Source organism: Sciurus carolinensis, chromosome 5 (assembly GCF_902686445.1).
Source record: "Sciurus carolinensis chromosome 5, mSciCar1.2, whole genome shotgun sequence".
Lineage (NCBI taxonomy): Eukaryota > Metazoa > Chordata > Mammalia > Rodentia > Sciuridae > Sciurus > Sciurus carolinensis.
The window spans coordinates 162,975,127-163,099,320 of NC_062217.1; the positions used below are offsets into that span (position 1 = coordinate 162,975,127).

The 124,194-nt window shown below is 39.0% G+C and overlaps 1 protein-coding gene across 3 annotated transcripts; it reads left to right on the forward strand.

Moving 5' to 3' along the window:
• The first annotated feature begins 17,476 nt into the window (after positions 1–17,476).
• On the forward strand, positions 17,477–114,579 carry LOC124985153 (pancreatic triacylglycerol lipase). Of its 3 annotated transcripts, XM_047553599.1 has the most exons (18): positions 17,477–17,707; positions 20,761–20,923; positions 21,537–21,767; positions 23,676–23,827; positions 24,722–24,852; positions 26,467–26,585; positions 102,858–102,903; positions 104,070–104,224; positions 105,199–105,321; positions 105,999–106,133; positions 106,848–106,959; positions 108,134–108,253; positions 108,367–108,486; positions 108,947–109,065; positions 110,217–110,346; positions 111,398–111,506; positions 112,111–112,275; positions 114,457–114,579. In XM_047553599.1, the coding sequence occupies exons 5-18, from the start codon at positions 24,819–24,821 to the stop codon at positions 114,518–114,520; spliced, it is 1,551 nt and encodes a 516-aa protein (XP_047409555.1). In that variant the 5' UTR covers positions 17,477–17,707; positions 20,761–20,923; positions 21,537–21,767; positions 23,676–23,827; positions 24,722–24,818; the 3' UTR covers positions 114,521–114,579. The 3 variants fall into 3 exon arrangements, with proteins under 3 accessions (XP_047409555.1, XP_047409556.1, XP_047409557.1); XM_047553600.1 differs by lacking the exon at positions 21,537–21,767; XM_047553601.1 differs by lacking the exons at positions 17,477–17,707; positions 20,761–20,923; positions 21,537–21,767; ... (1 more) ...; positions 24,722–24,852; positions 26,467–26,585 and adding an exon at positions 102,632–102,730.
• Positions 114,580–124,194: the final 9,615 nt, after the last annotated feature.

A 124,194-nucleotide genomic window follows, 5' to 3' on the forward strand; every position in this document is an offset into this window, starting at 1 on the left:
GTGGAAACTGTAGGCAGGTAGAGCCTGGTGGAGGGAGGTAGGTCACTGGGATTGTGCCCTGAAAGTGTTCATCTTTTTTGTGGCCCTTCCCCTGCCTCCTTTTCCCTTCTTGATTGACAAGATTTGAGCAGTACTTCTCTATCAGCACACTATGATGTGCTGTCTCACCTTGGGCCCAGAGCAATGAATTTGGCCCACCATGGACTTAACCTCTGGAATCATTAGCCAAAATAACTTTCCCCCCTCTAAGTTGTTCTGTTGGGTACTTTGATCACAATGATGCAAAGCTGACTAACAGAGGTCCTAATTTCATGGTATTTCTTCATTCTGTCCTGTAGTTGGTCACACACCAACTCAACATTTCAAGTCTCAATAGAAGGATGCATATTAATTTCTTCTATATTTAAGATAATAATGATGATTGCTTTTATTTTTTCTTTAGAAGTTACCCTTCAGTCCTACCTGATGAGATGTTGTCTTCTTTTCTAAGGGAACTTCTGGCCATGTCTACAAGTAGAATCTTAACCATTGGCCTTTTATCCATCATTAATTCCTTTAGCAATCTTCCTGCCTCCTTCTCCTCATTGTCTTACACTGTGCTAGATGCTGGAGGTAAAAAGATGAGTAAAACAAGGCCCTGCCCCTGAAGAACTCACAATGTAATGGGGGAGTTAGGCCTGTGCACAACCTCGCACCACTATGAGCTTACAACTGAGAGGTGACAAACACATGTTGCTCTTTTGAAAACAGCTGTGGAAAATAATATTACTTTACAGAGTGAAGGGTCCATGGAAATTTCTCCCTCTCCCTCTGAAGCTTCAACTCTCCAAGTCTTTTGAAAAAGACAGAAACCAATCAACAGGAGAAAAAGCATAGAGATTTGTTAAGCACATGTGCATAGGAGCCATATGAAATATGAAACTCAAATGAGGCCAGATGGTTGACACTTAAATACTCTCTCCACAGGGGAAAGGGAGGTAGGGGGCTGTCTGCACTTTTGAAAAGTGGTAAAATATTTTCAGGGGAATTGAGGCCAAATAGTGGTCTCAGGCAAACTTCCTTTGGCTCTAGGTGAGATGTTTGCTTTTCAGCTTGTTCTGCAGTTATTAATCCTTCCTGGATAATGGGCTTTCATAAAACTTGCATTTCTGGGAAGGGAACTTCCCTTAGTCAGAGAGGGAGCATCAGAAAAAGTCTCTCCCCACCAAGGGTCTTAGGTAATCAAGAGTGGCACACCGTGGGGCATCATTTCCTAAGCCCCAACGAGAGTAATAAAATCAGGGAAAGTATGTTCCATTTTAGGTCCACACTTGATTTTACAGAGCCAGAGGGAGTTAGCTAGTCAAAATTATCACCACTCTATATTTTGTAAATGATGAAATCACCTTTGCTTAGCATTAGGAATTTTATTTTCTACATTTAATAAATGGACAATAAATGCAAAAATGGATAGAGTAGATGGTATAAGCAATAACTCCCAAGCTTCTCCTTTGTGAGAATTTAGTTTGAAGCATGATGTAAACATTTAATACAACTTAAATTCTAGCCACTTCTGTGTATGATTTTTTAAAACAAAAATATGTCTGTAGGTTTTTAGTTTTATGTAGTTATAACAGAAGGTAAAGTAGGGGAAGAGGAGCCCACAGATTATGTGGTACAATATTCACTTTGAAGAAAAATAAAATTTAAAAAAGCTTAGCAACAGTAGCTAAGCAACACATTAAAGTGCACATTGATTTTTGTGGAAAGAAAATTGTTCATTGTTGTATGAAAGACTTAAAATTTTTAGAATACCATTATTTAAGATTGGTGTATTATGTATTGATGATACATTGCAGTTTTTATTCATTTGATACTCACTTTAACTGAAAGTCTGTGTTTATCCTCTAGGTTAATGAAAGAGAAAAGAATTACATTAGAATAAAATATCATTTTAAAAGATGTTCAAAAATATCCATGTTTCTCTAGAGTGAAACTTCCTAAGAGTGTAAATTTTCAAACTTTTTGAATTTATATTTGCTAAGTTCTTTTGTCTTTATGCAATTAAAATTTAGATAGTATTTTTCATTTCCTGCATTAATAGTTTGAAATTAGTTGATATGAGATTATCAATTTAAAAAATATGGGATGAAAACTATCCTGGTCACAGTTGATTTTTACCCCCTAGAAATTCTTTGAACTATTTTATTTTAAGATGACAAATTTCATTATAGTGATTATGCTTCCAAAAAAAAATCTGGTCTATTTTGTCAAATGGGGCTGGTCACATTCCTTATACACATTGATCATGGTGAAAACTGCTGAAATCTTTTAAAGATGACAATGTTTAAAGAATTTTAAAAGTATATGTTATCCTGAATATTCACTATTTTATGGGATACTTTTAAAAAAATATGTGAAGTTGTTTCAACAGGTGATATTTCCTCTATGTTATGTGTAGAAAAAAAAAAGTTGAGTTGCCTAAGACTAGATGTCTATGTAGAATGTCAGTAATAGAATTAGGGGCTGGGGATGTAACTCAGGGGTATAGCAACTGCTTAGTGTATGTGAGGCCCTGAATCTCATCCCCAACACTCACACACACACACAAAAAATCAGAAGATTGGTCACCTTGTAGGACTTCTTGGGAATACTTGATGTGTTTCTTCATACAAGTTTGGGGGCAGAGGTTATAAAGAGAGAGGAGTGATGTGCATAACAGAAGGAGCAAAGGCTGGAGTTCCTGGCACAATTGGAGAGGGAGGTTCTAAAAAACTGAGAGGATTACAGAGCAGAAAATTCAGGATTATATGGGATTATATAACTTGTTAAGCAGAATAGACATGATGGGTACTGGAGGATTCTTTGCATGTTACAGAAACCTACCCCAAATCAGCCTAAGTCAAAATATATTGATTGATGTAGGAAAGACTAAGTTTACATAGGAAGACCAGGAAAATCCTGATTTCAGAAATGACTGGATTCAGTGATTGAAATGACCTCATCACCAATTTGCCTCTTCTCCAGTTTTAACTCTGCTGTCTTCCTTCATGTTGGTATCATTTTGAGATAGAATCTTCCTATATGGAGGCAAAAATGACCACATACATTCTAGATTTCATTATTCTTTCAGGTAGTAACTCCCAAGACAAGGAAGCTATCAATTGCTTAAACGTATACCTGGTCTGGCTTGGGTCATGTACCCATTCAAAAATCCCAGAAGTGTGACTGAGCTGCATCAGCTGACATCTTCATAACAGATGGGAAGCAGAGTCGCTGTATCTCTGCCGGTAGGGAAAACCTACCAGAATAACAAAAATAGGAGATTCACACTATGCCATCTATAAACATTTTTGTAATATTTAGGTATTGGTGGATATATAGCATTCCATTTGAGGCGATGGGTATATTTTAGAAAGGAAAAATGCTATGAAAACATCAAACACTTTAATACAGAGATTACATACTGATTGCCATGGGGCTAATCTGGCTTGTTGACTTGTTCTGTCTGACCTATTGGCCTGTACTCCTTTTTGGTTTTGTTTTGTTTAATGGGAACAATCATTTTTCAGCTTCTCTTAAAAATATCTGTACTGATAATACTGGATCTGCATTCCTGCATGGAAACAATCAGGCACCTCTTTCATTTGGAGCCGCAGCAACCATCCCTTAGATGGGGCATTTGCTCTCCTTAGCCTCAAACACCATTACACCCTATTGTCTCTCTAACACTGAGGCTGATTTCAGTTGCTGCTTGCACTTGTTCCTCTTAGAATAGATAATTGCTTCTTTTGGACCATATATCCACTGACTGTGGCAAAATGAAGCTTGATTTGGGCACAATAGAAGAGATCATCTTTTATGAAGTGAAGAAAATTCCTTCATGTGTAATATGCAAATAAAAGATGACTATATTGAAAGAACACAATTTTAGAAGTCATTATGAAATAAATTATCATAAGACCTCTGACTGGTATATGGAGAAGATGAGGGATGAAGAATGTAACTGAAAAAAGGACTGAACTTTCAGTAAACAATTATTTTTGAATATGAATAAAACAGCTGATGCTACTATAAATGAGGTTACATATTAAGTGAAAAAATTGTCCAGGCACTAAAAGCTTTTACAGATGGAAAGTTTATAAAAGAGCATGGTAGAGTGCAACAGAAATTATGTGTCCACAATGAAACAAGCAAAAGGTAAGTTTTACTGGAAGTCTGTCAACCAGCGTATTGACATTATGTCTGAGCACTTACAGAATAGTTGTATGAAAACTGTCAAGTTAGTTGCATTTCTATTGCAGATGTGGAGAGCATAGATATAAATAACACCACCTAGTTAGCTATATTTAATTGGTCAAATTGATAAGATTTTTATGTATCAGAGGATGAGATGTTCTAATTGGAATTCAGCAAATGACTTAAAGAGTATTTTGCAAAATGTAACCTACTTGGTGAAAAAAAAGTTTGGTCAGTGTGACCAAACTCCTGCAGTGGAGAGCATTAATTTGAAAAACTTAAATTCAGGAAGGGAACATTTCCAAGAGACTTTGAATTTAGGTTTTCTGATTAGGTGATTTGCCAGGAATTGCTTTGTGCCAAAGAATTTAAAATGAATAATCTAAGCCAGATAAAATCCCATAACTGAAATTCAAAAACTTCAGCACTTCTTATGAATTAGATGTCTGGTGGCCTGTTAGAGTACATGAACTTTGTGGCTGAGTATTGAGAGTTATTTCTAGACATTTTAATATCATTCAAGAGAAAAATCTCTTTCACTCCCTAACCATGAAAAGTAGGTCAAAGTCTTAGACTTTTTGGTTGATGTTAGAACCTATAATCTTTGTGTATATGATGGATTTTAGACTCTGAAAGATTCATAAATAGCTATACAAATGTGTGATTTGATTTGCTCAATTTTAAGTAAAATTGTGCCTTTGAGAAACTAATTTGGCAAGAAATAAGTGAACCCTTTGGTGCACACCACAACCAAGTGGTGGGTTGAACAGAATCCAGAATGGTTCTCTGATTTTAAACCTTATAAAAATAAACTAATATTGCTTAAGTTTGCCTTCCTAGTTTGATATGTTATTATGAACAGAGAGGTACAAATTCAAGTTTTTAAGTCGAAAAGCAATGAGTGACTGAAAACTAATGTACACTGATGTCGGAATGGCAGAAGTGATCACACAACCGTAGACAATCACTGTTCCATAAAGAGAGTCTGAACCCTTTAAGTAGTGATGAGATGTTACAAACTCCATTTTTGCATATGAAACAGAGTCAATCAAATTACTGCTCATGGTTGAAGGACATGTGGTTTAGGTTTTGTGGTCTGATAGTGATATCTTATGTTAGGTAGGCTATAGTAACAAGTCAAGGAGCAACAAATTATGAAAGAAAATTCCAGTAATGAAATACTTTTATTTTTTTAATGTTATTTTGTATTTTAAATTTTCAAATATCACTAAAGTCATACATGTCTATTTGTATTGTGTTACAAGCTTATATCATTGTTCAGGAAACAAAGTAATTTTGGTTACCTTTCTGGTACTTGACTAGATTGACATCTAATCTGCTCTATTCACTTACATGAGTAGATGAGATGTCTCTGTTGCCCTTTGAATAACTGGCGTTGGCCCTGACCTAATTCTCTCATGATGCTCTCTTCATATGGTGATGAAAGACTCTATTAAAGAGAATAATCTATGTGAGGCTCATACACAGAGAGCCCAAAGATCAGTTATCGGTCAGAGTGTTTCCAGCACTATTGAGGGGGAATATGTACCCAGACCAGCAGCCTCAAGGATATTCTTCCTGTGGAGACAGAGGCATTGTCTTATTCTAGATTGATAACAGTGGCCATAATTTTCATTCAACTGGCCATCCTTGATGAGATGCAGTGCTTACCAAGCAGTAGGAGTGTTATTGATCTGGCAAAGGAGAGAACATAATTACTGGGCACCAGAGCCTCTTGTTTTCTCAGAGGTGATCCTATTCCTTGTACACTGATACATTTACTTTCTAGCTTCTATAGCAGCCTCTTGCCAGGTTGGGTAGCTAAATTGGTTGCTAGAGCCTTATCACTCTTGGACATCTTAACCTATGGACAACAGGCAACACCCTGCTGCTTGCTGATTTATAACTCAGTGCTCTAAAAATGTTTAGAGCATACCCATTACCCTTCAGCTGAAGTTAGGTGTGAGCGTATGGGCATAAGAGTGAGAGGCTCCCCTACTGTGGTCACTTAGAAACAAAATGGCTGTTACTTTTACTTTCAAAGCCCACATAAAGAGGATGAACTTAGCCACTGGTAAATATATTTGGAGACGTTTTGGGACTAATCAAGTGCTAATCAAAGTTGCTAGAGGGTAGTTCCAGGAAGAGATGTTTCTATGGATGCTTTACTTTTTCTTTAAATTTTAATCTAATTCATTGTCTTTGCATCTTGAAAATTTTACCCTGTAGGCTAGTTGAATATGGGTTTATGTGAACAGAAGTCACTTCAAAGTAGAGTAGGCTGAGCCTACATTGCTCTCAGCTGCCTTGTGAGGCTGCCAGCACTTGACCACGGAAGGCAAAGGCGGGCTGGTTAATGGTCCTCATAGGCTTCTCCACAATAAATTAATTAGTGTGCATTTACATTCTTCTCAGAGGCAAATAGGCATTCTCTGACATGCTTGCATTAATATAAATTATGAGACAAAGTATTTTAATTATATATCATGCCACATAAGGCTTTATAACTTGTACCAAGTCTGTCAATATTGAAGTCAATAAAAGTTGAATGACTGTGAAATAAGATTCTGAACAATTAATCTCAAAGCAAAAGTAGTATGAAGAGAAAATGGAAAGTATAGATGTATGTAAGTTTACTATATTAGTCCCATTTTTTCTAGTTTGTCTGATAGCAAATAATTGATTCCCTTTTTAAAAGTCCATCATGATTATATTGAAAAAAGTGTTTGAGTCTGCCTTTTAGAAATAGTTTTAAATGTGCTCTGTTGGATTTTCCTCACTGATTGAATTCTCAGATGAATTTTAAGTCAAGTATAGTATGAAATAGATAAACATTTCTAGAAGGAAAAAACACATCTAACTGAGATGTCTGGAGCAGATCAGATAGTCCTGGTGTGTGTGTGTGTGTGTGTGTGTGTGTGTGTGTGTAATCTCTACTATGGGATTTGATGGACTTAATAAACCACACATTTGTTGGATAGGATCTTGAAGGTCATGTATTGAACTTCCTATCAGATGTATAAATCTGTCTTACGTCACCTCAAATAGTCAGGCAGCCTCTCCTTGAACATTGCCAATGACACTGGATTTATTACCTTTCTACTCAGTTCATAAATTTTACTCTATCTGGTTTTAGAATTCTTTATGTATATGCCATACAACTTCAATGAGACTGTAGTTTCCTTGAGGGTGGAATTAATATTTAAATACCTAAAGTCTTGTTTATAACCAGCATCTTATCTGTAATGATATTCTCAAATATATTACTGAAATAATTAACGATTCTGATTGAGTGATATTTGAAGATTCATTCTTAAACTGAGCCCTTTATCTTCTGTCAACTGGTGCTCTTGTTTTCTTAGGTGTCTCCCAGCCCTAGGGTGGGCCTTCGTACTTTATGGTGAAGCTTAAAGATATGTAGCTCCTTGTTACTGTTTTCATTATTCTGTTCCGAATGGGAAAAAAGGTGATCTCATGTCTGTTATTTCAAAATAACAGTGGTATTCATGCCACTGCAAGGTCTCGGATTTCACTGGACATAAGTCAGTTTGTTTACTCATCAAGATGCATGAGCCTTTATTTATTTTCACTGCAGTTAAAGTCATTCTCCATTCTTAAAGTTTCTTAGAGATAATCCTGCTCCAAGAGAAGCACTCTTTTGTGAATAGTACCAAGAGTCACTGCCTATGATCAACACTGAGACAGCTCAGATGCCAAGAAATAATCATACTTTAGGATAGTTTTATGGTTTTTGTAACAGAATTAGTAGGTGTTTTTGCTGAAAGCACTGGCTTTTCACTTGAATCTGCAAATACCCAGTGGGGAAAAGCTTGGCATCTCTGCCTTCATTTTCTGTCTCCTTTATTACCTTAAACTGAGTCAGATTCCTGCTCAACTCTGCATATAGGTGTGTTGATCATTTAAGGAGTGTTCATCCAAAACTGGTAGTCTGCCCCCTTTGAGGCTGAAGATACCCATTGCTAAGGTATTTTCAAGATTTGTAGGTATAAAACAGTGGTCCACTTCGTCCTTTGAACATAGATAACCCTTGCTACTGTGCCACTGCAACTTATTTTTAAAAAGGACAGTTTTCTTTCTCTTCCTCTCTCTCACCCCTCCCTACTCTGGGGAAACAGGATTACTTTTCTTCCTCATCCTAGGCAGGGTTATCTGTCCTTGAGCACACATCCACCACAGGAATGAAGTAAAGTGTGAAGCCAAAAGATCTAAGAAATGACTGTCTCCCAAATTAACAAGTGAATTATGACACCCTCCCCAACATACACAGGGAACACTTGGAATGTAGCCTTTGAATCACATCTTTAAAAACCCTCTGTTCCCCCTTGATCACAGACTCTGGGACAGGAGTCCTTGTGTTTTCCTTTGCTAGCAAAACAAACAAACAAAAAACTTCTTTTTCCTATTTCTTAAAATCATGTCTTTATTATTGGATCAGCAAGGTCTGAGCTTTGGATAACACAGGGACATTCAACTGCTAGTTTTTACAGTGTGTTGTTTTAGACTTCCTGGGGCAGCACCTGAAGTCATTGCCCTACACTTTCTGGAGACAGTGGAACCCTGCAGGCAGATCACCCCAGGATGAGACTACCCCACTAAGCAGGAGCAATCATCTCATGGGAACCAGTTGCTTCCTTCCAGGATCACAAGTCTGACAGGTGAACCTCCTGTGAAACAAATGGAAATGACCTCCTCAAGCAATAAGGACTTCTCCTGAGCCACCTCACAGAACCAGAACTGAGGTAAGGATCAAGCAGACCATGGTGTGACCAAGGGTACTTGATTATGCAGACACCCTCCCTTGTCCCCTTCCTCTACTTAAACATAAAGCTCACGTCAAAACCTCCAAGACAGGACTGTGACACTTGATCTCACTTTGCCTTCCTAGTATGACCTCTTGATTAAAGTTCCTTTCCTGCTCTTTTTTCTGTTTTTTGGGATGAGTGACCACACCTGATTTGTTGGGGCTCACCAAACAAAGTCCTAACCTAGGACTTTGGTAACACTTATAACACATCATTTTGAGACAGGAAGAAAAATTGGTCAATTTTTTTTTCTCAGAAGAATCTACTCACATATCTCTGAAAGTGATCCTTAAAATTCAAAGTATAAAGTGTTTTAGAACCATGAAGGACCTTATATCACAAAGTTCAATATCTTCATTTTATAGACAAGAGAGCTAAGACCCAGAAAGAGTGTATTGTCCTAGATCATAGCTAGCTAGTGGAAGTGTGAGAAGTAGAGACCAAACCCCTTTATTTCCATTTATCTCTATTTCCAGATAATTCTTTCTCACAATACCCCTTTCAGATGTCAAATTGGGTTGTCTTTTCTGTATTACATAATGTCATGAAAAATTTAAACATAATCTTCCAGAAGAAATATGTGCTTTTGTTAAAATGAGTTATTTATCATATGAAGACATTAAGGATATGTATTAATAAACCTCCAATAGGTCACTGGCTATGACAAACCAAGTACTGGTTATCTTATGAAAAGAGAAAACTCTTTTGTTTTCAAGTTATCCCTAAGGCATCTTTTCCTATGTATATGAAGTTCATTAAAATTGACATAGCCATTTTGGAAATATAGAAGCATAAATAAATAATATTGATTTAGTGAATGATATAATCCTGTATTTGGCCTTGTTGGAGGTAAATGTTCATCAGTGTTAAAGTTCAATTCTTGAACCTAATGTGGTAGTACACACCTGTGGTGGTGACTCTGGAGGCTGAGACAGGAGGATTGTAAGTTTGAGGCCAGCCTGGGCAACTTAGCAAGACTCTGTCTGAAAATAAAAAGGGTTGGGGATATAGCTTGGTATTAGAGCACCCCTAGGTTCAATCCCCAGTATGGAGGAAGAAAAACATAGTAGAGTCTTGGCATTATTTGTCCTGGGAATATATATTTGTTGTGTTGGAATACACATGGCTATTTTAGTATATCAAAAAGAACAATACTTCGCAATCCTTGGATTTCAAAGAAAGGGAACCAGGCCTGAAGTTTATATTTTTAAAGTGCCTAGATATACTGAAAAACATGAAGAATGGAAAGAATGAACTTATAGGGTTGTTTTCTTCCCTGTGAGTCAATAAAGATTATGATTATTGAAATTTTGACCCACAGACAAAATTTTTCTTTTCCTTTTCCTTTTCTATGCTGGGAATCCAGCCCAGAGCTTTGTGCACCCTACACAAGCTCTCTACCACTGCTCCATCCCCAGCCCCTCTGTTTTTATATATTTAACCAAATCAAAATGGGTCAATTTGTTGAGTTTATTAATTTTCTGTTTATTATTTATCTATTAATTTTCTCTCTCTTGCATTCATTTACTTGTTAAAATGTATGCTCAAGCAGTGCTGAGTGTCCACCAAGTGACAGGCACCTTATGTAGTTCTGAGAAACATAAAGATGACTGTAAAGCATGAGGCATCAGTTTCCTTAGTCTCAAGGAGGTGGCCAGGAGGCAGAGTCCAATAGGTGACTGACTATAGTGTAAGAGCACCAGAGTTAAAGATAGGTCAATGTGAGCAGGGCCAGAAAAAGTGAGTTTCCTGTTAGGTGTTGGGACTCAGATCGAAGACTAGGTAAGACTCGAGTTGGATCTTACCTAGTAGAAGGAAAGGAAGAGTGTAGAAATGGCACCAGTGATGGCCCAGAGGTGTAGACACAGCTGGCTTGTTAGTGGTGTTCTAAGTGGTTGAGCCGGGAGGTTGCTTACAGTGGAGAGTGGTCAGAGACGTGGGTAGGGACGCTTTGGGAAAGGCGGTGCATGAATGCTTAGGAGTCTGGATTTGATCTCATGACAGATGATCAGATCTGTGTTTTAAAGAAAAGCTGTCCTAAGTAGGTATCCTAACAAGCATACAAGCATATACTCCTTGCCTTCATGCTTCCAATTTAGTAATGGAGAAGAAAAACTAGTAATACAAGATTTTTTAAGTTTTAAAAAGAATTTAAAATAATACAAAATAAAGTGTATATTCAGAAACTGGAGAAATACAACTGAGGGAGGGTAATTCACAAAAAAGTATTCATGAACAAGATCGTTACATTGGAGTGGACCTTCAGCTATGAAGAGGATCTGGGTGTACTGCGTGGAGAGGGTGGGGAAGGACTGTCCAGCTATAAGAAACAACCTGCATGAACGACTCAGAAGGTGATGGGGCAACCAGAGGGAAGGGACGTGAGCTTGAAGGTCCAGAAGGTAGGCTGAGGAGAGGACAAGAAAGTCCTTGATCCAAGTTAAATTATTTAAGCTTCATTCAATAGAGACATGTGAGGAGAGTGATAGGATATGTGATTCAAAACAGTTTATCTGTAAATAATACCCAGGATGCATGACCAGAAGATAGAAGCCTGGCATGGCAGCAATACTGCGTACTAGCGATGAAGTTCCAAGTGAGGGTCGTGATGGCGAGTCTGCTGGAAGCAAATGAATGAGGGACACATTGAGGCAGAACCAACAGGACCTGACAGCTCACTGAATGTGAGTGAGCGGCAGGGACCTTGGGACCATCAAAGATGGTGCGGACCCTTCCAGGCTGTGATGAACAGCAGTTCCAATGACAGGAATGGGGAAGGCATGGAGAACTCTGGAGAAACAGTTTCTCAGGGTTTGGATATGATGGTTTTATGATTTGGATAAAACACCCAGTTAAAGAAGCTCAAAGACAGTGATGTTGAGCTTTGGAAAGTATGGATTTTGTGATGGACTTTTAAAAGCCATCGTTAACTCCCTTATGTGAGTTTTCAAGCAGAACTGCCATAATTTCAGCAAGTATCCACAGCTTCACTAGTGTCTGGTCCTTGTTGAGTGCAATTGTTAAAGTATGGGTCTTCAACTCTCAGAATGAAAATCTCTCTAGAGTAATAATTTCCTTGAATGACGTGAGATCAATAAAATCAAATGCTGGTTTTTTTTCCTTTCAACAAATATTGACCAGGGACCTACTATTATAAAACTATTACTAGGTGCTGATGGCCCAGACATAAATGAAAACCAGTCCTTGTCCCAAAACAGTTCAGTCAAGGGTAGGAGACGAATAGGTAAATGCCTAATGATTCTATGATATTCTAAGTGCTATCACAGATTCACTAAAACGTCCTCTGAAAACATGGACAAGAAGATGATTTTAAAAGATCCCTATATTATCATTGTGGATCTTTGTATTTTTTCATTTAAAAACGTGTTTTAAGTACCCAGGATGTTCCAGACACTATGCTTGTCGCTTAGATGCAGGCATAAATGGGATGCCATCTCCTGAGAGCCGTTGTTCATGAATATATTATATTGTTCATTCTTATCCTACAGGTGTGACTGACAGCACTGATTCCTGAAGTGCCCTTGGAGATGATATGCAGTAGTCACTCGTAAGGTTTTAGAGTGTGCCTTTTCCCTGCTCTGGGTACCTACAATACACCAGGCACCAAGGTTGGTGCTGCTGACTGACCACTTCTCAACTGACTGAAAGTCTGCAAACCAGTGTGGACTGGCTGCCAAGAGCCAGGAAATGTTTCAACCAAATAAAACACTGAGGACTTGGAACTATTCTTATTCACAATCTCTTCTTTTCCTAATTCTTGCCAAATGTGACAAGGTTTGCATGAAAAGGCAGAGTGCCTCATAAATCATTAAAATTTTAATGCTGTTGTGGTAAGAGGAAAAAATTGAAAAAAAGAAAGATTTCAGTCATCATCTATGCATTTAAAACTTGAGACACTAAGACTATCTGTGGATCAAATTGCTCATTCCTTTAATGTAGTAGTCAAAAAGGCAAGTTTGCATTACATTAAAGTAGATCATGAAGGCTATGGATAATCAAGTAAGGGTGTAGTTAGCTATATGTGAACATAAATTTGCCTACTGTTATGGTTTAGATATGAGGTGTCCCCCAAAAGCTCATGTATGAGACAATGCAAAAAAGTTTAGTGGTAAAGTGATTGGGTTACGAGAGTCTTGACTTAGTCAGTGGATTAATCCCCTGAAAGGGATTAACTGGGTAGTGACTGTAGACAGGCAGGGTGTGACTGGAGGAGGTGGGTCTTTGGGGGTATGTCCTTGGGGTTTATATTTTGCCCATGGTGAGGGGCATGCTTTTTTTGGTGGCCACATCCTGGCCTGCTTTCCTCTATGACACTTTTCTGCCATGATGTCCTGCTTCTTCTTAGGCCCAGAGCAATGGAAACAGCCGTCTACAGACTGAAACCTTTGAAACCATAAGCCCCAAATAAACTTTTCTGCTCTAAAATTGTTCCTGTCAGGTCTTTTGGTCACAATAATAAGAAAGCTGACTAAAATACCCATATAATTTACCATAATTGAAAAACCACCAGAATAAACATTAGCATTTAAAATAGTACTGTGTATTAGGTACTATTCATATAATAAGTAATTTAAGCACCTAAATGACCCCATGAGTTAGGAATCACAATTATCCCCATTTTGTAGGTAAACAAAAGAATAGTGAGACTTTCTAGCCCAAGGTCACATTGCTAATAAGCAGCAGGTCAGAATTTGGGCCCTGGATTAGGCTGTAGAGTCAGTGCTGATAATCACAAGGTTTTACTGTCACACAGGAAAGAGGGGCAGATTTCAAGTATTCATTTATTGAACTCAGAACATCTTTTATCAGAGTCTATTTATTTTAAGTGCATGCTTACACTCAGAAATGTGTTAGATACTAATTCTGGCTTAGGAAAATTATACCTTTTAATTACTTAGTACCTAGTGTCTCAAATCCTTAATTTAACTTTCAAGAGTGATTCAGTTTGTGTTTAATCAAAATATCACTCATAATGAAATAACAAAGCCTTGGAATTCTTCATCTCTAATCACAAGATGTAAGGCACGCCCTGGTGATGTTATTTACTTTGCAGGACATGAGAATGCAATTTGATGCATGTTCTTCTGGACCTAGAGTTTAAATATTAGGTGATGTCATTTTGAAGAAAACCACTTAGTATTTTATAGTGGGGTGACTTTATAAGTAAAGATCTTCAAGAGGATTTTTATGTGACTTTTAAAATCACCTTAGATGCTTGGAATGTGGATTGCTACCCTCTTGTTCTTTGGCACATCAAGAGGTAAGGCTCATAATTTATAATCAGTTATTTTAAAAGAATGGGACTATTCATATCCAAAATGTGATTTATATTGACTTTATTCACTAGAAATTATTGTTTTTAATTTTTTTCTTAAAAAGTATCCTATGTTTATGAATATGTTGGAAATATTGGGTCTGTTTTTATTTTTATTTATTTGTCATAAGATCATCTGAGGAAAATGCCTCATTTTCTTAATACTGAATGCATCTGCTGATACCACAATGGGTTCCTGCTGCCTTGCAGCATCTTGTACTTTCTCTTCCCTTTGCCTGGAACTTTGGCCCCGCCAGATGTTCATGTGATTTGCTCCTCTCCCTCTCAGGTCTTAATTCAAGTGCCACCTTTCTAGCAAGGCCTGTCCTGGCCCTGGCCACCGATTTGAATTGCGAACCCCTTTTCCCCCAAACACATGGACACCTTTGTCCGGTCTGTGCTGTGTGTTTCTCCCAGCACCTGTGACTGTTTACCATACACCACATTTTGATTATTGGTTCTTCTACTGTCTGGCCCTATACCCACTGCTGAACGATGCTCTCCACCAGGCTAGGATTATTTTTCCCACTGCTGAATCCCGTGTTAACAGTGTGTGGCAAATATGTACTCAAATAAATATTTCTTGAATAAAGTATTGAGTCTGTTTTCCCACTTTTCTTTGTCATTGGAAAAGGCTCACAGTGACGCAGAGGAATGACTCATTCAGAAATTAGAAATTAGGAAAATAAGAAGTGATATGCCAATGAGTTCTTAACAAATCAGAACTAGCATCATGTAATGTGCTCTATTTCAGATGTTTCCTAAAGGACACTTGGGTCAAAGAGAAAACAAAACATTTCAGTTACAGAATATATTAAAAGATAATCACTTAAGAATTGAAGAAACTAGGAAAAGAACAAATAAACTTGAAGAATTTAATAAAAATAAAAATAGAGGTTAGTACATTATGAAAGAGAAACAATAAATCTATGTGACAGTTGCTTAATAAAACAATAAAATAGAAAACCATGATAGCAAATTTAAATAAACAAGGGGAATGACCTCAGATGTGAAGAAAATTATACTTTGCATGAATTCATAATAAAAGCCTTGAAATTCCAGATGAAAGTCCTATTCCTTGTACCAAAATAAATCTCAGAAGGGTGAACATTTAAAAGTAAAAAATGAAACAACAGAAGGATGAAAAGAACAGAGAGTGAAATTCGTAACAATCTTGGAGTGAAGAAGTCCTTACTAAACAAGACAAAACCCCAAAACCAGTAAGAATAAGACAGATAATTTTGATTATGTAAAATACAAAACTTTTATATGACAGAAGTAAAATAAACAAAACAAAAATATGAACAATTAACATATTTGCCAGATATAGTTGAGTAAAAGGTAGAAAATTTCTCCACTACTCAAATTTTTACAAATAAGAATATAACAAAAAACTTTAAAAACGCTCAAAGGACACAAAACTCTCACCCACCAAAAATGTACAAGTGGCTCCAAATGCACAAAAGGATCTTCGAACTTTCTGATAATTAAAGAAATGAAACTTAAAACACCAAAAAGTTTTTATTTTAATGGTACATATAAAAATGTACATCTGCAAACCCTTCCATGGTTGATTGTAGCATTGTCCCTGTCACTTACTCTCTCTCACTGTAAGACTCGCCTTTGACCACAGGACATAGAGGAGAAGATGCCAAGCCTGGACACCCTGAGGAGCCTACGCATGGTTCAGCAGCTGCATTCTGCTCATCTGCCCCAAGCCCGTCACCTTCAAAACTAGGGTTATTTCTTTAGTAGGATCCCAAGTGAAAAAGAGGAGCAGATCAGAGCCAGAGTCAACTTAAAACTATTGCAGCCAAAGTATAATCTGAGCAAGAAATAAACCTTAATTTTTATAAGCCAGTGAAATCTGAGGGCTATTTGTTACCACAACATAACCTAGCAAAACTAATGAATACACCTCCCTGATTCCACTTTGTGATAGAGTGACCTGCATTTGTTTCTGCAACTTAACAGCAGAACAATATTTCACTCCAATCATAACTTCTTCTTAGTCTTCATTTCCACATACATATGACACATAACCCAATTTTTTGCTATTTTAATTATGATTAATAAGACAAATTGAGCATTATTTGGTGAATAAGTACACTTTCTTTTCCTTTTGTGACTTTTTTGTTCCTCTAAAGGTAATTCATAGTCATTGAAAATCTGAGACCATGGATGAATATAAAGAAGAAAAAAAAACTGCTTGCAGTCTCATCATTGTTAATATTTTGGTATTCTTCCTTTGAATTTTATTTTTCTTTCTCCATTACAAATATCATTAGAAATCCTCTATGGATATTTTCAATGGTTGCTTAATATTCTTCAATACCATAATTGAAAAGCCATATCCTTTATTATGGGTTAGTTAAGTTGCTGACCCAATTTCAATTAATTTTATAGCAAGCACATCGCTTTTGGAGAACTCTTAATCTTTCCATTTTCTCTGAAATGGTTTTAATACCTTATGATGTTGCCCAGTTTGCATTGCATCTAGTTTCCTCTATATTTATGCTCTTTTTATGAGTATTTCCTTATGGAAAAGCACAAAGTGGCAAATAACCCTGGTCAATTATAGGCATAGAAGACTAGAAATAGTTATAAAAATCTTCTTTTCAAAATCCAAACTTTGAATAATATAGTCCAGAACCAGGATCAAAAGAAGCCACTGAATGCAAAAACTAAAGACAGACAGATATTCTAGGAAAACCAAAAGGCTGTATTCAAAAGCCATGATCCAAACATGAAATCCCCAGTCCAAATTAGAACTGGAGATACGTGTGCATCAGAGGAAAAGCAGACTGGAGTCCAGGCAGGGGGAATATTAAGAGGCCTTAATATACTAGAGACTCATTGAAGAAGGCACATGTTTACACCAACAGGAGAAAAGGAAAACAACTGGAGAATCCAAGGAGAAAAAAACAGCAGGAGAATGGCATGATCCAAAAAGGGAGCAAACTAAAATGCCACCGATCTCAAGCATTTCAGGCATTTCAAGTATTAGAGAAGAGATTGACTTGAATAGTCTCCTTTGAAGGGAACACATGTCTGAACAATGAAAGCGCAGATGGGGAAACAATTTTAGCACACTAGTTAACTTTGAAGGCAAAAATATTTATCTAGTTGTAATAATATAAATTCTGTTAATTGATTTTTAACTCTTTGGAGTCAGCCTACAGACAAAACATGGGAGACTTAATTATGATTATAGAACAAATCTGAATGTTATCCATCTTGACAGTGTGCAAGTGAAGTGCAGCTGACAGATCTGGGAGGCAGAGGGAGGGAGACGCAGAGGCGGCATTGCTGGAAACTTCCTCATATAAAGGTGGGAGTCAAGTTATAAGGGCTATGCGGTATGGACCAGAAATAGAAGATGACAGTTTAAATTTATAGTGGAAGCCAGTAAGTGAGTTAAAAACCATGGCGTTGACTGTATTGGAGGAGAGGGTGAGACAAAGTGGAGCTTGGGACGTGCTAGGTTACTATGCTGTTGTCTCCTGGCTTCAAGCTGAGTTTTGCTGGTCTAGGAGGTGACCAGTACTATTCTAACCTCACTGTGGTTCTAACTTACATTTCCATGATAATCAGAGATGTTGAACATCTTGTTGGCTGTTTGTGTATCTTATTTGGAAAAATGTTCACGATAACTTATCTATTTTTTTAATTGGATTGTTTTTTGCTATGGAGTTGTTATTTTTTTCACAGAAATAGAGAAAACAATCCTAAAATTCATAAGGAACCAAAAAAGACCCAGGATGACCAAAGTAATCTTGAGAAAAGAGCACAACTAGATTCTAATAAAATTGCTAATACTTGTACCTTTTAATTGTTCTTTTCATGATAAAAATAACTTAAAATCATAGTATCCTAAAGTCTTTGAGAGTTTGGTTATAAAAACAACCCAGAAAAATTCAAGAAATACAAAATAATGTTTGACACAATCATAAAATTATTCTTATTATATTTCATGTAATAAGACACTTATCTTCTCTCTATTCCTCACTCATAAAGTGAGATGGATAATCTCTATTTCTGCCACTCTTGTAACATACTTCTAAATCCAAATAAGACAATTTTCATGGATTATATTACAGCCGAGAAGTGGTATATAAAAGTAAGGTGTATGAAAATTCTGATATAAACTTTCCAACATTGGCTTGTAAATTTGCTTTGAAAAGCAAAGATTTTTATTTCCTTTCTTTATGATTAAAGTTATATATTGTGTTTTATAATGTTTTCATAAGGTTTTGTGCCGGGGTCCAGCCCTAGCAGGAGTCCATGGGTTCCACACCGGTAAACGGGGAGCGGGGAGACAGCGTCGGCGATGGATGGAGAAAGACACAGACTCTAGTTCTGGTGCAATCAATCCCACTTTATTCTGGGGAGGGCTGGGTTTATATACATTTTTCTTCAGGCTATAATGACAATCTTGTGGTTAATATTAAAGAAGTTTTCAAAGCATAGGCAGAAATTGTTTTTAACAAGGAACAGAAAATTATGAGAAAACAGTAACCTTACAGATTATCCTTACCTATTCACAATTGTTTTAAGAATATCTAACTACCTCGGTGAACTAATACAATATTTACTTCCTTAATATCTAAACTCTATGTGACCTAAAACTATTCTTAATATTCTCGTGGTTAAAACAATAGACAAGTAATCTCATGTGACTATCTCTACTAGGTCCATCTGGTTAATATCTGAATTGCTGAGTTAAGGGGTATAGGAGGGCAGCGGTCTCAATTGTAATTGTGTACCAACGTTTATTATAGGGGTGATATATTTTTAGTAGGAAGGAAGGAATGTTATGAAACCTTATTCTTATACCTCACCACCACACATGAACAAAACCATTGTTAAAATTTAACCAACCTGTTGGAGACAAAGGCAGATTTAAACTATTTTCTCCAGAGGCTTTCAGGGACTCATTGCACGGTTGCAAAATTATTATTAATTTTGTTAGTGGTAAAGACCCATTGTTTTTCAGATTGTAGGTAATATTTTCTGGAATTTTTGTTGTATTCCCTTCGTCCCCTTAAGCAATCCATTCAGACTGAAATGAGTAATATATTATCAGAGAAAACACCATGCTTCGGAGCAAAACATCCGGCAATTCCTTTTAGGATGAGCCTTTGCAATCATCCTCCAGAGGATCTTTGTCAAGCACTGGATGGAATTCCGGATGCCCCCGCAGTTTTGGTACTTTTACAATATTTAGCAGTAACTACTTCTTTAGCAAAAATGTATTAGAGAAGGTTGTTAAAAATGAAATTTAACAAAAGAATTTTGAACAACTTTGGAATAATTTGGAACATTTTACATGAAAATCTTCCACTTGAAAGAGAAGTTAAGTGCAATTAATTGTGTAATTATCCAAGTCTCATATTTCAGAACAGACTCGATCACCCATAACTACATTCCAGGATGAAAAACACAGCACAGTCATATGGGATATATGATGTAAATAAACTCTTTATACTGGTATGAATACTTTCTATCTAATGGGAACGTACTTTTCAGGGTATTAATGCATATTCATGGAAATCCTCCATCTGGTTATCCACATTATCCATATTCTGTGGACTCAAATGAGTTATCCATTTCCCATTTAGTTTTATTATGAACCACAGAGATCATGGTAGCAGATTTTTATAATCACTCTTGGGTATATTTTCACCTGAGACAATCTATTGAATGGTATGCTCAATTACTCATTTAAGAAAAAACTTTATATATTAACTTTATGAAATTAATTTTTTCTTTTATATTCAAGATTAATAGACTGCTAATATAAGAAATTAATGATTTACAAAAAGACATACAGTGAAGATAACATGAGTGCTTATCTCATTAAGGATTAGATAAGTTTTATATATATGTAAGGGCTGAGCCTAGCATATAGTGGGTTCTCAATACTGACTAGTATTATTTCTTCTATTTTTTTAAAAAATACTTTTAGTTGTAGATGGACACAATACCTTTATTTTGTTTATCTTTTTTAAACATGGTGCTGGGGAATCGAACACAGTGCTTCATGTGTGCTAGGCAAGCGCTCTGCTACTGGCTGCAACCCCAACCCAGCATTATTTCTTAATATGAAATGAAACATTGAAACACTCTGGTTTTCTTTAACACTTATTTCTTTAATGGTTATGATGAATCATTGTGCCAGGTATTTCTAGAAGTGGAAGATATTAACTGCACTAATTTTGACTGGACTAAGGATCCACTGGAATGCATTCATGCTAGAAGCAATCTCTCCATTGGGGGTGCTGGGGAGGCTTATCTTATTGATACTCTCATGGTAAGATGAGTTGGTTTTTAAAAAATTATATTTAATCTGTTTTTTTACTGTAACAATTTTGTCCTTATTAGCCTAAATAGGTTCTGAACGAATGCATGGTGGCCTGAAAAGCAGTTTCTTCTTACTGGAGAGCCTGTGGTTATACTAAGCACCACTAGGTGGCAGTGTGTCTACGTGGGCTCATCACCAAAAGTTCCCAAGGTCACTGCCTTGGTCAGTTTGTGGATCATCTAGGTTAGTTTTAAGCACATTATAAATCTGTCCTCAATGATTGTGAGCCATTTCCATCTTACCAATGCTGTTTGTTTGCAATGCGAAATGTGTTTTCCCACAGAAAGAGGGTCCATGACAGTGAATTAGGTTTATATACTGGTTCAGACACTAACCTACACATTTCCTAACAGAATAAAATAGACCTTGCTACTTGGGCTATATTACAAGACATTTATGAATCTCCATATGCTCCACCACTGTAGGAAATAATTTCCTACCCTAAAGATACACGACCTTTTTAGATTTTTAGGGAGGATTCATTCATCCATTCAAAAAAACATTACAGTCTGCATTTGCTGTGGGACAGACTTACAGACCCCTTTTCAGGGACCCAGTTGCCTGAGCGGTGGGCTCCAATACATCTAGTAAATAAACAGTAGTGGCTTATAGGAAGTTTGTGGAACTGAAGAAGCTTGTTTGCTCAATTGAGTAGGCTGCCTTGAAGGCCCAAGGTGAAGAGTGGGAGGGTAAGGGTATCCCAGTGCCCACTGGAAATCCAGGGGACAGACCTGAGGAAGGAACAACTAAAGAAACAGCTGAGTCTCCTCTCTGCCTTTCTGACATCTCATCGCAGGTAACTAGGCCACCACATTTCCCACCTGGACTGGTTCTGGCACAAGCAGGTGTCCGGGATGAGTTGCCAGACTGATGGAGAAGGAGAATGAAGGCAAGGAGGGCAGAGAGCTAATCGCACTCACCAGCCTGTGTAGCATCTGATTGCCTTGTTCCCCGATTAAACAGAGTCTGAGATGTGCCTGTGTTTGAATATTTCTATTCTGGGATCCTGTCTGCATCCAAAAATTGCGTGAGTCAGTGATTGAACGTTAACAACAACAAAATCTCTCCCAGAGTTGAAGATTAATTGCGAGATAAATGCTATTTCCTCTTTCTTTTTTAAGCACAGATGCTTTGATCAGATGCATGTTTATTTAATTGTCCTCCCCTCTTTGGGTTGTTCATTTGTCATCTGTTCACTTTTCTCTAGTCCCCTCAAGTTCTTTCTTACCATCTCTGCCTGGTAGCCCTGGCTCCTGCCTGTCCCCACCGACCCCACCTTCCCTTCTGAAGGATGCCCTAGCCTGCCTCATTCCTTAAGACCCAAATCCCCTCTCACCTTGTACTTCCACATCTTGATTGTCTTTGTTTAGTGGACCATCTCTCTCCAGGCTCTTTCAACAGTTTCTCTTCTTCTGCTTTCTTTTACATGTTGGTGTTCCTTAAGCTTCCAATCCTAGGCCCCTCTTCTCTCCTCAATCTATAATTTTTCTTTTATATTGAAAAAATAAAAACAAACCTTACAGCAAGCATGTGAGGCAATAAACACCCCAGAGCTGTGGCACAAACATTCATTTCTTGCTTGTGCCACATTTCCAGAGGAGTCAGGAGTCACATTTCCAGTGGGTCCTACTCACTCTGGAACCAGTCTCCACATTGCTGCAAAAAGATTTTGCTAAAATGTAAACCTGATTATATAGCTCTCCCCTTTGCAAACTTGAAACAGTTTCTCATTGATAGCCAGATCATGTCCAAACTTCTTGACATAGTTCTGATGATATCTGACTCCTGCTGTCTTCATTTCTCACCATATTCTAGAACTCTACACACCAGCCTTAGCAAACTGATTACAATCAGTCCTCTGTATCTACAGCTTTTACATCCATAAATTCAACCAATTGCAGATTGAAAAAAGATTCCATAAAGTTCCAAAAATCAAAACTTGAATTTGCTGCATGCCAAGCACTATGTAGAATTCAGGACAGAAATGATGTGTGGGCATAACTTGTCAGGGCCTTCTGCCACTTCACAGAGTCTCAGTCTCCAGCAACTGTTTGAGCATTGTTTACTTTATGTCTCACTCAAGTACTATGTAGTTAGGACTATGGTGCTTGTATTTCTACTGTACATGAACAAACTATTTTTCCTTATTGTTTACTAAACAATACATTTATTTTCATAGCATTTACATTACATTAGGTGTTGTAAGTAATCTAGAGATTAAAGTATCTGGGAAGAGGTGCATAGGTTATATACAAATATTACACCATTTTATGTAAGAGACCTGAGTAGTCTGATTTTGCTATCCTTATGGGCTCCTGGAACCAGTCAGTCCCCCATGGATACTGAAAGATGACTGTATGGTTTCCCAAATTTCCCAAATGTACTTAACTTTCTCACCTGGAATCCATGTCCATCCTCAGTTCTCCTCTAGGATGCTAATAACCATCTGACCTTGGATGACTCTTTTGGTCCCTAAGTTCTCTACTTGTATTTCCCATCTTCAACTGAACAAGAAGCATCTCCTGATTTTCCAAGACTGTGTGTCTTCATTAGCTTTTTCATCACTGTGACCAAAATATCTGACAAGACCAACTTAGAGGAGGAAAAGTGTTTTTGGGGCTCATGGTTTCAGTGGTCTCAGTCTATAGAAGGCCAACTCCTTTGCTCTGGGCTCAAGATGAAGCAGCCTATCATGTGGGGAGGGCCCAGTGGAGGAAAGCTTCTCAGCTCATGACAGGGTCAGGAAGCAGACTAAGGGAGAGGGAAGAGGCCATAGGGAAGATACACGCTTCCAGGGCATGCTCCCAGTGGTCTGCCTCCCTCAGCCACGCCCCACCTGTCCACAGGAACCACGCACTCAGTTCATTCAAACTAGGGTGGACCAATTAGGCTACAGACCAAAATTCAATCATTTTATATCCTTTCATTAATTCAGGAGTTTGAGGGAGACACTTCATATCCAAACCCCAATGTGGGTTGTATGTGACTTATCTGTGCTCGCACACTCCTCCGCTCGCCTCTGCCTATGCACTGATATGCTGGACTGAGATACCTTCCCACCCAAAGGAAATCTCCTTGAGCCTGAAGGTAAGTCTCACTGTTTATATCCTAGAGCTGAACCTAATTCCTGGTTTGATAAATAATTGTTGGATACAGAAATGAATGGCTATGTGAATGGATACACCATTTTAGAGATCGTTAGATATTTTACCAAACATTTGAACATGAGGCAATGGGTTGAGAGTTTGGACATCCAGCCTCTAAGTCCAGTGACCTCTAACATGCAGTGAACTTCTGAAGTCACTCACCTCTCTGGGCTTCAGGCTTTTCTTCTCTATTATATTAAAGTGTAACTTTGTGAGCCTTAACTGAGGACTAAGATTCTATTATTTTAACTGTGTTGCTTTGTAGATTCATCTTTACATATTGAAAAGCCCTTATCTTTTTAATTAATTTTTCCTGCATTCAGACATGGCATTTCAAAATCCTCTCTAATCTGCATTCTTATTATATATGTGATATTCCATACAGACCCTAAAATAGCTACTGTAATTTTTCTGGCTTTGTTAGCTGCTTTGGGAAGGTCTTAACACAGTTTTGTTTTTGTGCAGGATTCTGACATTGCAATATATACATACCCCACGTTTATAGACTCAGTTTGTATGACTACTTTTTCCCAAATGATTTGATCGATATAGGAGAGGACACTTTGCCTTCACCATCTGTGCTTCCAAAATAGCAGTATGGTCACTGTGTGCTCTTCTAGAGAAATCTTGGTTTAATAGAGATCCAGCTTCTACAGGGTTGGACCCAGCTGGACCATTTTTCACAACACTCCAAATGCAGTCAGGCTAGATTCCTCCATGCCAACTTAGTTGATGTCATTCACACAAATGCCACACACATCTTAGAGTTTGGTAAATTTCACTGAAGCATAGAGGAGATTTTGGAAAGCAGTTACCGTACTTTTATTTATTTTAGGTGCTGGAACTCTGAAGGCTTGTGGTCATTTTGACTTCTACAAATTGAAACATCCTCATCTTTTAAGTTGAACTAAGTGTTCACATCCTGAACGCATATGCCAGGTTGGGAAGACTTAATTACACCTTTATGTAAGTATTTTTCAATTCTTATAAGGAAGGCAAGTACTGATAAAACATTAAAAAAATTCTAATAAATGTTCCCTCCTTAGGTGGGATCCACAACCTTTTATATGTTTTAAGACTTCAAGATATTCTATTTTGTATTACATTTGTTACTAAGAAACCATTACTTTTAAAATTAATAGTTCACCATATTCCAAAAACATCTTATTTAAATCACAACTAATTATGAATATATATATATATATATATATATATATATATCTACATATCTACAGTGACCTAATATAAGAGAAGTCCTTGTTTAAGAGAAGAAGAAAAAGGACAATTCAATTATTGATCTCTGCTGACTATTTACATTTCTAAATTTATGCTACCTGTTATCTATTGCATAACAAGCTACAGTGGCTTAAAAGAACAATCATCTTATTGCCCAAAGTTTTGAGGGTCTGGATTCAGGCACAGCTCTGTTGAAACTCTGTTTGGTGTCAGTTAGGGTCCCTCATGTGATTGCATCTAGCTGAGCTCTGGACTGGCTAAGCTTCCAAGAGTTTCCATGCCCAGAGCTTTGGGACTGGTGATCTCCATTGAATGACCTATTATCTTTCTCCCTAGGCCTTTCTCCCTAGCTGGTTAGCCTGAATTTCTTAACATGGCAGCTGATTCTGAGACAGCAAGAATGGATGTGGAACGGCCTCTTAGAACTGAGGCCTTAGAATTGCACATGTCAGTTCCTCCACATTGATCAAAGAAAGTCACAAGATGAGAATGTCATCCAGGAGAGGTGGAAAAGCAGTCTCTCTCTCTCCAAATACTCTACCACTGAGCTATATCCCTAGCCCCATAGGCTCTTGACAGGAGAAGTGGTAACATGATATTGCAAAGGAGTTGGGGACCTAGGAAGGAGTGATTCATCAGTGGGCATTATCACAGAATGTAATCTACCATATATACTAAACCAAAATACAGTTTCTCAGGGATCAGCCTAAGCTGTGCAGTCTATGCCATTCAGTAATGATGTTGATGTTACTAAATAAGATAACGTAAGCATAAATGATTAGAAAACTATGAAAACTTCAGAATGCACAAATGTCTTTAGATCTGTCTTATTTATTATTGCAATAATCCCAACTTGGTGGCAATAATGACATGCTCAAAAATGACAAAACTAATTCGTCTTTAGCACACTCTCTAGCTGACACACCTTTAAGCTCAGCACTGGTTCATGTTGCTGACTGTTTTGTGACTTCAAGGGACTTGGAGTCTTTCCTGTAGAAACAGAGGAGGAGAGCATTAATTGGTCTAAGGTGGAGATGCTGTGTGCACAGGAACACTCACATCATAGATCCCAGGAAGAATTTGGAGATGTTAGTATTAAGGCACAGAGTCATCTACACTTGTTTTGCTTATTTAACCCTGCTTGAATATCCCTTAGATGCACACAATTATTTGGCACAAAGAAAATGATATGTAACCTTGATAAATGTTATGCAATATCCAAGTCTTAACATGAGGTCTGGATGCCCAAGTCAAGGAGCTGTCATTTAAAGTTGCTCTAAGAGATGGCTCATGCTGACAGTTATCAGTTAATTGCTACCAATTAATTGATAATTCTTTTCACAGATGTGGCTTCCTTCTTTGAATGTAGCTGTGCTGGAGACCATTGCTTTTATGTGGAAAGCCTTCTCAGTCCTGATGCTTTTATGGCTTATTGTTATAGATTCTACCAATCTTCTAAAGCAGTAAGTAAAGAATTTGCAGTGGAATTTAATTAGAAAATAATTTTTGAATCATGATCAGTCAGCTAAAACTAGGGGATTTGAGTATGTGGGAAAAATGTACCTTCCATTTGGGGAAATAATGGATTGCCTCTGTGCTGAGCACTGAACTGTAGCTGGGATTGCTGAAAGGCCAGAGTAACTGAAACAACTCTCTGTATTCTGGTTGTTTCAGCTCTTTTGAAGATTATATCCAATTTTGCTTTCTTGGGTATTTGTTATGCAGTAATTAGATACTGCCATGTAACAAGCTTAAGTCCAGGAAAAAATGTTTCTGTTTATATATTTTAAATGTCATCTTTAAAGATGCCCTGAGAAGGTTGAGTCAATCAATTGCTATAACCAAACATATTATTATTTACTTGGAACATGAAAATTATTTTATTAAAATTTAATTGTTTATATAGAGACTGAACTAAGGCACAGATAGCTCACAGGAGTTCCACACAGATCAATATGTGACAAAATACTAAATCTGATTTTGTTTCAGTCATAAAGCACGCTGTGCCAATATTAAGCTAAATGTATTTTTCATTTGGTTATCACTATAAAAAGAGAAAGAAAATCTATTTTATAGTGGGAAGTGGCAAAGATTTTCCTTCTTGTGCCTTCGAGAACCAATCCCCTGTTTCAGCAGGGTAAGAGGCCTGGGCCTTCCAGCTGAAGTTTACTGTAGCAGCACTTTGTGGATAAAAGCAGTGGTGGGAGCAGGACTAAACACTCCCCTCCTGCTCCAGAGGAGGGCAGGGGGTGCACTCAGGCTGTCCTCTCAGTTTCCTGACCCAGCTGTCCTTGCTCATAACATGCCTTTGTTGAACTACGATCTCAGAGAGCTCGACAGCCCAAACCTGGCACTTTCTATGCATCCTCCTTCTCTCCCGCCTCTCCCTCTGTCTGCCACAGATGCTGCTCAGAGTGGCGAGGGGATCCTGGCATTTACCATGATGAAGGCAGGTGGCAGGCCCTCAAAGTTATTGTATATTCAGTGATAAGGGAGTTAATCTGCCAGATTAGAGAACCCTTAGGAGCTGACTCCTAAGGGAGCTAACTCTGGGTACAAACTAGAGAACAAGTCAATTTCCTCGACATGTTTTATTGTACTTTGCTCAAATAGTCGTTAAATTGAATAGAATTAAATTAGGAGAGGTTCTAGTGCCAGGCCATTGGTTCACAGTCTTGCTCTATCACTTAGTGGATGAATAACAAGTTGTTTGACTTGTTTGTACTTCAATTCCTTTGTCTGAAAAATAGGGAGAATAAAAGCACAGTAATGAGAGAGTTGCTGAGGAATTAGCTAACATAAAATATTTAGAAGAGGGCCTGACTCAATAAATATGAATTTTTATCCTTTTATTAGATTTCCCTTCTTTAAAAAGTTTTAAACAGGTTCAGTGGCACATGCCCGTAATCCCAGCCACTCAGGAGGCTGAGGCAGGAGGATCAAAAGTTTGAGACCAGCCTCAGCAACTTAGCAAGACCCTAAGCAACTTAGCAAGAATCTATTTTAAAATAAAAATAAAAAGGTCTGGGGATGTGACTCAATGGTAAAGCACCCATAGATTCAAACCCCAGTAACAAAAACAAAAACAAAACACAAACTAAAATAGCAAATACTCAAGTATTGCTACTGGAATTTTTTTAAAGTTAACATTTTATAAGATCTACCTTACATTTTAAAACCCACAGTTAAAATTAAAGATTTGAAGTACTTTATAGTCACTTCATTTTCTTCCCTAAAACAGTTTGGAATAAATTTAAAATAAATCAAATAAGAATATAATAGTGTAATTATCTTTCTGGATTTGCTGTTTTCATTAAATATTGTAACTTTGAGATCTACACTGATGTATATATAAATCCAATGTATTTATTTTGTAGAAGTCAGTCAAAATTTATTTATTCATTACCCTACAGACATGAGCTTTGGTTGTTTCCAGTTTTGTTATTAGCAATTCTCGACAGTTTTTCATGGCACATAAGAGAAAAGATATTATTTAAAAAAATGCACATTTTCCCACTTTTATTGGACATTACCAAATTGCAGTCTAAAATGTCTACAAATGCTAACAAAAATTAAAAATGAAAGCCACATTTAGTTGTAACTCAAGGCCAACTACCCATAACTCTGTAGTCCAAACCTTCACCAACAAAGCACAAAAACATGAGCTTTACTTCTTTATTAATCTGATTTGGCAAAATTAAACAAAATGTTTCCTCCTTCATGCTTTATAAACTGTTGTAACTGCCCTAAGGGAGGTTTCTTGCCACCTTGATTGGAAGTATCCTGGCTTCAGAACTGTTCTGTTATATGCACAATAAACATTTTTTTTTTTAAGTACCAGGGAGTGAATTCAGGGACACTCAACCACTGAGTCCTATCCCCAGCCCTATTTTGTACTTTATTTAGAGACAGGGTCTCACTTAGTTGCTTAGCACCTCGATTTTGCTGAGGCTGGCTTTGAATTCAATCCTCCTGCCTCAGCCTCCAGAGCCACTGAGATTATAGGTATGTGCCACCATGCCCGGTACAATAAACTTTTTAAAATTGTAAAATTGAATCTGATTTTATTTTTGATATAACTTATGTTCACATCAGAAGCCAATGAGAATTCACCAATACAAGGTATTGCCAGTTTTAAAAATTTTGCAGTTCTTAGTAGGAAATTGTACCCTGTTTTAATTAGCATATCCCTGGCAATTAAGAAGAGTGAGCATCTTTTCCCATACTTGTTCACTGTTTGAATATCCTTTTCTGTGAGTTGTCTATTTATATCTTCAACTCATTTTTCTATTAGAAAGTTTTTCTTTTTCCCTCAGCTGCTTTAGTTTATTTGGTTTTGTTTTGAAAACAGGAATGGCCGCTTGTAAGGCAACTTGGTAATTTTTAATGTATATACAATATTTAAATTATGAAGTTTTACTATAATTTAATAATATATCATGAACTTAGTGAAGGAGAGTGTTTCTATTTATGTTACTGCCTCTTATTTTCTGTCACCAGGAAAATTGCTTCTATTTTTCCTCTACAAGATTCCCAACAATGGGTCATTTTGCAAATAGATTTCACCTAAAAAAATATGGAGACTAAATGAGTATATTATTTTTTAAATAATATAATTGACCTATAAGTATTATGGCTAAGTTTTATTGTAATGCTTTAAGATACTTATCTTTAAAAATTCAGCAGTTTTTATTGAGTGTCTACTGAATAACTTGGCACTGGCCCAGATTGCGGTTGCTTTGAAGAACAAATATAATGAGGTTCTCCATTGAATTCAGGCTTACTGGGAAGACAGCAAATGAAATCTCAGCTTTGATCCTCAGTAATAAACTTCCTGTTAGACTTTCAAGGTGCATAAAGTACATAAAGGAGGACCTTCCATAGCTAGTCTGGGAGCTTTTTGAGGGAAAGTGATTTCTAAGCTGACTCCTGAAGGCTGAGTTAGGAGGCAGAAGAAAAGGGGGTATTCTAGGCAGTAGTACCCACATGTGCAAATGATTGGAAGCAAGAGAGAGCAGATACACCAAAGAGGTCAGGTTTATAGAAACCAGGAAGAGAGGAATATGAGGTGAGCTGAGGGAGATTCATTGGGTCCCAGAGTGAACAAAGAGCCTCATGTGCTGTGTGGAAAGTTTGGGCTTTATCTTTGGCAGAATGGGAAGTCATTGAAGGAGTTGTAAGTATATCAATTGTTTTTTATGGAAAAATCATTCTAACTGCATGATCAGAGGGGGCAAGATGGAGGCAGAGTGCCTGATAGATCATTGTTGCAACAACTCAGGCAGAAAAGTAAAGAATGGAGAGATTGAACAAATAGTTAAAGGTAGAAGCAAAACAACTCAGTGAATTTGAAGGATGAAGAAAAGCAAGAAGCCAAGGACAATCCTGGATGGGGATGATATGTAATTGGCTGAGTTTGGTAGATTATCTGAGAGTAAGATGGTGGACAGGTTTCCAGCTTTAGGTACCTTTGGGCTTGAGAGAGTGCATGCCCTCCCCAAGGCTGCGAGAGATGGGGGTCTCAGCTCTAGGAATAGGTGTGGTCTACAGACAGACTGGGGAGTCACTCAGACTGTAATCAGAGCTTGAAAGTGAATGAAGTGATCACCTTTAGAGTTGTCAGATGAGAAGAAAAGAGCAGAGAAAGAGGCCCCAGAGGAGGAGACAGAGGAAAGGGCAGGGAGAGAGAGGGAAAAAAAGAGAAATTGCCTGGGTTGCATTTAAAAGATCCAAGGGGAGAAAGACAATGAGGAAGGGAGGGACCCTGTACTGCATCAAATACACTGAGAGGTCAAATGCGACTGGGGCCAAAGCTGCTCATTGGATGAAGAAACCATTCAACTGCAGGGGAGCTTGGTGAGGGTAGTTTTGGTGGAGAGGTGACAGCGGGAGCCATTTTCCAGTGGAAAGGGCTGAGGACAGAAGGAGATCTTTGGCAATTAATCCTTGAGCCAAAAAATATTCTCTGGTAGGTTGTTTTTCTCTTCAATTTTTTTTTTCAAATGTTATAGAGGAAGACTTTCTTTTTTCCAATTTGTTGAAATTCAAGGATGAAAGATCTGTTTAATTCTGTTTTTTTTTTGTTTGGTTTGGTGTTGGTTTGTTTGCTTGTTTAAACTTGACCATTGGTTAAGGAGTTACCCCACTGACAGACATTGTATTGACCTGTATCTGTATGGACTGGGCATTCTTAGCAAGTACCTTGCAGGAGAGGAAAGGACAGCTCACTTTGTTTCTAAGTGATTATAAAAGCAAATAACTTCTCACCCAGTACGTTTTCTATAATTTCTTCTGGATTAGTCGTGAACTATGGCAAATAAAAACCTAGCTATAGAAAGTAAGCATACCTCAAGTTAGGGTTAGGGAGGGGGGGCAAGAATGGAGGAAGGAAGGACTGTATAGAGGGAAAAGAGGGGTGGGAGGGGTGGGGGGAAGGGAAAAATAACAGAATGAATCAAACAACATTACCCTATGTAAATTTATGATTACACAAATGGTATGCCTTTACGCCATGTACAAACAGAGAAACAACATGTATCCCATTTGTTTACAACAAAAAAAAAACAATAGAGAAAAAAAAAAAAAAAGAAAGTAAGCATACCTCAGAATACAGAGGGCATGAGTGAAAGAAGACACGTGACTTCCAGTTTAAGAAGGTCTTCGTTGAAGAAGGTCCAGAAGATAAAAGAATTATCTTTGTAAGATATCACCCAACTATTTACTTTTGGAAAGTTATATATACTTTTATACACATTTTAAAATGTAGTTTGTTTGTTTTTTTTTTGTTTTTTGTTTTTTTACCAAATTCACTGGAACTAAAATTGTGTTTTTCATGAATATGTACAGCAGTGTTCAAATACAGCTCTGAACATTGTATTGACATTGATGTGCCCAGGATGCTGCACTTCTTGTGTGTTTTTACCCCTTTTCTTTCCTTTCCTTTCCTTTTCTTTTCTTTCTTCTCTCTTCTTTTCTTGTTTCCTTTTGTTCCAGGAGGCACAAATAATCTGACACACTCAGTGGCAACAAAGTCACTCAAAGGAGTAGATTTCTTCATGCAGAGGGACAACTGGGGAACAGAGTAGTTTGCAGTCACCAGGTCAGCAGAGCTAGGCACCGGTCTCTTGCACAGTGCAGGAGCTGAGTCCCGTTCTGTTGAACTGGCTCATTACTCTGTTCAGTCTTTTCTCTTCCTATGACCCTATGATTTGTTTTTACTTTTCTTTTAGGTCATGTTTCCCAGATGTAAAGGAAAAACCAAAATCTGTTTTCTCCATGGTTCCAACTAGAAATAGTAAATACCAGGAATGATGACATGAAAATACAGATCTAGATAATAAAGTAGGAAAAAAAATGAAAGTAGAGTGCACAGGGCCATTTCTAATCCAGTCCATAGAGTATTATACAAATATGAGCATTTTTATTTGAATAAATCACTAATTATGAAGTTGAAGATAGAAATAATTCTATCTTCAACAGTACAGATGTTCACTGTGTATCTGTTGATAAAAGTCCCCCTTATACCTTGAATTTTCCTTAGTCTTTTATTTGATCAGCCTTAGCATTTTTGTATTACCTATTTCACTTCCATTGTTTAATTCTGTAATTCATTTCAGAATTAACCTTATATGCACTAATTAGATGCTACCTATTTGTGAGCAGATGAGTGGATTATGTGTTTTATCTCTATAATTTCCATCATCTTCAAATAGTGAGTACAGGCACGAAAAGCAGGGATTCTGTGGTTATTTTGTCAGTTGAGGGATGCATCAGTATAATCACTCTGGCAGAGTTTCTGTACACCGCCTCGCCTCAGTGCAACTGCCTGTAAATATCAATTCAGTCAGCAATCCTCTGGATTCTGGGTGGTGAATACTCCGGCCCACTTTTTTAGCCTTGTCTCCACCATCTTTGTTCCTGGTCAGTTCTGTGGGGTTACACTGCTTGCACCACATGATGTGGAAGAGATCCCACCCTTCCCTCTCTTCCTGTCTTCACCCATGCTCTTCCTTTCTTCCCAGTACTCTTCCCTGGCTGAGCATATGTAATTTCCAGCTGTTCTTTAGGACTGCCTTAAACATCTGAGAGAAGTTCAATGCAATGGCGTGCCCATGACTCTGAGTCTCATGGGACACTGGGTAAGGCTGTATGATTTGTGTCCTGAACAAAGCCACCTGGTCTAGGACAGGTGGTCATGAATATTTAGTTTCTGTCCTTTTAAGATTTGTGGAAATGTTTCCATATCTCTGTCCTTCCTTTGGTACTGTCTAAAGAAGCAGTTTGTAATGTTGCATAGTTACCCAATCCTCTTTTAAGAACAATTAAGCATTTAGGGTTCAGAGCAGATTTTTCGTCTTGAAATGAAGTCAACTAAATGAATTTGTATGGTAACCTCTTCCTATTCTTCATCCAAGCTTTACCATAGGCTATATCTTAGTTAATTGGGCTCCAATTACACTTTCATAAAGGACTGCATTGTACGGGTGCTGAGTGAAGACAGTTCAGGAAATGGACAGAGGATTACTCTTAAGGACTGGGAAGAAAAGTTGCCCTCTGGTAATTAAATCAATTAATACTAATTTTCATGGAATAAGACAGATCTTAGGACTAGCAATATTCATCAAACATGTTAATGCCTCCACTGGGCCAGGAACTATTCTAATTGTTTGGGACATGGACACAGTCCTTCTCATAGGATACTTATATTCCAGTTTGAGGAGCCAAATAATAAATTAACAAAGGAACAGTGATGCATTACGAAGAAAATAAGACATGGGGCTATGGGAAGGAGGAAGGCGGGAACAGGTTCAGATTGGACTGTAGCCTGAACAGTTACTAATTACAGACTCATTTATATTATGGACACAACCAATAAAGGAGGATGATTACCAATGATCACAGAAAATGGGAGTCGGGTGCCCCTCTTGGAGGTAAGGGCTGTTGGTTTGGTTGCCTCAAGCAAACTGGACCAGAGAAAAAGGAAAGAAATGTTCCATCCAGTTTCATTTTGTCTTCAAGGGACTACACTTTGTACCTCAAGACAATCCTCTGCTCTCTTCTTTATGACCTGCTCACTGAAATATCTTTGAGCATGACTTGGTTATCAGTTCAATTACTATAGGTAAAGAAGGGACCAGGGAAAGAGTAGGAGAATACTCTAGCTAATAAAAAGGGAGGAGTTTCAAGATGGTGGACTAGAGGGTGGCTGCATTTCATGTTGCTCCAGGACTCAGGATTCAAAAGAGGAGATATTGAGAGACTTGGGACCAACTCAAAGCCACCGGGTGAGACTCTCCCATTGGGGAGGCATCCCAGGTGGGGCGGTAGTCCCGGAACGCAGAGGACTTTGTGAAGTAGAGCTGCCCAACGGGACACCCCTTCCCCCGCTGGAGCAGTGAACTCGGACAACTGGGATCATCGTAGAGGAGGCCGCTCAGCACAGAGCTTTCACTCGGAGCACCACTGGGGTTCCGGGCAGCTGCCCAGAGGAGGAGCTGCGCGGCAAGCTGTTTGGACTCAGAGCAACCACTCCTGAACACCGGGGGCTGCCCGGAGGAGGAGGAGGAGCACAGCGGGTCGCTTGGTCTCGGAGCGACCGCTCCTGAACATCCAGGGGGCTGCCCAGAGGAGGAGGAGGAGCACGGCTGGTCACTTGAACTCGGAGTGACTGCCCAGGGCTACGGGCGGTTGGCGGGAGGAGGAGGCACGCAATGAGTTGCTTGGACTCCTAGCGACTGCACAAGAACACCTGCCGGCTGCCTGGGGGAAGAGGCGTGTGGTGGGTCGCTGGGTCTCGGAGCGAATATACGGGGCTCCAGGTGACTGCTCAGAGGAGGGGCCGCATAGCCAGGCGATTAGGTGCAGAGCAGGGTCCCAGGACCTAGGCGGCTTCTTGGTGGAAGAGCCGCAAAGAGACACGCTTAGGGGTGGAGCGAAGGTTCCAGGAATGCGGGCAGATTCTCTGAAGAGAGGCAACCTAAGGAGACTTTTCTGTGAAGGGTGAGGCTCCCAGCCCCAGGAGGTAGGTACGGGCCCCTGGGAATGTTGCAGAGGAAGACAGCCCAGCCCAGGCGGTAGTTGTAGATTGAGGGGAACCTCTAGGAGGGGAACTGACCAGGGAGACCTCCCCACCGGGTGAGTCTTCCCTGCCAGGTGAGGTTTTCCCACAAGGATGGTAAAACCAGAGACACAGGCACAAACAGGCCTTGCCTCAGCCTGCAGCCTAGTTCCCCTTTGGATGATCATTGGTCAACAAGTGGAGGCACCTGTGCCCACTATCAGGGAATATACCCCACCTGAGGATCACCAACCCTAGAGAGGCAGCTTCCTTGTGGAGCACCGCATTATCAACTTCCTCCAAGACTGCAGGCTACTGAAGGATAAGAGGGGATATACTAGCAATCTTCAGGGACATTATAAGCCGATAGAGGAAATCTGCAATATCTTAATGACCCACTGATTCCTGAACAATATGAGAAAACAAGGGAAGAAAATGCCCCAAACAAATCTAGATGTTACATCAATAAAATCCAACGACAGCATGGCAGAAGAAATGACAGAAAGGGAGTTCAGAATGTACATAATTAAAATGATCAGGGAAGCAAACGATGAGATGAAAGAGCAAATGCAGGCATTGAATGATGAGATGAAAAAGCAAATGCAGGCATTCAATGATCGCACCAATAAACACTTAAAAGAACAAATACAGGAAGCAAAAGATCATTTCAATAAAGATTTAGAGATATTGAAAAAAAACAAACAGAAATCCTTGAAATGAAGGAAACACTAAACCAAATTAAGAACTCCATAGAAAGCATAACCAATAGGATAGAACACCTGGAAGACAGAACCTCAGATATTGAAGACAAAATATTTAACCTTGAAAACAAAGTTAACCAAACAGAGAAGATGGTAAGAAATCATGAACAGAATCTCCAAGAACTATGGGATATCATGAAAAGACCAAATTTAGGAATTATTGGGATTGAGGAAGGCTTAGAGAAACAAACCAAAGGAATGAACAATCTATTCAATGAAATAATATCAGAAAATTTCCCAAATCTGAAGAATGAAATGGAAAACCAAGTACAAGAGGCTTATAGGACTCCAAATATACAAAATTACAACAGACCCACACCAAGGCACATTATAATGAAAATACCTAACATACAAAATAAAGACAGAATTTTAAAGGCTGTGACAGAAAAGAACCAAATTACATTCAGGGGGAAACCAATACAGATATGAGCAGATTTTTCAATCCAAACCCTAAAAGCTAGAAGGGCCTGGAACAACATTTTTCAATCCCTGAAAGAAAATGGATGCCAACCAAGAATCTTATACCCAGCAAAACTTACCTTCAAATTTGACGATGAAATAAAATTCTTCCATGATAAACAAAAGCTAAAAGAATTTACAAAAAGAAAGACAGCATTACAGAACATTCTCAGCAAAATATTCCATGAGGAAGAGATGAAAAACAAAGAAGCAAATCAGCAAAGGGAGGAATTATCCTAAAGGAATTGTCAAATAAAGGAGGAACCAAGTCATGTCAAAAATAAATAAATAAATAAATAAATAAATAAATAAATAAATAAAATTTTAAAAATGAACCAAATGACCGGGAATACAAATCATATCTCAATAATAACCCTGAATGTTAATGGCCTGAATTCATCAATCAAAAGACATAGACTGGCAGATTGGATTAAAAAGAAAGATCCAACAATATGTTGCCTGCAAGAGACTCACCTCATAGAAAAAGATACCCATAGACTAAAGGTGAAAGGATGGGGAAAAACATACCATGCACATGGACTCAGCAAAAAAGCTGGAATATCCATCCTCATTTCAGATAATGTGGACTTCAAGCCAAAGATAGTCAGAAGGGATAAAGAAGGACATTTCATACTGCTTAAGGGAAGCATAAATCAGCAAGATATAACAATCATAAACATCTATGCCCCAAACAGTGGCTCATCCGTGTATGTTAAACAAATCCTTCTCAATTGCAGAAACCAAATAGACCATAACACAAAAATACTAGGTGATTTTAACATGCCTCTCTTACCACTGGACAGATCTTCCAAACAAAAATTGAACAAAGAAACCATACATCTCAATAACACAATCGAAAATTTAGACTTAATGGACATTTATAGAATATACCATCCAACCAAGAGCGAATACAATTTCTCCTCAGCAGCACATGGATCCTTCTCTAAAATAGACCATATATTATGCCACAAAGCTAATGTTAGCAAATACAAGAAGATAGGAGACACTACCTTGTATTCTATCAGATCATAATGGATTGAAGTTAGAAATAAATGAAAGAGTAAAAAACAGAAACTACTCCAACACCTGGAGATTAAATAATATGCTATTATATGATGAATGGATAACAGAAGATATTAGGAAGGAAATTAAAAAATTCTTAGAGGTAAATGAGAACAAAGAAACATCATATCAAAATCTTTGGGACACTATGAAAGCAGTACTTAGAGGAAAATTTATTTCAGGGAGCGCATTCAATAAAAGAAGTAAAACTCAACAAATAAACGACCTAACACTACAGCTCAAAGCCCTAGAAAAAGAAGAGACCAACACCAAAAGTAGTAGAAGACAGGAAATAGTTAATCTCAGAGCTGAAATCAACGAAATTGAAACAAAAGAAACAATACAAAAAATTGACAAAATAAATAGTTGGTTCTTCGAAAAAATAAACAAAGTTGATAAACCTTTAGCCACACTAACAAAGAGAAGACGAGAGAAAACCCAAATCAATAAAATTCTGAATGAAAAAGGAAATATCACAACAGACATGATTGAAATACAAAACATAATTAGAAGCTATTTTGAAAATCTATACTCCAACAAAATGAAAATTTCGAAGACATCAACAGGTTTCTAGAGACATATGAATTGCCTAAACTGAACAAGGAGGACATACACAATTTAAATAGACCAATTTCAAGTAATGTAATAGAAGAAGTCATCAATAGCCTACCAACAAAGAAAAGTCCAGGACCAGATGGGTTCTCAGTCGAGTTCTACAAAACCTTTAAAGAAGAGCTCATTCCAATACTTCTCAAAGTATTCCATGAAATAGAAGAGGAGGGAACCCTCCCAAACTCATTCTATGAAGCCAATATCACCCTGATACCTAAACCAGACAGAGACACATCGAGGAAAGAAAATTTCAGACCAATATCCTTAATGAACATCAACGCAAAAATTCTCAAAAAAATTTTAGCAAATCGCATACAAAAACATTAAAAAGATAGTGCACCATGATCAAGTGAGTTTCATCCCAGGGATGCAAGGTTGGTTCAACATCAATAAATCAATAAATGTAATTTACCATATCAATAGACTTAAAGTCAAGAATCACATGATAATTTCAATAGATGCAGAAAAAGCATATGATAAAATACAGCACCCCTTCATGCTCAAAACACTAGAAAAAATAGGGATAGTGGGAACATTCCTTAACATTGTAAAGGCCATCTATGCTAAGCCCATGGCTAATATCATTCTAAATGGTGTAAAACTGAAAGCATTCCCCCTAAAAACTGGAACAAGACAGGGAAGCCCTCTTTCACCACTTCCATTCAATATCGTCCTTGAAACTCTAGCCAGAGCAATTAGACAGACCAAAGAAATTAAAGGGATATGAATAGGAAAAGAAGAACTCAAACTATCCCTATTTGCTCATGATATGATTATATAGTTAGAGGAACCAGGAAATTCCACCAGAAAACTTTTAGAACTCATAAGTGAATTCAGTAAAGTAGGGGGATATAAGATCAATGCACATAAATCTAATGCATTTTTATACATAAGTGATGAATCTTTGGAAAGAATCATTAGGAAAACTACCCCATTCACAATAGCCTCAAAAAAAGTAAAATACTTGGGAATCAATCTAACAAAAGAGGTGAAAGACCTCTACAATGAGAACTACAGAACGCTAAAGAAAGAAATTAAAGAAAACCTTAGAAGATGGAAAGATCTCCCATGTTCTTGGATAGGCAGAACTAATATTGTCAAAATGGCCATACTACCAAAAGTGCTATACAGATTCAATGCAATTCCAATTAAAATCCCAATGATGTACCTTACAGAAATAGAGCAAGCAATTATGAAATTCATCTGGAAGAATAAAAAACCCAGAATAGCTAAAGCAATCCTTGGCAGAAAGAGTGAAGCAGGGGGTATCGCAATACCAGATCTTCAACTCTACTACAAAGCAATAGTAACAAAAACGGCATGGTATTGGTACCAAAATAGACAGGTGGATCAATGGTACAGAATAGAGGACACGGACACAAACCCAAATAAATACAATTTTCTCATACTAGACAAAGGGGCCAAAAATATGCAATGGAGAAAAGATAGCCTCTTCAACAAATGGTGCTGGGAGAATTGGAAATCCATATGCAACAGAATGAAACTAAACCCATATCTCTCACCATGCACGAAACTAAACTCAAAATGGATTAAGGACCTCGGAATCAGACCAGAGATCCTGCAGATTATAGAAGAAAAAGTAGGTCCAGAGCTTCAACATGTCGGCTTAGGACCAGACTTCCTCAACAGGACTCCCATAGCACAAGAAATAAAAGCAAGAATCAGTAACTGGGATAGATTCAAACTAAAAAGCTTTCTCTCAGCAAAGGAAACTATCAGCAATGCGAAGGAAGAACCTACAGAGTGGTAGAAAATCTTTGCCAATCATACTTCAGATAAAGCACTAATTTCCAGAATATATAAAGAATTCAAAAAACTCTACACCAAGAATGCAAATAATCCAGTTGACAAATGGGCTAAGGAAATGAACAGACACTTCACAGAAGAAGATCTACAAGCAATCAACAAACATGGAAAAATGTTCAACATCTCTAGTAATAAGAGAAATGCAAATCAAAACCACCCTAAGATTCCATCTCACCCCAATTAGAATGGCGATTATCAAGGATACAAGGAACAACAGGCGTTGGCGAGGATGTGGGGAAAAACGTACACTCATACGTTGCTGGTGGGGCTGCAAATTAGTGCAGCCACTCTGGAAAGCACTATGGAGATTCCTTAGAAAGCTTGGAATGGAACCACCATTGGACCCAGCTATCCCACTCCTTGGCCTATACCCAAAGGACTTAAAATCAGCATACTACAGAGATACAGCCACATCAATGTTCATAGCTGCTCAGTTCACAATAGCCAGATTTTGGAACCATCCTAGATGTCCTTCAATTGATGAATGGATAAAGAAACTGTGGTATATATATACAATGGAATATTACTCTGCCATAAAGAATGATAAAATTATGGCATTTGCAGGCAAATGGATGAAATTGGAGAATATCATTTTAAGTGAGATAAGCCAATCTCAAAAAACCAAAGGACGAATTATATCGCTAATAAGTGGATGATGACACATATTGGGTGGTGGGTGGTGTTAGGGTTAGAGTTAGGGTTAGGGAGGGGGACAAGAATGGAGGAAGGAGGGACTGTATAGAGCCAAAAGAGGGGTGGGAGGGGTGGGGGGAAGGGAAAAAATAACAGAATGAATCAAACGACATTACCCTATGTAAATTTATGATTACACAAATGGTATGCCTTTACGCCATCTACAAACAGAGAAACAACATGTATCCCATTTGTTTACAATAAAAATAAATAAATAAAATAAATAAAAAAGAATCATTTCCCCACTGTGAATTGATAAACAGGCTTCTGGTTTATATATTAGCTGTGTGTTAATTTAGTCCACCTGATTTCTTCATTTTCCAGTATCAGAAATCTGGTTTCTGATGCCACAAAGCCAAGATCAGATCTTTCACTATGGAGAGTTCATCAAGATAATGTCTTTTTGAATATTCCCTAAAAATCAGCTAGCCAAGTTTCTCATTTACCTTGTTCTTCTTGCAAACTTCAGAATCATACTACTCTGAGGTACCGATTAATGTGCGTGGAAACAAAATACCAACATACAAATTTTTCTTCCACAGCACTCACATGGATGTGTTTTCTTTCATACACCATTTTGGATACCCAGGATCTGCATATGAGTCTTTTTTTTTTTCTGTTTTCAATTGAAAATTTAATCATGACTTAAACAAAATCCATTGATTTAAACATTAATTGATGCAAACATTGACATGGGAAACATGACAAGTGTTGAGTTTGTTTGGAAGAAATGTTTGGACATTCTTAGGATAAATTTGGATATATCTTGAAACATGAATATATAAGTAAGCACTATTTTTTTATTTTCCAAACAAATTTTAAATTGTATAAATAAACACATAATCTAAAATTTGCAAGTAGTATAAAAATGTATATGACTTGAAATTTTGCAATTAAAGGAAAATTATTTAAGAAATCAATACTATATTTGCAAAACATATTTAGAAAATATCTCCTCATTGAATCGGAAGATCTACCAACCCTCCCCACCTGAGAATCACATTAAAATACTTTTTTCCCCTTTATAATGTTCAGATCTACCTTCTGCAGCCAGGACATTATAGGACCTAACACTGCTTAGATTCTGAAACAATCCTAATCCCAGATGCAATCCTGATGGATTTATGTAGTAGAAGCAATGAAAAAGAGTCTCTTTCTACCTAGTATCCAGATTCAACATGGCCCTTGTAAAATGAGACAGAAAAAGTATAGGATTGTTGTTGTTGTAGCTGTATAAAATGCTTATCCCATTGATTAACTTTCATATGTGCCTCAAAGACAGACTGAGTTCTGGGACTGAGTACAGACCTATGATATATAGAAATCTGGGCATCAGTGTTGAAAATTTTCTGAATAGGAGAAGGTGGTAGTGAAAAATTGGTTGTGTAAAATCACTGCACAAAAGCAAGCCTGTGTCTGGCTGAGACTTTGAAGTTCATTTAGAGTATTTCCAGATGGAAAAATCATAGTTCGAAAATGATTTAAAATGTATTTATTATGTTAAGTATTGCAGAGACAATTCATGGTTCTAGTAGGTGATGACTTCGTGGGCTGACATGTCTACCTATTAATAATGAGAACTTGTGAGAGAACACTAGTGTTCCTTGGTCTTCAGGGTGTACGTGAAGTCAGAGATTCTGGGTCTCATCTGTTTTGTGTACATCAGTTGGCAATGGGCCCTGAGAATCATCAGCCCACAGCGTGGTCCCCTTTCTCAGATTGTCTCCTCCATAGGAGAATTACTCATCTCCTGGGGTCTCTAAGTTTCCATTGCTAATTTGTATTTAGCCTAAAGGTAGCATTTCATTTGTAAAGCCCTTGAATAACCCTTTGTGTTTGCAATTATGGCATTATGATATTTAAATGTATCAATTATGTTTTTTCTTTTATTTTGCTTCAATTCATTCATCCTTATCCAGTGAAAGGGAAAGATGTGTTTTTGTTTGCTATTTTCTATCGCTAGGTTCATTATTTAGCCTATAGCACTGTGCTAAAGATACTGCTGCAAAGAGATGATGACAGATACTCTGCAGAGAGTTTCTTGATTCTTCTTGGTAACTTGCTGTCCACTGAACCTTAAGAAGAGAGCCCTGGCTGAACATGAATAAACCTGAGCTATGGCAGAAAGCAGAGACAGTTGGGTGACTCTCCCATTGTGCACTCTGAGACAGGAGGTTAATTGGAGCAGAAGGTTAGGTGGAAGGAGGAAAGGAGATACAGGCACTTTGGGCATGATCCAGCTGAGTGTCCTGCTCCCTGGTGGGCTAGACAAACTTAGACCTGCACCTAGGCCCACCTCACACACCATGGCTGTGAGCAAGCTCAGGAAGGAGAAACTGAACTGTACTGAGGAACTGTCACAGCCCCAGAGCTCACCAGCAGTCGGTTGGTGGGGCCAGCCCATGACTTGGGGGAGGGAAGCCTTCCCGTGATATGGCTATCCTGAGCCTGTGCAGGCAGCTGGGATGTAGAGTTATGGAGTAGATGGTGGCCTTCAGCTCCCGAGTCTTGGCCTGCCTTCTTGCCCAAGAAGTCTTGACTCTGTCTGTTTCTAGGCTTGACAAGACGAGTGAGAGGCAATTAACTTCTGAGAACCCTATTTTAATAAAGTATAGACTTTCTGTCCCATAGTTCTTAATATCTGTCCTCCTTTTGCATTATATGAATGTAGTGAGAATGAAAAGTGGTGCATGAGCTCTCTAGGGAAAGGAATTCCAGAAGTTCAAGATGATACAATTATTTTCTGCATGTTATTCCCTGCGAGTTCCCTGCATTATTGTAGCATGATATTTGGTGCCTGTAACTGTTGGGGAAAGGACTGTTAGGAACTTCTTTTGATTTGTAAATGGACTGTCATTAATGCTGAAAGGTGACTTCCAATCCAACTGTGGCTCTACTTCCTCCACACCCCATTGCCACTACCTTGACTCAGACCTCGTCATAGCACCCACAAGTGCCCACCTCCACAATAGCTACTGGGAGTGGTGCCCTCCTCTCTGACCACAGCTGCCTTCCCTTTGGGCTTGCTGAGTGACATGCTAGACTTTCTTGTGATTTCTGATCTATTACCCTTCTACTGTCCTGAAATGCCCCAACCTACCAACCCATTTCCTTTCTTACACAGCTTAGGATGAGCAATAACTTAGTTCAGTAACACTTGCATCAACCTCCTAAGTTCCCCCTCATTTCCCGCTTTTATGCCCTGTTAGACAAAAACCCAGCCTTGAATGTACCGCATTTCCTCTTTCCTTGGCACTGGGCCAGCACCTGATCAGTCAAGTGCCATGGGGCATTTGCACATCAGGGAGGACTGATGTAACTATAAATCGTGATCAACACCATCCTGAGATTCTACTTTTCTTTTCTTTTTTCCACATCCTAGCCCATGCTCTCTCCTACTTTATACAGAAACCATCAGATAGTAAATCTCTCCTCTTTTTGTTTCAACCTCAGCTACCTAAATCTGCATTGTTGTGTTCTTTTTCTTTCTAGAATGGAAGCTGCCCCTTCTCTCCCAGGCCAATCCCTGTCTGCTTCTTGGATCTCACTCTCTCCTGCTTTCTTGGGAGTACTCTGCTGGTTACTTTTTCTTTCTTTGCATATTAAACCTCTCATTGCATCTGATATTTAAAGTTCTATATCTCAATCTTAAATTCCCTCTGCTTCCATCTGGCCTCAGAACAGCTCTCACCGAGATCCCCAATGACCTCTAGCCGTGGGTTCCGTGGGAATTTACTCACCTACAACCCTCAGCAGAGGTCAACACCGGACAACCCCCACCCATTCCCTCTCTCTTTAAAACTTTAAAAAGTTCTCCTTTTAGTTTTTATTTATAAAAAATTTCAGATATTCATGACAGTAGAGAAAGTAGTAAAAGAGCACTCCTGGATACCTGTCAGCCAGCTAATCATTTTTGTATTTTGCTAATTCTATTTTATGCATGTATACACACACTCCCTGTGTTTTTTGTTTGTTGTTTATTCTTGCTGGAGTACAGTATTTTAAACCAAATTCTAGACAAAATATTTTGTCTTCCATTTTTGTACTTTAGTATGCATCTAAACAATAAACATGCTTAATTAGCATAACTACAAAATCAATTTTATAAATTAGCTCTCTCTCTAAAACAAAATATAATAAATTTAACATTCATTAATATCATCTTTTATTTAAATTATATTTAAACTTCCCAGATTATCTGAAAAAAATAGCCTTTTGGAAGTTATTTTAAATTGGGATCCAAGGAAAGTTCACACATGGTATTCGATTGCCAGGATCCTGTCTTTTACTCTATATTAGTTAGCCCTTCCCTTTCTTCCACACCAGTTGGTAAATAGATCAGATCACTTGTCCTGTAAAAGTGCTCACATTCAGCTGCTGACATGCCCTTGGTTTCATTTACTATCTCTGTTTCAAGTATTCACTAACTAGCAGTTAGGTGGAGAGGCTTGAGATCTGGGTTCTTCTTCACATAGGTGGCAGCCTAGAGCATGGACAATTCTAACCTTACAGCTGTCAAGCTAACTGCTGATGTTTTCCCCTTAAAGGGTTACAGGTATAATAGCATTTCATAAATTTGAAAGAGCTGACCTAACTATAGATATAGGTAAAAAAGAATAGAGGATGACTTGGAATCCGGCTGATAATGGCAGACCGGGAGAGGCCTGGAAGGAGGTTCCCCTGGGCTTCCGCAGGAGCAGGGTGAACAGCTGGGTGAAGATGCATTTGTTTAAGAAGCACTGGCTTCAGCACTCTGCCTCTGGCAGGAGGGGTAAAGAACAGTCTCCCCTGTGAAAAATAAAGGACAATTCAGAAGCCTGGTTGGGCTGCATGCCTTCCGGAGCTCCTCAGGTTGAAGTGAACCATAGAAATTCCCCTGCCTAATAGAGCCCCCAGGTTTGATGGACTGTAACTCTCCAGAACAAGCCAGAGGCCTCAGGAACAGAACAGAAGAATAATTCAGGCCAAGTTATTGTTTCCCAGTCTTTTAAAAACTATGTGTTCAATCAACATGAAAATCCCATGTCCCTCCTGGGGTCTTCACTCCTGTACCTGGAAAATCAGTCTTTTTTCATGAATCCTCTGGCCAAGAAGATTTTGTAAATCTTTACTTTCTATAGATTGTGTAATAAAAATGATAGGTGTGGTTTTGTGGTTTTATGTTGTTTCCCTCCCTCCAAAATACACGCTTATGTTTTAACACCAGATGGATTCTTTATTTCATGTACGCCTTCTAGTTCTTCCCTGAAGGATTGAAGCATTAGACTCGAGAGAGTGGAATCTTCTAGACTTCATTCCAAAGAAGGATGCTCAGTGTCTTTATTGACTGGGCTAAACAGTTTTGGCAAATGTTTTCTTCCTTATACAGTTTGAGTTTTTTAGATACTTAGAATTCATCTAGTCATATATTTTTTTCTTTTCTTTATAGGCTTTTTAAAAAATTCATTCATTTAACAAACATTGATTTTTTTCCCTTATGTCCCAGGCATCGTGCTAGGTAATGAGGTTACATGAAGAATAAGATACAGTGCCTATTCTTGAGGTGTACATGGTACTGAGGTGGAAACATAGAAGTAATAATTGGTTACATACAGCATGACAAGAATTGTAACAGGCACAAGGCAAGAAGAGCAGAAAAAAGAACCAACTTTCTTGACTACTCTTAAGACCTTTGCTCCCAACTCATTGATCTCCTGTGGAAGCAGTAACTACCGACAGTGCAACCAGTAGGTTTTTATTTCTGAATTCTGTGGTTGCCACATATTTGTTGTCAATTGAAATCCCATTTTGGAATTCAGTATAGTTTATTTCAGTAGGAACTACAGTCCTGGAGGAATAGAGCCGACATTTCCCTCGTCCACACACACATACATTGACCCATCAAGGGTGTATTGACTATCATCTATACCCAGAGGAGCAGTGATTTCCTTGAGAGTTCCGGACCAAGGAGCAAAGACCATACCCAATAGATTCAGTATGAAGCCCAGCACAGCATGACTAATCCACTCATTCTCAGCTCTCTGACAGGTCAGTGGCTCTAACCAAGTCAATGGCAGAACAATGACCATTGAGCAGGAAGACAGAGGCAATTACTAAGCTTCGAACCATCATTTAGGAATAACCACAGCAAACCTAACATATAAAATAGCAAGGCTACAGACAGGAGTATGTGGAGGAAAGAAATGTCACTTAAAAGTAAGACAAAAAACGCCATTATTCCCTGACTCAAGCTCAGAGAGCGCATGGATAGTGGGCCAGGCTTATGATTTGGTTCTTTGTGGGAAACAAGATTCTGAAGCTCCCTGTTTAAGATCTCTGTCCAGGTCACTATGCTGTGTACAAGGGTGAGAAGAAGGAAGTTTGGGGGGATCTCTTCTGGCTTAAAAATGAGACTGTCGAATGACATCAGTAGCTAAAGTCCAAGTGCTTAACCAAACTCCCTTTAGGGTTTACAAATAACATTTGCAACATTTTTTATATTATGCACACTGACATTTGCTTTTCCCTAAAGCTGCTGAGGAAGAATGCAACATTTTCTGTCTTATTTACTGAACTTTCTTTCACCAGCACTTACAAAGACTGATTTTCAAGGCCAAAAACTGAACTTCCATTAGCTACCACACAGAGCAAGAGCCAGGCTCAAGAGGTCCAGAATGCCAAACTTGGAAAAAGAAAAATGTAGAAGACACGTAGAACATGGGGCATGTATTATTTTGTACCAATGCAGATGATATTTTATGAACCAGGAGCAGAAATGTATTTCATTTGAACTTGTATTATATCTTCAAATTTAATACAATGAATGGAGCTTGGGATTGTGAATTTGAGGCTCTGGTGTCTTGTTTTGATTCTGGCATCAATTAATGAAGTGAACTCGGGAAAATTCAATTTCCTCTCTCAGTCTCAGTGTTTGTCTGTAAAAACAAGATAGTATTCCTAATTTCTGGGGTTACTTTCTTATTCCAAAATGCTTTAGGGAAGTGAGATGAGGGCAATGTGTATGTGAACAATGGGTAAATAGATCCATCAGTCAATACAGAGTAAGCTTTGCATTTTCTTTTGGGGTTCCCAGCCACACACAGTTCTCATTAGGTATTTCTATGTTTTTATGACATTCACTGACTGAACTAGATAAATTCATTTTTTCCAAAAGTGTGACTTGTCTTTTGCCTTGCTTGAATTTAATATATGAAGGTGCCCTCTAGTGGAAAATAAACATATCGTGTTGTCCAGTGACTCGATCATCAAACCACTGTACATTTAATATATTTTTAATGAATCAAAACTTTATGCTTCATGCAGCAAGTTTTTCCACTCTCAAGGTGTCCCGCTGGTTAAAATTCTGACTTGGAACCAGTCTTGAAATGTAAGAGTTACATAAAAATAGGATATCATTCAACAATGAACCTCTCCTGGCTGTCGAATATTGCTGATGGAGTAACCGTACGCTTTGTGCTACATAAAACAAGGACGACATCTTACTGTGCTCACGACATTCCTGATCATGCTCCATAAAGAAAGAGAAGACCCTGGGGTCCTGAGTCTGTACTGGTTTTCTATAAATTTTCCCAGCTTGTGTTTGGGACAGAGATGGTACCTGTATAGCAGAGAAGGGAAGCACTAACTCTCATAGAGGTGCCCTGGCCTCCCAGCGTATCCAGGGCATGGCAGCAGAAGGGGCACAGGCTGCACCTGTTCCCCAGGTCGCAGGCATTGGGTTATGGGAGAACTTGCCATCCAGCCTCTCTTGCTCACTGGCCTCTGCGTCAACATAATTGCTGCTGTTGTGACGATCGATACAGACATTTCTCTCTAGAGATTGAACTTTCCCCTTGGTTGAACAGCAACTGAAAGCACGTGAAGGCAACATTTAAGTGCTGTCTGCAAACCAATTTCACACGATTAACTGGTCAGTTTTGTTTTTTTAAAGTAACAAGTATTTTAGTCAAGGAATGAAGTTGATTTTTTTGAAACAGAATCTGACTGCATATTGATTTCAATTTTGATGTATCAATATACCAGCACATATAAAATATCACATTGGTTGTGTGTCCAGAGCATGTTATGGAGTAAGCAGAGGAATAGAAAGGAATGTGGCAAATTGAATATGGGGTTAAATAATTACTTGTATTAGTAACTTATAGGGCACATTTGATGTGGTAAGTTTCTACGGCAGCTCTTCATATTAAATTTAGGTCATTCCTCATAGCAAAAGGACAATATAGAATTCTGTGCCAAACTTTCTAAGACCTAGGTGCATTTCCATTTCTAAGTTGTAATTTTATTTCTTATTGACACAGAGTTGTTCATATTTATGGGGTACAGTGTGATATTTCAAGCCATGTTTGCAATATGCAATACTTACATCAGCGTCACTGGCCTTACACATCACCTCAAACATGTATCATTTCTTTGTGTTGAGAATATTCAAAAGCCTCTCTAGTAGCTATTGTGAAATATGCAACTAATTGTAGTCAATCATAGTTACCCTACTGTGCTACAGAGCACTAGAAGTCATTCCTTCTGTCCAATGGCACCTCTGCACCCACCTATTAACCATCCTCTCTCCATCCCCTTACTTTCCCTGACCCTGGTGACCACTGTTATATTCCATACTTCTGTGAAATCTGTTAGCTGCCATATAAAAGTGAGAACATGTGCTGACTAATTTCACTTAACAAAAAGTCCTCCAGGCTTATCCATGTTGCCACAAATGACAAGAGTTCATTCCTTTTATGGCTGAATAATATTCCTGTGTGTGTGTGTGACATTTTCTTTATCCATTCATCCATCTCTGGACACGTTGAGTCCACATCTTGGTGTCTTGGTCATTGTAAACAGTACTGCCATAAACATGGGAGTCCAGATGTCTCTTCTGCATCCTGAATTCATTTCCTTTGGATATTTACCCTGTAGTGGAATAGCTAGATCATAGGGTAGTTTATTCTAGTTTCTTGAGAAAACTCTGTACTATTTTCTATAATGGCTATACTAATTTATATTCCTACCAACACTGGTTTCAGTTCTAGAACCAAGGAATTATGGATTAATTTGATTTTTAAAAAATTTTTGATGGGCCTATATTTTTATTTATTTATATATGGTGCTGAGAATCAAACCGAGTGCCTCACACATGCTAGCAAGCACTCCACCATTGAGCTACACACGAGCCCAAGAATTAATTTTCATATATGGCATGAAGTATACTGAAGACCCATTTCCATAAGAATGTCTAGTAGATAACACTTACTGAAAAGATCATCCTTTCCCCCACTGGGTTGCACTGATGCCGTTATATAAATAAAATGGTTTTTGTGTTGGTTTGTTTCTGTACTCTTCTGTTCATTCATCTTTTAGTCTATCTTTATGCTAGTGCATACTGTTCTGTGTATCATATCTTTATAATCAACATTGAGATCTGGCGGTTCAAGTCCTCTCAACTTTTTTCTTTTTTTATTTGTTCTTTTTAGTTATACATGACGGTAGAAAGTATTAACATATTATACATACATGGAGTAAAACTTCCCATTCTTCTGGTTGTACATGAAGTGGAGTTACATTGGTCGTGGTTTCATATATGAACATAAGAAAGCAACATCCAATTCATTCTGCTATCTTTCCTATTCCCATTCCCCCTCCCTTCCCTTCATTCCTCTTTGTCTAATCCAAAGTACTTTCACTCTTCCCTACCCCCTAATTCATGTGAGTTAGCATCAAGTCCTCTCAACTTTCAAAAACGTGTTTTGAGTTTGTCATTGCTCTTCTCTTCCCTTCTCATTTCCATACAGCTTGGATGGGGCAAATTAGCATGTTTATAATATTGATTGCTTAAATCCATTATCATGGTATATCCCTCCATTGAGTTAGTCTTTCTTTTTTTTGGTGGGGAGGGGCAGGGATTGAACCAGGGTTGCTTAACCACTGAGCCACATCTCCAGCCCTTTTTCCTTTTTTATTTTGAGACAGGGTCTCGTTAAGTTGCTTCAGGCCTTACCAAATTGCCAAGGCTGGCTTTGAACTGTGTTCCTCCTACTACTGGGATTACAGGTGTGCATCACCTTGCCTGGTGAGTTAGTCTTTTTTAAAATTCCTTTCAAGATGTCCATAGAGTTTTTGCCCTCTGTCTTCAAGTTTTTTTCATCGGTTTTGAAGAAGTCTCAGTGAGAATTTCAAGCATTACTTTTGCTTCATTCTTTCTTTTCACCCCTTCTGGGACATCAAGCACATGTATACTAGTAGTATATTAGACTTCATCTTTGTGTCCCATAAGTTGCTTATGCTCTTTTCCACATTTGCCAGCCTGTGTTCTCTCTGTCCTTTCATCTGGATACATATTTCACCTATCTTCCAGTGTACGAATCTTCTCTTTTACTCTTTCTAATCTGCTATTTAAACCTATCTATTGAATTCTTAATTTCAGTTACTACATTTTTGTTCTTGATTTTTGATTACTTCCTCTTCATAAATGTTTTCTCATGAAATATTTCATTTCTTTATCTACTTTCTTGAACATTTTAATAATTACTTTAATTACTAATTATGTAATTACCTTAATTCACTAATTATGTAATTACCTTAATTCCATAATTACTCACTAATCACCCAATGCACTGAAAATGTCTTTATATGAATAACTAGAATTAGCCTATTTCAGGCAAAATTCTTTTTAAAATGTGATTACCTTGAAAATGGCTTTCTCTGAAAGTCTATGTATGAATTTTCATGACGGGAGATAGAATTTCAGTATCTACATAAATAATAATTTTTAAAATTTGTTCTAATTAGTTAGACATGACAGCAGAGTGCATTTCAACTCATTGTTCACAAATGTAACTCAACTTCTCATTTCTCTGGCTGTACATGATGCAGATTCATGCCGTTCATGCAATCATACAGGTACATAGGGTAATAATGTCCATTTCTTTCCAACATTCTTCTTACTCCCACATCCCCTCCATTCCCCTTGCTCCCCTCTACCCAATCCAAAGTTCCTCCATCTTTCCCTAGCTCTTCCCCCATTATAGATCAATATCTGCATATCAGAGAAAACATTTGGCCTTTGGTTTTTTGGGATTGGCTTATTTCACTTAGCCAACTCCATCCATTTATCTGCAAATGCCATATTTTCATTCCTCTTTAAGGCTGAGTAATATTTCATCATATATGTATACCGCATTTTCTTTTTTAATTTTTAAAAAAATTTATTTATTTTTATTGTTACAGATTGCATTTTGATTCACTGTACACAAATTGGGTACAACTTTTCATTTCTTATTGTACATGATACAGATTCACACCATTCATGTAATCATACATATACATAGGGTAATGATGTCTGTCGCATTCCACTATCTTTCCTACCCTCTTCCCTCCCCCCTATTTCCCTATACACAATACTTCTTTCCTCCAATTTCCCCTTATTCATCATCCCACTCCATTATTCATCATCATTTACTTATCAGAGAAATCATTCAGCCTTTGGTTTTTTGGGATTGGCTTGTTTCACTTACCCTGATATTCTCCAACTCCACCCATTTACCTGCAAATACCATAATTTTATTCTTCTTTATGGTTGAATAATATTCCATTGTGTATATATACCACATTTTCTTTATCCATTCATCTATTGAAAGGCATCTAGGTTGGTTCCACAATCTAGCTATTGTGAATTGAGCAGCTATAAACATTAATGTGGCTGCATCACTGTTGTATGCTGATTTTAAGTCCTTTGGGTATAAACTGAGGAGTGGGATAACTGGGTCAAATGGTAGTTCCATTTCAGGTTTTTTGGAGGAATCTCCATAGTGCTTTCCAGAGTGGCTGCACCAATTTGCAACTCCACCAGCAAAGTACAATGCACCTTTTCCCCCACATCCATGCCAACACCTATTATTGCTTGTGTTCTTGATAATAACCATTCTAACTGGAGTGAGATGAAATCTTAGGGTGGTTTTAATTTGCGTTTCTCTAATTACTAAAGATGTTGAACACTTTTTCATATATTTGTTGATATATATTTGTATATCTTCTTCTGTGAAATGTCTGCCCAGTTCCTTAACCCATTTATTGATTGGGTTCTTTATGTTTTTGGTGTAAAGTTTTTTAAGTTTTTTATAAAGTTTGGAGATTAGTGCTCTATCTGAAGTGCATGTGGAAAAGATTTTCTCCCACTCTGTAAGCTCTCTTTTCACATTATTGATGGTTTCCTTTGCTGAGAAAAAGTTTTTAGTTTGGATCCGTAAAATTTATTGATTCTTGCTTTCATTTCTTGTGCTTTAGAGGTCTTGTTAAGGAATTCTGGTCCTAAGCCAACATGATAAAGATTCAGGCCTACTTTTTCTTCTGTTTGGTGCAAGGTCTCTGGTCTAATTCCTAGGTTCTTGATCCATTTTGAGTTGAGTTTTGTACAGGGTGAGAGATAGAGGTTTAATTTCATATTGCTGCATATGGATATCCAGTTTTCCCAGCACCATTTGTTGAAGAGGCTATCTTTTCTCCATTGTATGTTTTTGGCACCTTTGTCTAGTATGAGATAACCGTATTTACGTGGATTTGTCTCTGTGGGTCTACCTGTCTATTTTGGTATCAATACAATGCTGTTTTTGTTACTACTGCTCTGTAGTATAGTTTAACTTCTGATATTGTGATACCTCCTGCTTCACTCTTCCTACTAAGGACTGCTTTGGCTATTCTGGTTCTCTTACTTTTCCAAAGGAATTTCATGATTGCTTTCTCTATTTCTGTGAGGTACATCATTGGGATTTTAATTGGAATTGCATTGAATCTATATAGTGCTTTAGATAGTACGGCCATTTTGATAATATTAATTCTACCTATCTAAGAACATGGGAGATCTTTACATCTTCTAAGGTTTTTTAAATTTCTTTCTCTAGTGTTCTGTAGTTTTCATTGTAGAAGTCTTTCACCTCTTTTGTTAGACTGATTCCCAAGTATTTTTTGTTGAGGCTATTGTGAATGGGGTAGCTTTCCTGATAAGGATTCAACTTATTAATAGAAATGCATTAGATACATGAGTATTGATTTTATATCCTGCTACTTTGCTGAATTCATTTATTAGTTCTAGAAGTTTTCTGGTGGAACTTTTTGGATCCTCTAAATATCAAAATCGTGTCATCAGCAAATAGTGATAGCTTGAGTTCTTCTTTTCCTACTTATATCCCTTTCATTTCTTTGGTCTATCTAATTGCTCTGATTGGTGTTTCAAGGACTATGTTGAATAGAAGTGTTCCCTGTCATGTTCCAGTTTTTAGAGGAAATCGTTTCAGTTTTTCTCCATTAAGAATGATATTGGCCAGGGGCTTAGCATAGATAGCCTTTCAACGTTGAGGTATGTTCCTACTATCCCTATTTTTTCTAGTGTTTTGAGCATGAAGGGGATACTGTATTTTATCAAATGCTTTTTCCGCATCTATTGAAATAATCATATGATTCTTAACTTTAAGTCTACTGATGTGATGAATTAGATTTATTGATTTCTGGATGTTGAACCAACTTTGTATCCCTTGATCATGGTGCACTATCTTTTTAATATGTTTTTGTATGTGATTTGCCAAAATTCTGTTAAGGATTTTTGCAAGTATATTCATCAGGGATATTGGTCTAAAGTTGTCTTTCTTTGATGTGTCTTTGTCTGGTTTTGGTATCAGAGTGATGGTAGCTTCATAGAATGAATTTGGAAGGGTTCCGTCTTTTTCTATTTCATGGAATACTTTGAAGAGTGTTGGTGCTAGTTTCTTTGAAGGTCTTGTAGAATTTGGTTGAGAAACTATCTGGTCCTAGGATTTTCTTGGTTGTAGACTTTTGATGGCTTCTTCTATTTCATTGTTTGAAATTGATCTGTTTAAATTGTGTATGTCCTCCTGATTCAGTTTGGGAGGATCATATGTCTCTAAAAATTTGTCAATGTCTTCCAGATTTTCTATTTTGTTGGAGTATAGATTTTCAAAGTAGTTTCTAATTATGTTATGTCTGTTGTGATAATTCCTTTTTCATTACAAATTCTAGTAATTTGAGTTTTCTCTTTCCTTTTCTTCATTAGTGTGGGGGAGGGTTTATCAATTTTGTTTACTTTTTCAAAGAATTATATATTTGTTTTGTCAATTTTTTGAATTGTTTCTTTTGTTTCCATTGCATTGCTTTCAGCTCTGATTTTATTTATTTCCTGTCTTCTACTATTTTTGGTGTTGATCTGTTCTTCTTTTTCTAGGGCTTTGAGATGTAATGTTAGGTCATTTAGTTATTGACTTTTTGTTTTTTTAATGTACAAGTTTAATGCAATGAACTTTCCTCTTAGTACTGCTTCCAGAGTGTCCCAGAGATTTTGATAGGTTGTGTAATTGTTCTCATTTACCTCTAAGAATTTTTTAATTTTTTCCCTGATGTCTTCTGTTATCACTGCATCATTCAATAGCATATTATTTAGTCTCCAGGTGTTGGAGCAGTTTCTGTTTTTTATTTTATCATTGATTTCTAATTTCATTCTATCATGATCTGATAGAACACATGGTAGTATTTCTACTTTGTTTGTATTAACTAAGGGCTGCCTTGTGGCATAACATATCATCTATTTTAGAGAAGGATTCATGTGCTGCTGAGAAGAAAGTGAATTCGCTCATTGATGGATGGAATATTCTACATATGTTTATTAAGTCTAGGTTATTGATTGTGTTGTTGAGTTCTATGGTTTCTTTGTTTGGTATTTGTTTGGAAGATCTATCCAGTGGTGACAACGGTGTGTTAAAGTCACCCAGAATTATTGTGTTGTGGTCTATTTGATTCCTGAAATTGAGAAGGATTTGTTTGATGTACAAGGACGTACCATTGTTTGGGGCATAAATATTTATGATCGTTATGTCTTCCTGTTTTATGGTTCCCTTAAGCAGTATGAAATGTCCTTCTTTATCCCTTCTGACTAACTTTGGCTTGAAGTCCACTTTATCTGATATAAAGATGGAAACCCCCGCTTTTTTACTGAGTCCATGTGTGTGGTAGGTTTTTTCCCATCCTTTCACCTTTAGTCTGTGGATGTCTTTTTCTATGAGATGAATCTCTTGCAGGAAGCATATTGTTGGGACTTTCTTTTTAATCCATTCTGCCAGTCTATGTATTTTGATTGATGAGTTTAGACCATTAACATTCAGGGTTATTTTGGAGATATGATTTGTATTCCCAGTCATTTGGGCTTATTTTTGGTTTTTAACTTGGCGTGGTTTCTCCTTTGAGTGGTTTTTCTCTAAGGAGTTCCTCCCTTTGCTGACCTACATTGTTGTTTCTTATTTCCTCCTCATGGAATATTTTGTTGAGAACATTCTGTAGTGCAGGCTTTCTATTTGTAAATTCTTTTAACTTCTGTTTATCATGGAAGGATTTTATTTCATCTTCAAATCTGAAGGTTAGTTTTGCTGGGTTTAGGATTCTTGGTTGGCAACCATGTTCTTCCAGAACTTGAAATATGTTGTTCCAGGCCCTTCTAGCTTTTAGAGTCTGGGCTGAGAAGTCTGCTGATATCCTTATTGGTTTCCCCCTATATGTAATCTGATGCTTTTCTCTTGTGGCCTTCAAAATCCTATCTTTATTTTGAATGTTAGACATTTTCCTTATAATGTGCCTTGGTGTGGATCTGTTGTGATTTTGTGCATTCGGTGTTCTGTAAGCCTCTTGTAATTGATTTTCCATTTCATTCTTCAGGTTTGGGAAATTTTCTGCTATTATTTCATTGAATAGGTTGTTCATTCCTTTGATTTGTATCTCTGTGCCTTCCTCAATCCCAATAATTCTTAAATTTGGTCTTTTCATGATGTCCCATAGTTCTTGGAGATTTTGTTCATGATTTCTTACCATCTTCTCTGTTTGGGCAACTTTATTTTCAAGATTAAATATTTTGTCTTCATTGTCTGGAGTTCTGTCTTCCAAGTGGTCTAGTCTTTTGGTGATGCTTTCCATTGAGTTTTTAATTTGGCTTATTGTTTCCTTCATTTCAAGAATTTCCTTTTTTTTTTTTTGAGAATCTCTATCTCTTTGTTGAAATGATCTTTTGCTTCCTGCAGTTGCTCTTTCAATGGCTTATTGGTATTATCATTCATTGCCTGCATTTGCTGTCTTATCTTATCCTTTGCTTCGCAAATCATCTTAATCATGTATAATCTGAAGTCCTTTTCTGACATTTCTTCTAACATACTGTCATTGGATTCTATTAATATAGGATTGAGATTTGTTTGGATCATTTTCTTCCCTTGTTTTTTTCATGTTGTTCATGTATCTTCCCCTCCAACAGTGCAGATCTGGGGTATTGCAGATTCCCCCCTATAAGCTTATAGTGGCCCTACAGGTTTCCAAAACCTTTTTAAAGGGGAGATCAATATTAGCAGTGCCCAATTCAGACAGTATGCAATCCTAGACCAAATAGCTCCTATGAGGATGTTAACAATATTGTCATAATAAACAGAATGAGTTCAATTATTATTTTCAGTATAACAAACAGATTTGCAATAAGGTCTGCAGTTTCTAATGGAGGACAAAGAGGATGCAGAGGGATGTAGGATGTAGCTGTTAATGGGATAAGAAAAGAATATACAGAAGTTCTAGATAATAGAAAGGGTGAGAGTATAATAATCAAAAGAAATTGGTTGTTAGCATGCAAAAAGGGAGAAAAAGACTCTGAGGGAACAGGTAAACAAAAGGAAAAGAGAGCAAGAAAAGTAAAGAAATAAAAACTTAAAATTTTTCAATAAGGAGAAAAAAGAAAATCTACAGTATAACAGTCATATAGTAATGAAACCTCCCAGAGGTCAGTAGCCTGATGCATGAGAGGTACCTGACAATGAGCTTCAAGCCTCCAGCAGGTGTCGCAGGATGGGATTTGCCCCACCTAAAGATGGGAGCTATCCAAGATGGCCGCTTTGGCTTCCAAATGTGTTGGCAAATGGGGAGCTGCAGCTCGGGGTGTGGACGTGGTTGGCTGGAGCTCCTGGAGGTGGGGTGCTGTTGATCAGGCAGGGGTCCTGGAGGTGGGGTGTGTTTGGTGTGGTTGCCGGATCCTGGAGGCGGGGTGCAATCAGTCAGTCTGGGGGTCCTGGCAGCAGGGAGCAGTAAGTCAATGTGAGGGCCCCAGAGGCAGGGAGTGATCGGTCAGGCTGAGGGATCCTGAAGACGGGGCTCAGTCAGTCCAGCCAGGGGTCCTACAGGGCCTGGCTGTTGTCTCAAAATGGCAGCAGCCACGTGTATTCAAACCTTCAGGTACTGTAACAGTAAACTTCCAGGCAACAGCAGGCAGCTGGCACTCCACTGGTGGTCGGCCAGCAGTTTGCTGCCTATTGTCAGACGATCAGGAGGTGAACCTTGAGTGGTAGGTGATGGATAGGTGTAAGGCAGGCAATGGACAGGCAGGAGGCAGGCAAATGGCAGATGATAGGTGCTGGACAGTGAGCAATCTGCACTCAAAAAGGCGTCCATATGCTGGCAGATGCAGGTGATCAGAGTAGACAAATGGGGTAAACAGCAGGGGATCGATAAGCAGCAAAAACTGCCTACCAAGAAACAGATATCCTCTGCTCAAAACCCGAGTTACAGAGCGACAAGGAACGCAGTCTCCCTCTAGTCTGCCATCTTGGATCTCTTGTTTTTCACTTTTTCCTCATGGAATATTTTGCTGAGAATGTTCTGTAGTGCAGGCTTTCTATTTGTAAAATTTTAACTTTTGTTTATCATGGAAGAATTTTATTCCATCATCAAATCTAAATGTTAGTTTTGTTGGGTATAAGATTGTTGGTTGGCATCCATGTTCTTTCAGAGCTTGAAATATGTTGTTCCAGGTCCTTCTACCTTTTAGGGTCTGGGCTGAGAAATCTGCTGATATCTATATTGGTTTCCCCTATACATAATCTGACACTTTTCTCTCACAGCCTTTAAAATTCTATCTTTATTTTGTATGTTAGGTATTTTCATTATAATGTGCCTTGGTGTGGATCTGTTGTAATTTTGTACATTTGGTGTACTGTAAACCTCTTGTATTTGATTTTCCATTTCATTCTTCAGGTTTGGGAAATTTTCAGAGATAAATTATTATTTCATTAAATAGGTTGATCATTCCTTTGGTTTGTTTCCATGTGTCTTTGTCAACCCCAACAATTCTTAAATTTTATCTTTTCATGATATTCCATAATTCTTGGAGTTTCCATTCATGATTTCTTACCATTTCTCAGTTTGGTCAACTTTACTTTCAAGAATAAATATTTTGCCTTCATTGTCTGAGATTCTGTCTTCTAGTCTGTTGGTGATGCTTTCTATTGAGTTTTTAATTTGGTTTATTATTTCCTTCATTTTAAGGATTTCTGTTTGTTTTTTTCAGAATCTATCTCTTCATTGAAATGATCTTTGTCTTCCTGCATTTGCTCTTTTAACTTTTATTGGACTGATAATTCATTGCCTGAATTTGCTCTCTTATCTCATCCTTTGCTTCACAGATCATTTTAATTATGTACATTCTGAACTCCTTTTCTGACAATTCTTCTGCCATGTTGTCATTGGATTCTATTAATATAGCATCTTGGTTTGTTTGGGACATTTCTTCCCTTGCTTTTCATGTTGTTCATGTGTCTTCCCCTCTAGCAGTGCAGATCTGGGGTATTGCAATTTCTTTCCTGTAGTCTTATTGTGACACTGCTGGTTTACAATACCTCTCCTTTAAGGGGGAGATCAATATTAGCAGCACCCAATGCAAACAATATGCAAACAAAACCAGATAGACCCTATGAAGATGTTAATAGTATTGTCATAATAAATAGAGAAGATGAGTTCAATTATTATCTACAGTATAACCAATAGGTTTGCAATGAGATCTATAATTTCTAATAGAGGACATAGAGGATGGGGAGGGGTATAGAATGTAACTGTTAATGGGATAAGAAGAGAGCATATAGAGGTACTATATCATGGAAAGAGTGAGAGTGGGATCAAAAGAAGTTCATTGTTAGGATGAGAAAAGGGAGAAAGAGACTTCAAGGAAACAGGTAGATAAAAGGAAAATAGAAGAGTGAGAAAAAATAAATTAAAAATTAAAAAAAATTTAAAATCCTATAAAATACAGTCATATACTATTCAAACCTGCCAGTCTTCAGTAGTTTGATGCATGAGAGGTACCCGAGAATGAGCTTCCAATCTTCAGCAGGCATCTCAGGATGGGAGTTGCTGCACCTAAAGATGGTGGCTTCCTCTTTCAGGATAATCCAAGATGGCTGCACCGACTTCTGAACACTCTGGTAGATGGGGAACCACAGGAAAGAAATTGCAAGCACCAAGCGTGCACTTGGAGTGGGTGGGCCGGGGTCCTGAAGCCCACATTTTCTTTATAATAAATATAATTGGCTTATGTTTAGTTTGGGATCATTAACGATAATATATAAAATGAAATATTAATTATGTGTCACTCTGGGTCTAGCAATCTCATATTTAAATATTTTAAAGCTCAAGTTTGGCAATATGTCCATTTTATAGATGACTCACTGGGTTATTTGTTGAGTGGGTAATATTGGTCAGATAAGTTGCTTTGGAGAAAGAAAAATTATTAGGTTTGGTTAATAAAAGTAAAATAATTCCCTTTAGGAAATGTAAGGAAGATTAAACAGGTTGACATTATCTCATACAGAAACCATTTAAATCAGAAATCTAAAGAATAATAAGAAACACTAAACTCTATTGGGCATACAATGTATGTCAACTAAATTCTAAGAGAGTCACACACTTTCTGAATCAGTTTTCACAACAACCCTACGAGGTAGGTTCTACATACAGATGAGGTACAGAGAGGTTAGGTAGTTGGCCAACAACACACAGTTGGTCAATGACAGAGAAATGGTGTTCAGATCTACACAGTCTGGCTCCAGAGTCAGCAGAACCACAGAAAGGCAAATAATTTACCCATTTTGGACCACAGGAGTTATGGGAACCAAGAAAACCTTTGGCCCTTGACTAAATAGAGCCCAAAGTCACACTGACTCTAAAGCGAAAGCTCACTATTTACAGTTGCCTTGGCAATGAGCCACTTTAATAACAATGAAGGCCAAATTGGGGGGGTGGTATGCAAATGAAGTAAGTAGTAGTGGGGCAGAGAGACTGGGAGAGCAAACAGTTCCACTTGGGGGAGGTGCCTGATTTGGGAGAGTGTGAGTGACATGCGTGGCTGCATAGAGAGAAGCAGCATCTGGGTTCAAAGAAGGGGTTGAAACCAATGCCATGTCCCAGATCATCACCCTGTCATTTCTCTCACAATTTGGTCAACACAGTCAGAAATTCAGAAGTAGAAACTCACTGTGTCTCATGGTTTTCTGCCCGTCATCACTTAGATCTGGAAGGGATGACTGCAGAACTCCTCAGGGGCCTGAGCAGATTGGCTGGGGACTGGGGGCAGTGAGCTGGTTGCTGGGTGGCTCCCCCTGCAGTGGTACTAAGAGCTCTTGCTGACAAACAGCAGTATTTGCTGGGGAAGAAAACCAATATATTTGTGTGTGTGTGTGTGTGTGTGTGTGTGTGTGTGTGTGTGTGTGTTTGGCTGAAAGAATGTCTTTCATATTTTCAGTTTGTGGGTTAATATTCCTAAAACATTAACAACAAGAAAGAGAGATTTTATATATATATATATATATATATATATCTGCACTTAGAAAATAGGATAATTTATTCATTAATTTATTAATGATTAATAGTGGTGAGAAAGAAAATAGACTGGAAATGATAGACAAAAGTTGACTTTTCTGAATGTACTTGGTTCTATAGATTTGACTTTGACAACATGTTTTACATTATCATTTTTTAACCATTCTTTTTTTTTTTAAAAACCCTTTCAAGGACATTTTCTAAAAGGTCTAGAAATAATGACCAAATCAGTGGTGATGAGCAACCTAGCACCCAAAATGTGACCTCCAAATGCCATTTTCCTCTAAAAAAGAAACAAAGCTCCTTGGAAAAGAGGCCTATTCCAGGTAAAAGGTGGGGCTGGCACATTTTGTCAGACCTGAAGGCAAGGAAACTATCAAGGATTGCTCGGGTCATATCAAAAGGACTAAGGAGCTGACTTGAAAAGGCTCCTACTGTTTGCCTGTGGTTCTCTATGTGCATCAATGAGCAATAGTTGTACAGCAATGGATTGAAGTATTCTAAATGTGTTTTTATTCATGAGTTCAAAATGATTCTAAAAATCAAAGCAAAATCCTCACCCATCACCTTTGAAGGATACCAAACTCATTACTTTGAAAGTTGACAAATAAATGGGAGATCAATCATGGATCCTGGGTTTCCAATATGAATTGTAACTAAAGGTAATTGGTTATTAAAGAGGCAAGTAATATTAAGTAGAGAGACAAATTTTCTTTGTAGAAATAGTCTAGCTAGTGTCTGAAAAGGATGATGGGATTAGAATGCCATCATTTTCAAACCCTGAAGAAGGAAAGGATGAGGCAATGATGTCCATGGCTGATAACATCACAGAAACAGAGATAGCCAGATATCCATGCTCATGAGAGTCTAGGAATACTACAGAGCGCTGCCGTGTAGAATCCCCAAAGGTCAGCTTTGACAGACAGCTGCCTGGTCATGCTGCGGGAAAACATCAAATTGCAGTTCCCTCATAGACTTTATCACTGTCTCTCAAATTTGTGTGTGCAGCCAAGTCATAAAAAGATGCATAATTTTTAAAAATACTGAGCCCAAAATACTGTCCCTGAGCATATGATCCAGTAGGTCTCAGTTGAGGAATGGATTTTATAAAATCCCAGAGACACTTATGATGCTCAGTCAGGCATGCGAGCCATCCACTTGCCTGTTATTGGACAGAGCAGGCTACAGGCAGGTGAAGCCTTGGGAGTTTTTGGAGAATCCATCAAAAGGTTGATATCCTCAATCACTCCTCCACTCCATGGCACCTTCAATTTCGCCATCAGCACCTAAAGCATTTAGCTTTTCACTGTCAAAATTACTAACTAAGATGGGAATGGAGAGCACATGGCCAATGCTATGCCATTTTTCACTTGCAGCCCGTTGCCCCACTGCTAATGGATCACCATCCTCTTTCCCACTGAAATCAAATGTGACCTCAGAATCCTTCTCACTTCAGTGCTCCCGGCAATCACTACCAGTTAATTATTGTTGACACACAAATCAAAAGCGTTTTGTCATCCTTGGCTCTGGCATGACTGCTAGCCCTTGTGCACTTTGGGTAGTCAGGAGAATGTGATGTTTGCTTCTGCCTCTTAACAAGCACAGAGGCCTGAGGGTGTAGGAGGGTGATGAGGCCCATGAAGCCGGGACCCTCCTTGTATCCAGGGCCACCAGGTGGATGTGCACGTTCCATCCGTGTGTTTGTAGAGTTGCCCAAGTCCAGGCTCCAGAGGGGCAGCAGGGCTCAAAAGGAAACAGCACAGCACGCTGGCCCTTGGCCTCCTGGAGTTCTCTGTTCTACTCTTCTTGGAGGAGCTTCTGTCAGGAAGTGAGCATATAGTTTGGCAGTTTCAGGGATAAAGCAATGGTATTCACACACACTTGACAAATATGAAATGCAACGGGTACAGTTTCCGGGACTCTTGTTCCTTTCTTAAGCAACAGCAGCATGTGCTGTGAGAATGGAACTGGTCCTTTGTCCTCAGGGGCCACTGCAGTGAACAGGACCCATTCTTCTCCACTGAAGCATTTTCACACCATTTGTGTGTTTATTTTTCAATTGAGCTTTGTTAATTTGCATAATTTCACTGTTACTCCCAGGATGGTCACAGCCACAGTGTCACCAAAAGGGATCAATGATTCCAAAGTTGTTCACTGAGCTGGGAAATCAGAGATGACAAGAGCAGCGTAAATACCACAGCACAGAGTAATACAATAAGCCTAAAACCAGCCCCGAGTCAAATGCATCTGGAAGTATGAGAGAAATTGAACAGCAAAACTTTTTTCCATTTTCCTTCAGGTCCCTAGTGCGTAAACATTTTTTCCAGAAGTGGCACAAAGTTTTTGACATTCTCATGACATTTTTAAGAAAAATGCAGTGACTTGGTTAAGTATAGTGAGTATTTTTTTCAAACAAGCAGAAGTTATACTTTCCAGTATGGGGTTTGTGAATGGGAGGTGAGCTCAAGAACACAGAGGCATCACGTGGTGCTGTGTCCCTGGCAGAAACAGGTGCAAGTCACAGTGCCACAGGGAGCTCTGAAGCCAGTGACAAGTCGTTTTGAGAAAACACAAAATACGCTCTCAGTTAAGATCCTTTATCAGACGAAACTGCTGGACGTTAGGCCATGTCAGCAGCGCACCACGTGGGCCCACGGCTTGCGAGTGCCAGCAAGCTCATCCAGCTGTGTGAAACCTCACCTATGAAAGCTGGGCGAGGGAGGAGGGCCTGACGACTTTTTGTCCTCTTTATGACTGAAAGCCCTGCTGCAGGAGCAAAGATTTGCATCCAGCTAAATGACGGGTCTGTGAGTCGTTAGATAAAGTGGAAAAGGTGCGGTGGGATCAATGCAGACAACACCAGTTGTGTGTGCAGCAAAGTCTGCGAGGACACGCTGAACAAGGTGATGCCAGAATGCCACTTCATGCATGGCTGAATTCGCAGAGAACAGTTGGTCCACAAAACGCCTCTGATCCTGACACCATGCGAAGAAAAACAGTGACATTTTGAATATGACAGCATGGTGGACATGGAATATGTGTCCAGCATGCTGAATGAGGGAACGGTCTCCAGTCTGGAGGGTAGTGTGCCCATGGTGAAGGAGACAGAAGCATTTGCCTGTCCACTCTCAGGACCCTTGATGACATCTATGCCGTGATTTCAAGCGAGGTGCCTCAGCAATATGTTCCATTTCTTGAACAGCCTGAACTTTTCACTTCCTGGAAGAAACATCACCATTTTTAATGCTTATGATTACATTTTAGAAATTCTAGGAAGAGCAGAAAACTGCTTCATCCCCAAGATTTTATTCTTTCCCATCACTTGGTAATTCTCCCCTTCACCTCCTGCCCCTCCACTACCAGACACATTTCTAAGAATAAAGAAGAATCTTCCCCAACACCCTCAGTTGAGGATTCTCAGGTATTCTTCCTTCCCTCTATAAAACACCAGCTGATGCCCACGGCACAATGGCTTAACAATGACTCAGAGTGTCTGCTCATTCCTAATCATATTTACCAGTCGTCCTTGTTAATGTAGGTGTGTAATTTCATCACTCTGGCTAATGGGTATACAGGAGTACACCAGCATCTCCTAGGAAGCTTCGAAAACCCTGACAACCCGGCCATCCTCCAACCCAATTCCATCAGCATCCCTGGGCATGGCCCCTGGCATCAGAATTTAAATTTTTTTTCAAATGATTCCAATGTGCAGCCAAGGTTGAAAAATAAAGATTGATCGAAAAGCTCTCCCCAGTATGGAACAAAAGAAACAATTTGGCACAAATCATTAGCTTGGACTTTTTTTTTCCTTTTCTTTCTTTCTTCCTTCCTTCCTTCCTTCCTTCCTTCCTTCCTTCCTTCCTTCCTTCCTTCCTTCCTTTCTTTCTTTCTTTCTTTCTTTCTTTCTTTCTTTCTTTCTTTCTTTCTTTCTTTCTGTCTTTCTTTCTTTCTTTCTTTCTTTCTTCCTTTCTTTTTTTATCATAGCTCACAACAACCAAGCTATCTTTACTGGATCTGAGAAATTTTACTTCTTTTCCCTTTTGATCCTTTTTCCCAAGTAGTGGCATTGGAGAAGTCCTGTCATTACCACTCTAGGCTCTTGATGTAGCCTACATTTACATAACTGCAGCTGACTTTTTAGATATGTGAAGGGAAGTCCCTCTACTACCCCTGCTCCAATGGTGTCCTGAGTGTGCAGGCAAAGTCAGCCGTCTTCATGGCCCAGTAAACACAGAGACAACTGAGAAGGCTGCAGGGGAACAATTAGCGCAGGGAGCTGGACTTGAGGGCAGCACCGGTGGGCAAGATTCTGTGCCCAGGAGGGGATTGTTATACAGATAGACCCACTTACCCCACTGAAAATAATCCTTCCCTGAACAAAAGGGAAGTGAGAAGAGAGCAGAGGGACGGACTGCCCTAAGACCCAGGGCCCTTGAGGATTTCTGCTGCTGTACTGAACAACATTTTAGAAGCTCACTGCTGCCTCTGGGGTCCAGATGGGAACACACAAGTACTGCTTCTCTGGAAGCCTTAATTTGCAAACTTTCAAATGCATGCTCATTTATTCATTCGGAAAAAAATATTTACCTGTGGTAGGAGCATGCTTGGTTTGTTTGAAGAACAGTGTGGCTGGAGCCAGAACCCAAGGCAGAAAGAGAGGAAATGACGTCAGTGAGCAAAGAAACCAGCCTTGTAAGAAGCAGTGGTGAAACCATAGCTCCGATTTCCCCTGCTCCAAGGAAAGTGGGAAACTGGAAGATTTCAAGCATTTCCTGTAAGTCATCTCCCTCTGAGGAACAACTTCACCCTTAACCTTGTCAGAGCCATTAGCTAAAGATGTGTCCCTCTCTTTGTGGGGTTGGGGATGTAGCTCAGTGGTAAAGCAGCACTTGCCTAGCTTGTATGAGGCCCTGGATTCAATCCCCAGCACTATCAAAAAAGGCGGGAGGGATTGTCCCATTTTTGTGAATATGTGTCAAAGACTAGCATAAACTGGATGGCCTTAGTAATATTGATGGGTGTTTTATTTAATGAGTCAGTTCTTCTGAAGAATGACTTCCTTGCAACTTCCTAGAAAGGAAACGTCTTCTTTTTCTTTCCTGGTTTTTGTTTGTTTTTGTTTTTTTTTAAGAATTTTTTTTTATTGTAAACAAATGGGATACATGTTGTTTCTCTGTTTGTACATGGCGTAAGGCATACCATTTGTGTAATCATAAATTTACATAGGGTAATGTTGTTTGATTCATTCTGTTATTTTTTCCCTTCCCCCCACCCCTCCCACACCTCTTTTCCCTCTATACAGTCCTTCCTTCCTCCATTCTTGCCTCCCTCCCTAACCCTAACTCTAACCCTAACACTAACCCTTCCCACCCCCCATTATGTGTCATCATCCACTTATTAGTGATATCATTTGTCCTTTGGTTTTTTGAGATTGGCTTATCTCACTTAGCATGATATTCTCCAATTTCATCCATTTGCCTGCAAATGCCATAATTTTATCATTCTTTATGGCTGAGTAATATTCCATTGTATATTCCACAGTTTCTTTATCCATTCATCAATTGAAGGACATCTAGGTTGGTTCCACAATCTGGCTATTGTGAACTGAGCAGCTATGAACAAGGATGTGGCTGTATCTCTGTAATATGCTGATTTTAAGTCCTTTGGGTATAGGCCAAGGAGTGGGATAGCTGGGTCAAATGGTGGTTCCACTCCAAGTTTTCTAAGGAGTCTCCACACTGCTTTCCAGAGTGGCTGCACTAATTTGCAGCCCCACCAGCAATGTATGAGTGTACCTTTCTCCCCACATCCTCGCCAACACCTGTTATTGCTTGTATTCTTGATAATCGCCATTCTAATTGGGGTGAGATGGAATCTGAGGGTACTTTTGATTTGCATTTCTCTTATTACTAGAGATGTTGAACATTTTTCCATATGTTTGTTAATTGCTTGTAGATCTTCTTCTGTGAAGTGTCTATTCATTTCCTTAGCCCATTTGTCGATGGATTATTTGCATTCTTGGTGTACAGTTTTTTGAATTCTTTATAGATTCTGGAGATTAGTGCTCTATCTGAAGTATGATTGGCAAAGATTTTCTCCCACTCTGTAGGCTCTTTCTTTGCATTGCTGATAGTTTCCTTTGCTGAGAGAAAGCTTTTTAGTTTGAATCTATCCCAGTTATTGATTCTTGCTTTTATTTCTTGTGCTATGGGAGTCCTGTTGAGGAAGTCTGGTCCTAAGCCAACATGTTGAAGCTCTGGACCTACTTTTTCTTCTATAAGATGCAAGGTCTCTGGTCTGATTCCGAGGTCCTTAATCCATTTTGAGTTTAGTTTCATGCATGGTGAGAGATATGGGTTTAGTTTCATTCTGTTGCATATGGATTTCCAATTCTCCCAGCACCATTTGTTGAAGGGGCTATCTTTTCTCCATTGCATATTTTTGGCCCCTTTGTCTAGTATGAGAAAATTGTATTTATTTGGGTTTGTGTCCGTGTCCTCTATTCTGTACCATTGATCCACCTTTCTATTTTGGTACCAATACCATGCCGTTTTTGTTACTATTGCTTTGTAGTAGAGTTGAAGATCTGGTATTGCGATACCCCCTGCTTCACTCTTTCTACTGAGGATTGCTTTAGATATTCTGGGTTTTTTATTCTTCCAGATGAATTTCATAATTTCTTGCTCTATTTCTGTAAGGTACATCATTGGGATTTTAATTGGAATTGCATTGAATCTGTATAGCACTTTTGGTAGTATGGCCATTTTGACAATATTAATTCTTCCTATCCCAGAACATGGGAGATCTTTCCATCTTCTAAGGTTTTCTTTAATTTCTTTCTTTAGTGTTCTGTAGTTCTCATTGTAGAGGTCTTTCACCTCTTTTGTTAGATTGATTCCCAAGTATTTTATTTCTTTCGAGGCTATTGTGAATGGGGTAGTTTTCCTAATTTCTCTTTATGAAGATTCATCACTTATGTATAAAAATGCCTTAGATTTATGTGCATTGATCTTATATCCCACTACTTTCCTGAATTCACTTATGAGTTCTAAAAATTTTCTGGTGGAATTTCCTGGTTCCTCTAAGTATATAATCATATCATCAGCAAATAGGGATAGTTTGAGTTCTTCTTTTCCTATTCGTATCCCTTTAATTTCTTTGGTCTGTCTAATTGCTCTGGCTAGAGTTTCAAGGACGATATTGAATAGAAGTGGTGAAAGAGGGCATCCCTGCCTTGTTCCAGTTTTTAGGGGGAATGCTTTCAGTTTTTCACCATTTAGAATGATATTAGCCATGGGCTTAGCATAGATAGCCTTTACAATGTTAAGGAATGTTCCCACTATCCCTATTTTTTCTAGTGTTTTGAGCATGAAGGCGTGCTGTATTTTATCAAATGCTTTTTCTGCATCTATTGAAATTATCATGTGATTCTTGACTTTAAGTCTATTGATATGGTGAATTACATTTATTGATTTCCTGATGTTGAACCAACCTTGCATTCCTGGGATGAAACCCACTTGATCATGGTGCACTATTTTTTTAATATGGTTTTGTATACGATTTGCTAAAATTTTGTTTAGAATTTTTGCGTCGATGTTCATTAAGGATATTGGTCTGAAATTTTCTTTCCTCGATGTGTCTCTGTCTGGTTTAGGTATCGGGGTAATATTGGCTTCATAGAAGGAGTTTGGGAGGGTTCACTCCTCTTCTATTTTATGGAATACTTAGAGAAGTATTGGGATGAGCTCTTCTTTAAAGGTTTTGTAGAACTCGGCTGAGAACCCATCTGGTCCTGGACTTTTCTTTGTTGGTAGGCTTTTGATGACTTCTTCTATTTCATTACTTGAAATTGGTCTATTTAAATTGTGTATGTCCTCCTCGTTCAGTTTAGGTAATTCATATGTCTCTAGAAACCTGTCGATGTCTTCAAAATTTTCTATTTTGTTGGAGTATAGATTTTCAAAATAGCTTCTAATTATGTTTTGTATTTCAATCGTGTCTGTTGTGATATTTCCTTGTTCATTCCAAATTTTAGTGATTTGGGTTTTCTCTCGTCTTCTCTTTGTTAGTGTGGCTAAAGGTTTATCAATTTTGTTTATTTTTTCGAAGAACCAACTATTTATTTTGTCAATTTTTTGTATTGTTTCTTTTGTTTCAATTTCGTTGATTTCAGCTCTGAGTTTAACTATTTCCTGTCTTCTACTACTTTTGGTGTTAGTCTGTTCTTCTTTTTCTAGGGCTTTGAGCTGTAGTGTTAGGTCATTTATTTGTTGAGTTTTACTTCTTTTATTAAATGCGCTCCATGAAATAAATTTTCCTCTAAGTACTGCTTTCATAGTGTCCCAGAGATTTTGATATGATGTTTCTTTGTTCTCATTTACCTCTAAGAATTTTTAATTTCCTTCCTAATATCTTCTGTTATCCATTCATCATATAATAGCATATTGTTCAATCTCCAGGTGTTGGAGTAGTTTCTGTTTTTTACTCTTTCATTTATTTCTAACTTCAATCCATTATGATCTGATAGAATACAAGGTAGTGTCTCTATCTTCTTGTATTTGCTAACATTTGCTTTGTGGCATAATATATGGTCTATTTTAGAGAAGGATCCATGTGCTGCTGAGAAGAAATTGTATTCGCTCTTGGTTGGATGGTATATTATATAAATGTCTGTTAAGTCTAAATTATTGATTGTGTTATTGAGATCTATGGTTTCTTTGTTCAATTTTTGTTTGGAAGATCTGTCCAGTGGTGAGAGAGGCATGTTAAAATCACCTAGTATTATTGTGTTACGGTCTATTTGGTTTCTAAAATTGAGAAGGGTTTGTTTGACATACATGGATGAGCCACTGTTTGGGGCATAGATGTTTATGATTGTTATATCTTGCTGATTTATGCTTCCCTTAAGCAGTATGAAATGTCCTTCTTTATCCCTTCTGACTAACTTTGGCTTGAAGTCCACATTATCTGAAATGAGGATGGATACTCCAGCTTTTTTGCTGAGTCCATGTGCATGGTATGTTTTTCCCCATCCTTTCACCTTTAGTCTACGGGTATCTCTTTCTATGAGGTGAGTCTCTTGCAGGCAACACATTGTTGGATCTTTCTTTTTAATCCACTCTGCCAGTCTATGTCTTTTGATTGATGAATTCAGGCCATTAACATTCAGGGTTATTATTGAGATATGATTTGTATTCCCGGTCATTTGGTTCTCTTTTAAATTTTATTTATTTATTTATTTATATTTTTACACACCTTGGTTCCTCCTTTATGTGACAATTCCTTTAGGATAATTCCTCCCTTTGCTGATTTGCTTCTTTGTTTTTTATCTCTTCCTCATGGAATATTTTGCTGAGAATGTTCTGTAATGCTGGCTTTCTTTTTGTAAATTCTTTTAGCTTTTGTTTATCATGGAAAGATTTCATTTCATCGTCAAATTTGAAGGTAAGTTTTGCTGGGTATAAGATTCTTGGTTGGCATCCATTTTCTTTCAGAGCTTGAAAAATGTTGTTCCAGGCCCTTCTAGCTGGATTGAAAAATCTGCTGATATCCGTATTGGTTTCTCCCTGAATATAATTTGGTTCTTTTCTGTCACAGCCTTTAAAATTCTGTCTTTATTTTGTATGTTAGGTATTTTCATTATAATGTGCCTTGGTGTGGGTCTGTTGTAATTTTGTATATTTGGAGTCCTATAAGCCTCTTGTACTTGGTTTTCCATTTCATTCTTCAGATTTGGGAAATTTTCTGATATTATTTCATTGAATAGATCGTTCATTCCTTTGGTTTGTTTCTCTAAGCCTTCCTCAATCCCAATAATTCCTAAATTTGGTCTTTTCATGATATCCCATAGTTCTTGGAGATTCTGTTCATGATTTGTTACCATCTTCTCTGTTTGGTCAACTTTGTTTTCAAGGTTAAATATTTTGTCTTCAATATCTGAGGTTCTGTCTTCCAGGTGTTCTATGCTATTGTTTTGCTTTCTATGGAGTTCTTAATTTGGTTTAGTGTTTCCTTCATTTCAAGGATTTCTGTTTGGTTTTTTTTTCAATATCTCTAACTCTTTATTGAAATGATCTTTTGCTTCCTGTATTTGCTCTTTTAACTGTCAATTGGTGCTATCATTCAATGCCTGCATTTGCTCTTTCATCTCATCATTCAATGCCTGCATTTGCTCTTTCATCTCATCATTTGCTTCCCTGATCATTTTAATTATGTACATTCTGAACTCCCTTTCTGTCATTTCTTCTGCCATGCTGTCATTGGATTTTATTGATGTAACATCTAGATTTGTTTGGGGCATTTTCTTCCCTTATTTTCTCATATTGTTCAGGAATCAGTGGGTCATTAAGCTATTGCAGATTTCCTCTATTGACTTTTAATGTCCCTGAAGATTGCTAGTATATCCCCTCTTATCCTTCAGTAGCCTGCAGTCTTGGAGGAAGTTGATAATGCGATGCTCCACAAGGAAGCTGCCTCTCTAGGGTTGGTGACCCTCAGGTGGAGTATATTCCCTGATAGTGGGCAGAGGTGCCTCCACCAATGGTCATCCAAAGGGGAACTAGGCTGCAGGCTGAGGCAAGGCCTGTTTGTGCCTGTGTCTCTGGTTTTACCGTCCTTGTGGGGAAACCTCACCCGGCAGGGAAGACTGATCTGGTGGGGAGGTCTCACTGGTCAGTTCCCCTCCTAGAGGTTCCCCTCAATCTACAACTACCGCCTGAGCTGGGCTGTCTTCCTCTGCAACATTCCCAGAGGTCCGGACCTACCTCCCGGGTCTGGGAGCCTCACCCTTCGCAGACGAGTCTCCTTAGGCTGCTTCTCCTCAGAGAATCTGCCTGCAGTCCTGGAAACTTCGCTCTGCCCCTAGGCGTGTCTGTGTGCGGCTCTTCCACCAAGAAGCCGCCTAGGTCCTGGGACTCTGCTCTGCACCTAATCGCCTGGCTATGTGGCCCCTCCTCTGAGCCGCCACTTGGAGCCCTGTACAATAGCTCCGAGACCCAGAGACCCGCCACACACCTCTTCCTCCGGACCGCCGCCCAGTGTTCCAACGTAGTCACTAGGAGTCCAAGCAACTCACTTCGCGTCTCCTCCTCCTGCCAACCACTCTAGCCCTAGGCAGTCACTCTGAGTCCAAGTGACCCGCCCTGTTCCTCCTCCTCCTCCTCGGGGTAGCCCCCCGGGTGTTCAGGAGCGGTGGCTCTGAGACCAAGTGACCCACCGCACTCCTCCTCCAGGCAGGCCACCGGGGTTCAGGAATGGTCGCTTTGAGTCCAAACAACTCACCACTCGCCTCCTCCTCTGGCAACTGCCTGTGGTTCTGATGCAGTCACTCCTAGACCAAGCGACCTGCTGTGCTTCTCCTCTTCCTCTGGGCAACCCCCCAGTGTTCAGAAGCTGTCATTCTGAGTCCAAACAGCTCGCCACGCAACTCCTCCTCAGGCAGCTGCCTGGAGCCCCAGTGGTCGCTCCAAGTCCAAGCGCTGTGCTGAGCCGCCTCCCCTACGATGCTCCCAGTTGTCTGTGTTTACCGCTCCAGCGGGGGGAGGGGCGTCTCGCCGAGCAACTCTACTTCACAAATTCCCTGCGTTCCGGGGCTACCGCCCCATCCAGGACGCCTCCCCAATGGGAGAGACTCACCCGGCGGCTTTGAGTTGGTCCCAAGTCTCTCACTATCTCCTCTTTTGAATCCTGCATCCTGGAGCAACATGAAATGCAGCCGCCCCTAGTCCGCCATCTTGAAAACCCAAGATTAATCCAACCTTCCCTTCAGGTCAACAGCATGTATATTTGCTTTCCTCTGAATTAAAGTCTCTACCATCAGCTTTTTTATACTTTATGGCAAGTAAAACTGGTGTGTGGCCATTCTTATATGTTAGAAAGTTGAACACAAAAATATATTCTCCCCGGAGAATGGGTGAAAGTCTTTTCTAGTTACTCCACTGATAGAGGATAAATATCCAGCATACATAACTCAGAAAACTTCATACACTCCAAAAATAACCTCGGAACTCGCTTGGCCCGATCTGCCGGTACTTTCAGTTTCAAAACTGCCTCTTCACTTTGGCTGCGGTTCAGCCTTGAGGGGCCCGACGTTGGGCGCCAGATGTCAGGGTCTTAAGCCCCCTTGCCCTTCTCGACCAGCGGCAAGGGAAGGGGACACTCCCCAACAAGGTCAGATCAGGATAGGTAAGGCCGACTGACCGCCCGCTCCCCAGTCCTCCCAGCGGAGGACAATCAGACGTGTCAGGGAGACCCGTCACAGCAGGAACTCCCTGGTTTTTGTTTTTAAGAGATGCTTTCACACAGCCACTGGCTCAGCAGGATTCCAGTGGCTCAGAACAGATGGTCCTGAGACCTGCCTTTCCTCTTGTTGGCACTTATGACTGGTGGGTACCTAAGTGTGGAATGGTGACCTTAACAGACTAACCCGAGATGTGATGTACGTTGGAGACTGGGTTTGGGTGAGGGGAGTGGGTTTGGGTGGCAAGTCCAAGCAGCCCACCTGTGGTACACTAGCGACCTCTGTGTACTGGGCCACGGGGCATCTTTGAACCTTCGTAGATGGTATCTGGGACCTAGGGAGTAATAGGGGAAGTCTGCCCTGGGACTCTGTGTTTCACTTGACTTCTGCTGCCTGGGAATCACAATTCCCATTAAGTGTGTTAAATAACTCTGATATTCTAGTCCTATACCGAGGCACAAATTTTGGGTTATTCAGGGGTAACAAATAAAAAGGGACTTTTTTCCCCCAATGTAGGAAATCTTCTTTCAGTATATTAGGATTATGCATAAATACTGTTTCTTCAGAAATATTCATAAGTGCTGCCTAAGCCATTAAGGATGTTTGCAGCCCAGTAGGAGATGTTTTTTTACTTGAACTTTTAATGGACTTCAGGGGGAAATCAGTGAATAATGAAATACTGAAATACTCTAAACTATTTTTCTACTGGGAAATAAATGGCACTCTAGAGGCCTGAATAAATCATTACAGCTAATAAAATTTCCTGATACTGCCTCTAGTGAATTTGCACCAGGAAGATTGAATTTGTACAGATTTATACAGTCAAACAAGGTCAGTCTATATAAGGGAAAGCTGTTTATCCAGCATTTGGGCAACATAAATTTCAACTCTTCCTTATGTAACCACACCTGCTGTGCATGCCCTTTGCAGTTTTCCTGTGAGACTGGAGAATAGAAGGCTTATGTGAGGTTGCTAGTAATACTTATTGCTGCTGGTAAGAGAGAACACTGCAGGGTTTGTTCCAGGGTCATTTGAATCTGAAGTCTGTGTCTTTAGTCATTGCAGGCCTTTGGTTTTATTTCTTATCAAAATGACATCTCATTTTAATTTCCATTTTAGTTACATCTAATTACATTTTATACATAATTTTGATTTTTCATTATTATATATACACAGATTTTAAATTTCTGAATTTCCTATTTGTGTGCTTTACCTACTTTATCTGGATGGCTTGTCTTTTCCTTATTGATTTGTAAAAACTCTTTGTATATCAGATATTAATTTTTTTCTAACATGTATATTGCAAATATTTTCCCCAGGTTGTAGTTTATAATTTGTCTTTGTTTTTATGCTGTAAAGATGTTCTTAATTTTTATGCACTAGTGTAAGATATGGGATTAGGATTGGTTTTACTTCCTTCTTCAAATAGTCTAATTCATAGTTTTTCCATTGATTTATGACACCATTGATTGTTTTTCTGTGGATAATTAGGCCTAATGCTAGATTCTTTATTCTGTTGATTTGTCTACTTTAGTTTCTCATCTTTGGCACTGTTGATGTTTTGGTCCAGATAGCTTTCTATTGTCAAGGTAGGAGCAGGAACTCTCCTGTTCAGCAGCATACCTGGCCTCTACACATTAGATGTCAGTAGCACACAGTCACTGGGTGATAACTAAGTGTCTCTGGACATTGCCTAGTGTCTTTGAGGGGCAAAATGTCCTAATTGAGAATGCTGGCCTATTTCCATTTCAATTCACCATTATTTTAATGACTGTGACTTTCTAGTATATTTTAATATCAGGCAGGTCAATTCCTTTTTCACAATTTCCATATTTATACTTCCAGAATTTAGAATCATCTGGTGAAATAAGAAAAGGAATCTGATGTGAGTTATACATCGATAAAATTGCTATTTTTTAAAAAAAATTTATCAGAATTTTATTGGGTTTGAGTTTAATTCAAGTCTAGTTGGAGAAGAACCAACATGATGCTCAGCCACCACTTTCACATGGTCTCCATGGAGTTGGAGGGTTTTCTGTGGTTTTCTTGGATGAAGACCTTGAACCTTGGTTCAAATCCTGACTGTGCTGTTTGTTATGGGCTATTATATAAATTCATATACATTTTTTATTTTATTTTTTTTTAGTAAAGGCTCTTCTTTCATGATATCAAGTGTTTCCATAGAAAGGAATCTTGAAGTGGCAATCATCAAGAAGAAAAGCAACAATAAATGTTGGTGAGGATGTGTGGGCAAAGGTACATTCATACATTGCTGGTGGGAATGCAAATTGGTGCAACCCCTATGGAAAGCATTATGGAGATTCCTAAGAAAACTTGGAATGGAACCACCATTTGATCCAGTTATCCCATGCCTTGGCATATACCTGAAGGACTTAAAATCAGCATACTACAGTCACACAGCCACATCAATGTTTATAGCAACTCAATTCACAATAGCTAAACTATGGAACCAACCTAGGTGCCCTTCAACAGATGAATGGATAAAAATCTGTGGTATATATGCACAACGGAATATTACTCAGTCTTATTTGGTGGTAAGTGAGTGGAACTGGAGAATATTATGCTAAACAAAATAAGCCAATCCCAAAGAACCAAATGCTGAATGTTTTCTCTGATATTTGGATGCTAATTCACAATAAGGGGAAGGGAAGGATAGAGGTATTTTGGATTAGACAGAGGGGAGTGAAGGGAGGGGAGGGGTATGGGGTTAGGAATGAAAGTAGAGTGAATCAGACATTATTACCCTGTGTGCATATATGATTACATGACCTGTGTAACTTTACATCATGTACAACTAGAAAAATGAGAAGTTATACTCCATTTATGTATGATGTGCCAAGATGCATTTTACTGTCATGTATAACTAATTAGAACAAATATAAAAAGAAAGGAATCTTGATTTTTATACATAGACTTAACAACTACCACTTTACAGAATTTCCTTACTATTTGCAATGTTTCTTCATAAATATAGTGAGAGGATCTGGAGGTAGGGAATATTGCCTCCTTCTTCCCAGATGACATTTCCACTTGTCACTGTATTGTTGCAGTACAGTATTTAAGAACAATTCAAAATACCATAAATAATGAGCATCCTTGTTTCTGGTGTGAATGAAAAATGTGTCTAGCCTTTCACCATTGAGTGCTCATTCCTGAGAAGTATTACTGTTATGTTTCTATTCCTACTTCACAAAGTTTTGTTTGGCTGGCTTTTAATCAAGAATAAGTATTGGCAGACAGTAGAACAGCTCCCAGGGCCTGGAGGAGAGGGAAATGGCGGTTGCTCATCACTGGGTGTGAAGATTCAGTCACGCATGCTCTAAAGACCCGCTGCGCCATGTCGTGCCTGTGGGTACTCTTCCAAGTCTGTAAGAGGGCAGATCTCATGCTGTGTCCTTACCACAGTCAAATAATTTTAAAAAGAATAAATAGTATGTAAAAAGACAAAGAGACCAATGAAACAAAACAGAGGAAACATGACCCATATAAATACAGAAATGATAATTATGGAATTGGCAAATGTAGGTCAGTGGGAATAGATTGGACTTGTCAACAAATACAGTTTGGGAAACTAGTTATACATATGAAATTGGACCCCCAACATCATGCCATATACTAAAAAAATAATTCTAGGTAGATTAGGACTTAAAATTAAAAGAAAGAACTATAAAACAATTAGAAAACAACATTAAATATCTTTAAAATTTCTGAGTTGAGGAAGATTTTAAAAAATATACACATATATATATCACACCATAAATGACAAAAATAATATTTGATCATACTAATATTAAGAATTTCTAATCAAAAAAAGAAAACATAAGAAGGATGAGAAGCTCATCTCACCACTGAAAGAATATCCTGCAACATATATAACTAGAAAATTATAACTGGAATAACTAAGGGATGCTTGTAAACTAATAAGAAAGAGAAAAAACAACCCAACAAAAAATGAGGCACTTTACAGAGGAAGAAACACCAATAGTGAAATAAAAGGAGCCCAATGTCTTTGGCAATCATGGAAGTGCTAATTGAAACCACCAGCTGTTTCACTGTCAACAGATTAGCAGAACAATTTAAAAGTCTGATAACGTCAAGTTATTGTGAAGATGTAGAGCAACTGAGGTTGTATAGTGCTGATGGGAATGTAAACTGGAAGAGTCTTTGGAAATAATTTGACACTATCAAGTAAAGACTAAGGTCAATTATGGAGAACCCATAACCTATGACATCTACTCTGAACAGGTAATCTGAAAAAATTTACAGTTGCACAGGGTCATGTTCAAGAATGTACATAGCAACAATTTTCATAACACTGAAAACTAGAAACAATCCAAATGTCCAAATGTCTACATGTACCCAGCAGAAATGATACACTTATAGTGTTGAGATCATATAGCAGAACATGGTATGTATACAAGAACTACATTGCCGTGAACACCAAACCGAAGTTACACATGACATGGATGAACTTCAGAAGCAACAGTGAGTGAAAAAAGTCAAATCACAGGAGAAAGCACAGAGTAGTCTCTGTTGATAGCCCAAACTCACAAAACCCAACAGTGTTTTTTAGGGATACAAATATATATTATGTATCGAACATATGAAGTATAAAGTAAGCAGTGTAGAAGGAACACCTTGAGATTCATGGTCACCTCTAATTGGGAGGGAAGAGGATGAAAAAGAAAGGGGTCATGCGGGGTGTCTGTCCCCGTTCTTCAACTGGGTATCCATGTGTGGGCGCCTGTTCAGACCTGCATTCAACACGTGTGGATTCAGACCCCACATCCAGAGGGAGAGCGGGTGGTCTGCCCACTGGGGCTAACTTCTGATGTTGACATACGACAAAAAGTCCAACTCATAAGTGGTGTGTGTGTTCTGTAGTGATCAAAGCTGACACATTTTTTAATGGAGCACAAAGGGAGGAGGAGAAGTATTGGCTGGAGTGGGTGTTGAAATTGTAAGTGGGTGACCTGGGAAGGGCTCACTGCGGAGATGGCATTTGGGTGAAGCCCTTGAGGACGCAAGTCTCAGCCCTGGGGGCGCGGGGCAGAGCTCAGTAGACAGAGGAATGGCACAGGCCAGGGCAGGAGAGGAGCCCGTGCAGGTTCTGCTCTAGGAAGTGGGTGAAGATAGGGGTAGAGCCTGGTGAGCGGGCAGTGGGGGCCAGGTCAAAGGTCAGGGAGCAGACCACGATGGTATCCACTCTGAAGAGGTTGTAATACCTCTATGTGGTTTTGAGCAAGAGTGACAGTCACTGTGAGTGATTCCTTACCATACACTTACTTTGTAAGTAATTGCTGTGGTCTGTGCATGTGTGTACCTGCAAAGCCCCCACGTTGAAACCCCAACAGCTGAGGTCATGGCACCAGCAGTGGGGCTTTGGCAGGTAATTTGGTTATCCCTCATGAATGGGATTAGTGCCTTATAAAAGAGGTCCCAGAGAGTCCCCTGGTCTCTACTATGTGAGGACACCTGGAGAGGACACTACATGTGAAACCAAAATCTGCTGGCATCAATTTTTTTTTTTTTTTTTTTGTGGGTGGGGTATCAGGGATTGAACTCAGGGGCACTTAACCACTGAGCCACATCCCCAACCCTTTTTTGGTATTTTGTAAAGAGAGAGAGCCTCACTGAGTTGTTGAGCATCTACTGATACTTGATCTTGGACTTCCCATGCTCCAGAACTATAATAAATATCTTTTTTTCTAAGTCACCCGGTTTATGATATTTTGTTAGGCCAGTCTAAACAGACTAAGACAGGTATTCTTTTTCTGGCAACTTAATATTTTTTAAAGCTATTTAAAGAATAAAGTGAGTTTCCTCCTCAAAACCCAGCACCCTCTGCTTTATTCCCCTGGGTTTGTAGGAGAGGAAGTGAGTGAACATAGAACTTGAATGTTTTGATTAGTAAACGAGCTTGGAATACAGCTATAAATAGCAAAGACTGCAGCAATTAGGGCTTCAGTGTTGTCTTTCCTACATGGCAGCCAGGGGCTGTCAAAAAGAATTAGCTTATGGCTGTGACCAAAGGGTTGACTTGACACTTACAGGACCAAATACCTTGAAAAATAAGGACTCTTATTCTTAGAGGTCTCTGTTTTCTGATGTTTTTTCCCAGTTTTGAGATAATGAGAGCTCATTAAAATCCCAGCGTAAGGTTTTACAGGCAGCTGATGTGATGAGGCCCATTGAAGAAGATAATTTACTCTACTGTATCCATAGCTAATCTGATTTATGTCGGAACAAGTTCTTTTCTCCATGTTGGGCCATTGCAAGCACATCACTCCGCAAACCTCTTGATCCGTCAGGATACACAAAGGTCTCTGCCCCTCATTTGTCTTGCTTACTTTCTTCTGCACCTTCTACCTTAGCTATACACTGAATGTCTCCTGTAGGGACACATAGGCAGACCCTAATGACACCAACTCTTTCTTCATAATGTACTACAAAGCCCTGCTCTTGTCCTCACGGGACTGACAAGTTAGTGGACCAGACAAACACCATATAAGCAAGCTCCAGTTCCCTCAAGATCATCTTTTCTGACTTTTCCCTAGTTGGAATTTTCCAAGATGATTCTCGTCGTCCTCTCCTTGTCATCATTTTCTCTGATGGTCTGTAACTTCATCTTCCTTGATGCTTTATCCATACCTCCTCTGTTAGCTCACTTCTTCTCTAGATTACAGGTAAGAGGTAGGGCTGGTCAGACTTTATTCTAAGTCAAAATAACAGTTTTCTAGAATGACTGAATAGCCTTGTTGGATTAGCAGTAAAGAATCATGGTTAATTTTCTGTTTCTTACTCTTCTGTGGGCTAGATAAGCTGTGCATAAAGAAAGCATGTGGGCAGGTAATATTTCTTATGTTTCTTTGTCATAATAGACTCTGTGGTAACAAAGCCTTTTCAACCATAAGCATATGAACACCCAGAATTGTAGAATAAAATAGAATCACACTGGAAAGGTAGCTCATTTAAGCATTTATTACCCTGATTCAAAGATAATTTTTATGTGTGCATTTATGAACTTCCCTCTGTTGTTATTGATATAAGCTTTTTCAATGGTTAAAACTGGGGACATATTCTGGGAACCTTCTTTCTTTTCTTGTTTGTATTCAATGGTATTACAGGAAAAAGGAAACATTTAGCTATAAAAAAAAATAGCGTTCATATTCTGGCATGATATATGGAACCTTCCGGAACTGCCTCAGACTCAGGTCACAAGTAGAAAATCTCAGACATGTTGGAAAGGAAAATATTTAGTCACGATGGAAACCTTAACCTCTCAATGTAAAGCCTATAAATTAATGAATTTCTTATGGTTTGGATGTGAGATGTCCCCTGAAAGCTCACAGGTGAGAAAAAGCAGGAATGAACAGGTGAGATGACTAGATGATGAGAGCTGTAACCTAATCAGTGGGTTCAACCATCCGATGGATTAATAATTCGAATGGACTAATGTGTGGTTACTGTAGGTAGGTAGTGCATGGCTGGAGGAAGTAGGTGTCTGGGGATGTGACCTTGGGGATTATGTCATCCCTGGCTCCTTGCACTCAAGTTCTTGTTGCGTCCTGGCTGTCCTGAACCTAGCAACTCTCCTCCACCAAGCCCTTCGGTCATGATATTCTGCCTCATGTTAGGACCCACAGCTATGGAGTCAACCAACATGTACTAAATATCTGCAACCATGAGCCAAAATGAACTTTTCCTCCTCTAAATTGTTCTGGTCAGGTCTTTTGGTCACACCAATTAAAAGCTGACTAATACAGAACTGATTATATGTACTTTTTTTAAAAAATTGATGAATATTGTTAACATTTTTGAGGCACAATGTATTCAATATATGTATAAAATGTATAATGATAAAAAAAAAAAGCAGAACTGATTGAAAAAATGGTTACAGCCACCTGCCTTGAGTGGGGAAGATAAGTTTGAAAGTATGACTGACTTGAGAAATGGCAGGAAAGACAGCTTACTTCCTTAGGGAAAAAGGACTCTTGCCACTGATAGGGAGACAATTGTCGAATTGTTTGGAGGTTTGTATGTGAGTTGCTGGGAGGAAAGTTGGAGAAGAAATACATACTATGAACTTTATTTTAGTTTATCATGAACCATTGGACAGACAGAAATTCTTAATTCATATTCCAGATAAACGGTTATCCTTGAAACCAATTTTGGAAGACTTCCATGTTTTCCATAGGTATCAATTCTAGAAAAATTTGTAGCAAATTTGTAACAACGAAGGCAACTTTCACATAAGCCTACTTATTGTTTGTATTTTATCTAATCCAAAGAAAACTAAGCATGTAATATTTGTTTTTAATTTATGACCCTGCAGTTCTACTCTTTATTTGGAGTTACCAGAAATTATAGCCTGTCCTCACCAAAAGATGTTCGGAATTACTCATAGTAGCTTGATTATAATAGCCTCAAACCAGAAACAATCCAATTATCAGCAACAGGATGGTTAAGTAAATTAAATACTGTCCAGCACTGAGAAGAAGGAACTATTGATACAGGCAACGACATGAATAATCCTCACAGACATCATGTCGAGTAAGGCTGTCAGATACAAAATGTGAAGATTATTCCACTAATATGAAGTTCAGATACAGACAGAACTGATAATCAAAGATGATATAGGACAGAACAGTCCTGGAAGTACTTACTGACCAGGAGTGGTCCTCTGGAAACCGTTTGGCTGCAGAAATATTCTATATCTTGATCTGAGTGATGGTTACACGGGTACATACATATATAAAAAGCACTTAATATTTATGTGCTTTACTGAATGTAAGCTTCAGACAGTGAAATATGTGTATTTAGAGACCTTTAAAATCAGGAAGCTCAAGTATCATGTAATTTAATTTTAATTGATTTATATTGACATTATTTTTGTTCTTCCATTTAATAATGTAGTCCATTCAAGATTACTTTTTGCTATGAAATGGAGATTTAGATAGTATCTGCCTCATTGAGTTATTTTTAAAATCCACTTCGTTATCACCTGTATTATTTAAAATAAACTGCACTCATTGACACCATACAACCTGACAAGTTCTGACAATGGTATGAGCCTATGAATCCACCACCACAATCAGGGCATCAGGACATACCCCTGGAACTTTCCTTGTGTTCCTCTGCAATCTATTCTTCCCTTCACCCTGGCCCCAGACAACCACAAATTTTTTGTGTGTAAAAAGATTAGTTTGCCTGTTTTAGAATTTTAGGTAAGTGGAATCAGGCAGACTGTATTCCTGTGTGCCCAACTTCTTTCATTCAGTGGGATGATTCTGAGACTTATCCAGTTTTACATTCATCAGTGGTCTCTTCCTTTACAGTAGTAGTATTCCAGGTGTAGATATGCCACATATCATTGATCCATTCACCTGCTAATGGACATTTGGAGAAGTCTGGGACAAAATTTGATGTCAGAGGTGTGAGGCAGCAGAAGCACACTTCCAACCAATGGTGAAAAAGAGCAGTGTTACCTCATGCTCAGCCCAAGTGTCAGGTGGTGTGCGGACTTTCCCAGGACTTGAGAATCAGAGGCATAATTATTTAAGATAGACATGTTAGATGGCTGTGTAGATAGATAGATAGATAGACAGACACATACATATACACATACATACATAGAAAGAATATGATCATGTCAGAGTGAAAAAAACGTAGAACTGAGATTATGAGCCCTGACTGGTACTTTTGCCCTTGGCAAACTATTTCACCTACAGCCTCAGTTTATCCATTTATGAAATACAAAAAAGTTTACAATTATTTCTAAGGTTACTAACTTTATAAAATAATTGTGGTAATAGGTGAGGATATTTCTAAATTTATTTTGTTATTCTTTTGTAAAAGTGCTCACACTAATGATTCTCCTTTAATTGTGCTTTTGACATTTTCCTCTGATTATAGTACTTCATCTACCTTATAATGCTCTAATGTAATCTCAGCAACTTGGGAGGCTGAGGCAGGAGGATCAAGAGTTCAAAGCCATCTCAGCAGTTCAGCAAGGTCCAAAGCAGCTTAGCAAGACGATGTACAAAATAAAAAATAAAAAAGGTTGGGGTTGTGGCTCAGTGGTTAAGCACCCCGGGTTCAATTCCTAATACCAAAAAAAATTTTTAAAGTCATAATTGAAATATGCACTTTTGTTTGAAATTACTTTTTATAGTAATTTCTATACAATAATTATAGAAACTCAGAAGCTTTTGACTAAAAAATACTGATATTTTCATCACTGGAAAACTTTTGCTTCTGTTCAATATATTTAGTTGAGGGGCCCTCTAGTGGAAGAATCTGCATATAGCGTGACAACAGCTGCTTCCAGGTTTAAAAACCTGTGATACTGCATTTCATTCATTAAAAAATAGTATGTCTATATTACAGTAAAATATTCAAGATTCAATATCTCAGCTTAAACTTATAGTTTGAATTCAATATTCAAATGTGTAAGAGACTATGAATGTAGGATTATAGCATTTACATTTTTCTATCCCAATTATTGCGTTTTGCTATTAGATTAACCATGTGGATGAGAATGTCTAAAATATACACAATTTTATTGTATCTATCTAAAATATATTAAAATGGAAGGTACTTGGGCTCTGAATGACCTCTTTCACAAATATATGGTTCCTCTGTTTCTCAGGTGTCTAAGATACACATAACTGTGTGTATTGGGAAAATGAGTGGTGAGAAAACTGTGCTAGTCATATGTCCAATACTATAGAAAAATACCTGAAATAATCAACTTATAGAGAGAGAAGGTTTGTTTCGGCTCACAGTTTTGCAAGTTCCAGTCCATGACCAGTTGGTCCATGATCAGTTTGGGCCATGATCAATTTGGGCCTCTGGTGAGGCAGCATATCATGGCAGGAGTGTGTGGAGGGGCAAAACCACTCACATCATGTCAGGAAGCAAGAAAGAAGATGAATGGCCCAGGTTCCACAATCCCCATCAAGAGCATGTCCCCAGTGACCCAAGGTCTTCCAATAGGCCCCATCTCTCAAGGGTTCTACCAACTGTCAATAATGCCACTCTGGGGGCCTTTGGCAGACATTCAAGTTCCAAACTATAAGAGAACCAACGTGGGATTTCTTGTGGGTATTTTTCAGTAGCTGTATCCAGGCTGCCACGGAGCCCACTGGCTCTGATCTCTGGAGCTTGCTCTAAGGCAATACTGCAGTTCTCATCATTGATAAAGACCTTACTGTCCTTGGCACTGACTTTCCCTTAACAGAAAAGTACTGTAGTGATGGCTGTTTTTAAGCTTCATTCAAAAGATAATTTAACCTCGTTTACCAGTGCTTTCTGTTTTTTTAAATATATATATATATATATATAAACTTAATTAAGCAATTAATTTGGTATTTAAACTGAATTGCAAGCATTATTAGTTTCAATTTTAGTAAATGGACATAATTCATCCAAAACATTAAATTGGTTGTGTTATAGGAAACCTCATGGAGTAAATGAAAAGCTAAACTTAACTATCAGAAAGAGAAATGATTGAATTTTATGGGATTAAGTTATTACTTTTATTATTATTTTCTTAAATTCTTTTGAATAGGAAGTTCTGTAATGACCCATAATTAAATTAACTTCCTCTTTGTAGTAGGGGGACAAGATAATGACTCATGACAACTACCTTCAGAGTCAGATATACTCTTTATTTTCTTATACAGATATGAAATAAATGCGTGAGCAGTAAATATTTGGAGTGCTCTCCTATATAATCTTGAGTGGACCCTCATTCCTACAATATTTAATTGCTGGCTCATTCCAACACAAGGGGGCACTTTATCTTCTGAGATTTGAATCATTGTTGCCCCCTGGGCTCCCATTCTCCTGGGGAGACAGGAAGGAGAGCAGGGGGGCCATCAGGTAAATCCCAGTCCAACCTGCAGCCCAGGTGTGACAGACAGTACATAGAAGACGGCACTTCCAATAGTTACACATTAACCTAGGACAGTGGTTTCCAAATACCTTCAGTCCTAGACCACACGATTAGAAATTCAGGGTGGAAAGGTTGGTGGTATGCACGATTGTTTTTTTTATTGATACTAATATTGGAATTGGCAGAGCATATGGTTCACACATAAATATTACCCAAGACTCAGAAGTGCTTTGGAGACCTAGTTCCATGATGTAATATAAGTAGAATTAAATTCGTAGAGCTCAAAATGTATAATTACACCAATAAAATATGAAAAAACCCAAATGCATAGTTAATTACAGTCAGCTTCAAATCTCAGTCACTCATTGATGCTGAGCTGCCAGGTGGACTCCAGGTAGTGTCAAATACTCAAGAGTAGCAGGGAAGGAGGTCAGGCTTTCTAGTGCATATTCACTGGATAATCAATTAAGCCTCTGGTAGGCTCTAGAACCTATGGACCATCTGTAGGCTACAAGAAACTACCTGTCACCTGCTACCTTGGCTAAATGCATTCACATTGTAGATTCAAGTCACATGGATGCTACTCTTATAATCCCCAAATGGATTAGGGGCATTTTAAAAACCAGAAGCCATCTCCTCATTATTTCTTCTCTGTGCTAATGTGAGTCTCTCTAATCTACTGTGGCTTCCCTGAACGTTGCCATTTCTTCAGGAATATAGGTTGTTCTCAGAAGTTCTAGAAGAACTATTTGGTATTTGGAATTTCCAATAGGTTTATTCACTAGAGAGAAGTTCTCCATCATGGTTGAGCTGCTTTTATGGAGTCATCCATCTCTTAACCTCAAGGAGCTGCTGGTCCTCACAATCAAGCATCCTTCTCTATTTGCAACAGCTGCCATTTGCTGGGTGCTTACTATGTGCCAGAGACTATGCTATGCCTTTATACACATTATATCATACATTCCCCACATAATGCAATTAAGTTATTATTATTATTATTGTTCCCATTTTACAGAGAGAAAAGGTGTAGGAAAATTGGGGCAATTTGTCCATACAAATTATTATGTCTGTAACATAAATGGAAATATAGGAGATTTTACTTTGGAAAATGGTGGGGAATCTTGTCCCATACATAGACCCAATCCTAAAGCTAGAGTTTGTGGGAACATTCATATTACAAAGGCAATGCCCCGATGTATTTGCATCTATGCCATTAGCATGAAGCATATGTCAAGCAGGGAGATCCAGCTACCAATCCCAAGTGAGGGCAGCAAAGACCATAATGACTGTAGCCACTAGGAGTAGAAGCCCACTTGGACTTGACTTGGACCCACTACCTCTTCTATGGGTTTGGAGCCCCCAGAATTTGCTATACAAAGAGTTGGTCGAAGCAACACTGTACTCACAGAAGAAGAGACCAGCATGATAGGCACTGTGCTGTGTGCCCGAGTCTCCCATGGCTGGAAGGTCCCTCCCCATATTCACTGGGGGTGATGGTTTGCACTTAACAGAACTCTTCTTGTTCGGCTGGCAAAGACTCCTGTTCCCTTGGTAGGTGAGAGGAGGATGATACACTGGTGGGGCAGTCAGAGGCCGTTTGTTGCACATGTTTAAGCAATTCATGGAAGTTCACTGCATACTCAGAATGGGGAAAGTTTTCTTCTAGTAAAAAGTGTCTGGGACTAAGTGCAGCTCAGCACCCAGCTACCTGATAGAGGAATGCTCCACATCCAGTACACTGATGGGCAGACCCAAAGAAGGTGGGTTGGTCTCACAAAGGCTACTTCCCCAGTGGTATAAATATTGTTTTAGGATTGGATCCTCCCATCTTAGACAATCCTAAGAATGCCATTGCAGTCATATCTGTAGTGGATGCAAGTTGTATAGATGCTGTACACATAATCCCCAGATGGGTGGCTCCTCCTTTACCCAAGTTTGCAAGGGTTATCAGCTATTATTCTTTGGATAGAATTTGATCAACTTCATCTTCTCCTTCTTATCTACAAACAAATGTATTTTTTTTTTTTTTTCAAAACGGCGCTGGGGATTGAACCCAGGGCCTTGTGCACACGAGGCAAGCACTCTACCAACTGAGCTTTATCCCCAACCCTTCTCCTTCTTAAAGTATATCAGGTTTTGGAATGAGTGAAATTGATGGCATCCAAATCATCATCTCTCAAATTTCAATGTGCACATTGAGTACCCTGGAGATTCTGTCAAAATGCAGGTGCTGATTCAGCAGCAGATCCAAGTGGTTTTTGCATTCTTAACTAGATAGCTCCCAAGTGGTGCTGAGACTGCTGGTTTATGGACCATGCTTGAGTAGCAGTAATCTAGATTTTTTTTTCCAAGTAGAGGAAGTGAAACTTCATATATAAAAAGAATTTTTTCCCTCTGTAGACAGAGACTGAGTCTGAAACTGTAAATCCATTTTGTATATAGAAAGATTTCTCCAGGAAAACATTATTTTTTGCCAAACTCACTAAATATTTGATATTATCCAGTTCTTATTTTCTTTAATGTAAAAGGAACTGAAACATTGTTTCAAAGACTGCCAGAGTTCTGTGAGGATTCTACTAGGGCAAGAGAAAATAAGAAAACTGTTAGAGAAAGAATGCTTATTATAAATATTTCATTGAACTAATCTGGGTTATCCATTAATTAAATTAGACTCATATAAATGAATCGTCTTTTTTTTCTAAATTTGTTTCATACTTTTATCTATGATCTGTTTGAAACAGTTCTTGGGAACTACAAAATGGGTCATAAGACCCAAATTATCCTTCATGGTTGTAATGTCTCTCAATATGATTCTGATCCAATTGACAATAATCTACTGCATTGCTGTATACTGAACAGATTGCTCACTAGACAAAAACAACTGTTATTAATGTGTAATCAAGTCTGATTTCACTTAAATATTTTTTCTGGTAGTACCTTACCACAGATAGCTCTGCAGGATCGCCTGGCCTTTCCCATAATGTTTAACCAAGTAAAATATTTGTCATGTCCTAGCAATGTCCAGGGAGTAATATCACCCATTAAGAGGGGAAAAAAGGGAATACAATATTATTTCCAGTAATTTTTATGACTCATACAATTTTCTGCACATTATGCATTTAAGAAGTACTTTACCTAACTACTTATCCAAGAAAGGATATTTTAAAGAAAATTTAATTTAACTTTAAACTAAATTTAATTTAACCTCAATTATCTAAATGACTGCCTCATCTGAAATATTTACTTTTCTTCCACTTATTGGATCTTCTCTAGAGAAAGTTGTTTTCACTGTGTAAGAGGGAAAATGTCATTGGTTTCATCATCTGGCTTTGTGTTAATTGTGATTTTTGTTATGCATTATGTGAATTGTCAGTTATTTATTATAATCAATATTTTAAAATATGTATTTATTTAACTGAGACTTGATGATGTATATCATTTTACAATTGCAATATCACATTAAATGAGTGATATTAATCGGAGGTGAGTTCCATTAGCTTAGAAGAGGTGGAGAGAATGAGTTTAACTACAGGAAGTAAATTAGGTTATGTGAATAAATTATGCAAGGCCTATAGTAACACAAATATAGTAGAAAAAGTTAAACAGAGTAACAACAAAAGTAATATTTATTAAGGTCTTACTATGTGTCAGGCCTTATACTACCTGCTTTGCCTATCTCATTTGCTCTTTACAAGAACCCAGTGAAGTAGGTTCTATAATATTCTCATTTTACATGAACAAACTGAGATACAAAAAGCACAAGCAACAAGTCGAACATCACATTAGCACATGATGGAGTTGGGATTTGCACCCGGAAACCAGTTTCTGAGCCCACATACTTTACCCCAGAACTGTAGAAAGTTTTGCATTATTTAGACCTGGGATCTGCAAACTGTAACCCACATGTGTGCCACCTTAAGCCTGCAAGCTAAGAATGGTGTTTGCATTTTTTTTAATTGAAAGAAAAATTACATTTTTGTGACACATGAAAATTATCCGAAGTTAAAATTTCAGTGCCCATAAATCAAGTTTTATCAGCATGCAGCCATACACCCCTATGGCTGCTTTCATGTTCTATCAGCCAGGTTGAGTGGTAACAACCAAGACCATACAACCCACAAAGCCTAAGAGATTTACTACCTGGCCCATTATAGGAACAATTTACCAATGCCTGCTGTAGACCTCAGGAGTGAAGGGAATGAAAAACAGTATGAATTTGAGAAAGTACAACAGAGAGTCTATCCAAAATGGCCTCGGTATGAGCCGTGCAAGGTTATCCAGCAATGTGGCCTCTCCTTATAATGAGAAAAACCACATGCAATCAGAGAAATGGGTGTCTAGCCATAAGAAAAGCCACACACAGTTAAGTAAATAACAATCAGAGAAATGGTGTCTAGCCAGCTCTTCCTGGGGGAAACTGCAGGAAGGAGTTTGGGAGGAAGTTCTGAGCAGCAGGGAAGGATAAGGGCCCAGCTTCTGGACAGAGGAATACCTACTTCCCCCCACAGATTTGGTAAAATTCAGAACTCGTAAATCAGAAAGGACAGAGTCTCTCCTATGTGCTGTCATCACTGCCTGCAAGGGATTGTGGACTAGAGAGCAGCAGATGTCTTCCAGGTTAGGGTCGGCTGGGACTGAGGGACTGTAGATAGTCTTGGGTGGCATCATGGCGGGAAGGCAGGAAAGTCCCTCTGTGCCACAGATGAGGCATAAACTCATGTGCCCTTGTTATAGAGTGGCAAGGTATGCTGAAAGCTATTTGCTATGTGTTTTCCCTGGAAAATGACCTTTCAAAGGATTGTTTTTTAAACTATTATTAAGATTGCTTACCTTTCAAGTAGAGGTTACTGGAAGTGACTCCAGTTCCCGAAAGGTGAAATCACAAAGATGTATTTATTTTCATGAGAATGGGAACTTCCCACACTGGCATAGCTGCCCAGGTGGGCGGTCATGCAGACACTTTGGCTGGGGAAGACTTGAAGTGGGTCAGGTTGGTGCCAAACCGCAGGAGACACTGGTCATTTTGCTCACAGGTTCTAGTGCGCTTCCTCAAATGATGAAGTTCTGTGTAAAGTGAAAGGTATCTTCTGTGGAATCATGTTTATACTTAAAGATGTGCCCTTCAAAGAGGGTATGATCAGTTTGGGTAGCACAGTCATTGGATGTGGGCCCTAACTACTAGATGATAAGAAAGTGAATGTCTTTGTGTTAAAAGTGGTTTGCTTTTTGGAACAGATTTTGAAATACCTGAGAATCTTCCGATGTCTGTGCAGGCTGGGGTGAGTGTCCAACAGGGAAAAGGCAGCTCAGCCATTAGTTTGTGAAGTCCTTGGGTGGCAGCTCTACAGCACCCTGGGCATCCTGAGAGAGAAACTAAGATTTCAATCAATTCCCCAACCCAGAACTTTGGTATCCATGTGCATGCATCAGAATCACCAGGCGAGCTTCCTAGACACACAGTTCCTGTAGGACACCCCAAAGAATCTAATGCACTAGATCTGGGCTACATCCTAGAATCCAAACTTCTGTAAGGTTCCCAGGATGAGGAGCCACTGATTTACATGTCTCTTATTTTCACAAATATCTTAAGGTAGGATTGGAAAATGCAGAACAGATTCGCTGCCTTTCCTTCCTCCCAGCACATAGCCCACGTTGCTCACTTATCTCAATTCTCTCCCCTGTGACCAAAGATATAACTCTGAGTCTTCCTCTTCCCAGAGACCCAGATAGTCACTAACAAATGAATGTAGTGGACATACCAATTAAAACCTTTTTACTGGACTGGGGCTGTAGCTCAGTGGTAAAGTGTTTGCCTAGTAAGTGTAAAACCCTAGATTCAATCCCCAGTACTACAAAAAAAAAAAAAAAAAAAAATAGCTTTGTTTAAAAATATCTGTTTGCCATCTTTGGGTTTAGTAACTATTTTTACTAATATGTCTAATGGAGTTTATGTTGATCAGGTAAAAGTGTAAGTGGTATGCATTTCTCTTGCTATTTGCATGGAAGTCTTATAACAGATGCTGATCATGTTCACTAATACATGAATCTAACTGTTCTTGGAGTGATGTGGGGAATTGATAAATTCATTAATTCAGTATGTACTTAGAGATGGGCCAAATCCTAGTCTAGGTATTAGAAAACTAAACTTGGAAATATGACCATCAAGGAGTTTTTTTTTATCTCTAATTTGATTTTCTTAAAGTGTAGTCCATCAGATGATAAATCAGTCTGTTAGTGCTGCATAACAGATCATCCCAAAATTTAGTGACTCGGAGCAATAACACTTATGATTGTTCTGTGGGTCAGATGGACTGTTCTGCTAATCTGGGCCAAGTTGCTGACCTTGTTTGTTCCCATTCATGTTTCTCTGGGAAGCTGGCATGTTGGCAGAAGGCTGGCTGCCTTAGGGTGATCTTGGCTGGTTTGGCTCTCCTAAAGCAACCTCTCATCTATCAGCAGGCTGGTCTGACCTGTGGACCTTGAACTCCAAGGGATCCAAATAAACAAATGTATTCCAGAAAGGCCTACTAAGGCCTGGGTTTAGAACCAGCAAGGTATAATTTTCACCTCATTCTATTAGACACAGCAAATCACAGGGTAAGGCCAAATTCAAGGATGGACTCTACCACTTGATGGGAGTCGTATTACAAAGGGCATATATAGAGAGGTGGTTTGTCAGTTCTAGTACAAAATGTGAGTAAAATTCTGCTCACTACATTTGACACATCTAAGATGCAAAATTTATGAGGATTTTCCCCTTCCATTTTTAACAATGGTGGCCATAAGTGGTGCAGGTGGTACCTGATGTTTTGTCTCTGCCTCATATCCTTACCAAGAAATAGTTCTGTGGGCTAAAGTATTTTCACATTATTTGTGTGTGGTTGTTCATTCATGTGTATTAAATTTGCATTTTATATTAATTCTATTCCATTAGATTACATTCTCATTTTGGGGAGGTAGACAAATAAATAAATGAAAGGATCAATGGCTAACAAGTTTCATTAATGTGAAAAAGCAGCAGTGCAAATAACTGTGGTAGCACAAACACCATAATGCAGAATAAGTCCATGAACCCAAACAGTGGACAGGACTCCTGTGAGAATCCCACATATGAATATGACTTGGAAAAGTGGAAAATAAGATGATCAGCTAAACTCAGAGTATGGTAGATTCACGTTCATATGTCCTGTACGGTGTCCTACACACAGCCCTCAGTCTGCAGTGGTTTGTGGATTTGTCCAAGATGGAGTTGATGATATTGGTATTTTCAAAATATTTCCAAATAGTGTATCATTCTACTCAGAATAAAGTGTTTTTCCAGTAGAAGCAACAAATAATGCTTTACAAGATAAAATCAATTAACTTTATGACTAAAGGTGGAAATAAACCCAAGACTGCATAGACATTATTCAAAGTTACATTTATTTCAGTGAAAACTATGGCAAATCATATACTATCACAGAGGAGCCTATCTCGTTGATCACAATGATGATATACGAATTAGTTTGGGAAGGAAAACAAAGAATGAACTATCAGACAAATTCCCTTATCAGATGACATTGTTGAATGTCATACAGTATTGTTGGCATACGGTATTAAATTATTATCTGGAGTGTGCCAGGGAGCTTCTTCACATTACAGTTGAAAGGCCCCACTCATGTGTGCGAGCAGGAATTGCTTCCTCGCACAAGTGGCACAGGAAGAATGCTTTGCACACTTTTTGTCTAGTTGATAACTGAATTTTCAATTAATGAATAGCAAACCAAAATACAGACCCAAAATCATGCACTGAGATCAGTAGGGACAGAAAACAGAAGGGTGTGGTTCTCAAACTATAAAAGGTGGCAAAGAATTCTAGACTCAGAGAGTAGCTGGTGTTCAACTAAATGCTTCAGGTCTGGAGTGTTGAAGGGCAAAATGAAAATCGTAACTAGAAGGGAAATCGTTCTCAATCCGCCTCCTCCTAGACAAAGCGTGATTTTCACTCCTGTTCCCCATTCTTACGCTCAGCTCTCATGCTCACCTTTTGATGGTGCCACGTCCCTGTAACATCTTCTTCTCCATCTCCATTGACTTCACTTTCTCTTGGTCCTCCTGTTCCTTCTTCCCTTCCTCATTATGCTGGGCTTTTTTTTTAAAGCATTTTTATTAGTTGTTTATTTATTTGTATGTGGTGCTGAGAATTGAACCCAGTGCCCCACACACGCTAGGCAAGCGCTGTACCACTGAGCCACAATCCCAGCCCCTATGCTGAGAAAAACATGGTAGTGCCTCAAGTCTTAGTACTTGAATAGCTCTCTAAGTGATCTCAGCTAGACTAATGGCTTTAGGAAAACTGATAAATACCAAATTTATATTTCTAACCTGAACTCCTCCCCTGGATCCATGCATAATAGCCTGCTCACTGCCACTACTTAGACTCTACTAAGACATTCATTCAAACTGACCTCGGGACCTCTGCCCCAAGACTACTCCATTGGTGTGCAGACTTCCCCAGGCTAGTTAATGCAACTCCACATTTCCATTTGCTCAAGTTAAAATTTGGAGGCGTCCTGAATGGAGTTTTCTCCATCCCCATACTCTCATCCAAATCCTATCAGTCTTTTCTTCAAAATGTATCTAGAATCTAGAGAAACCACAGCATTTTGGCTGCTAACATGAGCAAATTCTGAGTCTTAATCATCCCAAGGACATTTGACAGTAACTAGGAAGTGTGCACACTGGGAACATGCAGAAAATAGCCACCTAACGAATTGGAAGAATGCATGAGTGAATGAGTGAATTACTAGGATCAAAATATAAAGAGTAAGATGATTGTCAGAATTTTCCAATTGTCACACACCTTGAATAAGATTCAAGTCAACAAATAGTTCCTGAGTTTTTATTATGAGCCAGGCATATAATTTTTTCAACATTACTGAAGTATAATTTACTTTTTCAGGCAACAAAGAGCAGAGTAGCCAATAGCCTGCGAAGCAACATGTCCAAGTTTTATTGTGACTACTATAATACACTCCTTATTCTTGACTCCATCTGTGAGAAAGATACATTGTAGTGGTGGGAAACACAAAAATACCTTCAGAAATGTCTGAAGAGCAAGTTCAAAGCTCAATTGACAAAACAAAGATTGCATTTCTTTCTTTTTTATTTTATTTGTTCTTTTTAGATATAAATGACAGTAGAAGATATTTGGGTATATTATACATATATGGAGTGCAACTTATTCTATTTAGGATCCCATTCTTGTGGTTGTACATGAGGTGGAATTTCACTGGTCATGTATTCATATATGAATATAGGAAAGTTCTGTCTGATTCATTCTACTATCTTTCCCATTCCTATCCCCCGCTTCCCTTCATTCCCCTTTGTTTAATCCAATGAACTTCCACCCTTCCTTCCCTCCCCCTTATTGTGTGTTAGCATCTGCATATCAGAGAGAATATTCAGTCTTTGGTTTTTTGAAATTGGCTTATTTTCCTTATCATGATAGTCTTCAGCTCCATCCATTTACCAGTATAAGTCATAAAGTCATTCCTTTTTATGGCTGATTAATATTCCATGTGTATATATACCACATTTTCCTTATCCATTTACCTGTTGAAGAGCACCCAGGTTGGTTCCATAGTTTAGCTGTTGTGAATTGAGCTGCTATAAACATTGATGTGCTTATCTCTCTATAGTATACTGATTTTAAGTCCTTTGGGTATATACCAAGGAGTGGGATAACTGGGTCAAAAGGTGGTTCCATTCCAAGTTTTCTAAGGAATCTCCATACTGCTTTCCAGAGTGGTTGCACTAATTTGCAGTCCCACCAGCAATGTATGAGTGCACTAAAGGTTGTATTTCAACAAGGAAATATACCTCCTGCTTCATTTTCTGCTCCTCCCTGCAGGGCTGATGATCCTACTTTCCTCCAGTCTCCCAGGTCTTCCTCATGTTGTTATGATGTCAAGCACTATATACAGGAAGTCCTCCCTTAAGGCCAATGATAGAACCTCCTTCTCTGGAATGATACCAACATGACCTGCTTCTAGAATGAGGCTCCCCATGGGAAGCTTCCTGCCAATGATGCCTGAGCCCCCAATGCTGAGATCTCCCACCTGTCTCATGATGGTGTCCACTTAGCCAGAAATGATTGGTAGGTAAGGATAGACAGGAGGCATCTTTATTTCCATTTTATACTAAGGTTCTACTTCACTAGATCACAGTGCTGTACCCTGGGTGTTATCTAATAGCATGACAAGGGAGAATTATTCCCCTTTCCCATCAAAGAGAAAATTGTTTTGGAAGGGAGAAGAGGGAAGGACCATGTACAGTGTTCATTTGTATTGTGAAATGTGAAAATGCAATTGTCAACTCTTCTAGGTAATCAAAAAAGTACCCAATTTAAGAACATAGTTCAGTAAGTTTTATGAATGTATATGTCTGTATAAACAAACAAGTCACTGAAGATTAACTTTGCCTGTTTTAGAATTTATGTAAGTTTAATAATTTAGTATGTTGTTCTTTTTTCCTTGGGTTTCTTTCATTTGGCTTAAGATCTTTGTGATTTATCCATGTTGCTGCACACATTGGCACTTCATTCTTTATTAACTGAGAAGCATTCCATTGTATGAATACAGCATGATTTTTTTCATCCATTCGGTTGATGGACATTCCCTTGTGGGGCTGTGAATAAAGCTGCCACGAACACTTGTGTTAAGTCTTTTTGTGGATATGTACTTATATCTCTTGGACAAATACCAAGGTGTGAAATTGCTGGTTCATGCATAAGTGATGTTTATTAGAAACTCAAAAACTCTTTTCCAAAGTGTTTGTAAATTTGATAATTTCACCAGCAGTTTATGAAAATTCTCTGTGTTCCACATATATGGTATACTCAGGTTTTTGTAATTTCTGAGTTATAATTGAATTTCATTGTGATTTTATTGTGTATTTCTCTGATACCTACAGATGTTGAGTGTCATTTTGCATGCTTATTAGATACTCATACATCTTATTTGTGAAGTGATTGACAAAATTTCTTGTGTATTTTTATTAAGTAGTTTGTGTTATTATCAAGTTGTAATAAGCCTTCTCATTTTTTGGAATCAAGTCCTTTGTTAAAATATATTGCAAATACATTTTCCCAGTCTTTTTTTCCTTTTCATTTTCTTAAAAATACATTCTTAAAAATATATTTTGAAAGGTAGAGTTTTTAACTTTCATGAAGTCCAATTAATCTATTTTTATAGACTACTTTTTATGAAATCTTTGTCTACCTTAAGATAGAAATGAGTTTCTCCTACTTTTATAATGTTTAATTTTAGTTTTTACCTTTAGATCTATGACTTTCAAAACTTTAAACCATTCCATTGTCTTCTGACTTGCTTGTTTCCATTGAGAAGTCTTCAGTCATTCTTATTCTTGTTTTCCCTAAATATGATATATCTTTTCCTCCTCCTTTTTCTGCCTTTAAGATTTATTTTTCTTTATCATTGGGTTTTAGCAATCTTACTGTGCTGTAGGGTTTTGTGTGGTTTTCATTGGATTTATACTGCTTGGGATTGTTGAGCTTCCAGGACGTGCAGATTCATTCTTAAAAACCAATACTGGACATTTTCAGCCATTATTCCTTTAAATATTTTATTTAATACTTGCCCCAGGGTTCATAGTCTCTTATTATTCTATAGGTCTCCAAGACTCCATTCAATTTTTGGACTTTTTTTCTTTCATTACTTCTGTTGGGATAGTTTCTTCATGTTTCTGATCTTTTCTTCCCTTTTCATTTACTTTCTTAATAAATCCATTCTTAATAGCTTTTACTGATTCCCTCCTTATGTCTACTGAATGCTCTGCTCATTTAATAAAATTTATTCTGTTGGACTTAATGTCTCCCAGTCATGTATAAGCTCCAGAAATCATTCAGATTATAAATGCCCTCTGTAATTTTTCTTTCCCTGATATGTGTTATTTTACCAGCCTCACGGAATATCAGTAACTGCCCAAATATTCAATATTCAATATTCCCATACCAGTTTACTATCTCCTCAGCTCAGTGAGTCTACCTTGCTCTGTTTGGATTCTCTAACCGTACAAGGCTCTAAGGACTGCCTCTAGGCATGTAGCTAAAGTGATTGAATATCTCACCTAAATTATTTTCATTTATTAAAGTTTGTTTATACAACACTGCTTCATATGTTTTGTCCATACTTTTAATTATTTATGGTAAAATGGAAAGTCTGATAACAGTTGTTCCATTGTAGCAAAAAATGGAAATCCTCAGCTTTTTGTGTTTGAAATAAACTCTGCTACTTGGCTTACAAGGTAAATTGTGAAATGCATGATACAACACCTCTGGTTTAGATTGCCTATCTATAAGAATTCTAAAATCATTTCTATCTGTTGGCTTCAAGATATCATAGGTAAGTGTATAGTTAGGGTTCTCCAAAGAAACAGAACCAAGGGGCAGGGATGTAGTTCAGTGGTACAGTGCTTGCCTAACATGCATGGGGCCCTGGGTTTGATTCTCAGCACAGCAAAAACTGAAGAGGCAGGGAAACCAGTATCTATCTGCTCAGTCCAAGAAATCAGAAACCTTGAAAGGAGTGTGAAGTCAGTGTTGTAGATACAGTCTGAGGCTGAAGGTCTAAAAAGTCCCTGGAAAGTTACTGATGCAAGTCCATCTTCAAAGGCTAAATATCTGGCATCTATGTCCATGTATGACAGCAACAGAAAAACATACCCCCTCAAGAAGGTTCAAGCAAGTATGAGCTAGCATTCCCTTTTGCTTTTTCCTTCCACCCAAACCCTCAGTCTATTGGATGTTGCTGTCCACATTCAGGGATGGTCTTCCCTACTCAGTTTGTTGACTCACAAGCCAAATTTTCTCTGGAAATATACTTAAAGACACACCCAGCAGTATGCTTTGCCAATTTCCTAGGCAGTTCCAAATGAAGTCACATTGACAACCAAAATTACTCATTAGTAGGAATAAAAAAAAGCATTTGTTAAGACATTCTCTTTCTTTTCTCCTTTGTTCTTTCCTTTCACATTTTCCTTTTACATTACATCCCTGATTGCCACACTGGGATCTCTGGTTCTGTTCTCTACCTACTTTCTCTCTGCATCATCAATTTCACCTGGAAACTCCTCTTATTCTGTTAGGTACCCTATAGATGGCTTCCATTCAAAACTCCTTGAGAATTCATATTTCTAAAGGAATTTAGAGTGGTTAGAAAATGGGTCAAGTTGGTATATAACTGGATCAATCAGGTTAGAAACCTAATAGAAGACAACCAGAATTACAAAGTATTGTTTTTGATGTCAAGAAGAGTAAATGTTACCTGAATTGTGTTATCAGATACAGGAGCCACAAGCCACATGTGACCATTGGTCATTTGAATATGGCTAGAGTTACAGGTGAAAAACATAATATTTTGGATATATTAGTTATATAAATTATTAAAATTAATTTTGCTTGTTCCTTGTTACATTTTTAATTTGGCTTGCATTATATTGCCTTCGCTCAGTATGGAGCAAGAAAGCAAAGGCCAGGAGGAGGAGGACTGGGTTTCATGAAGTACAGTAGCATGACCACTAGAACCATAGACATTCTAGAACCACTGGTCTCACAGTGTGTAAAGGACAGACATGAAAGCTCCAGAATGAACTCTGTTTCTTACCAACTGTGTCTCTGGACATGTTGCTTGAACTCTGAGATTTGCTGTCTTCATGAGAAAAATAGCTAAAACTTTCATGGGTTTGGAGACAGATTAGGTGCAAAAAATGAAAAAGCATGAAAACCAAATACTTAATGCATGCTATAAATGACATATATGTTTGCACAAATTAAACAATGCATATCAGTGGAGGGCCGACTATAGTTTTACTCCCCAGGTCTGGGTGAGCTAAATTCCCTCACATTCAGCAACATGGTTGTTCTGGAAGCCGTGAAGCAATAACAACCTCTGTCATTAAAGAATTTTTCTGCTCAGGGTAGTTTGGGATCTTTAGGCAAACATGCCCTCCTTCCCATGGAGAGCCCTGGCAGTAGCTGAGCTAGATAAGGGGAGGATAGGACAGGCTCTCTGAAGGCTAAGTAAATGAGACCCAGTTTGTCTAATGTGTGGTTATCTGGCCACGCAGGTGTTCGTGGGCCTTTCTTTCCCTCATCTGGAGTTTGGTATCACAATGTTGCCAGAATCAGAATATTTCTTAAGTGAATATTTACCCCCTCTGCAAATAGAGCTAATTTGATTAGGAAATCCCCAGACTGCCATTATTATTTTTAAGTGTTTAAGGTCTCTGTGTCAAAGTTGAGTGTGTATTATACAATGCTCTGGTGAATCTAGGGCACATGCCATTAATTTTCAGTGGGACCCCTAGGCATTCAGTGTTATGGACTACCTGAGGAAGGGGCTTCCAAGGCTCCATTACCCTTCACAAGGCTGACCTTCAAGCCCAAGGTCCCAAGACCCGAAGAGCAAATGCCAGAGACTGGTGGAAAGTAGGGTTTGGGTAGAAGCTCCAGTCCCTACTGATATCTGAGAACCTCCTACATATGCAGAACATCAAATTCAGCCACTTCAACTTCATATTAATTCCGTCTGGGAAACTAGACAACATGGGGTGAATTTTCATAAATCCTAGGGTACCAGATGACCTCTATGCCTATGAAATAGTGGTCCCCATCTAAAAAAAATGTACATGAAATTAAAACTCCACCACAATAGGGTGACGCATTGAATATTTTGCTTTTGTTATTGTTTATTTTTTGATTCTGTATTTGTTTTTTTATTTTTGTAATTTGAAAAGTGTCAAGCAAGGGGATTTAAAAAACCAAGTGTTAGGGGAAAACCTTTGAAAGAATTGGTATTGCGCATAAGTACCATCCAAATATCATGGTGAGATATATAGTCCAGGAATGGTTGTTTGGTACAAGAACTGCTTGAAGAAGTCAAAGAAACTGTATATAGTAAATAATTTATATCCATTATGATAATACTAAATGCTACACCCCTATAATTCAGTGGTTAAAATAATAGGAATGTATTTCTTGCCCATGTAAAATACAAAAGTGATGCCTGTGACTGTTGAGTGGCTTCCCCCAGCAAGGGACCCAGGCCCCTTCCATCCTCGGGTTCTGCAGCTTCAACACACGGCGTTCAGGGTTGCTGTGCTTGTCTGCATCAAGACATTGAAGCATGAGCCACGGAAGACCATGTGTGAATTTTAGGAGTAGAACTGGACATGGTGGGCATCCATGAGCTCCCATGACACCACCACAAGGGGCCCATGTGGCCCCATCTCCCTGCAAGGTCGGTTGGGGAGTAGAGTCTAGTTCTGCTCCCAGTAGGCAGCCACCCCAGTCTCTGCCTCAGAGTACCTGCACAGACCACCCCAGACAGCAGTATGCAGTGATGTCTGAGTAAAACAGTGTGGTTGATGACATTTCATGACTCACGTAAAGAGTTCAGCAGGACTGGGTTGAGGGGAAGTCACTCATATGCAGCTGACATGATAGACTGCTGCTTGTTTCCCATTCCCTTCCCAGCTTTTGTGGATGTGGAAAATGGAATCTTCCTGAAACACTGTAGAATATGAACCAATTTCAGTTTACAGAATGACTTCCCATAGCCTCTAGTCTAAAGGTTCTCCTAAATATAGGTTAAATTTTATTCCATCTAAAATGCCAACTTAGAAATACTTTGTGAATTATTTGATTATTTCCACAACATATAAATTACTTCATGATATACCCAGAATGAACATTGACTCCTACAGGATATGACTATAGAATCATGATAGCATTATCATGAGTACACATGATAGAGACGTAGGACTTCAGGTCTTAGAAGTTTCTGGAGTGTTTTTGTTTCTATTGTTTTTGTTTCCTCCTAATTTAATAAGAGACTTGAAAGTCCTTTACTGTGAGATTGTGTAGGAAGACTTAATTGTGGCAATTATGCAAAATATGTTACTTTTCATATTTGTTCCTATTGTGTTTTAGATCTGGAATGTTCCTCAAAGGCTCCTGTGTTAAAGGCTTGGTTCCCAATACAGCAATGCTCAGAGATGGAGTTTGGGGAAGTGACTGGATCATGAGGTCTCTGACCTTAACAATGATTTAACCCATTTTCAGATTCATAGCTGAATGGAATCCTGGGAAGTGGTGGAACTGTGGGAGGTGGGACTTAGCTGAAGGTAGTGGTCCTTGGGAGTGTGCCCTTGGAGACATGGCACCATCCTCCTCTCTTCTCTCTCTCTCCCTTCCCCACTGCCATGAGGTGAGCGCTTGTGCTGTACCACACCCTGCCATCATGACGTACTGTCTCACCACAAGCACAGAGAAAAGAAGCTGGCCAAATGGAGACTGAAACCTATGGAATCATAAGCCAAGTCATTCCTCCTTTAAGTTGTTTTCCTGAGGTATTGTGTGACAGCAATGTAAAGCTGACTAACACAATTCCTTTTCTGTTTGCTCATTCATTCAACAAGGGAGTGTTGGTGGCCTGCCATGATACAAGCCCTGGGCCTGGATGCTCAGTCATGACAACAGGGCCCAGAGAATTCCAGCCCTCCTCAGTTTATGACCCACCAGTGACCGTGATGGGTCTCAACCGAGGGAAGAACTGAGGAAGGCCTTCTCGGCACGACCAGGGAACCAACCAAAGGAGGGCCGGAGAGGCCTCCCTGAGGAGAGATCAAGGCTGACATAGGAATAATTTCTCAGGAATTTGAGAGGCTCCTGTCCATGGATTCCTTTCTTACGCCTTCTGTTTTTATTTTAATATTTCCCTTGCCAAATATTCTTGAACTTTTTTCATATACAAAAATTTTGACTCCTCTTTTTTTTTTTTGAAATATTTACCTATAAATTGTTTCAGGAAACTGAATTATTATTTGGTCATTTTTGACCGACAAACGTGGCAATTTCATACATCTTAATATAAATCTCTGACTCCTTAGGCAGAACAGTTCTGGTAACTTAAAATAATGGTGTCTCATTCCAGTCCTTTAAAATGCCATTTAAGCAATCTACCATGAATTAAAAAGTTCCAGTTTCAACCAGAACCTTCACCACAGTGCCATGATGGTGATTCTGAGCACTGTATAACCACATCGAAAGAGATTTCCCATGAGCACTGTGGAAAACTACCTCGCCTATCAATACGGGCTTATCTGTGATTAAAATTAGAAATATGTCCTTGGAACCTTCTCTCTTTTCATGCCACTTTTCCATGGCACGGCTCAAAAAGATAAGGTTGCCTATAAAAGGACCTGTCCGTGTTGTCCAGCTGTCCGTGGAACCTGCCGGATCTGCCACGGTGAGTGGGGAACATGCTTTCAGGCTAATTTATCAGATTTCGCAGATCCCACCATGTTCTCCAGAGATGGAAGTGATCTTTCCAACCTCACTCTGCCAGACTCAGCTTCGTTTTTGTCTTTATGCAGATGCTGCTGCTGTGGTCGCTGGCCCTGCTGCTGGGAGCAGTAGCAGGTAAGAAAAGACACTGGGCTGAACTTGGAGAGTCTCGCTGCTTGGTCTTCTCCAGAGGCCTTGAGAGCTAAATTCAAGGCATGAAGGGGACCAGGAATAAAATGAGCAAGGTGCAGGATTAAGAGCTCAAGATCTTGAAGTGGGTTTGCCAGATCAAATCTACAATGTCCATCTAATGCTGCATTTGAGAAAAGCGAGAAATAATCCAAAGAGTGAATCACTGACATATTTATATAAAAATTTTCCTGTTTAACCAAAGTTCAAGTTTGACTTGTAATTTTCATCTGTGAGTCTAGCAGCCCTAGCTTGGGTTCAACAGAAGGGTTTGAACACTGGTTCAGTTTCCTACAACTCAATGACCCTGAGCAAAATCCTGAGCCCCTCTGTGCTTCAGGGTCTTTGTCTGTGAAGTGGGGAAATGATGTTACCCTCTCCTTGGCTGACCGAGACACTTAGGTGAGATGAGTGGACCATCGTGCCCAGCAGCTGGCCCATGGGAAGATGTCGAGGGACGCAGCCCCCGAGACAGCTGCTACTCTTACTCCTGCTCTTCATGTGCACTTCTCCTCCGGAGCCCTTCATGGAGTTGTCCCTCTATGCAGTAGCATGCCAACCAATTGGGTGAAATCATGCATGTTGATTGTTTCTGAGTACCTTCTTCATCACAGGAACCCACAGTTGTCCTCAAATCTAGGTCAGAAATTGACATGCTCAGTTAAGGTGGAGATATGGAGTTCAGGCCCTTGCCTGAAACCTGACCTCACACCCAAAGTGCAAAGCCACAGGGCTGCCCCTGGGAGACAAGAGCCTCAACACATGTCCACCCTCACCACAATTAGGACACAGGCTGCTCCATTCCTGGGCACCAGTAGCCCAAGGATGACATCTGGGTCGAGAAGCTCAAGTGAGTCCCTGCCTGGGACTGAGCAGAGACACAGGAATGTGAGGTGGTCCCCTGAGGCAGCAGGGAGGAGCAGCAGCCTGTCTGCCAGAGAGGCATCTTCTTCTGAAGCTGCTTTGTGAGAGTGTGAGTTGGAGGGTGCTTGGGAGAATGGAGGGCGACCGTGTGCCATGAAATGTAGTCTGACTCATATTTTGGTTGAGACACTATTGACGACTGCATTCTGGTTCAACTAATATCCTTGAAACTCTTCTGGGTGGTTCAGGAAAAGAAGTCTGCTACGATAGACTCGGCTGCTTCAGCGATGACTCCCCATGGGCAGGAATCGTGGAAAGACCCCTGAAAATACTGCCCTGGAGTCCAGCAGATGTCAACACCCGCTTCCTCCTGTACACTAATGAGAACCAAGACAACTACCAGGTGAGAATCCTCATGTGTTCAGCCCTCAGTTCCATCTGCTTTGTGTAATTAGTATACTACCTACCCAGTCACCTGGGAGCAGAGATCAGACAGTGGAGTTTGCATCTTTGTAGGCTTTTAGGGTGGTGAGTTTAAATATTATTTCATGTAATTTGTTTATAAAAGTTCAATTAACTTCATATTAAAAGAATAATTAAATTATCCTACCTCCATGGTACCACTGAAATATATAAATGCAGGGAAAAGACATATGCAATACATATATAAAACATATAATATCCAATATTTTATACACACACACGCACACACACACAGATGGGCCCCACCTGGGATGGCTCAAGTTAATAACTTTTTGACCTTACATGGTAGGAAAACAATATGCATTCAGTAGAAACCATCTCCTGAATTTTGAATCTTGATCTTTTCTTAGCTAGTGCTAAACCATACTCTCTCAAGGCGGTAGCAGCTAACCTGTACTCCAAGTCAGATCACCAGTGTAAACAACTGGTTCTCTCCAAGGGCCCTTGCTAAGTTCTGATGTTTGACAGCTTAGCGGTTTTCAAAGCTTTATCAACTGACAATACTTCAATGTACAATAGGTATTGACACAAAGTCCAAACATAACTGGAGGGACATCTATACACACATGTATCTCACAGTGTTGGACGAATGAGTAGATTACAGATACACAGAGATCCACACGCATAAGACTTATGTGGTGTGGAAATATGATCTTAATGACAATTATAGCAGACACATCAGCCTAAGTTCAACAACTGTAAAAATACTGTGATGCCTGGAAGGTGGCAACTTGGGGAGGATTGTGGATAGTGTGGCCGTCACGGAGTGATCAATACTCACGAGAATCCCAAATCCCAGTAGACTTCCCTTACCTATCACCTCTCTCCACATAGGAATGACTCTAGAAGATGCTATAAGAAACTTGACCTGTAACACTTTTCTTCCCCAAACAGCAAATCACTGCGGATTCTTCCAGCATCAGGAGCTCCAATTTCAAAACAAGTAGAAAAACCCGCTTCATCATTCATGGATTCATCGACAAGGGAGAAGAAAGCTGGCTGGCCAACCTGTGTAAGGTGAGGCCTGCTAAACTCTGAAGGGAAGCTTGTCACAGGGGCAGGTAAGACACTGGCACCGACCACAGAGGAAAATGCTGGTCCCCACCATCCTGAAGGATCCTGTGGCTCCTGCTGAGCCTGAGTTCCTAGGGCAGGTGCAAGAGGAGGTGGTGGATTTAGGGACCTGGGACGTCTTTTCATTGTGGAAAAGCCTACTCCTTTACCTTCAGTAGATTTATGTATTAAGGGGTCCTTCCTGTCTTCCACTCATTCAGTAAATGTTTATTGAGCACCTACTCTGTGCCAGGAACTAGTCTAGGCACTGAACAGTGAGAGACAGGCAATGTCCTTTAGCAAGGAACATATAGTATTTAGGATGTTCTAATGAGACAACCCATTGTACCACACATCTGATAAATTTTTGTCTGAATCAAATGTCTCCGCATGTGTTTCAGTAGAAATCCCAAGAATCCAGTTCCCATAATGACCATGCCTCAGGTTTAGAACCAATCTTAAACTTTTGGAGGGATTCTTTATCCATTACAGACTAGGTGTTTTGTTCAAAGCTTTGGGGCTAAAAGTGGCATGATACTTTTCAGGTCAAGGTGAGATTTTACCCTGGTCCTCAAATGTGTTAATCAGTTATCAGGAATGATCCTGAATTACTAACTTATTTATTGTGTCTCTTGCATCAGAACATGTTTCAGGTGGAAAGTGTGAACTGCATCTGCGTAGACTGGAAAGGTGGCTCTCGGACCGGATATACCCAGGCCTCTCAGAATATCCGAATTGTGGGGGCAGAAGTGGCCTACTTAGTTGATTTCCTTAAGGTAACTACCTCTTGGTTACAAAAAAGTTCATGCACATTGCTTTCTGAATTCTCTTTCTATAATACAAGCTGACAGTATGACAATTTTGATAAAGACATTTCTCTACTGAGATATGGCTTTGAACTTAGTTAAACAAAGGACAGAAAAATCTAGATTTGGGTTTCATCAGTAACTTAATTCAATAATCTAGTTTTTGTTTTTAACTAAGTGAATTGGTGGATGGTATCTACTGAATTCTACTGGTATTTGTTATAATTTTACCAATCATTACCATGTTGACAATGTTAACCTCAAAGTTAAACTAATTTTTTGCTTTTGTTCATGTTTTTGAAGAGAAGCACAATGATAACAAGCTAACCTACTTGGGTAACCAAAAATTTAGAAAATATTAAACCTGAATGTGCTTAAATAGTCACTTTTGTTTTAGTTCCTAATCCAAACACTAGATGCTTCTTTTCTAAGGTAAAAATTTCACCATATCCTTCAAGAATTTTCTCTCCATGGTATTAAAACAAAATAGGCTCTATGTGCACTAGTTTAAAAATCAAATCCTTTTCCACTTTTCATTATATCTGTTAAAGAAAACATCAGTCAACTGCTATCAAGGAATCATATGTGCCTTCTTAAAAATCAAGGTTTGGTAGTCACCCTGTTGCGCTCATCAGGAATTCTGCCACACTCGGAAACATTCTGAAGAGGTTTTCTTTCCAACAGACTGAATTAGGATACTCACCTTCCAATGTCCATGTCATTGGCCACAGTCTGGGTTCCCATGCTGCTGGGGAGGCTGGAAGAAGGACCAACGGGGCCATTGGACGAATCACAGGTTGGTCACAACAGCAAAAACTGCAAAATTAGATTGCAAATGCTTCTATGACATCCAAAAGGAATTACAGGAAGAGAATTTGGTGCAGCCTGCTTTGTTCCTTGTTTGAATGGGCTGCATGATCAGAAATCAGAATGTTCTTTGACCAACTAGGCTTCTTATTGCTGTCAATCATTGGTGTTCAGCATATCACTTAACATTTAAATATATTACAAGTGACTAACTTGTGAATTAAGAACATTGATAAATATTATATCTATTTTCCCATTTTCAGGTATTCACAAAAATATATCATGAATAAATGCCATAAATAATAGAATAAATGAAATTTAACCCTCAGAGCTCAAATGTGTATAATTAATTGTACTGTACTTCAATAGCAATGGTTAACAAACCCAAATCTTCTCAATCACTATACCAGAGCTGGCAGAACTGGGGCAGAGGGTCAGTCTGCCCTGGGCTGCCAGTTCTGGTGCTGCTAATAGATTTCAAATACTATTTTGCAAACCCCAGGCAGGCTGCATTTGGCCAGTGGTTCACATGTTGAATACCTAGGTCCTAAAACAACCCAGATATGACTATTCTGAAATTCCCCGAGGAAAGACCACTTTCCTCTTCCTCTCCCAACTTCTGTGTTGACCTGGTGATTCTCTTTTTAAATACAGTGCATACGCTGGTTGCATTTGGATTGATGGGGGCATTTGGAATTTCTATCTGTTAATTTTCTGAAAAGATGTTCTTCCAGAACATTCTTTCCCATCATTTGTAAATACTCACCACAGCCTACTCAGCCATGCACTGTGCCACAGCAGACTACAGACTCCATGACCAGGAAAATTGTGGTCCTTGTCCTATGGGAGGTACAGTCCAGTGGGGACCCAGCCTGAACAGCATTTAGTTCCATGTCTCCCAGATCTGTCTCTTTTATGGCAACTGTGCTAGTGACCAAGATTCTCCTAGGGACTAAGCACCTGTAAGTAACAGCAAAGTTTATAGTCTGGGGAAAAGTCTTCTTCAGGCAAATAGCAAACTAGAAACATATATCCCTTCAAAAAATGATAAGGTGGAAAAGAACTTGCACCTCATGATTACAGTCAATACTTGCACTCAGGTCTGTAACTGATGAAGCAAGGTGAACCCTGACATAATTAATGACAAATCCTATTTTCTTTAGGATTGGATCCAGCTGAGCCTTGCTTTGAGGGTACACCTGAACTTGTCCGACTGGACCCCAGTGATGCCCAATTTGTGGATGCAATTCACACTGATGCTGCCCCAATAGTCCCCAACTTAGGTGAGTTCCACAACTTGTTCTTCTAGAAGATTTTAAGTCTACACATCGAAGTGCTTTCTAGTGTCTTGAGTCTATACAGTAATGTGACCATTCCTTTATTTTAAAAACTCCAGGGTTTGGAATGAGCCAAACTGTGGGTCACCTAGATTTCTTTCCAAATGGAGGATTAGAAATGCCTGGATGTCAGAAGAATATTCTCTCTCAGATCGTTGACATAGATGGAATCTGGGAAGGTAAAAATCATTATATGTACAAGGGGATTTTCACTGGGAAAAGTTTACATTTTGTTTTTCTTTGGAATTGTACAGGGGTCACATTTTATATGCTTTGAACTGCATCCCCACGGTACAGGTTCCCATTTGAACAAGGGTGCATGAGGAGATTGTGGGAAAGAAAGTACATTCATTGAGAGAATACATTACTAAGTGGCACTTATATCTGTGTGGACCAATCTTCCTTCTCAAGTTATTTTTCCTTTTCACTTAACAATAGTATTAACTATTATATCCTAAAACAATATTTAACTTCTGATTGCTTCACAAATCATAAAAATCCACTACCTAAATGATTTTGTGCTGTGATCTCCATGATTTCACACTAATTAATGAAATCTATTCAATAGCCATATTCTGATCATGATGTTAATTTGTAAAAATAAAATGTTACTGATGTGTAATCATGTCTATTTCACAGGAACTCGTGACTTTGCAGCATGTAATCACTTAAGAAGCTACAAGTATTATGCTGATAGTATTGTCAACCCCACTGGCTTTGCTGGATACTCTTGTGCCTCTTACAGTGTTTTCTCGGCAGTAAGTAGACCCCACTTTCTGAAATTCATTCATTTGTTTATTTTATTTCTTTTTTGTGATGCTGGGAATCAAACCCAAGGCTTTGCACGTGTTAATCGTGCACTGTATCACTGAGCTATAGTCTATGCCCCTCCACTTGAATTTTGTGACTCACTTTTCATGACTGATAGTTCGCCAGTTGATCCCTTTCAAACTTCTCTCAAAGGGCCGGGAAATCCTACAGGTAATTTGGTCAGTGTGTCTCCCAAAGGAATGACTCCAGGGTCCATTCATGCCAGGTCTCTTGGTAACTCTAGGTCGTATCCCTGTCTGCCTTATGGAGGGACCCACTTCTAGCATTTAGAGATGAAGTCTCTTACTTGTCTACTTTTTTGGTTTGGGCATTGTCCTTAAAGAACTTTGGCCATTTGTTCATGACTGGTCAGTTGTCCATTAATGTAATAGATGCCAACCCTGAGACTCTGCCATGTCTGTCATCTGGTCCACCAGTTCAGGAGTCTACCATATGCTTTTTCTGTGCAGTAGCTTTCCCCTTCAGAGTGGGAATATGGACATTGTCCTCCACAGCCTGCCTTCCTTCTTCTTCCCTTTTACCACTATCACTTGGTGCATAAAGAGATATTTTCTTATGAAAGCCTTCTCCAGACAGAGGCTAACTGGAGCATTTTTGGGAGAATTCTGAGATTTGAATCCTTCAGTTCTTGATATGCTAAATGAAAGGGAACTAAGAAAAGGCTGACTTTTGAGCACATCTTTCTCCTAATGGTTCTGTTTTACATATCACAAACTGATTACCACCACCTATTCTTTCTTATGCAATTTTCCAACATAAAATTTAGCAACCAGGCAGGAAGCAACAGGGACCATTTAAAGAAGCAGAAGAGAAAAGAAACATCCCACAGGCACATGCACACACATACATAAATTCTCCCATTATGCAATTTCTATACTGTTTTGTTATCTAACAGAGAAATTGCTGATTTATCCTTGTGAATCATGAGATGCACTGCTAACCTTTGCTGAGACATTATTAAAGTCCCTTTTACCATTAGAACAGAATTCATTTTAGAATATTTGAATTGCAACATGTGGGAGAAGATGGTGCAGCATTCCAAGAAAAAGCATTCTCATTCATCATTTGTTTTCACTAGAACAAGTGCTTCCCCTGTCCAAGTGGAGGATGCCCACAGATGGGTCATTATGCTGACAGATTTTCTGGGAAAACAAGTGGAGTGGGCCAGAAATTTTTTCTGAACACTGGGGATAAGAGTAATTTCTCACGTAAGTTTCTATATTATTTACTTTAGATTCTCAATGCTATGTATTTTATCCTATCCACTGATAATGTGTGAAATTGCTTTTCCATTCAAAAGCTATAAACACCTTTCCCCAATGCAGAAAAATGCACAGTGCACAGTAATGATGGCTGATTCGGGCAGCAGAACAGAGTGTGGGGCCTCAACTAGTAATGGCCCCAGACATAAATTTCTTCACAGTTGATCCTGGCTGAACTCAGAAGGCTTCCTAAGCTCCACTCTCTTTGATTCAGTCAAAAGTTCACTCAGCAGAACTGTGAGGTTTTGTACAAGCATGAAAGTAACTCCAGAGAAAGATGGCAGGAGTGGTGGAGGAAAGCACTTGACAGACTCAAAAGATAGTCCGGATCATAAACCCCAGGGAGAATGGGAAGTGAAGGTGTGGGAATGAAGAGGCCTGAGGACAGACTCTGGGACAGACTTAGATGGCAGTGAGTGGGGTTAAGAATATAGTAAAATTAAAGACAGACGTTATCCCATCCCCTATGTCCCATTTTGAGCTAAAGGGCAAAACCTGTTAGTTTGCTTTTGACTATTACCAAGGCAACTGTCTTTCGGTTGCCTAAACTGGTTCAATTCCAAGGGCAAGGGAAAGTTAAAGTATAGAATTTTTAAAATAAATCTAGACTATTTAGGCAAAAGTATGGCAGTACTCTAAAATTTGGTGATCAGAGAGAATAAAACAAACTTATGAATATGTCACACTACTACTTTTCCACGACCTTTTAATATAGAGTTCTTAGACTATTCAAGAACAAATTGTCAAGTTGAAAAATTTTTAAGCGAATCATACTCCTTGGCTTGAAAACATAGCCATCGGTTTTGGAAATTCCCAACTAACCAATAACTGTTCCCTGAACACTGAGCTATAGGAATGACTGTGACTATTTCATTTGAAGAATTACCGCCATCATGTATAAGTTATCTAAAGTTCTGCAGTAGTGAGATGGAAATTAACCCGTTGTCAATGTCTCTTATTTACAAGCTAACGCTCGGTAATTTAACTCCCTGTGCAGGCTGGAGGTACAAGGTGTCTGTCACACTGTCTGGACAGAAGGTTACAGGACACGTGCTAGTTTCTCTGTTTGGAAATTTAGGAAACTCTAAGCAGTATGAAATTTACAAGTGAGTAAAATATCACTCTAAGCTCAAATGTTGAAATACTGTGCCTGTCTAACGTATGTTATCAACAGAAGAGTTTATTTATTCTTTACTGTATGGGAGTAGAGTACTGTCACATATAACATAAAGAAAGTTATTCTTTCACATTTGCACCTTAATATATTTCAAAATTGTAGTTCTGAATTTTTCCCTTATTTTTTTCCTAAGAAAATCATTAAAGTTCACTTTGATGCCTAGCATTGGGTTTTATAATCAATAAATAACTATTCCCCACAAAACAGTGGGGAGATTGATACACAAATACCATTATTTATTGAATCATGGTGGGAATGTGGCATGGAGGGCATTGTGACTGAAACATGTTAGAAGTTTTATTAAAGTAAAGATGTGACTAAAGAACTCTGAATCATTGATTTTAAAACCTACCACTGATTTACCATACATATGTGAATTTATTTTATATATTAGAATGACAAATGCCTATTGATCATTTTGGCTAGAGTTGCTTTATAAACTGGTTTTAGAAAAATGTTTGTATGCATATATTTATACATATGATTATCTTATGTATATGCATAAACATTTTTGTCATTTCTTCACTCCCCAGGGGCACTCTCCAATCAGGCTATACTCATTCCAATGAGTTTGACTCTGATGTGGATGTTGGAGACTTGCAGAAGGTCAAGTTTATTTGGTATAACAATGTGATCAACCCAACACTGCCTAGAGTGGGAGCATCTAGCATCACAGTGGAAAGAAACGATGGAAGAGTGTAAGTAATAAAAATCCAAACGGCTGAGAAGAATCAAGTAGTGTTCACAGTTCTATCCCCTTTAAATTTATTTCCTTTAAATTTAACATTCTACAATAGTTCACCTGTACCCAAGCCACAACTGCTTTCTAATATCTTCTGGGTCTTTAGGAGAAAGTATAGTACTTTAGGAAAAACAACTTAGATAGGTTTGTAGTAAGAGTTATGTTATCTGATACAAATTAGGTATGAGAATGAGAATTTGGCTTCACAATCCTAAGGTGAATAGATTGTCTCACTGGGCAGATGAACCTTTTACTGTATATGACATCAATGTGTGTCTCCCCCAAAGTTCATGGGTTCACCAAATTGTTCCTTAAATTGTTGGGAACTCATTAACTTATCAGGGAACAGATATAGGCTGTTCCATATCACTAGACTTAATGAAGACAGTGGTCCATAAGATTGATCCTTGATTCTAAGTAAGGTGTTTCTGAGCCAAAGGATGTTCACCAAGCCTAACTACCAGAAAAGGTGAACTGATGATCATTGTCATAATAGCAACTTTAGCTGAAGCGTTTTTGAGTGTTAAGCCAAACCCTGATGCAGAGAGCAGTGCTGCCATTTTGTCCACGTGAAGACCCCAAATTTACTTTCACAAATGAAGCAGCAAGAATCCAGACAAAATATATGAAACAATGGTTGTCAAGACACTGACCTTCAAGCAAAAAAGGACAGTGATGGTCTTGCAGACAAAAAACAAACAAGGAGGAGCCTTAAACCTGCTCAGCTTACTGCCAGAGACTCCAGGGTGTGGCACAGGCAGGCCAAATGCAGGCAGAATCCAATTGAAGAGATCATCTCTAAGTTGAAGAGATCAAGCTAGGAATCAGAAAATCTAAGCAACTAGATATCATGGCACATCCTACCAGATAGTAGAGACTTCAAGAGGGAGAATTCAGAGCTCTGGAAACACCCCTTAAATATGTAGCATGGTACCAATCAGCATGTGACTGTGAGCAAACTAGGCATGGTCGGGAAAACAGGCATTTGAAGGATTGGAGAGAACAGTGCCCTGGCCGGTAACAGTGCTTGTTTCCACCAGCCTATAATTCAAGGGACATTGGATAGAAGGTTTAGGACAGTCTTCTCTCCTATGGGAAATGATTCATATAGATTTAGCAAGACTTGAAATGATCCAACTACTTCCAAATACCATACATGAATTGGTATACTACTACTTGGAAGTAAAATGCTATAAGTTAAAAATATGTACAGTCAGTTCTAAAGCAATCACTAAAATGATAAAGAATTATATAGTAAACATACCAACAAAGGAGATAAAATGAAATAAAAAATAATCTAAAAAAGAGCATAAAAAAGTAAAAGAGAACTAGGTCCAGGGAGACAAATAGAAAACAAATGGAAGGGTCAATGGACTTATACCTAGCCAAATCAATAATCATATTAAATGAAAATGGTCTAAATGACACAATTACAAGGCAGAGAATTTACACTGGATTTAAAAAAAAATCAATATCCAATTGTATTATGCCTACATGAAATACACTTTAAATATAAAATCACAAGTAGATTGCACAAAATGAAAAGTCCAAAAAAGATATTCTATTTATCATTAGAAACATGTAAATTAAAATCATAATGAGATAGCACCATAAATCTATTTAAAGGTTAAATTTTAAAAAGTGGACACTACCAAGCAGTGTTGAGGAAAACAAGAATCTTGAACTCATGCACTGCTGATGGTAATATAAACGATGAAGTCACTTTGGAAATCAGTTTGACAGTTTCTTAAAGAGCCAAACATATACCTACCTATAATTCAACCATGTGGCTCTTGGGCACAATACTCTCCCCCATCATAGTTTTGCTTTGGGTGATTTCAGTCACTCATAGTCAACCATAGTGTGAAAATATTAAGCAGAAAATGAACCCTACCAGTCCTTTAGGGTGTGATTGACAGCTCCTCTGTATGCTATTTGCACAACCACATTACAAGATTGGAAAGGAGGTTCAATCCTTTATAGGAGAGGTCTCCCTAAGTCAATGTCCCACCTTGGGCACAGGGCATGCCCCCTCTCAGACTGTGGTGGGAGTCGTGGGGAGACCAGTGGTTGTCCTCATGCTCAGCACTTTAGCTGGTGCCGGAAGACCTGACCTATTGTTGTTTTCCCTCCACAGGTTCAAATTCTGTAGTGCAGAGACTGTGAGAGAGGATGTTCTGCTCACCCTCACTGCATGTTAGAAGGCAGCTTACATGTGTCACTGTATATTACTGCTAATAAATCTAGTAGTGAAGCAATATACTCTGTCTTCTGTCATCAATGTCTGCTGTGTCCAGTGTAACTTTTGGATATTGTGATTAAAATCCAAACCTGCAGTTAGTCTGAAGGAACACAAATGACTGTTGAATGTTACTATATACTGTGTGGCACTGGAGCTTAGGAATATTGTTTACACAACACTATCATCATGTCCATTGTTAATATTACTGATGTCATTCTGATCACTCTAGGCAGATTTCCAGACCCAAAGTGACCTCCTTGGTAGGCCACATGGAAAGTACCACCTTTGTCTTTGTTCATCATCTCTAAGCTCCGTGTCTCCTCCTCATCAGACATCTCAGGACTGATGACACAAGAGGAGATGAGAATGAGACACATCTGAGGCATCCTGACTGGTCTTCCTGCTCCCCATGGGTCTCCCCAGATCCCTTGCCTCTCTGCAGACTATGTGATCTTCCTAAAGCACAAATCTCCCTCCAGTGATTCCCAGGACAGAATTCACATTTTTTAGTGACTCTTATAAGACTGCCCTTTGTTTGCCTCTCACATGGGAATCCAGTCTCACCTCAGCACATTCCTTCAGGAACTCCATATTCTGGCCCTGTTCCCAAAGAGGGTTTTTCTCTCAGATGCTGCTGGACATTTGCAAAAACTCTTTCTAGAATGTTCTTTCCTTGTCTTTCCTTCTGTTTAACTCCAACAATTTTGTCCAGGAATACTTTCTTCACCTCCGTTATTCACAAACTGTAGATTGAATTAAGTTTCACTCTCCATATTCCCACTGCACCTAGAATTTTCCCCTTCTCAACACTTATATATCCATGTTGCAATTACAGATTCTCTTCTCTGTTTATCCCATTCTTAAACTCTTTAAAGGGGTTACATTTGTAAGCATCACATTAGTAGGAAGAAAGAATGAGGCCACTAATGTCAGGTATTTAAAATTAGGCCATGTCCAAACAATAAAATCCTATATGAGAAAAGGATATCTATGCTAGGTTTTACAAGAAGGGTAGGGAGTGGCCAATAGGACACAGTGGCAAAGGCATTGCAGAGAGAGGGAATCAGATAGGCAAAGACACAGGGGTATGAAAATATATGAGAAATTGATAATGCCTTTCATTTCATGTTTCACCAAAATACTTTCAGGTTGACCATGAAGATTTGTTCTTAGGGTCATCAATCTGTGTCAAGCAGAATGCTTTCTCTTTCATGAACCAAATGTACCAACACACACTAGCTCCAAGAACAAGGAAATGTATTGGCCCATGCAGGTGGAAAGTCCAGAGGTCAGAATGGTTTTGTTGATGCAGCAGCTCAATGACTTCTTTTCTTTCCATGCTCTTCTGTGCGTGGGCATGCTTTTATATCAAGGCTGATTCCCCTCCCACTTGAAGGGAGCTACAGATCTCCTCTTTTACATTCAGTAAGAGAGAGAAAGTGCATCTCCTTTCCCATCTTCCCTGACAAAACCCCTGAAATACTCTCTGATGGGCCTACTGTGAGTAAAGTGGAACATGCTGGTTGTCTTAAGTCAGAAGATTTTTTTTTTTTGTCACATGAACTAGATGTGTTTTGCTCTTCTTAATTCCATTTTTGTATTTTCCTCATAAACTTCTTAACTGTTGTTGGTTAGTGGCTTACAGTAGTACAATTGCTAGTAAAACAACCTGATTTAATTTGAGATAATATGCCATCACCTATAGGACAGACAGGATATAAGACTGACTTCCAGTACTAAATGACCCTAATTAAATGGAAGGGGTAAGTAATGGTAAAGTTATAGACATTAAAGTTAAAAACTAGTGCTCCTACTTCAAGATTGGTAAAACTGGCCTACTAGACTTTTAAAACCAAAAGTTGGAGATTAAAGTTAAGAAAATAAAAGGGTCAAGAAAGAACATAGCCAATATTTGACTCTTGCACTCTGAGGTAGCTCAAATCCAGAGAAAGAGGGAACTTCTCTAAGGGCTTTACAACTCTTGGCCACATGACCTCCCAATCAGGGAGATCAATGAGACCTTAGAGAACAGGAAGCCAACCAGTGCACCGGCTCCAAAGAGGAGGGTCATTGGAGGGGAAAACATCCCTGATGCTTACAAGGGAAGTCACATGTGGTCAGCAAGAACCTAACTTATCCAGGCAGATGGCACTAAAGAAATGAAGAGGCTTCTCCCAAGTTCCCAAGAGTGACCCCCTAAGGAATCTAAGCTGACCCTTAATAGTAGATTTTTACTAGCTTGGTGCCACAAAAGTGGGCATGTCTTGCTCTTTTATAGACCTACCCCTTCTCTTTCTTCTCTGTGTATGTGCCTAAGGGAGGAAGGGCCAGCAGAGGGGGTGATGTTAGCAACTCCAGGAAGGTGTGATCCAGAGGTTAGCAGGTAGCAACCCATTGTCTCTTCTTTGATAACCAGCCCTGTCTTCTCACCCCATCATTCATTATCTATACTGACTGCCAGGTCTTCCACCCCCTGCCTCAGTTTGTTGAGGACTGTGACATTCCCTGTCCCCTCAAGCCAGGCAGGGCTTCAGTCTGATTGCTTTTTGGCAAAGGAAGCATACAGGGAGTCAGTGCAGTGGGCTCACTTTATAGTTATCCTCTTACCCTCCTGTTCCCATCATCCTCGTCTACTTGTCCCCTTACGCTCCCCACTTGGCTGCTCAAGTAGCTGGGACTATAGTTGCAGAGCACCAAGTCCACCTCCCATTGCTTCTTTTTGATGGGCCACCTACTCAGCAGCCTTTGGGCAACCTTGCTATTCCCTGTACAGGATGCCAGAATTCAGCCTTGCTATGTGTAACAGCAGCCAATCGAGTCTATGCAAAGTCATTTCTTTTCTCCCCAGCCTCCCACAGCACTTACACACACATACACGTGTGCATACTTACATAATACACACTTGATTCCCAAAGGATAGCTGAGAGAAATGTGAAAGCAGACTCCTCAAATGCTAGCAAGTAAAAAATTCACAAATCTTTGCCCACTATTTATATAGCTTAAAAATAAAAAAATATGACAACAAATGTAAATGCTTACATGGCTTCTATTTGCAATTCTTTAATAGGACCACATCTTATTCCTTGAAATGAAACACGTGTTCCAATGAATCAAAGAGAGGAGTTTGACTTTATAAACAGTTAAAGACCAAAAAACAAAAAAGCACAAAAGGAGAACAAAAGAATTATTTCAGAAGTGTTTTCCTTATAGAGTTAAAACAGAAGGTACATCCATATTACACTGACTCTGGTTAACCAGATTCAAGGTTCATAGAGATCATTCACTTCCATAGTCAAATTTATTCCTGAATTTTAAAACATTTGTTGTGAATGGGATCATTTTCTTGCTTTCTTTTTCAGATAGTTCATGATTAGCATATAAAAAAGCTGCTAATTTTTGTACATCAAGTTTGTATCCTGTAGCTTTACTGAATTCATTATTAGATCAAAGAGTTTTTGGTGTAGTCTTTGGGGTTTTTGAAAGATAAGATCACGCTGTCTACCAACAGGGACAGTTGGACTTCTTCCTTTCCAAACTGGATTCTTAGTATTTCTTTCCATTGCCTAATTGCCCTCACTAGGACTTCCACGAGGTGAATAGAAGTGGTGAAGCTGGGTGTCAGAGGAACAGATTTGAGTTTTCTTCACCTGCATCATGCTAGCTGTGGGTTTGTCTTCTCAAGAGCACATGAAGCATTCTCCAGAACAGATCATATTTTAGGTCACCAAAAAGCCTCAACAAATTTAAGGACTGAAATAATTTCAATTATCTTTTCTAACCACAATGACATAAAAGTAGAAATCAACGACAGGAGGAAATTTGGTTACTTTGTACATATATGGAAATTAAACAACCGTCTCCTGAACAGCTTGCAATTCAATGAAGGGGTTAAAAGGGAAGTTAAAGTTTTCCTCAAACAAATGAAAATGGAAACAGAGCATTTCAAAATCCACTGGATACAGCCAAAGACATTCTAAGGGGGAAGTTTATAGGTATAACATGTCTACATCAAAAAAGAAGAAATATCACCCATAAACCACCTAATGATGCACCCCAAGAACTAGAAAAACAAGAGTCAAATAAACCCAAAATTAGTAGGAGGAAGGAAATGTAAATATCAGGGGAGGAATAAATGAAATAACAAAAAATACAAAGGATCAATTACATGAGATTTGGTTTTTTAAAAAGAAAAGCAAAAGCAACCAACATGCAAGTAGACCAAGAAAAAGAGAAAAGAGTGAAATAGCGAAAATCACAGGTGACAATGGAGACATCAGAACTGATGACACAGAAATAAAAAGCATCCTAGGGACTACCATTGAAAAATTACACACCAATAAATTGATCATCAGGAAAGGATGAGAAATCCCGACACAGACAGCCGACCAAAAATCTGAATATCCATGAATGAGGAAATTGAGTCAGTATTAAAACCTTTCCAACAAAGAAAAATCAATGACCTCATAGTTTCATTGCTGAATTCTACTACCTATTGAAATAAGAACTAATATTAATTCTTCTCAAACTGTTAAAGAAGATTCAAGAGGGGAGAGGACTTTCAGATTCATTCTTTGAGACCAGCATTAGCCTGATACTGGAAGAGTAGAGAGAAACACAGAGAGAGATTGAGAGAGAGTCGGGGAGAGAGAGAGAGAGAGAGAGAGAGAGATAGAGAGAGAGAGAGAGAGAGAGAGAGAGAGAGAGAGAGAGATGGAAGGAAGGAAGGAAGGAAGGAAGGAAGGAAGGAAGGAAGGAAGGAAGGAAGGAAGGAAGGAAGGGAGGAAGGAAGGGAGGGAGGAAGGGAGGGAGGGATTGACTGATTTAGAGCTGGCTGGCAGTGTGTACGTACAGGACAGACACAGAGGGAACCTTCTGAAGACAGGGAGAGCAGGTAGAAGACTACTGTGATGGCCCAGAAAAATGGTTGTCATATTCAATATCTCAGAAATAAATTTCTAGTTGATGAAATTTCCATTACTACATTAGTGGCAGGGAAGAAAACACAACTTAATCTGAAAATAGGTTATTCAAAATGTGTGCATGTGCTGGGCACGGTGGCCCATGCCTTTAATACCAGCCACTCAGGAGGCTGAGGCAGGAGGATTACAAATTCAAGACCAGCCTCAGCAACTTAGTGAGTCCCTAAGCAATTTAGTGAGATCCTGTCTCAAAATAAAAAATAACATTGTAATAATAAAGTGTGTGTGTGAATTTGTTCTGAAAATCAGATACTGAGTCTTAACCAGGTGTCTACACACCCATATGAACACCTTCCACTCACTCGTTCTTGACCCCTTGTTAGATCAACTGTATACTAACACCCTGGGAGAATGTGATTTTCTATGAATTGACAAAAACAAACCATTCAGAGCTAGTGGAAAGAATGTGCTTCCAAAATGAGCTCTACTTCTTACCAACTCTGTATCCCTGGGTGGGTTGCTTAAACTCTCTGAGTTTCACTGTCTTCATAAGAAAAATAGCTGAAACTTCCACAGGCTTGGAGATAGATCAGATGCAAAACAATGTAAAAGTAAGGAAATTTTTGGAGCGCTAATTGCAATTTTATTTTACTTCCCAGGTCTGGGTGAGCTAGACTCCCTCACATCCAGCAACATGGTTGTTCTGGAAGGCGTGAAGCAATAACAGCCCATCATCCCAGTTTTTGCTGCTCAGGAGAGTTTGGGATCTCAGGCAAACATGCCCTCCTTCCCATGGAGAGCCCTGGCAGTGGCTGAGCTAGATAAGGGGAGGACAGGACAGGTTCTCTGAAGGCTAAGTAAATGAGACCCAGTTTGTCTAATGTGTGGTTATCTGGCCACAGGTGTTCCTGGACCTTTCTTTCCCTCATCTGGAGTTTGGTATCACAATGCTGTCAGAATGAGACTATTACTTAATGAATATTTACCTCCTCTGCAAATAGAGTTATTTTGATTAGGAACTTCCAAGACTGGTATTATTTTTAAGTGTCTAAGTTCTCTGTGTTAAAGTTAAGTCTGTGTTATGTAACGCTCCATTGAACCAAGGAGACATGGAATTATTTTTAAGTGGGAGCTCTTTCAGCTTTCAATGCTGTGGGGTGCCTGACGGGGCGCTGTCCTGGATCTGTCATCCTACACAAGTCTGACCTTTGAATCTGCAATCCCAAGACCTTTAGAGTGAGCACCTGAGGCTGGTGGAAAGCAAGATTTGAGAAGTAGCTTCAACCCCTTCTGGTATTCAAGAGCCTCCTGTGCATCCAGAGCACTGAGCTGCTGCACCTTCAGGTTAATTGCAGCTAGGGTACCAGGCAACTTGGGGTGAGTTTTCACTGAATCTTGTGCTGTCCTAGGACCTCAGACAGCCTGTGAGGCAAATGGTCCCCACCAGGTGATGAACTAGAAAATAGATATTAATATTAAAATTCTACTAAAATGGAGGGAGGAACCAAATAGAATTTTTTAAATTTGGGAAGTGGCAGGAAAGGGGCTTTGGAAAACCAAGTGTTAGGGAAAAAAATACTTCAAAGTGTGGCTAACATCCAAAACTCACAGTGAAACTTATAGTCCAGGATTGGATGTTTGGTACCTGAATAGTTCATGGAAGTCAGAGAAACATGATGACTTTAAGAGGTGCAGTAAATGATCTCTATTTGTTAAAGCGATGCTGTTATAGCCTTGAATCTCAGTGGATTAAAATAATAAAAGTTCATTTCTTGCTCTGATAAAATTCAAATTAGCATTTCCAGTTGTTGAGTGACTCCCCTCCAAACAAGGGACCCAGGCCCCTTCCATCCTCGGGTTCTGCAACTTCAACACACGGCCTTCAGGGTTGCTGTGCTTGTCTGCATCAAGACATTGAAGCAAGAGCCACGGAGGACCATGTGTGAATTTTAGGAGTAGAACTGGAACTGGTGGGCATCCATGCGCTCCCATGACACCACCACAAGGGGCCATGTGGCCCCATCTCCCTGCAAGGTTGGTTGGGGAGTAGAGTCTAGTTCTGTTCCCAGTAGGCAGCCACCCCAGTCTCTGCCTCAGAGTACCTGCACAGACCCCCCCAGACAGCAGCATACAGTGATGTCTGAGTAAAACAGTGTGGTTGATGACATTTCATGACTCACGTAAAGAGTTCAGCAGGACTGGGTTGAGGGGAAGTCACTCATGTGCAGCTGACATGATAGACTGCTGCTCCTGTCCCATTCCCTTCCCAGCTTTTGTGGATGTAGAAAATGTAAAATATGAACCAATTTCAGTTTACAGAATGACTTCCCATAGCCTCTAGTCTCTGCAATGGCAGCAATCCTGAGGATTATATAATAACACAAATACCTGCCATCTTCTCATCTTAGGAGCGCTGTGGAAAACATTACCTCCTCTATCAATATGGGTTTCACTGTGATTAAAATTTGGTGAATTTGGTCTTAAATCTATAGCCCATATGTAAAGAAAGGTCACCCTATATGTGCGTTAAATTTTGCTTCATTTAAAATGCCACCCTACAAACATCATATGACATGGTAAGTCTCTCCAAGTGTCAGATACTTCATAATACACCCAGATGACATGGGTATGACTGTAGCATCAGTGTAGCATTACCACGTGCGGATACCGTAGAGATGCAAGACTTTGGTTCTTAGAGTTTGTGGTGAGTTAAGTTTTGTTTGTTTTGTTTTTTGGTTGGTTGGTTTTGCTTAACTGAGTAAAAGAGGCTTCAAAGTCATTTACTCTGAGATCGTATTGGCAGTTTTGATTGTTACAAGTATGGAAAACAAATGGTTTTCCATATTCATTCCCTTTTTGCTTGTTCATTCATTCAACAAGGGAGTCTTGGTGGCCTGCCATGACACAAGCCCTGGGCTGGATGCTCAGTCATGACAACAGGGCCCAGAGAATTCCAGCGTCCCTCAGTTCATGACCCACCAGTGACCGTGATGGGTCTCAAGTGAGGGAACAACGGAGGGAGGCCTTCTTGGCAGGACCAGGGAACCAACCAAAGTGTACCAGGGGTGCACTTCAAGCTTTGAGTGTGACCCTGATGCTCTGCCCCGTGGCTTATTTTAAAGCTGATTTGTTCTTTCTCCTCTCATCCCCATGTCTCCTCTGTATCCTTCCTTCTCCTATGGGAAGCAAGATGAACCTCCTTCCCATCCTGGGCCAAGTTACCCATCCTCTCGCTCAGGGACTACAGGAATGAAGGACCCAAAATATGGCACCAGAGGGCCCATGACCCAGCTTCCTCTCAAGTCACAGGTGACAATGACTCCTGACAGGGCACACTCTTTCAACCCCTCTTTCAACGCCTCCGCCTGCCCTGACAGAATCCCAGCCTCTGGACAGGTGTGTCCTGTGTTTCTCCTTTGCTAGCAAAGCAAATAAAACTTCTTTTCCCTCTTTCTTAAAAACTTGTTGTTAGTGCCTGGGGACAAGGACCGAGCTTTCCATATCAAAAGGAGGGTAGACAGCACTTCCTCAGGAGGGTTCAAGGCATTGGAAGGGTTTTGCAGGAATTTTGTCAGGGTTCCCAGCCATGAATTCCCCACCCCCACCTTCAGCTGTTGTCTTAACATTTTCCTTACTAAACATTCTTGAACTCTCCTTGTCAACATTTTTTTTGTTGCTTTTTCTGTACCTATAAATTTGGTCAGAAGACTGAATTATTATCTGCTCACTCTTGGCCCACAACAGTGGCAATTTCATGTCTGAATCTAAATCTGGAACTGCCTCAGGTCAAATGGTTCTGGTATCTTAACATTATGATGTCCCATGGCACTCTTTAAAAGATGCCATTTAATCCATCTACTGCTAACTAAAGAGTCTCAGTTCTTTTATATCAAATGCTGTTCTTTCAGAGCACTTTCCCAAGATCTTTTTTTTTTTTCCCGATTAAATTCTACTTTTCTCTCTTGCTCATTATTTCATCCAATGTTGGGGTCACTAATCGGACCTCTGTTCTCTCAGCAATAGATACCCTCAATTCCTTTTGTTACCTTTCCTATATGCTATTGAGAAATAAGTTAATGTAACAGAGATCATGGATGTCAGGTGGGTTCTTTGTCTCATGAATTCGAAGAATAAAATCCATGGGCACAAGGGTGAGAGCAAAATAACAGGATTTATTAGAGTAATAGAAAGTTCCTGAAGAAGGAGGGGTCCCAAGAGAGGGATGCCCGATGGGCGGCTGTTGTCTAGGGGTTTCATATGGATCTGTAGGTATAGGGAAGTCAAGCCCAGCCCAATCCTGGGTAAGACACTCCATGCCCACAAGGTGTTCAGGCAGGTTTTACTTTAATCAAAATATTTGACCAGGCACTTTTCCTTCTTTGAAGAGGCTATGGACTCCAGTTCACATATGTCCCAATTTTAAAATAACCCTTTTGTAGGCTTCTCAGCAAAAATCTGCAGCTGATCTGCTGCCCAGGAAACTCCCCAGGTGCCCATTTCCCTATCTGCCCAGGCTTATCTCTTCTTCCTGGTCTTCATGAGTTCTGAGGAGTTCAACATAGGACACCAAGTGCTTTTCTAGAAGGGATGCACTCTCTTGAAGGACTCTCCTATCAGGCAGTTTGAGGGGAAGGTGAGGGAACAGAAAGCTGCAGGAGCTAGGGAGTCCTCAGGGTTGGCTTTCCAGGAGACTGCTGTCCAATCCCTGCAGAGT

Coding starts and splice junctions, on each gene's coding strand:
- LOC124985153 (XM_047553599.1), top strand. CDS start 24,819: ATGCCAGGTTGGGAAGACTTAATTACACCTTTAT. Junction 106,134..106,847: donor ACTTAGTTGATTTCCTTAAG/GTAACTACCTCT, acceptor TCTTTCCAACAG/ACTGAATTAGGATACTCACC. Junction 108,254..108,366: donor CCCAATAGTCCCCAACTTAG/GTGAGTTCCACA, acceptor TAAAAACTCCAG/GGTTTGGAATGAGCCAAACT.